This window comes from Lutra lutra, chromosome 6, assembly GCF_902655055.1.
Source record: "Lutra lutra chromosome 6, mLutLut1.2, whole genome shotgun sequence".
NCBI lineage: Eukaryota > Metazoa > Chordata > Mammalia > Carnivora > Mustelidae > Lutra > Lutra lutra.
This window is the reverse complement of record NC_062283.1, coordinates 83,776,783-83,920,961: the sequence shown is the minus strand read 5'-3', so window position 1 is coordinate 83,920,961 and position 144,179 is coordinate 83,776,783. Positions and strand designations below refer to the sequence as shown.

Below are 144,179 nucleotides of genomic sequence, written 5' to 3'. Positions count from 1 at the left end.
GATGGGTTTTTAGTTTTTGTTTCAGCCTCTGTTGATTCCTGAAAAGAGAAGGGGCTCCTTATTAGTGCTTGATGTGGGTGAGAATTCAGAACCCCCAATAAGCATCCTCTGATACCATCCTGCTGGTAGAGAAAGAAGTACATCCTATTGCTCTGCATGTGACTCCAGAGAATGGGAAGATGGTTTTGTTACTGCTGGAGCAGTAACATGCTGGAGGTGAAAATCCTGATGCTACACTAGAATTTCTCTGACCTTGCCCCAGTGTTGAGGGGCATTCCTCATAGCCGGATGGTGGTGGAAGTCTAGAATCTCCTGTTAGCGTTCACTGGCATGGATGAGGGTGGGGCCATGTTTTTCCTCCCTGTGGTATTTAGCTAAAGTAGAGCAGTTATTGTCTAAAATAACTGCTTTTCTTTCTTGCTATACCATCCTAATCCTGGTCCTTTAGCTAAGGAGAACAGGCTTTTGTTGGGGATTTTGGGTCCATATCCACTTGTGTTTCTGAGTTACCAGTTTCTTTAGTTCCAAATCTGGGATATATGAGGCAAAAATAAAATACAGGGAATTCATCACTGTCATTTCTTGGGTCCTGAGTTCCTAGTCCATCTTCCTTCTTCTCTCATCTTTCAGTCTTCCTATGTTTGTTTTGTATATCTTCCTATATTTAGTTTTGTTTGCTTGTTTTTTAAGGAAGATAACCTGGAAATAGAACAGCTGGAAGCTGGCACAGCTTGACTGCCCCTGTATGCCTCTATTTTTTTTTAAGATTTTATTTATTGATTTAAGAGAGAGAGAGTGCGTGAGCATGAGCAGGAGGTGAGGGCAATGGGAGGGAGAGGGAGAAGCAGGCTCCCTGCTGAGCAGGGAGTCCAACATGGGGCTCAATCCCAGGATTTTTAGTTGTCCATGATAGGACGAATAAGGAAAAGTATGTCTGTTCCATCTTCTCCTCTCACTGACAATTTTAATTGAACTCCTACCTCTCTCTATAAGCATTTGTATTTCAAAGATATAGCTTGAAATCAGCTCCATTGGCTGTATTACTTCAGTATAAAATGATCCCTCTCTATATATGCTTGGATATAAAAAATGTGAATCATCTTAATTGCAATCAAGTTTAGCCTGTCGTCTTTGGAAGGATTCTACTGGATCAGCGATTCATAATCATAGACAAGCCCCAAACCATGCATATATAGCATCTTCTGATCTAACGATAATATGGCAAATTCAGCCAGTATGTAAAAGATGCACAATATTAGCTGGACTTTCAGTAAATGATTTGCAGGAGGAAATAAATGAAAAACAAAAAGGATTTCACTCATGAAATTTACAATAGAACAAATAGTAGTTGGGGGAAATGCAACTTCTAAAACCAACCACAACAGCAGCTTTTGGGAAAGGTTTTCTGCCATGTCACAAGTTCTCCAGTTTGTTCACTGTGGGGAAGCAAAATTTCTAGTGTTTTGGGGGGTACTACTTTGACATATGTATCATTAATGTCATTATATAAATTTAGACCAATATTAATATAAGAAAATATTCCTTTATTCAATATCAAACACCAACTCTGAGTACAATAAGCAACAAACCAATAGTCCTAGGCCCATTGCCACAATTTTTTTTCTTTTAAGAATATTTTTTTCTAAGTCTATAATAATTTTATTACAGCACAACATAGACTTTTAAGAAATATATCTGAAGAAATACTTGAAACTAAAGAAATTCTATCCTCTTAAATTTTGAGAAAGCAATTACTATTTTAGAAAAGAATAGCTTAATTCTTCACAAATACCTAAATGACTTTGTAGCAAGCTACAAAACTGAAAAAGCCATGATAAATAAACTGTTGTTTGATCTGAATCTGAGTGTCAATTATCAACTTGAACTAGGCCTCTATCTTTAGTGTTGTGCTTTGGAATGACAATGTGGTTATGACAGAAGAAAGGTAGGAAGGAAGAAAAGGAAGAGTAAGGAAGGCATGGGGAAGTGTGGGATGACAAAAGGGCAAAAGGAAGGACAGATGGAAGGAAGAGGGAGGGAGGGGGGAAATCAGGAAGAAGGGAAAAAGAAAAAGAAGGTTCAAATATTTCAAATAACTAGGACTTGTGGGGGAAACTATTATTTTTCATGCCTATACCTCATTGGTTCTAACCTAAACAATGAAAATAAATAAAAAGCACTGGATTTTTTTTTCTTGCCTTCTCAAGCTTTATTCCCATCTGTCTGCTAATAGTACCCCAGTTTTACTATGGAAATCTATGCTCCCTAAGGGATGTAGTAAGCTCTTTACCCAGTCAGGTCAATCAGTATGTATAATACAAAATGTTAAGAACTTTAATAAGACCCAATAAAGCAGCAGTATTTGTCTCCACCTAAAATTTTGTTCCTTAGCCTCATTCAACTAAAATATAGAGTTTATCTATAATTATTTTGAATAAAACCCATTTGAACATCTAGCTTGAGTGATGACCATAGTTTTGTAGAACGCCTTCTAGTATTCACTTTAAAATGCCCAGGTTTCCGGGAGCCTGGGTGGCTCAGTGGGTTAAGCTGCTGCCTTCAGCTCAGGTCATGATCTCAGGGTCCTGGGATCGAGTCCCGCATTGGGCTCTCTGCTCAGCCGGGAGCCTGCTTCCCTCTCTCACTCTCTCTCTCTGCCTGCCTCTCTGTCTACTTGTGATCTCTCTCTGTCAAATAAATAAATAAATAAAAATCTTTTAAAAAAAAAATGCCCAGGTTTCCATATGGAGTTCATATCCATAAGAATGTTTACTGCTTGAAAAATGACTTTCTCATTGAAAAAATTCAACCAGACTGGTAAGGACAAATGTGCTCTTAAAATGGTTAAGGTGATTGGTCTGCCTTAAATGGCAAAGGCTACAATTTCAGAGACAAACCACTATCAGAACTCTCCACTGGTTAATTTAAATAAGTAAGCTGCTCATGAGACTTGCATATAATTTGCACTATGATGCAGGGGAATGTTTGTGGTCTCCAGTAAGCTATTTTATAACATTTTTCAAAAAACTACTAGGAAATCATATCTGCAGAAGGTATTACTTGAAGGTACTGGAAGGCATCAGCCTTTGATTACAAGGAAAAGTATTTCTGTTGAAATACAGTAAAGAATAGAAAAATATGTAACTTCTAATGGGTTGAAGGCACATTCTACAGTTCATATTGAAAACTAGATTATGTCAGGTGAAAATCAGAGCTAGGGTATACATTAGAGTTAAACATTCTGGAAATTTTCATGGTTTCCTTTTATTTTAGAGCTAAGTTGACTGAGTATGATGATATAAAAAGTTAGATTGAGAGAAAATATACTCAGTTATTTGGTAAATAATTTCACATGAGGTATTTATTATGATTAATACCTACTAGAGCCTGAGGATTTAAAGCAATATCTAAGAGTTAAAGAAACGGGCCTTTGCATGAGACAACCTAACACACAGAAACCCATAAAAGCGATGGTTCTTAACCCACATTTGCTTTTATTGTTCTGTCAGTACTACATATTGGTGTTTATTCTCTGTATTAAGCAGGAATGACCCTAAACCTTGCTAGATCCAGCCATTTGGGAGTCATCAAGGCAAACGTTCACATCCATAATGTCACTTCATAGTGAAAAATGTGATTTATGACATCTGTCAGTATGAATATATTTATAAACAGCTATCTGATCCCTTATATAATGTAAGTAGAATAGAAAATACATTTCTTTATGTATCACCAGAATAACGCATGAATGAAATACAGTCAGAGGATAACAGTATTTTTGGACCATAAATATTCCAGTATAAAGCCCTCATGACTAGATGGTAAAGAACAGAATCAAAACTCAGGCTCTTGGAAACATATTCTGCCTTAACACACTACCCTTTCCAAATCAATCAATCAATCAATCAATAATAGAGAAATAAAAATTAAAAATAATACCTACACACATTAAGTTTAGAAAAGTGACAGTTTTTTTAAAATTCCATACTCTCTAAACAAAAAGATAAAGACTATTAAGAGTTGATGGTGCATTTTTATCTGATTTATTTTTTTCTATCCTAACCTTAAAAGAAATCATAGTTGTATTAATGTAGCATCATATAATTTTAGAGCTTACTTTTCCATTAATTTTATAAACACAAACCATAGTTTCAAAACTCTTGTAAATATGCCTGGGTGGTGTTTCATTGAATTGGATGTTCCATAGTTTAGAAAATGATTTCTATTTTTGGTCTAATTTTGGAGTGAAGTCCTTCAGATTTAAATACTTTGCACTGATGCCTGAAAATAAAATAATTTTGCCTTGCATTTCTTGTGAATTTAGGAGCACAGTATTCATTCTAAACTCAATCTTTTTCAAGAAGAATCTTAAGAAGTAAATCTCAATGGCAAAGTGTGGACAAGCAAAAGATCTGCCAATAATGGGAAAAGAGTTATCCCTATGATGTTGTAATTCTCAGAGCCAAGGAATAAGTCTTGGATATTTTGGGATTGGTTTGTCCAAATATCCAATGTGAAGAAGTCTTCAGGTTCACATTTTTCCTGGATTAGCCAGTCTTTGACTCTTTATCCTTATATAGAAATGGCTGGACTGGTCACATTTTAAAAAGAAATGAAGAAAAAAATTTTCAGGCCAAATCAAATTTTATGTTTCTGTTTCTCCCAAATTATTTTCAGATGCAAGAAAAAGCAAACCACACAGAAGAACTGCACACTGCAATGAAGTTGGAATGCAAGTCTTCATCAGAAGGGAGGGAACAAACTTTGGATAATCCAACCACAAAATATGTGAACCACAAACAAGTGTAAACACACAGGTAGACACAACACACACACACACACACACACACACACACACACACACACACACACACACACTAACACAGGTCGGCCCTTTCCCCAGGAATTTTCATCAATGTAGTTTTTTTTTTTTAAAAACCTTATTAACATCCCAGTATTAAAAAAGTATAAAAATATATAAAAAGTATATAAAAATTTCATGTCTGTTTCCATGTTTAAATGCTTGGCTTTACAAACATTGCAAACATTAAAAAAAAAAACCTAAAAATAAAAAAATGCAATCCATGAAATTCAGTTTCTAATGATCAGGCCAAACACAGCTGATTAAAATAAAATATAAGTTACTATGCTTCAAATCTGCCTCTAGGACACAGGCCCCAAATCTTTCCCTAAAATATAGGCATTTTTACCATAAATTGTCTTTTTTTTTACCTCTATCATTTAGGTTCCTTCATGTAGAGGACAGAAAATTTCTTCAAAATACAGTTAAAGATACTCATCAGGCTGCCTTTTTCTTGGGTGCAAACAAGTTCAAACTAGGCAATTAAAGCACAGTGGTCTGATATCAATTGTAGTATATTTTTAAAAGTATCTATGCATAAATGATAGATTTTTAGCAATATTTTGATGTTTTAACTTTCTCAGATAATTAAGATTTTTCACTAGGCTATGAAATCTCTTTCAGGCATCTTTACAGTAAAATGAGAAAGTTTTTATGACGTCCAAATCTTTTGGGGAAATAGTAATGTCTTACATTTTTTGACTTTGTAGTTATTTTTCAAGGATCTTATACTGTAAGATTATATGATTGATTCCATTTGTTTCTTCTTTATTCCTTCATTGTCTCATATCTATCAGGTATGGGATTAAGTTTCAGGGATTTCTTTTCTTTTTTTTCTTTTTTAAAGATTTTATTTATTTGACAGAGAGAGAGATCACAAGTAGGCAGAGAAGCAGCAGAGAGAGAGAGGGAAGCAGGCTCCCCGCTGAGCAGAGAGCCCGATGTGGGGCTCGATCCCAGGACGCTGAGATCATGACCTGAGCCAAAGGCAGAGGCTTAACCTGCTGAGCCACCCAGGCGCCCAAGTTTCAGGGATTTCTGCATGCATCACATAACACATATCCATAAAAGGCTTTCATTTGTCTCCAGGTAAGCAGGTAATTTAAAGATGATTAGGCACTTTTATTTTTGAAAATATGGTAGGATAGTTGTTCAGAAAGATTCTCCCAGAAAATAATACCTACAAATATGAATAAGTTTTTGTAAAATGATATATTTCTGTATTACTTGTCTGAACTGATGAAAAAGACAAGGAAATCTTAATGGGCAGATAGCAAGAAGGTATGAATACAAAGAAGCAAGCAAGTTCCAAAATCATTGTTTGTCCTGAGAGCATGTGCCACAGCTGGTAGTCCACAGCTGCTTGGGCTACATAGAGACAAAGCCTGGAGTCTATGCAAGGGAAGATACAAAAACAACAGCAGCAACAACAAAAATCCAACACAAAAGCCTCCAAATGGTGACGTCTCAGTAAATGAACTGAGAAAGAACATTCTAAGAAGGAGATTGAAGCCAATCAAGCAATTGTGAATGGACATCATCAAAATAATTGGACTCAAAATATTGTAGGTTTTGAAAAGGTACATACAGACCCTGAAGTGAACATCAGTCACATGTTTTGAGAAGCAAGATATCAAGATTACCAAGAGAACAAGAAATTGTTCAAAAATCACCAGATACCTGTAAAAAAAGAACCAAATAATGAATCGGGAAAGGCTTTAAACAGAATATAGTACAGAGACAAAGAAATTAAAATATATGAAATTAGGGTTAAGCAGAACAGAAGATCAAGAAGGTAACTGAAGTTTCGGATGGAGAAAGAGAGTAGAGAGAGAGAGAGAAAGAATGTAAGGAAACCGTCAAAGTGTTAATGAGTTAGACTTTTCTAATATTACAAAGGAGATCAATTTTTAGCTTCAGGGGAGTCCAAGTGTAAAAAGCATATCCAGGTATATTGTCAAACATCACATCAAAGATGAAAAGATCTTAAAATAGAAACAAGACAAAGTAACTCCAAACAAATAAACATTAAACCAAAGCAGACCTCTCAGTAATAATACTGGAAGCTAAAATAATATCTTTAGAGCTCTGAAAGTAAATTCAGAAAGAAATGAAGAAGCATCAGCTTAGAATTTTATACTCAGTAAAACTATCTTTTGGGACTAAAGATAAAATGAAATGAAAACTTTTTTTTTTTTTGGTATTTCAAGGAAAACCTACTTGAATATAGAATACTGGAATTTGAGACATAATCCAAATTATAAAAATAATCTCTTACATTTTGTTCTGCTTTGTAATTTACAACATTCTTTCACATTTCTTTTCTTGCTTGAGCCATAGCAATGTGGTGATGCTCTTGCCCCAAATAAGAAGCTGTGTTTTTCCAAAATTTGAAAAACAAGTTTTATTAATTAACTTTAAAATGACAAAAAAATATGTAATCAATCTAGCTGACTTGGAAAACACTGAAAGGGGGAGAAATAAAAATCATCCAATATCTCATTCCTCAAAGATAACCACTGTCAGTTAATATTTTGCTCCAAAACCTTCCTATAATTTTTCACAAAGATGTCTTTTTATGTGTTCTTTTCCCTTGAAAATATATCATAAACATATTACTATGCCAATCGTTTTTATTCTATTATGTTATTTTTTTAATGATAGATAGCCTTTATCATATGAATCTTGATTAATCCTTAAAACACTATTTAGCTACTATGGTAGTCTGGATTATTAAACAGCAAATGTTTGCTTCCCTCCCCTCCTACAGCAGATGATTTTCTAACACTGTCGATTTCAAGCTTAGCCATGGAACTTATTTTGGCCAATGGAAGTTAATGAATTTTATGCAGAAATGATAATTGTCCTTGTCCAAATTGGTTTGGGTCTAATGTTTTGATGACTCACTATAGATAGCTGCTAGTCCTTTCTGTTTGGAACCTCCCAAAAATAAGCACATCTGGAACAAATCTGAACCCAAACTGGACCAAGTACTGTCACCACAGAGCAGTCCACTCAAGCCTGGTCTAAATCAGCCAATCACAGTTGATCGGCAGACACATAAGCATTAGAATAAAGGCTTGCTATTGCATATAACAGACTGTGGAGATGCTTTTTTGCATGCATTATTGTGTCAACATCTGATGAATACAACTGGAATTGAACACTGAGGTTGTTTTCCAGTTTTGCTTTTATAAATAGTGCTTCAATAAGCATGTCACTACAGCTTTCTAAAAAAGTGTAATTATTTCCCTTTCACTGAGGAAGAATCTAGGATTTGGTTTAAGTGTGTACCAATGGTACACAGCTATTAAGGGCCAAAATATATGAATCTGCATCTGTCTGATGCGAAAGCCCATGTTCTTTATAAGATACTACTTTTTCAGTATTTCAGTCACTGAAATATGTTCACCCTTTGGGATAAATGCATATTAAAACAAGTCTGGTGTTTTATAATAGCACAGAAATGTTTTGACTGACAATGTAAGTATTAACTGATTTTAGTCTCATTTTCATTTAAAATTAAATTTTGCACTGAATTCTTGTTACATGAAACACTAGAGTCTCTATATCTGTCATTTAAAGCAACTTTAATTTGGTACAATATGTCTTTTTTTTTCTGAAACCAGACACTGAATCAGACAATAATTTGTAATGGAAGTTGTAGGTTCAATATGAGAATAAGTGCCTTACTAAAACTTTTATTTCTTAATTCCCCTCTTTAAAATAGGCAATGTTTTCTTACTATTACTGAGGTTTTATTTATATTTTCATAAACACACACAGTGAAATAATACTTGAGAGAATGTGATGGTACTTTTTATTAGAAGTCGGTAATATTCACATTGTTCATGTGGCACAAGGATCATAAGGGACTAATATACATCTTATGAATAAGCAGACAGGCAAATCAGTAAATGTCAAAAGAAGCCCACATTCCACTTACGTTTGTTAAGTTAAACATGTTTGATCTTTACGTGGTCCATTTAGAATTAAGGGTATGTCTGTAAGTCAAGAGAATACCATTTTTTTTTTCAATAAACATCTAACTTGACATCATGAGCCCGAAAAGTAAAATGAATTTAGTTAGAATAATTCCAAAAGGCCAACACCATTTTCCTCGTAAGCCTTCTCTATGGGAGATATAGATTTTTTTAACTTGGAGGTCAAGGGATATTATTGTCAAAGGGAGAGATTATGGGGGATCAATTTGCAAATGCAACCATTTCTGTATATGGCCCTTTTGTTACATGACTACAGATATGTATGTAATATTTTGATTGGCTGGATTCAGTCACAAAAAGAGAAGTCAAGTTAACTCGGTGAAAAATGCAGATCAGCTCTGTCTTTCATAAGCAAAATTGCCTAAAATAAAAGCTAACAGGTCATTTCTAAAATGTAACATTTGTTGAAGTGCACACCCAATATCTTTGAGCATGTACCCAAAAGATGATGACACAAGAAGGAATGGAATGGAAAATGAGAGACATAAATACATAGTCCTGAAAGCTAGCAGAGGATGAGGTCATTGTCAAGTTAAATCTTTTAGAGAAACTTCATCATATCTTTCAGTCATCTTAAAGGAGAATTAAACAGAGAGTAGTGATACTGGGTAGAGGTAGCCGTGCAAAAGCAGAGTAAGAGTATGATGGAAGGATATAGGTCTGGTTTCGATGCATCATGTAGAATCTTAAGAGTAATAAGAGCTAATAAGAGAAAAGTAGATTGAATGTCCATGAAGGATTATTTTATGTATATCTATATCTGAGTATGAATATATATGTGTATGTATATCTCTCTATATCTATACCTACATCTAATGAGCTGGAAGTTATCTTTCCATATAATCCTTAAAATATTATCATCATGAAGGCTTATGCATGCAGATTTCAGAATTTTCTGAATTTCTTTCTTTCCAGAGCAACATTGCATCCATACCTTACACATATCAATACTATGATGGGGAATTAACTGGCACCAATGAAACAAGGCACTGATGTCTTAGCATTCAGACTCCTCAAGCAAACATTTTCCTTTAAAGAGTTCCATTCAACAGAAGCTCCTCCATATTAGCTTTATTCACTCTAATGTGTTAGAAACATGTGGGGCCAATATGGGGCTTGCAGATGTATCCAACTCCTCCCCAAGAAAACTCATGCTGAAGGGTGTAGTCCTGGGTGATGATCAACTATTTCTCAGGCCTTAGAAACTGCTTAAAAACCATTGTTTACTCACTGAACATCCAAGACCCTGCATGTCTGTGGCATTTCTCTTCACCCCAGGGATTCTCAGATCTTCTTGGTCCATGAATTGCCCATAAAATGATGTCATAATGAATGCATTGAGGAAGCACTGTCAGATGGTGCTCACAAAAATAGGATAAAATCACAGGACTGTCAAATGCTTCCCTGCATTCCCAGAATCAGACTTGGATAGTCTGTATCAGCCAGATGTGAACTTAATCCACTACAGTCAGCTAACTTTGGGATGAGTCTACTCCCACATTGCTGACCACAATTATTTCCTGCTGTAGGAACACTACGCTCACTGCATGTGAATCTTTTGTTAGTTTTCCTATATTGGCTACCATGTCAGGTTTTTTTTCAAAGTATGAAATCTATAAAATCTCTATAAATGTAAAATGTTACTTAGCATCCCCAAATTCTTGCTCTATGGTGTTTATCTAGAGAAAGACTTCTCTTTCAGTATTTGTAAAATATTACTTAAGGTCTCTGTTATAGGCCTAAGAAGCTGATTCCATGGACAATCTAATTTAGCTACAAACCACATGAATAACCACATCCTACTTCATTTAGCACATACATGGAGGGCAAGAAAAGGTCCACTCCAAACAACAATAAACACATGGTGCTCACCTCCAAAGTCTTCCATCCTTTTTGAATACTGCTCTCATTCCTCCTTTCTCAACAACAAAATGATATGGGGGTATATAATAAACACAGGTTTCCTCAAAAAGAAGAAATTTTTTGTCCTGTTAAGAAATTTACACTATGGGGGGCACCTGGGTGGCTCAGTCGTTGGGCGTCTGCCTTCGGCTCGGGTCATGATCCCGGGGTTCTGGGATCGAGCCCCGCATCGGGCTCCGGGCTTGGTGGGAAGCCTGCTTCTCCCTCTCTCACTCCCCCTGCTTGTGTTCCCTCTCTCGCTGTGTCTCTCTGTCAAATAAATAAATATTAAAAAAAAAAGAAAGAAATTTACACTATGGGAAAAATACTTTTTGACATTTGAGTTCTACCTAAAGATTCATTAAAGTTTCACGTCCCTGAAGGAACTTGGTGCATCCTGTTATACAGCTAGGTCAAAGTAAGACCTGATGTTGTCTGCGTGTCTGATGGCTAGTGGCTGAATCAGCCATTTCAGGCTGAAATGAATTCTTCTGTGCTGTCTCTTACTTGAGAACAGGGGCTCACACACTTCTCCTTTTGGTGACACAGCAAGCAATGGCATGTATGTGCTTCATATGTGGGCATGTGTGGATTTTCACATCTCCCACAAACTTTCAGAACCTAAATATAGTGAAAGACTTTCAATTTCATTGCTAATACAAGATGTGCTTTATATGTGGGAATTGTTCAATGTCCAGTTCAAGTCAGAATCCCCACAGTTGTTAAGGACCCACCAGCAGCAGTCTCTCTCACTTGGTTGTCAGAGGCACTGAGGTGAAAGGGCTGGTCTTATTGCCACACTCCATTCCATTTGTTTAATCTCTACTGAAAAATCTGTGTGTGGGATGGAGAAGTGAGAAGACACAGGAGATATATTAGAATCCTGCTTGGTCTGATAATGATATAATGCAGATACAAGTTTGTTAGAAACAACAAAGACTGAGGGAAATTGGAGCAGTGATCCAGCTTGAGTTGAAAAGTTACACATCTGGCTTCTCACCCAGTTTCTCTTAAGTCTGGGACATCACAAGTGCCAGTGAGAAGCTGAGAAGATCTGTTAGTTGTATGTATAAATGTGTCACCGATCAGAAAGGTAAGAAATGGTTGATATGGGCTTTGGGACTCTGGATATTATTTTGGCCTGAACATAATTTGTACTCTCTCCCTCTCTCTCTCCCCAAACCTGTTCTCCCTTGATCACTTCAGATCTAAAGATTCATTACATTTATGATTTTTGATGAATTAGTGCTACTCTGGGATTAAATGATGGGGACTGGATTTTCAAGCTACTTCTTTGTATGTAGCAGACCCCTGTAAAAAAGCTGATTGGAGAATATCAATGCATGGGACCCCTGTTTCAGTCACCTAATCCTGTGAAGTACAAAGCAGCTTTTCCACACCCCTTAATGACACCACAGAGTAGATTCTTAGAGACGTATGTACTCTGAGAGGCCACAACAAAACTTCTGGCTTCAACTGCACAATTATGCATGCTTCTTCCTGGTGGCCTTGCCCCAACATAGGAAACAGATGCTGGTGAACTTCATGTTAGTTTAAATTTTATAAATTCAAAACAGGGCCTGACTACCCAAATTTATTAAAGAGACTAGTCTATGGTAAAAGCCCAACTGATTATCATAGCCACACATATTTTGTGTGTGTGTGTGTGTGTGTGTGTGTGTGTGTGTGTGTGTGTGTATGTGTGTGTTTTCTGGAGTCTATTTGTGGAATCTGATGACAAATAACTTTTAAAGAATAATGTGCACAGTAACTCTTCATCCCACTTGAATGAGAACACACTGATATGGCAGTCTGAAAATGTCATAATCTAGTCTTAAAATCAATCTTTTCAAGACTCAGCTAAAACAAATAAGAAAAGCCTCTTCCTGTCTCCAAACAAAGTCTGATAAGCATCTGGGACAATTTCTCCATAAAGTCTTCATAAAACACATCCCACATCCCCAGATGCTTTCATGAAACCATTCGAGTAATTGCAACCATTTTCCTCCTTCTGTTGTTATGTTCCTTAATACACACACAGACACACACACACAGACACACACACAGGCGCACACATACATCTGCTCATAGTCCAGAGGTATTTGCTGTACAAACATCTCAATATCCTCATTTTTCTTTATCTTGGACTTGGGCATGCAACATTTTTCAGACTTTTCAATAATATGCTGATAGTGAATTAGGCTTTTATATGATCTATGGATTATGTTCTTCCAGGAACTCCCAATTTTACTCTAATATGATTCCAGTATGCTGAGAGAGTTATTCCAACTAGAATGTGCTGAAGAGATGAATGTGGCTTCCATGCAGGGCATACTTCAACTTTTCCCAAATAACATTCTTGTAGAGATTAGAGGATAATCTGGCAGCCAGACCTAGCCAATTAAAACAGTAATTGAAATGGTTGGAAATGTTTTCTTTGGCAAAATTTAATTATTTTGCTTCATTTTGGGTTTCCTTGAATAACAAAAAAACAAAACAAAACCCCTAAAAAGGGTCAATCATAAGACTGTTAATTTATTTTCTTGGTTATCTTTTCTCATCAAACAAAAAAGGATTGCTGTGTAGCTGAAAAGAAAAATTGAACACTGTGGTATGGGTTCTCACAGAACCCATAGAACGATTCTTAAGTTAACACCAGTAAATCTATTCTCAGCATAGACTATGTGGGAATTTCTGTTGTGGGTGGAAGGGGTAAGATGAGGGGAATTCAGTAGGAAATAAAAATACACAAGAGAGGGGCGCCTGGGTGGCTCAGTGAGTTAAAGCCTCTGCCTTCAACTCAGGTCATGATCCCAGTGTCCTGGGATCGAGCCCCGCATCGGGCTCTCCACTCGGCAGGGAGCCTGCTTCCCTTCCTCTCTCTCTGCCTGCCTCTCTGCCTACTCATGATTTCTGTCTGTCAAATAAATAAATAAAATCTTTAAAAAAAAAATACACAAGAGACATCCTTGGAAAATGTAAGTTTACTTTTCCCAGATCAATAGATACTTAAAAATTGAGACTTTCAACTTGAAGATATTGGAGAAAAAGAATTTAAAAATCAACTTATGTGCTATAATTCTCTTCTCCTGAAATCAGCTGTGTGCTACTAAGTGTTTAATAGTCCTCTCTGGGATCTGAGAGCATCTGCTTTTTTAGCATTCGCTAATGTCCATGATGCAAACACTTTTTTTTTACCATGGCTAATTTCAATCTACCAACCCAATGTTCCTGAACATAGACTTGGAACAAAACATGCACGGTCAGCTCTTGCAAGCCACCATACACTGCTCCAGCACATCACAGAGTGAAGTCATAGTTTTACAAAGAAGACAGATAAGAAAATGCAATCTAGACTAACATTTGGTAAAAATACTGATAAAAGAAATTAGCGGGTGAAGATCATCATCTCACAAATTAATGAATCTAAGTTTTGCCAATTGAAATGGTAAGACTTGAGAAAATACAAATGTTGGAATTGATTTTTTTTTAAAGATTTTATTGATTCATTTGACAGAGGGAGAGATAGAGAGATTGAGAGAGCACAAGCAGGGGAAGTGGCAGGCAGAGGGAGAGGGAGAAGCAGGCTCCCCACAGAGCAAGGAGCCTGATGTGGGACTTGATACCAGGGCACTGGAGTCATGACCTGAGTGGAATCCAGACACTTAACTGACTGAGACACCCAGGCATCCTTGGTGGAATTTGATTTTAAAAGGAAAACACCTTTTTATGTCAATCCATGCTTCTTCCTTTTCAAACCCTGCTTGTAACCTCAAATCCTCTAAAGAAGTCTGAAAATAGGTGGGGTATCTATTTTAGCATCCTCTTGGACTTAACATTAATTCAAAATGCCATGTACTAGCCAGGCTAACCCTGCACACTAGAATCATGTAGGGAGCTTCCATAAAGTACTAACTCCTTGATCCCACCCAGGACCAACTAAATGAGAAGGCTTTGCGGGGGGGTGGGGGAGGCGCCTGGGGGACTCAGTCTGTTAAATGTCTGTGTTTGCCCCAGGTCATGCTCTCAGGGTCCTGGGATGGAGCCCCACGTTCAGGCTCTCCACTCAGCAGGGAACCTGCTTGTCCTTCCACCCCTCCCCCTGCTCGTGAGCTCTCCCTTTCTCTCTCAAATGAATAAATAAGATCTTAAAAAAAAAAAAAAGGCTTTGAGTGAGGCAAGGTACTGATAGTTTTAAAAAACTCCCCAAGTGTTTATTTTGTAAGCAGCTTTGTAAACAACTACTCCATGTATTTATTTGTCTACATTCTCACTGATAATATTCTGAAGGGAGACTGTAGTCCATCCCATTAAATTATGAACCCTGGCTGGACCAGATATGTTATTTCCTTTTTTCTCTTTTTATTCCTTCTCCCATCTCCATAGAATCAATTAAAAAAAAAAAACAACTTTAATTTTTGGATGGACTAGGAATGTGACACTATTCTGTTGGGCTCACATTTATCCTTACTCTCTCTTTTTTAGATTTCAAATCAAGCTCAGAAATTTTTGAGATGGATCAAAGTCACCAGAAGCATGTACTAATTAATAATGATTTTCAATGATCTCAGGACACCCATGCAGAATAAATCACCTTTTTACTTAGAAAAGGACACTAATTATACATTTGACTTATTGAATGATTAACACACAGGATTTATCCACATATGTGCTGGTATGAATGTCAATATATAAAGCAAAAAAAAAAAAAAAAGAAAGAAGAAAGAAGAAGAAATATTCCCACCTTTAAAAAAAAAATGTAAAAAATACATTAAGATATGGGTGAGGCTTTAGTTTTTTTCCAGGAAAGGTGAACTATATGATAACATTATTTTATATGATTTAGTTACTTGCACAACTACTTTCAGGAAAAAAAAAAAATCAGACCATGCAAAAATGAACCTGGCCTATTTTCCAAATGCACAGTCCTCATCATTAGTGGCAGCCTTGATCAAATTTGAGAATCTTGAAAAGACATGCTATCTATGAATCTTGGAAAGACACACTTCACATGTAGAAATCTGTGCCACCTCCAGGCATGGCAACGGAGCCAAGAACAGCAAGAAACACGACAAAGAGCAGCTGTGGCTCTTCACATGTGTGGTACCATTCGGCTAATGCCCAGGATATTGTATCATTTGTCCAAAGGGTGCAGCTGCACCAGCTGGCAGACTGGGGAAGGTGGCACAAACACAGAAGGCAGAAACTGGCAGCAAGCCTCACCTCTCCCCACGCTCACTCACTTTCTGCAGCACTGCTCTGGGCCATGTTCACAGAGGCGTCAGCATTCGGGCAAAACCTCTACTATAATTCAGCCAGAGAGCAAGTGTCATCACTCGACTCTGTCCGTGGTTGGTCTTCTGTGGAGGTCTATCTGAAATGAAGTGTATTAGTTCACCTGTTACACCACAAACTAACCCAAATACAGAGGTTTCAAACAGCCATCATTTATTATTATTTACTCCTACGTGAGCAGAATGGGGTTCAGAGCATCAAGCTTGGGCTTGGCCGTATGGCTTTGTTATTCGCTGTGTTTCTGCGGATTGACGGAGGCAGCTCTGGCCAGTGTGTATGTTTTCCGGGACCGAGGCTGCGGGGGCAGGAGCAAGCTGGGAGGAAGCTCCTAACACAGCCACGGGAGAAGAGCAAGGGTGCCAGGGGAAGCACAGAGCTTTTAGAGCCTAGACTCAGAACTGGCAAACTGTCACTTCTGCTCCTATGCTATTCAAATTCCAGCAGTGAAGAACCACACTCTGCCCTTGAAGAGACCCTGGCAAAGGCATAGACCAGGATGGAATAAAGAATTAAGTGTCCAATGGACAAGCCATCACATAAACCTGTCAGTGTTTATGGACAAGAATAATGAGAATGAGAATGGTGATGGCGATGCTGATGATACTGCACATGGCGGTTCAGAGCTGTTTCTGGAGCTCTTCTGCCAATGGCCTGTCTCAGGGCTGCCAGCTGCAATAAGGTGACTGGTTAAGTTTCTAGGAACTTCCTGGGTTACCCCAAGGTCACAGAGGCTTGCTCTGACCCTCACTCCTCCAGTGAGTTTTTTCAGTGCTTAATTCCCTATGTGAAATCCTCTGGCTGAAGTAGCAAGTGGACTACTCTAGTTGATTAACCCTGACTGTTTGAGGCGATGAGTACTGAAAGCTTATAAATACAGAGAAGTGTAAACACTGATGGTAAATTTGTCCAAAACAGAATGATTATGTCCAAAATATTCCCAGAAGTTAAAAATCTATAAACAAAAAGATGATATGTTAATAACAGTAATTTAGATTGTGAAGTATTGTTAACAAATAGGAGGATATTGGCTAGGCAGATTTGTGAAGTTACAGAAGAAAAAGTATTCTTTACCTTGCAAAAATGAGAGAAGGTTATTCTTTTTTTTTTTTTTTTTTTTTTAGGATTCTATTTATTTATTTGTTAGAGAGAGAGAGCAAGTAGGGGGAGCAGCAGGCAGAGGCAGAGGGGGAAGCAGGCTCCCCACTGAACAAGGAGCCTGATGTGGGACTTGATCCCAGAACCCTGGGATCATGACCTAAGCTGAAAGCAGATGCTTAACCAACTGAGCCACCCAGACATCCTGGGAGAAGGTTATTCTTGAATCTATGTTCAAAATATACATTCAGGAATGTTTTTGGAAAACAGTCATCATTATTAGAATTAAAAACTACATGTGTCAGTCTCAAATCACTTAATGGTATTCAGTCAAGCATAACAAATTTGGAAAACAAAACTTATTCATTTTCTCTCTCATTTGTTTGGCAATTTTTTCATGACAACCTATGACTGCCAGACAGTATTTAGATTCTGCAGAAACAGGAGCAAACTAAGCAGACAAATCCTAGCCCTCAGAGAACTTATTTTCAGTACTGAGATACAGACAATAAAGATGTTGAATAAATACATTATGCAGGATTTTAAAAGAACTTAGTACAAAAAATAAAGTGGATGAAGAATTCTAAAGTGTAAGCTTACAATTTTATTGTTTAATTTAATTTTTTTCAAGTTTTTATTTAAATTTCAGTTAGTTAACATAGCGTGTAATATAAGTTTCAGGAGTACAATATAGTGATTCAACACTTCCATACAATAACACCCACTGCCCATCATGACAAATGCAATCCTTAATCCCCATCACCTATTTGAAGCTTGCAGTTTTAAACTGGGTAGTGAAGGTAGGCTCTACTGAAAAAATGATCTCTGACTCAAGACTTAAAGTAGCAAGGAACAAGGGTGCCTGGGTGGCTCAGTTGGTTAAGTATCTGCCTAGTGGTCAGGTCCTGATTAGGTTGCCTGCAAAGTGGGGAGTCTGCTTCTCCCTCTGCTTCTCCCCTCCACTCACGCACTCTCTCTCTCCCTCAAATAAATAAAATCTTTAAAAAAAAAAAAAAGTAGCAAGGAACAAGTCATGCAGATACTGGAGGTTGAGAATTTTCCAGGTACTGGAAACTCTTTTTGGAAAGAACCGGAGGCAAGAATGTGACTGATATGTTGAAGGAAGGAAGAAAGGGAGGGAGGGAGGGAGAGTGGGAGGGAGCATAGGAAGGAAAGAAGGAAGGAAGGAAGGAAGGAAGGAAGGAAGGAAGGAAGGAAGGAAGGAAAAGAAAGAAAGAAAGAGAGAGAGAAGGAAAGAAAGAAGGGAAATAACTGATGTAAGGGTTAAATTGAGGAGGTAGCTAAATACTAACAAAAGATCTAGGTATTTCTAGTTTTTTGGATTTTTTATATTTTATTAATTTACTTAGCTAATTAACCAGCTAGGTAGGTAGGTAATTTTAAGGAGATAATATATGCAGATAGTAAATTTTCAGTAGTACAAAGGAGTGCATTGGGAAGTAAGCCCTGCCCTTCCCCTACCCAGAGTTCCCAGCTCCCACCCCAGAGGAAACAATGTTATTAGGTCTTCTATGTATCTTTCCAGATATTTAATGACTTTTTCCGGTATACGCCCCCAAGTGAGGTAATTTGGAAAAGCAGAATGTATCTTTGAAGGAGATCTGGATAAAGTTTGCTCTAATAGATGCACCTTAGTCTTTGTGCTATAATTATAGGTCCCCAATGAGCATGGCAGCCCAGAGTCATGCTCATCCCAGATGGGTGGGGTGGGCCTACCTTGTGACGTCACCAAGTCACCTCAAGAAGAAGCTACCTGTGTATGGCCACGATTTATCTTGAGAACTCTTTCTGTTCCCACATCCAGAAGAAGATTCCATGACTGTCATTTCTTGTGTCATTTTCTCCCAAGGATAAGGAGTGATTTCACTTAGCACTTGAAAACAGGTGTAGTGAAGTGAAAAAACAAACTATAAGACAAAAAAGTAAAATAAAATATTAACAAAGTAAAAAACAGATGGGAAACTTCTGTGTTTCACCAATGGGTATGGCAAGGTGACAATAGGTTCTTTGTTTGATAAAAGTGCAAAGGTACAGGGTAATCCAATATTTTCCTGTAAATGCAACCAAATTATGTCAGGCAGGTATGATGACCACCACATTATGGAAACCAGCCAAATTATGTATAATGTATACTTCAGACTTTCAGACATTTTCTGTGCAGGTAAACAAGCAGAAATCCATAAACTCCTTATATGTCTCTGATATTACAGTTGGTCTGCTATTTTAACATGGCCCTCACAGTCTCATTCTGCTCAATGAGATCTCCTGTGTCATTTTCAGAAAGTGTTAGGAAAATGCTATATGATTATTATATCTACCGCTCTAATATTAGTAGGATAAAGAAAAAAATCCTTTATTCTTCAGAAAGATCCTTATGATCCAAGCATTTGTCAACAATGGCAACAAACTCCTTATGGGGCACCTGGGTGGCTCAGTGGTTAAGCATCTGACTTCAGCTCAGGTCATGATCCCCAGGTCCTGGGATGGAGCCCCTCATCAAGCTCCCTCAGGGTCCTGGGATTGAGTCCTGCATCGGGCTCCCTGCTCAGCAGAGAGCCTGCTTCTCTCTCTCATTCTGCCTGCTGCTCCCCCTGCTTGTTCTCTCTCTCTCTCTCTCTCTCTGTCAAATAAATAAATATATTTTTTTAAAAGCCTCTTTACCATTATTAGTGCATAAGGTTTCTTGATCCACATAATCCCAGGAAGATGCTAAATTAACCACCACCACCACCATCATCATCACCAAAAGATGAGGGTAAGAATGTTACCAATTGAATTTAACTTTGGGTATTTTTTTGTAAAGTCTATGGCAACATGTCTCAAACTTCTAAAGGCCACTAGAATGTAAGTTCCATGAGATGATGCCTATTTCCATGATGTTTAGAGGCTGTCTAGGCTGTACCTAGCCCTCATGTCAGGGTTAATTTTATGCATCAACTTGGCTAGGCCATAGTACCCAAATATTTGGTGAAATAATCTTGGAGATGTTTCTGCGAAACTTTTTTTAAAAGTAAAACTAACATTTAAAACAGAAGCCTTTGGGAAAGCAAATTATCTCCATAATGTATGTGGGTCTCATCCAATCAATTAAAAGGCTTAAGAGAAAAAAGGCTGACCTGTCCAAGCCAAGGAGCAATTCTGCCAGCAAGACTAACAGACTCAAACAGTAACCCTTCCCTGGGTCTCCAATCTGAAGGCCTATCCTGCAGACCTTGGACTTGCCAAGCTTCCACATCATCTAAGCCAATTCCTGAAAATAAATGTCTCTATATAAATGTAACCAGTAAGATATATACACATCTAGGTAGTTCTATTTCTCTGAAGAACCCTGACTAATACAATTGAGTAGGCACACAGTAGTTCCAAGTAGCATTTTTTGAATGAATAAATGAATGAATGAAATACTAATTCATGACCAATGTATGTGTGTTTCTTTGGTGGATGTGTTTGGCATGTGTTCAAATATTTTATTTCAAAATAATCCTTACAACTCTTATTGTACAAACTCCAGAATTTAGAAGTAAAATTTAACTGTTAGAACTTTTGCCACTATTTTCCTGATAACCTAAATTGATGATATCCAGCTTTCTCTATTGGTAAAGGAGAGGAATGATTGCTTTATTTTGAATTACACCACTCTGTTCTCGACACAGTAAAATTGTCAGAGTTTTAACCAATCTCTAAAATCCAATCCGAAATATCATCTTCTAGAAAATAGTCATTGCATAGCACTAGATTTTCTCTAATCTGCTGGACATAAACAGCTGTTTATAGCTACCAGGGAACATTGATCATCAAGTGAAAACTAGGTATATAATACATAGCTCATATCTGTGTCTACAGAATCAGCTTCAACACACGCACACACACACACACACACAAGTGGTCATGTACTAAAATGCATTTTGTTGCTTTATCTGAAAAGAACAGCAATGGGAGCAAGGCCACAATGGTCTTTTCACTAGGCTGAGCTGATACCTATTTTCTAACAGGTTATCTCTAGAATTAAAATGTATGGTTAGCTTGTACTAGTATTTCCAGTGTCCTCATTCCAACTTGTTTTTTCTTAACTTAAAAAATGACCTAAACTCCATTTTCTTTTACATTCTATGCCTTGCTTGCCTCCCCTGACATATGTAAACCATCATAAAACTTGATTACCAGCTTTCTTGTTTTGTTTTTCAAAATTGTTACCTAATCTAATGCACTTATACTATTCTAAAAGGACCTCTGGACCTAGCAAAATCTCACTTAATGATACACACTTCAGACTTAATCTGAAGACACAAATCGATTAACATCAGTGAAGACTTTTGAGAAAGAAGTCAATAGATGTATTAAAGATGCCTGAAATACAAGTAACAGCCTCCCAAGACAGGTAAAGAAAAAACTGCGTTTATTCATGGTCTATTTGGCACCTTCTCTTATTTGTACCATAATCTTCCACTGCTATTGTCCAACATGGACTTCCTTTCTCAACATAATCAATCTAGACCATGTGGGCTTACTATAAACATATAACCTTCTGTTCCATGCTGAGATTCAAGATATAAGGCTGATGTACTCATTGGTTCTAATGGGTTAATACTTTGACCCTGCCAGGTGCAAACTGATAGAGGGTTTTAAAAATTATGTCTTAATCTGAACAGTGTAGTCCATTAGTTGAAATTTTAGTTTCCCATTGATCAACAGAAAAAAAATCTAGGATAAAAATTGCCTTTTGGAACCCCCTAAATCAAACCAACTAGGAAGGTGCCTACTCAGACTTCATGGGGAGTTTACTAAAATTATGATTTTGCTAGACACCCAGCAAAGAATCTAGAGAGACCAAAACAGGAGAGAAGACAGATATAATAATATTAATATCAGCTTTAGGGGAGAATTTTATCATTTAATATAATTACTGGCTCCTTAAGTTCTTCATAACTAAATGAATCTGAGAGGAATGACTTCTGATCAATAGTCAAATTGAGGAGGCCCTTCAAATGTAGCTTTCATGTAGGAACAATTCAACTGGATTCCTCTGTAAAATGGATAGATTACCCTCCAAAAGGCAGGCAGGAGGGAAGGAACAGGAGAGGAGAGGAGAGGAGGGGAGAGGAGAGGAGAGAAGAGGAGAGGAGAGGAGAGGAGGAAGAAAGGAGGGAAAAGAATTTATATCTTAGAAATTAAAGCTGTTGGAGGTCTTCTAAAAGCAGTCAGCATTATCCATTTAAGGAATTGTAAAAGAAGAGAGAGGTAAAATTAGGTTAAATTTTGCAGTTGTAGAGATGAAATAGAACTTTCTCTAAGAGAAGTTAATAAACTCAAGATTAGTTATTAAAATAAATTCCTTCGTTGGAAAGATGAAATGTATGAAAGGGATTTGTTTGGGGAGTTGCTGTGTAAAGCCTCTGATGTTGGGCAAAGTAAAGGAAAATGTTGGATCTTGAGTTTAATTTTTTAATTTTTTTAGTGAGAAGAAATGAACTCATCTCAATAGCATTTCCTCTTTTGTATTTGCTTAAGCTATTCTTCTAAATTGTAATATTTAGCCCTGCCAATTCCCAAAGATTCTCATATTTCTGTCTCAGTGCTGCTCATGAAGTAAACAAAATTCCTACCAACTGGAGCTACATCTTAAATCGATTTATACTATTAGTAAAAACTATGGTGGAGTAAAAGCACATGGTACGGGGAGCCAAGAGGGTCCCCGTGGTAGACTCAGCTCTTCTGCTGGTTATCTGACAAGGACCCCTCTGTGCCTGGGTTTTCTTCTCAGCAAAACAAGAGAGATGTAATAACTAACTCCTCACTGATCTTCCAACCAGCAGAATTTGTGTGTGTTTTATAAAAGTAGCCTGGTCATGAATAACAATCTTAACAGCAGTGAGAAATGCATGGAGCCACTTTTCAACAACTTCGACACACTTGTGTCTTGAACAAATGTTTGGCAATCATATAAATTTGTGCCCCATCTTCAGTCAGAACTTCATCTTAACCATTCAAATATGCTCTTGCAGGCGAATCTTCGAGATTCTCCCCAGGAGGCAAAAGTCCCAAGTTCATCTGTAACCTTAAGGCCAGAAATGGCTTCCTTCCTTCTGGTCTGAGGTGCCTGGCTGGATTTTCAACTTAATGTCATGTCTTCTATCCTTAGCAGGGAGGGAATACAGTGGGGCTGACCATTTATGCACTATCTATTATTAATCTGAGCCATGGTAAATTTGTTTGTACTACAGTTTCTGTGGTCTTACATTGCATTCCAGTGAAATGATAGAACCTGATCTTCAAATGGAATGTTCTCTCGCAGGTTTAAAATGACCGGATGATAAAGCCAAACAGACTGGAAGAATACCATGCAGTTCTTGATAGGGGACACAGGGAAGGACATTGTTTCTCTCACTGACCAGTCTCCTAGCAGCCTAATTAATGCACAGTGGCTCTTGATATCACACTCTCTAGAAACCCAAACTTGGAAATATTATCAATTCTTCTACAATGAAATATGGACTCAGGAAATTGTGTTTTTAAATGGTAAAATTTCTAGTAGTCTGCAGTGCTTAAAAGAGACAGGATCTTTCTCCCCCCTGGAGAGAGCTCCTGTGAGCAGGAGCAGGGGGAGAGGGCCAGAGGGAGAGAGAGAATCCTAAGCAGGCTCCATGCTCAGTGCATTGCCCGACACGAGGCTCCATCTCAAGACCCTGAGATCATGACCTGAGCGAAAATCAAGAGTCAGATGTTCAACCGACTGAGCCACCCAGGTGCCCCCCAAAGAGACAGGAAAATGTGGTGAAAGGAAACATAACAATATTGTGTATCCCAACCTCCTACCTTCTAACAGGTGAGCTCTTATGATGCCCATTCTATAGACAAGGCCAATAAAATGGAACAGGTACCCTATCAAAAAGGAATGCACCATGTAAGAGGCAATGCTAACAATAGAAGCTATTTAAGAGGGAACAGCACAAGATGTTGAAAGGATGGTGAACACTGTTTTTCTTTGCTGATACCCAAAAAGTAACCAGAAAGAGCTTATCCCTTTTCCCCCTTCCTCTTGAGTTGTGCTGCGATCCTGTGAGAAGTGTGGGGGAGGGCAAAGTGGTATTCCCCGAGGATGGGCTTTCCCAGCTTCCTCCAGAGCAGTCCAGGTCTGTGAATCAAGGCCGGGGGTGGGCCCAGCAGTTTTCCTTTCCCCACGCAGGCCATGATTAAGAAGGCATCTGTCAACAGAGACTTTCAACTGTATTTCCAGCCCAGCTTCCTCCCAACTGACTCAGCCAGTGATGCCACAATCTAATGTTTATGACCTAACAGTTGATCACCATGGAAGGAGCACAAACCTTAGACTGTTGAAGAGTAAAACCAGTATTGAGATGCTGGACGGTTTCGGAAGAGGGCAAAGAAGACCCTTATTCATCAAGACCACATGTAAGGACCGAACACCGTATTCCTCATGTGGGCACTTCCACTGCTTGCTAAAACTGCCATGTGGATGTCTTCATGCCTATTGGAGGACCCAAATAAGGACTTTGGGTGACCGAGTAGAAACAAATGCCATGGCATTTAGAAATGAAGAACAAGAAGCCAAAGGGAAAATGTGTATGTAGCCATTTAATGAGGTTTGGATGACAAGTTCTGTTTCCTTACCTTTTCACCAGCATGTGGCAATGGTTTTAAAAGAGAAAGAAAATGTGTTGAATGCCAGGAAAAGACTAAGATCCCCCCAAACTCGACCTTGTAAACAGTGCTGCTGGTATATTCACAAGCCGGGAGTATCAGGATATTTCTGGTTGACTTTCTGGTTATTCCTGGTGCCCCCACCCATAAAAATAAAAGCCAAATGAAAAAACAAGCCAATGGCATAACATAACTGCTTTTTAGTACAGATCATTGTATCAAATGCTGTCAATGGCAGGAGGTCTTGGCACAGATGTGGTAACTGGATGAGGACGGTGGCGTGGTCAAGGTGAAGTGAGTCTGCTTTCCTGGTCTGCCCTTCCCAGACTAATAATCAAAAAGAGCTGTCCTTCTCCAGCCCCAAACAGCCGTGTACGAACAGTGTCTCCCAGTAGTGCTTGCGGCTTACAAGTAATGTGAGAGTCTTTTTATAACTGTTGAGGTTTAATTTAAAAGGAAGCTCAGAATCAGCGGTAAAGGGAGGGGAATGTTGTGAACTACAGACCATCTGAAATGGGGAAAATCATAAATACCAGAGTGTCTGATTATGTGAGCGTCTCTTGAAGTCGAATAATGAACCTTCTTCATGTTCTGCTTTTCTGGACTTGGCTCCCTCTGACAAATTTGCAGGCATCAGGGTCTGTCTGGAATTCATTCCAAGTTGGAGGGATATTTTTTCCCTTGACATTTTGCAGCTGAGACAGCCCTGAGCAGGAAGCTGAGGAGTGTAACATTACCAAATATGTCCTTTCTCCTGCTCTTATATTTTATTTCCACAGGAAAAGAAGGCAGATGAGGGCCAGTGGGAGCTGGCCAATGAGAATGCGGCCACAGGGGCGGCCTTTACGGGAGGTGGGGAAATTGATCAGATGCCAGTTTTCACCAAAAAAGAGAAACTATTCTAGGTACCACCAGTTGAAATGTGTGCTCTGCTGGAGGAGACGTCTGACCGTTTCCTACAAATCACCCAGCTATTCCAGCGGAATTACTTATCACCGCATCGGTCTCATTTTCTCATGTAAGCCTTTGCTAAGAAAGTAGGCGTGCGGTATATTGCTAACATGTCTGTGCCTTTGACCAGATCACTTCAGCTTCTGGGGCTTCAGATTCTTTATTGGTAAAAGGAACACTTGGATGTGATGATTTCCCAGATCTCTCCAGGTTCCCAAAACTAAAGTCTGTAAGCTAGTTTGATCACATGCCTTAATCACTAAAATATATTTGAATATCCATCAAGTTACATGTATATGTATATGTACTGCTTTATAAGTATATTATAAACTTACAAAATATATAAAACATATAAAATACAAATTAAAAAGGAGACCAAATATGTAACTTCTAGTATTTTCCCTCCAAACCTCTATAGTTTCTCTTAAGCACTACCTGGGGTCTCTTTGGAGATCATGGCTCCAGGCCCCTTTTCAGCTCTGGTTTTTTTTTTTTTTTATGGGTGTAAGACATTAAATCATCATTTCCACAGGGGCTAAGAGAGAACATAGGTCAGTAAAGTGACTGCGGATTACATACCCTTTGCTTGCATATTAAATACATAACAAAGTTTTTTATTATTTTTAAGACATTTTTAAATTTTTTTACATTTTTAAAAAGATTTTATTTATTTGACACAGAGATAGAAAGCACAAGCAGGGGGAGCAGCAGGCAGAGGGAGAGGGAGAGGGGGAAGCAGGCTCCCTGCTGAGCTGAGAGCCTGACTTGGGGCTCCATCTCAGGACTAGGACCTGAGCAGACGGCAGATTGCTTAACTGACTGAGACACCCAGGCACCCCCCAAGAGTTTTTTTAAAACATAATCATCTTTGGTTAATCTTGTTGTACTACTTGTAAAAGAGAATAGTTACAGAGAAAGTTCTTTACTGAGGAAAACAGCAATGTAAGTTTGTTGTAAATGGCAATTGACAATCTTGAGTCAGGGAAATATTTGAGAGCAGGAGAAACTGGGGTAATCTGGAGTGTGTCTGTTGTGTCCAAAGACAGAAGCTGCTCTTCAGCCCCAGCGAGCTTTCGTCATCCAGGAAGGGAGGCCTAGTCCTGCCAAATGTGATTTTTCAAAAGAATTGAGATACACAGATTTTAATGTGAAATTAAGTTAATTTCTCAATTAATGTTGCTCAAAAATTTTAGAGCCAAGCATAAGACGAACTCTCCTCAGCTAATGGGGAGGCCCTTGGTGATCTCTGACCTAATAATCAGCTGATTTAGCTCTGTAATTTTTGTGACAATATTGGTCCTGTATTCAGACATCCAAGTCTCTGGGCAGGGTGGTTATGTATGCGTAAGAGAGAGAAACATGAAATGGCATTTCGTTAAGATTATGTTTTTCTCTCACCAGCTTTTCAAAAAGGGTCACTTCTTGGATACTTCTAAGGTTGCCCCATCAGACCAATAATCTATGTTTTTTTAGTCATAAAAATAAGAAAATATTACATTGTTCCTGATACACCTGCTGCTTTTGTATATGGAAATGCCATAGAAAAAAGTATTATCTTAAATTTTGATGTTGTATTGATCAGAGATTGCCAAACTTTTTCACAGATATTTTTCAGTAAATACGGAAGCCCCGTGGGCCATCTGGTTGCTGTTGCAAAAACTCAGTTCTGCATAGCTGCGTGAAAACAGCCATAGACAATACTTTGCAAACAAATGAGCCCGGCTGAGTTCCAATAAAACTTTATTTACACTAACAAACTGTGGGCCAGATTTGGCCTGTGAGCTGCAGTTTGTCAATTTCCGTATTAAATCATAAGCTCTTCTAGGGTGTAACCTATGTCTGATTCAACTCTGTATCTTCAGTCCATGCAATCCTGGAGGTGTTCCACGAATATTTGCTAAAATAAATTGAAGGGTGTGGAACTTAGCAGTTTATGCCAATAATAATTAACTTCCCATTTGGGAGATAGAAAACCCACAGCAGGGTTTATGGGTTGTGTCCACCATGAGGCTTACATCAACATATGAATTCCCTTAGGGAATTTGTGGCTCATCCAAATGTTCTGACCAAGGAAAAGAGGTCCTCTATCAGGCTAATGAAGCAACCTGAGACTGCTGAGACCCACACACAGACTGAAGGATCAAATAGCAAGAGCCACAGAAGACCCTCAGAATTTCATGGATAGGCTTCTTCCAAATCTTTCCTCCGCTCTTCTTTTTTAACAACTAAATGACCAAATACCAGGTGTCTCTTGTGCTCTTCCACTGTAGTGCTGTGCTTCTCAAAATTCTGGTCATGACCCACTGGGGAAACACTAAAATGTTTCCCAAAACAATTCTTACTCTTCCCCCATTTCTAAATTCTGTTTTTAGGAACTGTGGTATAATTGACGTATAATTATACCTTCAGGTACACAACATCATTGTTCAGTATTTGTATTTATTGTGAAATGATCACCATGACAAGCCTAGTTAACAACCATCATCGTCAGTTGTCATAGTTACAAAATTTTCCTCCTGCAATGAGAAGTTTTAAGAGCTACTTTCTTTGCATCTTTCAAATATGCAATGCAGTATTATTAATTAGATTTTCCATGCTGTACATTACATTCTTTATGATTTATTTATTTTATAACTAGAAATTTGTGTCTTTTGACCCCCTTTACCCATTTCTTCCATTTCCCAACCCTGAGCTCTAGCAAGCACCAATCTGTGTTCTGTACTTATGAGTTCATATTTTTTTGTTTTTTTAGATACCTCATATAAGTGAGATCATAGATTAGCCTTTCTCTGTCTGACTTATTTCACATAGCATAATGCCTCAAGGTCCGTCCATATTGTCATAGGAATATTATTCCTATATATATATATATACACATATTTTTTCTTCATCCATTCATTTTATTTATCCATTCATTCACTGATGACACTTATATTGTTTCCATATCTTGGCTTACTCTTATGCTTATTATGAGTAATTCACTGTGATATCTTCTCTTTGTTGATATTTGATTTATTTTTATCATGGGTCAAACTTTCTAAATGGATTTTATCACCCACTAGATGTGGCATTTGGTTTGACAATCATAGAAACATTCAGCTCTTATTCTAAAGGGATTTACACGCTAACTGGAGAGATAAGGAACATCTAGCAAACAGAGTAACCGGAGATAAGCTAGGGCATCTGTAGCACTTAGAGCTCTTCACTGGTAGTAGCTGGAGTTTTAGAAACCATAGATGAGTGGTGGTATTGGTCTAGGCTGGAGGCTTGACACATGGAAAATTTATCTGAAAGGAGGAGTGGGGAGAAATAACTGAATTGGGATAAGGCCTCACTTTAAGAAAAAAAAATAAATAAATCTTCCAAATAAAAATGTAGCCGAGGGCCATTTCTTTTCTTCTGACTCCATTCCCAGGATGAAGGAAAGGGGTCTCAATTAAAATTCAGCAGGGATTTGTTTACTGGAACAGTATGTGAGAGGATTAAAGAAGAATGAGAGGTCTACATGATTCATTTCCAAAACCCAAATGGAACCATGGAAGGGCACGGTCTGAGAAGAGTCTGATTAGAAAAATCACTTTCACTTAGAAAACAGTGAAGATAACTCTTTGGAGAAAAGAGAAGACAAAATTTGAAGATTGGTGAGATCACTACAGACATGCAGTTAGAAAACAAAATCATATGTGAGGCAAATATAGAAGTACTTTGGTAGTTTTGTCAAATCTGGTGTGGTTTTGAGATGAAAGGGAAAAGAACCAAAAGGGTAACCAAATGGTCAAGCAGATTAATTAACTTCGATAGCTGTATTTAAGTCATGAGTAAAAACACACTGATAGTGGGAGTGAAGAGGCAAGGAGTGGAAGGGATGGAATTGGCAGAGGGCCCATTAATCAAACATATAAAGCAATTATGCAGATTTCCATAAACACAAGGAAACTAGAAAGCAAGGGACCCTTGCAGATGAATTCCGAATGTGAGAACCAAACCAAGCTGAAAAAAGTAAAATGAATAGAAATGCCTACAAAATAGCATGGGACAGATAAGCCCAAAAAAGACAAGCGTATTTGAGAATCAAAAAGTAAAAGACTGTACACTACAATTTAAAGAGAAAAGGACACAAGGCATAGAGAAAATAGAGGCATAGGTTGAAATTGGAAGAGGAGGAAATAATGTAAATGCATGTTGATTTTCATTTTTAGGTATGATTCTAATTTTATAATAAGAGGAAAAATCACAACAGTTAACAAATAACTTATTTAAAGATCATTTCCACTTTGACAATTCTACAATGGGATTTTCAATCCAAAGGGCTTTATGAAATAAACAAACAAAAGATATAAGAAAATAATAAAGAAGTATAACCGATGATGTTCTCTCTATGACACAGACGATGGCATCCTGGAAATCAGTAGTCTGGTTTATAAGACACTTAAAGAAGGGTGTTTATAATTATCTCCCAATGATGTGAACTGCCAAATTTTTCTCAAAATATAATCAATCTTAAACTTCTTTTAAAGCATCTTGGATGTTATGAATAAATCTAATGTCACTAAGTTAATCAGAAGCCAGACTTTACTTACTTTACTGACATAATATGCTTCACACATGTTTAGGAAAAACCAGACATTTAAAAAATTTTTTTTAATTTTTTAATAAACATATAATGTATTATTAGCCCCAGGGGTACAGGTCTGTGAATCACCAGGCTTACATACTTCACAGCACTCACCATAGCACATACCCTCCCCAATGTCCATAACCCCACCACCCTCTCTCTACCCCTTTCCCCCTGGCTCCCCTCAGTTTGCTTTGTGACATTAATAGTCTCTTATGGTTTGTCTCCCTCCCGATCCCATTTTGTTTCATTTATTCTTTTCCTACCCCCAAACCCCCCACGTTGCATCTCCACTTCCTCATATCAGGGAGATCACATGATAGTTGTCTTTCTCCAATTGACTTATTTCCCTAAGCATAATTCTATCCATGTCGTAGCAAATGGCGAGATTTCATTCCTTTTGATGGCTGCATAATATTCCATTGTAGATATCTATACCACATCATCTTTATCCATTCATCTGTTGATGGACATCTAGGTTCTTTCCATAGTTTGGCTGTTGTGGACATTGATGCTATAAACATTTGGGTGCACATGCCCCTTCGGATCACTACATTTGTATCTTTAGGGTAAATTCCCAGTAGTGCGATTGACACTACTAGGGTAGCTCTATTTTCAACATTTTGAGGAACCTCCATGCTGCTTTCCAGAGTGGTTGCACCAACTTGCATTCCCACCAACAATGTAGGAGGGTTCCCCTTTCTCAGCATCCTCGCCAGCGTCTGTCATTTCCTGACTTGTTAATTTTAGCCATTCTGACTGGTGTGAGGTGGTATCTCATTGTGGTTTTGATTTGTATTTCCCTGATGCCGAGTGATGTGGAGCACTTTTTCATGTGTCTGTTGTAAAGCCAAATATTATATTCTATCTTAAGATTTATCACTTTCCAAGTGGTTTATCCTACGTTTCCAAGCATGTCTGGAAGAAACAATCTTCAGAAATTATATTATGGTTTTAAGGGCAAGGGTTATTGAGCTTCGTTTCAAAGAGCTACTTGAGATTCCTTAAATTTCCTTCAGAAGAAAAGGCCCAGGTCTTTATCCTAAGACTAGTTAAGAAGTAACAAAGAACAAAATCAAGCAGAAGGGCAGGTCCAAATAGTTTTGGGCCTCTATGTAAAGTAGAAGGTAGGGGCTCCCATTGTGGAACCTGGAAGCTCAGGTCTAAGTGCGGGTGCATTTAAAATAAAAAAGAACGGGCGCCTGTGTGGCTCAGTGGTTTAAAGCCTCTGCCTTTGGCTCCGGTCATAATCCCACGGTCCGGGATGGAGCCCCACATTGGGGGGGGGGGGGGGGGGTCTCTGCTCAGCGGGGAGCCTGCTTCCTCCTCTCTCTCTGCCTCCCTCTCAGACTACTTGTGATCTCTGTCTGTCAAGTAAATAAATAAAGTCTTTAAAAAAATAATTAATAAAATAAAATAAAAAAGAATAGCAGGAGGCATAGACTATCCATCCTAGCTGTAGGACTTTGCTTCAGGAAGTCGTCCTATCTTTGTCATTTGTTCTCGAAGACAAACCACTATCTTCTCTCTGCTCTGGGCAATTTACCCTAATAGATGGCTTTTACTTATACTATTATAGAAAAATTTTCCTGGGCTCTGTATCAGCTCCCAAAGTAGTTTTAACATATTTTGTTACATCTCTTCTCTCTATTACAGTTTATTTACAGAAGTAAATTCATTACAAACATATATATCATATATGTTTGTGGATGCTATGTGTATACTGGCAAACAGACTAATGTGACATCCCATTTTTTTCATCCCCCCACATAACGCATAGGCAATACTACATGAGGGGTGAAGTTATTACACAGTGTCATGGACAGCCAGCAGTGACCTTTGAAAAGTGAGGTTTCCCTAAGTCTTTCTGTGTATAAGACCAGAATTTATTCTGCACGTGTTCTATATTACAACTCATGAAATGTAAATTTCAGTGACAAAACGTAAGAAGGCAGAACATAAAAATGACTGACTTTTTTCAGGAAGAGAAATTCCTCTTTAGAAAAGAAACTACAGGGACGCCTGGGTGGCTCAGTTGGTTAAGCAGCTGCCTTCGGCTCAGGTCATGATCCCAGCGTCCTGGGATCGAGTCCCGCATCGGGCTCCTTGCTCGTCAGGGAACCTGCTTCTCCCTCTGCCTCTGCCTGCCATTCTGTCTGCCTGTGCTCACTCTCTCTCCCTTGCTCTCTCGGACAAACAAATAAATAAAATCTTTAAAAAAAAAAAAAAAAAGAAAAGAAACTACATTACCAGAACCAAAGGCATGTAACAATATTTTCTGAGTGAATAGTAAGATATTTTCAGGCTAAGATGACATAACTTCTTTTCCTTGTTGAAAGGTCACTACTAATAAGCCAGGTCACCTAACTCTGGTCACTTGGATAGTACTGGGTCAAATGTGAGCAGACAGGCCCAGGAGTAAGGGCTGAAGGACTCAAGAGTATAATTGGAGGGACACCTGGGTGGCTCAGTTCCTTAAGCATCTGCCTTTGACTTAGGTCATGATCTCAGGGTCCTAGGATCAAGTCCTGTATTGGGTTCCTTGCTCGGTGGGAAACCGCTTCTCCCTCTGCCTCTGCTTGCCAGTCCCCCTGCTTGTGTTCTCTATCGCTCTCTCCTTCAGACAAATAAATAAATAAAATCTAAAAAAAAAAAAAAAGAGTAAAATTGCGGGGCTCTCTTCAACAGCACATATACCAAAATCAGAACAATACAAAGATTAGCACGTTCCCTGTGCAAGGATGAAACACAAATTTGTGAAGCCTTCCATGTTTCTTTCATGTTTTCTGCATATTAAAAAATCCTACTGTACTGATTCATAAACTATTCAACACCTATAAAATGAAAAAAAAAAGAGTAAAATCAGAGGCCAGCATACCGTATTGTCTCAATATTTAAGTTATAAATCAAGCTAACACACTGTAAAAAATGTTTTATTCTCTGACCTTGACATACATCACTGTCATAATGACAAAATTGGAAATATGTCCAAATCTATGGCTTTTATATGACTGGAAGTTAGCAAATTATCAAAGACAAGCACATTAATTTTTATTGTGCACATCTCTGTGTTCCGTTGGTGGTCCAATGATACTTGGATGACTAATGTAATGCATATAGAAATTTAATAGTAATATAGTAAATACTCTATACACTAAAAAATTCAAAGTACTATGCAAAATATTCCACAGCCACCATATACAAGTGCTATGAATAGCACACTCGTCTAGCCTGGGAGTAATCTCTCGAACCATGAATCAGGACCCAAAGAAGAGGCAGAACAATGGCTGCTCAGCACTACTGGGAAAGCACACTTCATTAGGAAAGAATGAATATGCGTTTCTATTATCTCCAAGGAGGGACTTGATAAATCACTCAGTATATTTTCTCATACTCGAGGGTTTCTGCTGTTCAAACCCTGCCTTCACTCCAAAGTGGTTTCTTTCTCCAACAGCAACAGAGACGGAGATACCACCTTTTTTTTTTTTTTTTTTTTCCCTAGGACATAGGGCACAAGATAGGCATGGATATTTCCCTGGAGCCTGAACAAGGTTAGTCCCAGCGGGAATGTCTAGGGTTCCAGGTTGTCCTGTGTCGGGGCTGAGTGCTGGGTCCAGAGTAAGGTCACCTGTGTTTCCTTACAAAATTCCTTTATCCTGGGTTTGTGATATGCAGGGCCTCAAGTGCAGGATACCTTTTACTCACATGTGAATGCAGTGCCGGATTTAGGTCATTTCCTGAGCTCTTTCACAGATGTGCAGAATCTAAAAAGGCTTAAGGCATGAACGAGCTTCTGCAGAAAGCTGTTATGACGGGGTTTCTTAATGACCACAATTTGGTGATTATATGTATAGATTGCTAAGATGGCCATTGCCACGTAGGAATACAGTTGTAGACTCACTTCTAGCAAAAGGACTTCAGCAATCCCTTTTTTTTTTTTTTCCTCATGAACACAGTCAAATCTACTCCAGGAGAAATCAGATTTTCTCTAGTATTTTGTTTGGTTTTGTTATGAGAATTCCTGATTCAACAGAACCTGACAACTCCTTGATCTTGAGTCCTGTTTTCTTGCTCTCTTGCCTCTATATCCTTTCACCCAAAAAACCCACTGTCACCACTGGTTTAATTCCAGTTTAATTACAAGCATTTCAATTTCTGATCCATCAAAAGTCTGGTCTTCCCTAAGTATGCATTTCCCACTGCAGTCTCACAACACTTTACAGGCTCTGAACAATGGCTATCTGTTCCCTCCTGCTGGGTTTCCAGAAACAGGCTTCAGAGAGCTGCCATGTGTTTATCTTTCTTTACACTCCAGGAAGCACTCCCCCCCCCCCCCCCCCCCCCCCCCCCCCCCCCCCCCGTGACTCACACACTCAGAAAGCCAAAAGCCCTGAATGGTTGTTTATTCTCACCAGCTGGATGACCCTGCACGTGGCTCTCAGCATGGGTGAGGATTAGAGATATTGGGGAGGTGTGGCATGTAGATTTCAGGACACACAAAACTGCCTCCACTTGTGCCTTGCTTAGGTCTTCTCCGGAAGCTCAGAATTAACCATGGAACTCAGCTCAGCTTGTCATCTTTGTTTTTTTTCCCATTTATGCACAGATGGGAGAGGAAGAATCAGATAGGATGGCCAAGAGGAATATAAATACGTGGGGACTTGCCATTTTCTAGTGCTTACAGCATAATATTCAGCCTTTAGAACTGATGCTTGGTGGACAGGTGGCACATGACTCTTGATGGTCTTATTAGATCAACTTGCTACACCAGCTTCAGAGATGGACCATCCTTCACCCCAATCACAAACTACATGTGAGCCCTAGGAATTAGTCAGTTTAGAACTTCTTGATCATCTGGTAATTTTCTGCCTAGTTCTATGGAGATTTGTCTTCTGCATGCCCAGTATTCAGCAACAGACACATGTTGTGGGATAAAGAGCGAAAAAAAGCCAACAAAATGCCTCACATGCCATAGTTAGAGATGAGGAGATCAAAAAGAAACTGGTCCCTCAAAAGTCATTCTGTTTATTGGAGATATCCATCAATTCTGGTCTTAGGGAGAGTGTACTGCTATCCTTACAGAGGATAACAATTGTATCCTGCCCCTTCCTCTCAGACATCTGACGAAGGCTGGGTAGGATCACAAATAAATCATGAGGACTAGCCTATGGGAAAAGGAGCACACACTGGATGAAAATGGAGAAACTTGTGAAAACAGAGATGGTTTTCAAAGATTTAACACAGCCAAGTCATGTTCACTCTTGTTAACTTTGGTTATGCAACACCGTTGTTTAGCTTTTTTTTTTTTTTTTAATTTTCAAAGCAATATATAAAGGAATCCAAAACAAAACCATAAAGATTATAGCTCTTTAAAATAAAAAGCTGTAAATAGAAATCCACACAGTTTACCAATAGTACTTGCCATTTTAAGTGTACTTCTCTGAGTTTGACAAGTTTATGGAATAAAGTAAAAGAGTAGCATTTTTTTTTCTCCTAGGAACTAATCCTCTGCATACTAAGGAAATGTAACCAGAAATTGCCATTATAAGAATGCTGACTTAGTGATTCCTTAGCGATTTTTCTTTATAGAATCACAAATGTCTTCAAAACAGCCAGACTCAAAATACTTGAACACCACAGTGCAAAGCTTTTAAAGAAATGAAGTTTGGGGTTGGGTTCAAATAAGGTTTAGGGGAGTACAGTCTTCCTAAACTAAACTAAAAGAAAAGTTATCTCTGTCAACCACAAACTAAAGTTTTAGGCTTTGTGGGGCGCCTGGGTGGCTCAGTCGATTAAGCAGCTACCTTCAGCTCACCTCATGATCCCAGGGTCCAGGGATCAAGCCCCGAGTTGGACTTCCTGCTCAGTGAGGAGCCTGCTTTTCCCTGTCCCACTCCCCCTGCTCATGCTCACTCGCTCTCATGCTGTCTCAAATAAATAAATAAAATCTTAAAAAAAAAAGAAAGTTTTAGGCTTTGACATGCAAGCTGGCAACTGCAGATAGAGGCAACCAAACAAATTAAAGCCTAAACAAATCCAGTATTAATTACCTTGACCTATACATGTAAGGACAATCAACATTAAAAATGAATATATTTGAATATGTAAGTTTGGGGGCTGTTTTTCTTCAGAACTGAAGATTATGTGTAGGACTGTAAGGATTTAATGAGAGAATGCACATAAAGTTCTTACCCCAGGACTTGGCATCTAGAAACACTCAAATGAGAACTATCATTATAATGATATCATCATACCAGCCAAGCCAATTCCATTATGTTATCCTTATTATAAATACTGTGAGATTTTATTTTTGTTTTCACTGGTGTGGTCTAATGATTTGTCTCTAAAAACGGGTAATATCAGTAAGTCCATTTGAGTTTAGGAAGTGGCAGATGGAAGTTAGCAAACACAAAGTCTCTCCTTCAATGGTCCTGGTACTGAGAAGGCGTCAAGCACTGTTGAGGCTAATGACTAAAGTAATCCCTACTAAGATGTTGCAGTTACTATGGTAAAGGGCTCCCAGTCTGCTCAGGTCTACCTCCCTAAACCACAGCGCCCATCCTACCCCCTTCTACAGGTGCGAGGGATCCCAGACTGTGCCAGAGGCAGCCAGCTCTCCTTAACTCATTAACCAGTCTTAACTAACTATCTCTTTCCAAAGAGTGTAAAATAACTTGCCAACTCTTCAGGCTCATTATTATTCCTTTTTTGGACCCTTTGTACTGTTAACTTTAATAGCCTTCTCTTTATCCTTACCCTGTTTAATCTCAATTCTAAACAAGATGTTCTTTTTCTGATAAAAGCCTAGAAATACTGAAATGGCTTCAGAATATGCAACGGTGTGGGTCACAAAAATCCTATAAATTCTGCTCTACCTCATTTTAATTTTTAGGGGTTTTTTTTTCCTCCTTGAGGGTCTTTTACAAGGTTTGATAAAGATTGAATGAATGCTTAGTGATTTACCAATAACATTTATTGAAAGAGAGTTGACCATGCTATCTCTGTGTCTTTGTGGACCTTATGTTTCTGAATGTCCATTAAATTTCATATACATCCATGCTCAGTTCTAGGCTCCCATGCAAATTATCTCTCTCAACAATGTCCTCCTTCTACATGTTTCAGTTATAATCTATATGCTGATGACTTCAATATATTTCTGGTCAAATCCAATATCTAGAGCACAAAGTATATGTTAACAATTATCTTACTGCTCTTGGATATCCCACAGATACCTTGACCCTGATCCCATGATCTTCCCCCAACAGCTTAATTCTCTGTAGTTCTATCTTCAGTGGAAGGAGAGTACAGAAAATGGGATTAATGCCTACTGAAAAGCAATACTGAAGAGTTTATTTGAATTTGCAGATTCATCAGGTCATTTGGGTGTTCAGGAGAAAAATTAGCTCAGATTCACTGAGGGCTTTTCTTAGAATTGCTTGTAATATTGACATAAATGATGATGATGATGAAAATGATGATTGTGAAGATAAAATAAAATGATGACTTGTAGGTCCCTAACTAATATGAAGAGACCAGTGGGGAAGTAAATAAATGGGGAATTAGTGGGATTAGGCTCACATAAACCAATCTATCTATTATAGCCATCCCCAGAATAGGTGGGGAGGCCAGAAGAAGTTTGTGTCCAAACAAGCTGCATTCAGGCAGATATTAATACTCAGAAATGCTGACCTCCTAGCAGAGATGTCACAGGCAGTACATAAGAACAGGTGAGGACAGTATTTTCAGCCTGGATGTCTGAGAGATCCAGAGGACTAATAGTAGTGGGTATTAGAAAGGTGGTAGAGGCCTCAAGGTCATAGCAAAGCAGGCTGAGATTTACAGTAGGGCTATACCTAGAGTGTAGATAGGACAAAGAGAATAGGATAGAACTACAACTTAAAAACTAATGCAAAACTAAGTTGTGAATACTGAGCAAACAGCTCTCTTCAGACATACTGGATACAGACTGAATGAAAGAGAGGCCTCGTCACCTGATCTAAATATAGTGGATTTCAGTACTGCAGCTGGATAGAATCAGATAGAAGAGAGACTAATGGAGTAACAAATCCACTCTTTAGTCCAATAAATGTTTCCTGAAAGCCACTGCATAGAAGACACTTTATTGTCATAATGGGTCAGGCCTTACCTGGGGTTAATACTTCAATTATATCTTCCCATGAAATTCTTACAGAACCTTACTTAACAGAACCTTAAACAGAACCTTACTTCCATGGCTTTTTGAAGGTTTTCATCAACCATGCAAATGGGCTGTACCAATCTCAAGTAACACAGCAACAGTAACCAACCTTGTCTTGGCATCTAGAAAAATGGCTGGCAGCAAGGATGAGAGAAACCTCCTTTGAAGAGCTGCTATGTTACTCAAAAGCAAGTGAAAGAGGAAGTCAAAGACACAGTTACACTAAAGGAAAAGAAAGTTTCTTCAATAAATGGTGCTGGGAAAATTGGACAGCTATACGTAGAAGAATGAAACTTGACTATTCTCTTACACCGTACACAAAGATAAACTCAAAATGGATAAAAGACCTCAACATGAGACAGGAATCCATCAGAATCCTAGAGGAGAACATAGGCAGTAACCTCTTCGATATCAGCCACAGCAACTTCTTTCAAGATATGTCTCCAAAGGCAAAGGAAACCAAAGCGAAAATGAACTTTTGGGACTTCATCAAGATCAAAAGCTTCTGCACAGCAAAGGAAACAGTCAACAAAACAAAGAGGCAACCCACGGAATGGGAGAAGATATTTGCAAATGACAGTACAGACAAAAGGCTGATATCCAGGATCTATAAAGAACTTCCCAAACTCAAAAAATGGGGAAAAGATATGAACAGACATTTCTCCAATGAAGACAAACAAATGGCTATCAGACACATGAAAAAATGTTCATCATCACTAGCCATCAGGGAGATTCAAATTAAAACCACATTGAGATACCACCTTACACCAGTTAGAATGGCCAAAATTAGCAAGACAGGAAACAACATGTGTTGGAGAGGATGTGGAGAAAGGGGAACCCTCTTACACTGTTGATGAGAATGCAAGTTGGTGCAGCCACTTTGGAGAACAGTGTGGAGATTCCTCAAGAAATTAAAAATAGAGCTTCCCTATGACCCTGCAATTGCACTACTCGGTATTTACCCCAAAGATACAGATGTAGTGAAAAGAAGGGCCATCTGTACCCCAATGTTCATGGCAGCAATGGCCACAGTCGCCAAACTGTGGAAGGAACCAAGATGCCCTTCAACGGACGAATGGATAAGGAAGATGTGGTCCATATACACTATGGAGTATTATGCCTCCATCAGAAAGGATGAATACCCAACTTTTGTAGCAACATGGACGGGACTGGAAGAGATTATGCTGAGTGAAATAAGTCAAGCAGAGAGTCAATTATTGTATGATTTCACTTATTTGTGGAGCATAACAAATAGCATGGAGGACATAGGGAGATGGAGAGGGGAAGGGAGTTGAGGGAAATTGGAAGGGGAGGTGAACCATGAGAGACTATGGACTCTGAAAAACAACCTGAGGGTTTTGAAGGGGTGGGGGGTGGGAGGTTGGGGGAGCCAGGTGGTGGGTATTATGGAGGGCACATATTGCATAGAGCACTGGGTGTGGTGCATAAAAATGAATTCTGTTACACTGAAAAGAAATTTAAAAAGGGGGGGGGGCACCTGGGTGCAGCAAGTGGTTAAGCTGCTGACTCTTGGTTTCAGCACAGGTCCTTATCTGGGGGGAGTGAGATCAAGCCCCAGGTCAGGCTCCATGCTCAATGGGGAGCCTGCTTGAAATTCTCTCTCCCTCTCCCTCCACCCTTGTGCACACTCTCTCTTTCTCTCTCAAATAAATAAAGAAATCTTAAAAAAAGAAAAAAGATACTTTTAGGCATCAGTCCTCAAAATGTGGTTTCGGGGGCACCTGGGTGGCTGAGTGGGTAAGCCTCTGCCTTCAGCTCAGGTCATGATCTCAGGGTCCTGGGATTGAGCCCCACATTGGGCTCTCTGCTCAGCAGGGAGCCTGCTTCCTCCTCTCTCTCTGCCTGCCTCTCTGCCTACCTGTGATCTCTCTGTCAGATGAATAAATACAATCTTTAAAAAAAAAAATGCGGTTTCCAGACCTCTAAGTTTCTGGACACCCTTTCAGGGGTCTGCAATCTAAAAATTATTCTCATTATAATATCCATATTATTTGCTGCTTACATTATGTGAACATACTCAAGAGTGTAAAAATGACCAGGTTAAAAGTTCTGGTGCTTGAGCAAGACTCAAAGGCAGTGGACTCAGACTATGCTAGTAGTGATTCTATCCTCACGGTTGTGCCCTTGCCATTTAAAAAAAAAAATCAAGGGGCGCCTGGATGGCTCAGTGGGTTAAAGCCTCTGCCTTCAGCTCAGGTCATGATCTCGGGGTCCTGGGATTGAGCCCCACATCGGGCTCTCTGCTCAGCGGGGAGCCTGCTTCCCTTCCTCCCTCTCTCTGCCTGCCTCTCTGCCTACTTGTGATCTCTGTCAAATAAATAAAACCTTAAAAAAATCAAATTTTGCTTAATGTTTCTGATGAAACAATAAAACGAATTAATATTATTAAATCTAAACCCTAAATACATATCTTTTTACTATTAAGTATGATGAAATGAGAAATATGCATAAAGCACTTCTTGCTAAAATATGCTGGCTGTCTTCAGGAAAAATGTGATCTTTTTTGAGTCAGAGTCAGGGAACATGATTTTCATTTAAGAAATGATTGACAGACAAGCTATATTATTCAGAACACTGGGACATTTATCAGACATTTTCTCAAAAATGAATTGAAGTGATCCTACTACTCCAGGAAAAACAACTGACAGTTTCTGATACCAATGATAAAATCAGAGTGAAAGTGAAGATTAGAATTTTGGTCATTTTGAGTTTGACACTTAACCCATTAAGACTTCTGATGAGATGGGTGGTGATAGTAACAAAGGCAAGATATAGATGTAATATATATTTTAACATACTATTTAGTATTTTAAAATATAACATTTAAATAACATTTATAGATAATTTTAATATATTTATATTTATAAATAAAATAATGAAATCTTACAATAGTCGTAAGATTTATATAACTCCATTAATTAATATGTTCCAAATGATACATGTGTGATTCTGCAAAAAAAGAAGACATAGTCAAAATATAGGACAGATTTTAAAGAAAGAGTAAATTAAGAAAGTTCATCCATGGGGTTTAAGATCTCATCCTGTTACTCTAAAGAAATTACCATTTCTTGATGTTTGATACAGTATCAGAGAAGAATATCCATGATTATCTAAAAGCACTATTAAACTACCCCTCCCTTGGGGTACCTAAGTGGTTCAGTTGGTTAAGCATCTGACTCTTGGTTTGGGCTCAGGTCATGATCTCTGGGTCCTGAGATTGAGCCTCACATGGGGATCTGGGCTCAGCATGTAGTCTGCTTGTCCTTCTCCCTCTGCTCCTCCCCCCATATGCACGCTCGCTCTCTCTTAAATAAATAAAGTATTTTAAAAATAAATAAATAAGATAAAATGCCCCTTCTTTTTTCCACATACATATTTGTGTGAGGGCAGATTTTCTGCATTTACTTTAATTCCAAGCAACATATCACAACAGATTGAATCAGACACAGATGAGTAGCCCTCTCTTTTTGATTGATCTAGACACCAAAGAGATTTGCAAAAATTTTTTGTTTGGAAAATATAGTTAATTTTCATAAAGTCAGGTTATATTCATGTAGTATTAGATTTATGATTTTTATTTTAAATGAGTCAATCAATAAACATTTTTTCTTTTCTTAGTTTTCCCATCTAATAGCAATAGATATAATAGCAATAGCTATAACCCACATTAGCAATAGATATAATAGCAATAGCTATAACGCACATAAACAAAATCACTTTGGGGTTCTCAATAACTTTTAAGATTATAAAGGGATATTGAGGCCCCGAATTTAAGAACCATTACCTTTAGGCAGTGAACTCATGAAGGCTAACCAGAATGGCTGGCAACAGGCAGAATGGCTCAATTTGAACAATATGAACCAATTTGAACAAAATGAAGGAAGGAGCTGCAGGAGTACTGTTGAAAACTCAAGGACCGTTCCCATAATTAGGCAAAATCAGTGGAAAATGCTCGATCCTCTCATCCTACTGGTATAACCCCTTTTCCCCCCTCATGTGACAAAGAGCATCAGTATGGCACTATCTCCACTGTGCAGTGGTGAGCACAGTGACCACAGATATATAAAAAACCTTCCATGGCTTTTAGGAAAGTCAAAGGGTGTGCCAGAGTTCTCAGCCATGTTTACATGGGGAGATAAAAGAGTGTAAGAGTTTTGACTTTGCCAGCACTTCCCAGAAAGTGGGGGTGTAGAAGATTTATCTGAAATAATGCAAGAACGTTTCTCTTTCAAAGCTGCAGGACCAAAGTGGAGTGGGAGAATGGAAAAAGGGCATATAGAGGGAGGCAACAACCCAAGGGGTACTATTTCAGAACACAGAGATGTAAAATATACTCTCTAAACTCAGTGATACTGTATGGTGTTCTTTGTCATCAGGTTATGACCTCCTGGAATACATTTTTAAGTTTGCCATTTACAACAGTTGTCAAAATGAGTGAAAGTAATCTCATTTTATTCTATTTAAATGGTGTACCTAAACAATATTGCCTGGAAAGAATTTCAGAGACTATAGCAATCTTTCAAGCCATATGGCTAGTATTATTACTACCATTCAATTCCATATATTTAAACACTAGGCACAAGGCTTGAGTACATCCACAATAAATATAAAAAAAATAATTCATGTTTATTGAAGATGAGGCCAACTTATATTCTATTTGATTGTCTTGTTTTTCAGCTCATGCCTATTAACAGTATGATGTGAGTGTGAATTTACTGGAGCACAAGTCAAAACCTGGGATCTGTGTTGTAACTGTGGGAACTGACAGACTTGCCAAAACTTGTATTGACTGAAACACAACTCTTCCTTTCTAAGCATATTCAGCAGTCCTGGATATTCTGATGTATCTACTTTCAAGCTTCTTGCAAAGATATTCCCCACGTCTGAATAATGGAGCTTCCCATGCAAGTAAGTGAAAAGTAAGATTGTTTTCTTTGGAATAATGGTAGGCAAGCCATTATAATACCTCAGAAAACCAAGATGTCAAAAATCTGATGAGATCATTTATTTGGTCAGCTCCCATTACGCACACACTGCACTGTACGGGTGATCTTAGCAGCTTATTTTCATTTGGCTCTTAGTTTTCCCATAGGGCATATTCTTTCAAAGTACTTGCATTTTGTTTTGTTTTCGACTATTTTTGCTTTTGGTTTTAACACTCCCCTCTGATGCTTATTTTCTATGGGTCCGAGGTTCCGATGCTATCTTGGGTATCTGACAGTAAGTAAAATACTACACTTTAGAACCCAAAGGAAAAATATTCTTACTGTTTTACAGAATGATTAAGAACAAAGAAACTAATTTCCAGATCATTTAAATATATATTCTTTCAGAGGTATTATGTTCTCCCAGATAAAGCATTCTCATTTTTATTCATATTAATTTCTAAAACAGAGAAATAAAATATCTCAGTTTTCCAAGAATGTTATCTTTTACACTCAACTCAAGCATTCTTTGCCAATTACAAAGTTCACAAAGCTTATTTTATGAAAATAAGCCCTAAATGAATGAGGCCTATGCATCAAAGCAATCAGGTAGCATTTAGCCAGTTAGCCCACATATGTTTTCCTCATCCCTGATTTAACTCACTTGTCTGCATCAAAAACAGTGAGATGTGAAAAGAAAACATAGTTAGCGGGTGGACCCTTATGATTCTGTCCAAATGATTCACTGATCAGTAGCTTTCATTTACCTTCTATTTCTGTTCTAATGCTCCCTCATGAATTTTTGAGATTAGCAAAATTTCCTTCTATGATTTATTATCCATGAAAACTTTCTTTACACTCATGTTTTAACACATCATGTCAGTTAGTATCCTGAAGTTCTAAGAAGCTGTATCTATTGGCAAAAATTCTTTGTAAATCACCAGCATTTTTCCCTTTCGCCAGCTGAAGAGCCTGAGGCAGGAGGAGGATATAAGTAGTGATACATGGCGACATATGCGTCTGTGGGCTTTTAGCTTCAGCATCTTAAAGAATGAGGACATGGGGAAATATTTCAAAGAAATTGTGTTGCCTTCTGGAAGAGGCCCAGTTCTAATTGTTCTCAAGGTATTAAAAATGTTTCCCATCAGTTTTCTAATAGAACAATTACTGAGCACCCTCCATATTCCATCCAGGCTTTTGGCTGGACTCCAGGAATACAGATATGAAGGATATGAATGAAACAGAGTCCCTGATCTCAAGATGCTCATGGTCTAGATAAACAGAGACACACTCAAGAGAATCAACATAGGTTGGGAGTATCATGCATTCACTAACACATATGAAGATCCTCCTACACCACTTATTGGTTGATTATGACAGCAGAAGGGAACTCAGGGGAAAGGCCATTAACCCACCTGGAGATTTCAGGGATGTCCTCCTGGAAGAAATCACATTTGAATTTTTGTTATACAGATGGTGACAGGGGCGAGGGCATTTCTGGGTAAGTAAAGGGCATAGTCAAAAGCAGAGTCATGTGAAATGTCATGGAAAAGGCAGGAATCTATGCTATTTGCTATTTGTAGAACATTAAGTGCTAGGATTAGAGAAATGACAGATGAAACTGGGGTTCTTTGAAGGAGAAAGAGCTGGGCTGAAAGAAAGAGCTCATCTTCTCAAAGTCCCCTCGACTAGATGGAACTTGGAAAGGGTGAAGATATTCTCTCAGCGAAGTATTATAAACTCATTAAGCTAACTTATTAAGACTATAAGGAATTTGGGTCGGAACTTCCTATCATCTGGTACAGAGAGAAAAAGCAGGTTAGATTTGTACTACGGAAATAAACAAGAAGGTTAGCTGGACTGAGGAATCGAATTATTCACAGACATACGGCCCACAAATTCACATACACACACCAATGTTGGTAAAGCAATTTATTTGTTTTATCTAAAAAATATTTACTTAGAATGTAGTATGTCTAAAGGCACTACCCAGAAAGTGAGTGAAAACAGTCCAAGCAGTTTAAACCAGAGTCCTGCTCATTTTAGTTCCATGTGCTCTCCCAGCATCTGCAACTTCTAAGACTGGAGATAACCTTACTATATGCTTCTGTGGGGAGGTAAAGGAGAAGACAAAGAAGTCTTATCTCTATATCACTCACTTTTTCATAATCTCTTTCTAGCTCTCCTTCAAGGAGCTGGAGAAAAATCTGTTCTATGATGAGAACTGCATACAAACTATTCACAGTTGACCACATCCGCTGGGCAAGACTCACCAATCCCAAGGAATGTACAAACTCAGGTTCCAAAACACAGGCCGACTGATCATTCTGGCCAACTAAATTGGGAACTAATTAAATGTTTTAACTGGAAGTCTCTCCTCACTGCAGCAGAACAGAGTCATTTTGAAGCAAACATTTCAATGAAACACTTCTTAGGGAGAATCCAATTTAACTACAAGAAACGACAGCTTCTGGTTGGCAGCGCAACATATTCCCACTTGACCCACCCCCCCCCAACCCACTACCATGTAGACACACAGGTCAAATGTTACTTATGCTCAGAAGGATAGCCACAGAGAAAGATATATTTCATCCATATCAAAGTCATCAGAAATGGTCTTTTCTTACCTATGTAGGATTTTAATACAGTCCACTGAGGCGGATGAAAGATTATATAAGTTATTCACATAAAGGAGATTTTAGAAGACTATTTAAACATGTTGGGTGTTGTTTGAAAGTAGTAAGAGTGGGAGGTTAAGTTATTCCTTTCATTTCCATTAGTAATTAGATGTTGGTTGAAGCATTTCTCCTGCCCGGCAATCCCTTAAAAAGAGGTATAATGTTTTGAGGCAGCAGAGCACTCATCCCCTCCAAGTGGGGAGTCTCCACAAGAATTTACATCCCCAGCATGTTTAGAGGGGCAGTTGGAATTAGATTATCCTATGTGGGTCTAAGAAGGGAATCCAATCAGAAACTCTGAAGGCCAGAAAGAGGAAGTTGCTAAGTTTCCTGAAATGGGAAGTCTCCTCTTGGACGTCTGGCCCAAGCTTCCTTAGAATATCAGGAACCTTCTGCATGACAGCCTCCCATGTTATTATTAGGCATCATCTACTCACTTGTTCTAGATGCAAAAATTACTGTCAAATACGAAACTGCTGCAACAAATACACAGACAAGACTTCAAGTTGTTTAGCAGCTGCTCTTGGGCAAGAACTGTCTAGATTGGAGATTGCCATCAATGGTGAGTGACTTAAATAATACGAGTCAGAAACTGCACAAGTGATGGTGCACAGACATGAAAAAGACGCATAAATGGGCAGATACATAAAAAAGATAACTTCAGATATTGTAAGGTAAATTCCAAGAGAGAGACAAGCATAGAGTGGCGTAGAAGCCATTCTAATGGTAGGGCCCCAGGGAAGAAATTCTGAAAGGAAATCAGCTCTAACCCAAATTTCACACAATGAACAGGAGTTGGCCAATTTCGGAAGGAAGAGGATGGGTACTGAATTAGAGCGAGCAGAAGAAGCAAAATAACGTGTGTATAGTTTTCCTATAAGCAGTTTAACATTATTAGACTTCAAACTGAGAAATGAAGGTTGGTCAGTAATCAGAAAAGAGAACTACATAAAGACAAGAATGCATCTCTAGCGAAGAAAAGAACTCTCGTAAACCAGAAAAGACAGACATTCAAATTTCAAATATGGTCAGAAGATGTGAACAGGCATAGTACAAAAGTGAAGATGTGAATATCCAAGAAACATAACTATTTGATTGTCTCATTAGTAATAATGGAAATGCAATACCATGACAACATTGTATTATGCTATGATAAGAGACATGGACTTTATCCTCTGGATAATGGTAAGTTATTGGATAATTCTGACAGAAAACCAAGGAAAAAAATCCAGACAACAGAAATAGTTCCACAGAGGATCCAGATATAGATATACTAGTGATATGGAAATGTAAAGGGCCAGGAATAGCCAGGATACTCTGGGAAAAGAAGAGAAAAGTTGGAGGGCTCATTTTACCAGATATTAAGATCATTATAAAGCAACAGTAGTAATAAAGACAAAGTGTAATGATAGACAAAGTAAACCAATGGAAGAGACCAGACCAAAGTAAACCAATGGAAGAGACCAAAGTAAACAAATGGGAGAGGCTTTATATAAGTATATAAGTATATATACTTATATAAACACTATATTTTGGTAAAGTCGACACTTCCAGGCAGAAGGTAACGTACCACATTTCAGTAAATGATGCTGGGTCCTCTGGATATGCACAGAGAAAAAGAAAGTAAAATTTAACTCCTACTTCATATCACATACTAAGGTCAATTTTAGGTATACTGTAGAGTTAAATGCAAAAGGCAAAATAATAAATCTTCTAGAAGAAAAGATAGGAAACTAATTCATGATTTGGGCAAGGTAAAGATTTCTTAAACAGAACTCATTTAAGGCACTAGTCTTAAAAGAAACAATTGATAAAATGCATTACATTAAAATTAGAAACATCTGTTCATTAAAAAACTATTAGAGAGTGCAAGGGCATATATATATGTGGAATAATCATGTTATATTCCTATAATGGAACACCAGAGATGAGAAGTAGCATTCCATAACTATATGCCAACATCTGGGGAATGTTCACAAACATAATACTAGAGAACAAAGCTAGACCCCAAAAAAGTATATTTCATATGTCACTTTCACAAAATATAAAAGTAGGAAAAACTATTTTATGTTTTTGAAATCAGGCTAGTAATCATCTTTGGGGGTAAGTAGTGATTAGGAGATGCAAGAAGAAGACTTTGATGGATGTTGATAATAGTCTGAGTTTATGTGAGTGGTCATTATATAGAGACAATGAATTAATGAAAATGATCTGTCTAAACACTTATGGTATGGGCATCATTCTAGATACTCTCTATATCTGATTCAACATAAAGGCTAAAAAGCACCGATAAAGATTGGGCAGATAAAGTACATGAGAAAATCAAGTTAGCTGTAAGGAAAGTGCTGCCTATACTTGCTACAGTTTGTTCTTAACAGCATCTTGACAGTCTTCTTTTGACAGAGATGTTTGCATATTACATACCTGAGAATATTCTTTATTAAAATTGAACAGGCTGTTTGGAATACCCAACAGCATTGCCAAATCCAATATAATGTTAAGTGGAGGAAGTCAGTCATTGCATGTATATAAAGTTCAAAAACAGGTAAAACTAATCTATGGTATTAAAAGGTAGTTTGGGTAGTGTTTGGGGACATAGTGGGGAAATTTAAGATGCTGATAATATTCTATTGATTGGGTGGTGATTACATGTGTTTACTCTGTGATAACCCAATAAAGCACACACTCTAGATTTGTGCATTTTTTGTATGTTATATAACAATAAAATTATATTAAAACACAAAAATATACACTATACCTTAAGAGAGTTGGTGAAGGATGTAACATCATTATTTAGAACTAAGAAAAAAAAGTAAGAAATTGGCAGAAAAGGCAGAAGATCTGACTCTACTAAAAATAATACTGTTGGGCTCATATTACATTGTCCCTCCCCAAGATCATTCACAATCTTTGACCAAGTAGACTTTCAATAAATGTGCTCCCCCCTTAGAGCTGTAGAAGATCAGCCTGGTGCATTTTTCTGAACAGAATTTCTGAGCTTCAGTGAGCCTTCTTTGGGAAATATGCACAGAATAAACTTTCACAGGTAGGACTTTTTCCCAATTATTTACAGTCTGTTTCAATACTCCGACTGTATGTCAGTTTCTACCCAAAGGCTTTTGTTTTCCAGCTTAACTTCCATCTTGAGACTTAGCTTTCTTTATACATAAGCAAAGGTACCAATTCATTCTAGGCATTTTGCAATACGACTGTAGCCTGCAGTTCCAAAGTAGTATATATTTCAGCTTGGTTTGGCCAATTCTTCTTCTTTCTTTAAATTAATGTTTTTGTTTTTGGGTGTTTGCTGTTATACTTTGAGGGGCTCAGGTAACTTGCCTCCAAATAAGCATCTTCTTTGTGGATTGTTCCCTTGAGGTTAGTCTTCATCCTGCTATTCATTTTCAGCAGTCCCCTGTATGGCCAAATCTTTTGCAACCATGCTTCATATAACCACAGATAACTCTTCACCTTGTCTGCTCTGCATGCCCTCCTTCAGAGCACGACAGCTGCTTAGAGTTACTTCTAGCCTACATTCTTCATATATATATTTACCCTAGAAGACAGAAGAACAAAGGTGGAGCAAAGACACAGCCAAAGACAATGCATTTTTTTTGCAGCCCAAAGGTTGAAGGTGGTGATGTCCTTACTTATTTTTTATGTATCACTCACAGTCATTTTGATAAAGCCCTTACATAAAGAATTTTTAAGGATAACAAATCAAACAATTGCCATGGTACCATGTTTTGGAGACCCTGCCCTGCTCAGTGCATGTGTCTGATTATTCTTTCCTGGCAGGAGGGTGTCCAAGTAAGGGCTAGGAGGGCTGAGAGAGTAAAACCAGAATAGTAGTAAGCATGAGTCATGTTCTGGAGTGGGGTCAGAGGCTGATACTGAGGTGGCCAATCTGAAAATTGTCATTGATGCAAGTGACAAGAGAGGGGAAGCTGAGATATGTATGGGAATCATAAAACAGGGAAATCAGAAATGAGGAGGGGAGTAGACAACCGGACACGTGGTCCTAATTGCTAGTTAACAAACCTCCTGTGAATTAGGATGACCTGAGCATTAAGAAATCATTGATACTGGGTCCCCAACCGTACACACACTGAATGAGAATCTGCAGAATGAGGCCTATGTATCTGCCTTTTTGTAGCTCACACATATTTCTGATTTCCTCTTTCAGTGGAGCTGTCTGTGAGGGAACCACCACTCTGGAGAAACCTGAAGGCCCAAGTGGGAGCTCTCACTAGCTTTTTACAAAACTCCAGCATAGAGCACTCAGGGAGTCTAGAGTTGTTTCAAGGGGCTGGCGTAAGGTGATTCACAAAAATCAGTTAGTGATTCACAAAAATGGCATCAGTAAAGAATATTTGGTTCACAAAATAAGGGAAGCCGGTTCAGTACTAACCTCTGTCATGGGAATGAATCTAGAATGTTGCCTGTCTTTTCAAAAATGATGGGAACATTCCTAGTAGAGCACTTCCCTCTTGGTGGAAAAGGTACTTCCTACTTCAGGTGAAACATTAGGGACGCAAAAGGGCATGACGATGTGCGATCTGACCATAAGCTGAATATTTGGTTCTCTCTGGTTACTGTCACAGCAGATGATGATACTTGTGTTTTCAAACGAAGGAGGGGGGTAAATAAACTAACGTCAGAGACAGCTGCCCTTGGGTTGGCCCATGCGGAGCTCCAAAGGGAGACTCACCGGGAGCTCTGAAGTCCAAAAAGGAGGAAGTTGTAAAGTGTCTCATTCAGGGACAGAAGAAAGCACCAAGACTTGGTTATCTAATATGATGAGTGTTCAGCAAATCCCAAACACGTCTTGGGATGACAACACGAACTGCCTGAAGCAAGACAAGAGTGTGCCTGCATGGCCCTGGCTTGGCTCTCCATCTCCAAGGCCAGCATTGTGTCTGTGCCATTGTCCATGTCCCTAAAACAGAATTAAGGGAGCTGAGGTAAGCCATTGACCAGAGTGTTTCCTCAGCTCCTGAGGAATGTTTACTGAGGTGTGGTGTTTTTCAAAGCCTTTAATAAGAAGTACGCCATGTCCTCCGTACCTTTATTTTTCTAAATGTGTGGGGAGGACACACTGTTTTTGCTCCTTTGCCAGCATTCCAAAACATTCTTGTTTCTGTGAATTCCGTGGCACCCTCTGAGGGGGGACAGCAGGAGGAGAGCTTTGTACTGCAATATGATATTCAGGTTTTCCAAAGAAAAGAAACTGGACTCTATAGAGACATCCTAAATTAAGGTCCCTCAAAGATGTTAAAGGGAAATCTTTTCATAAAAGGCAATGAGCATGAGAATAAAAATAGAATTCACCTTTGCCTTCAGGATTATAAAACAGAAACAGTTTTAAAAAAATGCTTTATTTAATATCTTCTTCCTGGCATTTTGATCCCTCCTGAAATCACTATCAATAACTTAGCCAGGCCACAAAACAATGTGTCAGAAAGCAAGCTGTGCATTTAATAATGTAAATATTTGTCTTCCTAAGGCAAGCAGTGAAACTTTACTGATTTTATTAGTCTCTACCAACCTCTGTGACACAGAAAATGTTCTCTCCTTGCAGAACAACTAGGCTAGTATGGGGCTTTTCCTCTCTGCTGAATAAAAACAATACGGAAGTACATGTCACCCAGATGACAACAAGTAAAATAGGAAACACGGCAGAGAAGAAAAAACACTTTTGTCTCTGTTAGCTGAGAGATGGAGGTTTACCAAGAATCCACTGGGGAGCTTGGTAACTCAGCTAAACTAAGGTTCTCAGCTAAACTAAGAACAGTTTGCAGACTTCACAAAAATGCTCCTGGACTTTAAAGGATATGAGAAACTTTGAACTTAGTGAACTTAGGGTGCCCATGTTTTGGGAATTACAAGTGTGTATGCTGATTTTGGATTTCTTTTCAGAGCATCCCACAGTTACACTCATGCATCATTTTCCAAAGTGGGGCAGCATGGTGCACTGTGGTTTAGTTGTTAACAAAAATTAATGTCTGGAGAAACACGAAGGGAAGTCTCTGTAGGAACTACCACAGTTGAGGGGCTGGAGGCTTCATCATCCAAAGAACTTTTTTTTTTTTTTTAGATTTTTATTTATTCAGTGCCTGGGTTGCTCAGTAGGTTAAGCCTCTGCCTTTGGCTCAGGTCATGATCTCAGGGTCCTGGGATCAAGTCCTGCACTGGGCTCTCTGTTCAGCAGGAGCATGCTTCCCCCACTCTGCCTGCCTCTCTGCCTACTTGTGATCTGTGTCAAAGAAATAAATAAAAATCTTTAAAAAAAAAAAAGATTTTATTTATTTATTTGACCGAGGTTGGGGGGAGAGAGAGAGAGAGAAAGAGTATAAGAAGGGGGAGCAGTGGAGGGAGAGGGAGAAGCGGGTTCCCCACTGAGCAGGGAGCCCAATGCGGGGCTTGATTCCAGGACCCTGGGATCATGACCTGAGCCGAAGGCAGTTGCCTAACCGACTGAGCCACCCAAGCGCCCAGAACTATCTTTTTAGAAGCCAAAGTTGGAGCCATAGTTTGTGAAAGGGGTGGTCCAATGGGTTCACTGGACATCAGTGTTTCAAAGAATTGGCAATAGATAGTAAATTACAGAAATTGCCTTAAGATTGGATTGTACATTAGATCTTATATATCAAAATATGAAAATAGAAAAGAAAATTGACTATAAAGAAGTAGAGCACTTTAATTTTTCAAAAATTAAGTAACTAAGATATAGAAAATTCAGGAAGATAATTTGCTGTAAAAACACATACATGTCAGAACGGTAAACCATTATAAATTTTTTTTTTAAAAAGAGTTTTAAAAGACACTCCTCTATTAAATCAGCATCATCAAGGCCATTTTATCCATTAGTCATTTGAGCCCAATGCCAATGGGCTGTTAGATTTTTAAAGGTCTAGAAAAATGATTGAAACTCAGAAAAAAAATATATATTGGCTCCAAACTGCGAAATGAAAGCTGCAAGATGAAAATTAATTAACTTAATTGAATGTCTACAAAAACATAACATTACATCAATGAGTCAACTGCAACTTTATGCTCATAACTGCAGTATAAGTTATATTTACTGCAGGATATGGGTGGATTTTAATTGGCCTGATATGTTATACACTCAGAGAAGCCAAGAGTAGGAAGAGAAGGTCTCAAAACAACCGTGAATAATATTAATGTGATCAAAATGGCAGCCTGCTTTCCTAAAGGCACTGGAAGTTAAACGAGAGAAAACAGAACTAGGAATGCCAATATTAAGGACCAAGACAGGGGGCTTTACGGAAAAGAGTACCACTCCTCCCAAGAATAAGCAATACTGGATGAAATCTTCACCTCCTCTTCTCTGAATTCAAGCACTGCTGTATCGTAGTGTCTTTTGTGGGGAGGTGGGGAGGGTTGTTTTTAAATGGCAAGTTTTCCTTAGAAGAGGTAAATATGCCATTTATATCTCTGTGCACCATACTCAGAAAAGTTAGAAAATGAGTTCAACAGCATTTCCTGAGGAGAGGTATCTAGTGAGCGAGCAGAGTCGGAGGTATGGAGGTGAATTTCAAAGATGAAAGATGATCTGGTTCTAAGCAAAGCAGGCCTGTCTGAAATGTAAGATTAGTAATGTTTGGGCTGAAATGTACTGGGTGAAGCAGTTTAGTTTGGGACTAATCCCAGATGTTGGTATCTTCACCCGATCTTTCCTAATGAAGGAAAATGATCTGCTTCTTATGATCCTCTTTTCACCCAATAAATATAGTAATGTATCCATTGATACCATAACAATATAATCCACACTCAGTGGACATGAGGGAGAAAGCTCAAAATCATTTCCTTAAAAACTACTCCTTTAAAGCCTTTGTGAAATCTCTCTCTGTCTTTCTCTGTCTCCTGGTCTCTCTCTCTTTCTCTACACACGTGGGTACACACACACAAAAATTGTCAATAATTATGTGATGTTAATTACTAAATCAGGAGCTATGAAACTAAGCTGGGGAACCTAGACAAACAGCTCAGAGCTGAAAACCTTGTGATTTGAGGAGTTATGGTATGTTATAGAATATTAAATCATACAGACTATCATGGAATGAATAATTTTTAGGTCTTTATTAATTATTCATGAAGTGACTTTGGACCTCTTAAATTGGGAAGGGCAAAAAGAAACCAGGCCATGAGGTATATGAGGAACCAAAGGAGTCAGGCCTACAAAGCAGAGTGGGGGTTACAGGGAAGGAAGTTACTCAATTAATTTAACAAAATTATTTTGGATTTCTCAATAACTCCTTGTGTTTGTTTTTTTACATAACAGTTCTTAGCTTGGAATGGTTCTGTTGATCTACAGAGAAATCAGGACTGAGGTTCAGAGGTAATTTAAATTTATTTTTCATTTCTACTTGTTTAAAAAAGCTGATTACTTGGACAAGTTCTTTCCTATCACCCTAAAGTTTTCAGAAGCAGCTCTTTAATTAAACTTTATTAAAACAAAAAAACAAGACCTGCAATTTACCTTGGATGAATGAAGCCTTATGCTTTTCACTGTGAGAATAGAGAGAAAATACTGTTTTCTTTGTATATAGTTTTTGAGAATTAATTTTAAATAAAATTAATGCCTACCTATTATAAATCAGTCCAATGATATAGAAAGGAAAAGTAGGGCCACCTGGGTGGCTCAGTTGGTTAAGCATCTGCCTTCAGTTCAGATCATGATCCCAGGGTCCTGGGATCGTGTCCTGCTTCGGGGTCTCTGCTCCGCGGGGAGCCTTTTTCTCCCTCTCCCTCTGCTCCCCCGCCTCGTGCTCTTTCAATTTCTCTCAAGTAAATAAAAAAAATTTTTTTTAAAAAGAAGGGAAGAGCACAAGTACTGCTGTGCCACTTTCCTCACCCTTTCTCATCCTATCCCCTCATGTACAATCATTACTTGCATTCCGTGCATTTGTTCTCCATTTTAATGGGACAACAAAGATTTTTGCTTCTCATAAAATAGCAATACAGGCGTATTCTGCATAATTAGAACAAACTATTTTCTTTTGTACCCTGCACTTTATCTTTGACTTGAATTTTTTCAGGATCCTGAAGTACATCCTACCACAGAAACACTCATATCTGCATAAATAAGTATGAAGCATTGTGTGAAACACTGCAAATTCAGAAGTGGCTTTAAACATTCTATCAATAGAAACAAGGTACATCTATATTAATGACTAACCATCATTAAAAGGATGAGATAAATTTATATGTACTGATATGGAAATACATTTTGTTTGATAACAAAAGCAAAGAAAAAAAATGTCTTTTTTTTTTAAAGGTTATTTATTTCAGAGAGAGAAAGAGAGCACGAACGGGGGAGGGGGAGAGGAAGAGGGACAGAGAGGATTTCAAGCAGACTCCGACATGGGGCTTGATCCCATCATCCTGAGAACATAATCTGAGCCAAAATCAAGACTCGGTCACTTAACCAACTGAGCCACTCACGTACCCCAAAACATGACCTGTTAAATGCCAAAAGCAAATTACTAAATATGTATTGCATGGTTACACACAACACCCCTGCGAAGTTAACCTAGCTTATTACTATGATTCCAAGCTTTGCTCTGCATTTACATGATCTCTGCATCTGGAACATGGTGAGCTCTCAACAGAAACATACAGAAGGAAGGAACAAATCTTCCTGCTCTCGTATTAGCAAAACTGCATATCATAAATGATGGATAGATTAGGCCCAAAGTACAGCGGGAAAAGAAACAGGACTCTATTTATAAAAAGAAATCTACCAAAAGATACAGGAGGGGTCAGAACGGTGAAGAGATTAAGGGGCCATCCTGAAGGTCCGCACCACCCTTTACCAAAGGGGAGTTTTAAAGAGTCACTTATGGTTTGTCTCCCTCCCAATCCCATCTTGTTTCATTGACTCTTCTCCTACCCCCTCAATCCCCCATGTTGCATCTCCTCTCCCTCATATCAGGGAGATCATATGATAGTTGTCTTTCTCCGATTGACTTATTTCGCTAAGCATGATACCCTCTAGTTCCATCCACGTCGTCGCAAATGGCAAGATTTCATTTCTTTTGATGGCTGCATAGTATTCCATTGTGTATATATACCACATCTTCTTTATCCATTCATCTGTTGATGGACATCGAGGTTCTTTCCATAGTTTGGCTATTGTAGACATTGCTGCTATAAACATTCGGGTGCACGTGCCCCTTCGGATCACTACGTTTGTATCTTTAGGGTAAATACCCAGCAGTGCAATTGCAGGGTCATAGGGTAGTTCTATTTTCAACATTTTGAGGAACCTCCATGCTGTTTTCCAGAGTGGTTGCACCAGCTTGCATTCCCACCAACAGTGTAGGAGGGTTCCCCTTTCTCCGCATCCTCGCCAGCATCTGTCATTTCCTGACTTGTTAATTTTAGCCATTCTGACTGGTGTGAGGTGATATCTCATGGTGGTTTTGATTTCTATTTCCCTGATGCCGAGTGATATGGAGCACTTTTTCATGTGTCTGTTGGCCATCTGGATGTCTTCTTTGCAGAAATGTCTGTTCATGTCCTCTGCCCATTTCTTGATTGGATTATTTGTTCTTTGGGTGTTGAGTTTGCTAAGTTCTTTATAGATTTTGGACACTAGTCCTTTATCTGATATGTCATTTGCAAATATCTTCTCCCATTCTGTCAGTTGTCTTTTGGTTTTTTTAACTGTTTCCTTTGCTGTGCAAAAGCTTTTGATCTTGATAAAATCCCAAAAGTTCATTTTTGCCCTTGCTTCCCTTGCCTTTGGTGATGTTCCTAGGAAGATGTTGCTGCGGCTGAGGTCGAAGAGGTTGCTGCCTGTGTTCTCCTCAAGGATTTTGATGGATTCCTTTCTCACATTGAGATCCTTCATCCATTTTGAGTCTATTTTCGTGTGTGGTGTAAGGAAATGATCCAATTTCGTTTTTCTGCATGTGGCTGTCCAATTTTCCCAACACCATTTATTGAAGAGGCTGTCTTTTTTCCATTGGACATTCTTTCCTGCTTTGTCGAAGATGAGTTGAACATAGAGTTGAGGGTCTATTTCTGGGCTCTCTATTCTGTTCCATTGATCTATGTGTCTGTTTTTGTGCCAGTACCATGCTGTCTTGATGATGACAGCTTTGTAATAGAGCTTGAAGTCCGGAATTGTGATGCCACCAACTTTGGCTTTCTTTTTCAATATTCCTTTGGCTATTCGAGGTCTTTTCTGGTTCCATACAAATTTTAGGATTATTTGTTCCATTTCTTTGAAAAAAAATGGATGGTACTTTGATAGGAATTGCATTAAACGTGTAGATTGCTTTAGGTAGCATAGACATTTTCACAATATTTATTCTTCCAATCCAGGAGCATGGAACATTTTTCCATTTCTTTGTGTCTTCCTCAATTTCTTTCATGAGTACTTTATAGTTTTCTGTGTATAGATTCTTAGTCTCTTTGGTTAGGTTTATTCCTAGGTATCTTATAGTTTTGGGTGCAATTGTAAATGGGATGGACTCCTTAATTTCTCTTTCTTCTGTCTTGTTGTTGGTGTAGAGAAATGCAACTGATTTCTGTGCATTGATTTTATATCCTGACACTTTACTGAATTCCTGTACAAGTTCTAGCAGTTTTGGAGTGGAGTCTTTTGGGTTTTCCACATATAGTATCATATCATCTGCAAAGAGTGATAGTTTGACTTCTTCTTTGCCGATTTGGATGCCTTTAATTTCCTTTTGTTGTCTGATTGCTGAGGCTAGGACTTCTAGTACTATGTTGAATAGCAGTGGTGATAACGGACATCCCTGCCGTGTTCCTGACCTTAGCGGAAAAGCTTTCAGTTTTTCTCCATTGAGAATGATATTTGCGGTGGGTTTTTCATAGATGGCTTTGATAATATTGAGGTATGTGCCCTCTATCCCTACAGTTTGAAGAGTTTTGATCAGGAAGGGATGCTGTACTTTGTCAAATGCTTTTTCAGCATCTATGGAGAGTATTATATGGTTCTTGTTCTTTCTTTTATTAATGTGTTGTATCACATTGATTGATTTGCGGATGTTGAACCAACCTTGCAGCCCTGGAATAAATCCCACTTGGTCGTGGTGAATAATCCTTTTAATGTACTGTTGAATCCTATTGGCTAGTATTTTGGCGAGAATTTTTGCATCTGTGTTCATCAAGGATATTGGTCTGTAGTTCTCTTTTTTGATGGGATCCTTGTCTGGTTTTGGGATCAAGATGATGCTGGCCTCATAAAATGAGTTTGGAAGTTTTCCTTCTATTTCTATTTTTTGGAACAGTTTCAGGAGAATAGGAATTAGTTCTTCTTTAAATGTTTGGTAGAATTCCCCCGGGAAGCCATCTGGCCCTGGGCTTTTGTTTGTTTGGAGATTTTTGATGACTGTTTCAATCTCCTTACTGGTTATGGGTCTGTTGAGGCTTTCTATTTCTTCCTGGTTCAGTTGTGGTAGTTTATATGTCTCTAGGAATGCATCCATTTCTTCCAGATTGTCAAATTTGTTGGCGTAGAGTTGCTCATAGTATGTTCTTATAATTGTCTATATTTCTTTGGTGTTCGTTGTGATCTCTCCTCTTTCATTCATGATTTTATTTATTTGGGTCCTTTCTCTTTTCTTTTTGATAAGTCTGGCCAGGGGTTTATCAATCTTATTAATTCTTTCAAAGAACCAGCTCCTAGTTTCGTTGATTTGTTCTATTGTTTTTTTGGTTTCTATTTCATTGATTTCTGCTCTGATCTTTATGATTTCTCTTCTCCTGCTGGGTTTAGGGTTTCTTTCTTGTTCTTTCTCCAGCTCCTTTAGGTGTAGGGTTAGGTTGTGTACCTGAGACCTTTCTTGTTTCTTGAGAAAGGCTTGTACCGCTATATATTTTCCTCTCAGGACTGCCTTTGTTGTGTCCCACAGATTCTGAACTGTTGTGTTTTCATTATCATTTGTTTCCATAAATTTTTTCAATTCCTCTTTAATTTCCTGGTTGACCCATTCATTCTTTAGAAGGATGCTGTTTAGTCTCCATGTATTTGGGTTCTTTCCAAATTTCCTCTTGTTATTGAGTTCTAGCTTCAGAGCATTGTGGTCTGAAAATATGCAGGGAATGATCCCAATCTTTTGATACCAGTTGAGACTTGATTTAGGACCAAGAATGTGATCTATTCTGGAGAATGTTCCATGTGCACTAGAGAAGAATGTGTATTCTGTTGCTTTGGGATGAAATGTTCTGAACATATCTGTGATGTCCATCTGGTCCAGTGTGTCATTTAAGGCCTTGATTTCCTTGTTGATCTTTTGCTTGGATGATCTGTCCATTTCAGTGAGGGGAGTGTTAAAATCCCCTACTATTATTGTATTCTTGTCGATGTGTTTCTTTGATTTTGTTATTAATTGGTTTATATAGTTGGCTGCTCCCACGTTAGGGACATAGATATTTAAAATTGTTAGATCTTCTTGTTGGACAGTTCCTTTGAGTATGATATAGTGTCCTTCCTCATCTCTTATTATAGTCTTTGGCTTAAAATCTAATTGATCTGATATAAGGATTGCCACTCCTGCTTTCTTCTGATGTCCATTAGCATGGTAAATTCTTTTCCACCCCCTCACTTTAAACCTGGAGGTGTCTTCGGGTTTAAGATGAGTTTCTTGTAGGCAACATATAGATGGGTTTTGGTTTTTTATCCATTCTGATACCCTGTGTCTTTTGATTGGGGCATTTAGCCCATTAACATCAGGGTAAGTATTGAGAGATATGAATTTAGTGCCATTGTATTGCCTGTAAGGTGACTGTTATTGTATATTGGCTCTGTTTCTTTCTGATCTACTACTTTCAGGGTCTCTCTTTGCTTAGAGGACCCCTTTCAATATTTCCTGTAGAGCTGGTTTGGTATTTGCAAATTCTTTCAGTTTTTGTTTGTCCTGGAAGCTTTTAATCTCTCCTTCTATTTTCAATGATAGCCTAGCTGGATATAGTATTCTTGGCTGCATGTTTTTCTCATTTAGTACTCTGAATATATCATGCCAGCTCTTTCTGGTCTGCCAGGTCTCTGTGGATAAGTCTGCTGCCAATCTAATATTTTTACCATTGTACGTTACAGACTTCTTTTCCCGGGCTGCTTTCAGGATCTTTTCTTTGTCACTAAGACTTGTAAATTTTACTATTAGGTGACGGGGTGTGGACCTATTCTTATTGATTTTGAGGGGGGTTCTCTGAACCTCCTGGATTTTGATGCTTGTTCCCTTTGCCATATTGGGGAAATTCTCTCCAATAATTCTCTCCAACATACCTTCTGCTCCCCTCTCTGTTTCCTCTTCTTCTGGAATCCCAATTATTCTAATGTTGTTTCGTCTTATGGTGTCACTTATCTCTCGAATTCTCCCCTCGTGGTCCAGTAGCTGTTTGTCCCTCTTTTGCTCAACTTCTTTATTCTCTGTCATTTGGTCTTCTATATCGCTAATTCTTTCTTCTGCCTCATTTATCCTAGCAGTGAGAGCCTCCATTTTTGATTGCACCTCATTAATAGCTTTTTTGATTTCAACTTGGTTAGATTTTAGTTCTTTTATTTCTCCAGAAAGGGCTTTTATATCTCCCGAGAGGGTTGCTTTAATATCTTCCATGCCTTTTTCAAGCCCGGCTAGAACCTTGAGAATCGTCATTCTGAACTCTAGATCTGACATATTACCAATGTCTGTATTGATTAGGTCCCTAGCCTTTGGTACTGCTTCTTGTTCTTTTTTTTGTTGTGAATTTTTCCGCCTTGTCATTTTGTCCAGATAAGAGTATATGAAGGAGCAAGTAAAATACTAAAAGGGTGGCAACAACCCCAGGAAAATATGCTTTAGCCAAATCAGAAGAGATCCCAAATCGTGAGGGGGGGAGAAAGGGGACAAAAAGGGGTTCAGAAAGAAAAAGAAAAAAAAAAAAGAAACTATTAAAAAAGGAAAGCCGATAAAAAATATGAAAAGGAAAAAAAAATATATATATATTAGATAAACTATTTAAAAAACGTTAAAAAAGAAAATGGCAAAAGTTAAAAAAATTTAGCAGAAGAAGAGAAAAAAAATTGAAAAAGAAAAAAAAAATTAAATTAACTGCAAGGCTAAAGAATCATGGGGAGAAAGCCATGAGTTCCATGCTTTGCTTTCTTCTCTTCTGGAATTCCGCCGCTCTCCTTGGTATTGAAACTGCATTCCTTGGTAGGTGAACTTGGTCCCCGCTGGGTTTCTCGTTGATCTTCTGGGGGAGGGGCCTGTTGTAGTGATTCTCAAGCGTCTTTGCCCCAGGCGGAGTTGCACCGCCCTTACCCGGGCCGGGCTGAGTAATCCGCTTGGGTTTGCTGGGTTTGCTTTCGGGAGCTTTTGTTCCCTGAGCGCTTTCCGTAGAGTTCCGGTTGGCGGGAATGAAGATGGCGGCCTCCCGGTCTCAGCCCGGAGGAGCCGAGAGCCCAGGGCCCCACTCCACAGTGCGCCCTCAGAGAACAGCACCCAATTACTCCCATCACCCTGGCCTCCGGCCGCGCTCCGAGCTGACCGAGCCTGCGACCGGTTCAAGGTAACCCCGAGTTTAGAGCTCACTCCTCGGCTCTGTCTCTGTAGCCGGCTTCCCTGTTCTAATAACGGTAAGCTCTGCGACACTCAGACACCCCCGATCCTTCTGCGACCCTGCGGGACCTGAGGCCGCGCTGACCCCGCCTGGGCTTCACCCCAGTTAAGCCTCTGGAGCGATGTCCCTCAGCGGAACAGACTTTTAAAAGTCCTGATTTTGTGCTCCGTTGCTCCGCCGCTCGCCGGGAGCCGGCCCCTCCCCCCGCGGTCTATCTTCCAGTCACTTTGGATTCACTTCTCCGCCAGTCCTACCTTTCAGATAGTGGTTGATTTTCTGTTTCTAGAATTGCTGTTCTTCTTCTCTTCAATCTCCCATTGGATTTGTAGGTGTTTGCAATCTTTAGATAAGCTATTTAGCTGGTCTCCCGCTACCTGAAGTAGTCTCAGCCTGCTACTTCTCCGCCATCTTGACTCTTCCCTCCATGTGTAACTTTTAACTCTCCCAAGGATTTAACTACTAATAGCCCGATGTTGACCAGAAGCCTTACCAACAACATAAACAGTCTAACATACAAGTATTTTTTATGTTATATATATTATGAACTGTTTTCTTATGTTCTTATATTTCTGTATTTTTATATTCTTATATTCTTATATTTCTTATATATTCTTATATTTCTCCAGTTTACTCTTATAATAGAGTGAGCTGGAGAAAGAAAACATTATTGAGAAAATTGTAAGCAAGAGAAAATACATGTAGACTTTAACTAGGTTGGAAGCATGTATATTTAAAGTACTGGACTATATCCAAAAATATCCTGCATAAATGGATCCACAAATTTCAAATCCATGTTGTTCAAGGGTCAACTATTCTTTCTTTTTTTCAAATATGGCTTTTATTCCTGATAAGATCTGAGGTACTGGGCCTGGGCAGCACCAAATATTCACAAAGATATGCAGTGTGGTAGAATAAGAGCTTACACTTTACGAAGCCTAGATACGTTTTTGTTACACTTAGCTATTAAGATATACCTGAACTAAAGAAATAATATATTAGACTTGGGCATATGATTCTCTGTGGGGTCAAATGATCATATGTTCTATCTGCCCAAGATAGTTCCTACTTATTACCACTGTCCTGGTAAAATTATTAAGAGGGTCCCCTTTCAAATCTATCCAGCTTTGAAAATAAGTTACAGGGTTATCTTCTGCTACTAAAAAATGGTTGGCCTTATTTCAAATTTCTGTCTTTACTCCCTTCTACTCCATATCATATTCATTTTCAGATGCCCAAATCGCAGGCCATTGGTTGGCTAACGATGGAAAGATAATGATATATGAACCTCCCCTAGGATGTGGAAGAATATGTTAAGTTGGGCTACCAAAGGGCTGCAGCTGTTGCCTGGCAGAAATTCAGAGCAACTCTTTCAGATCGTGCTTTTGCAAGAGGAGAGTTGCTCGCTATTGGGCCTTCTTATTGAAATGAGACAGTCTGTGCTTCTCCCTATCTCTGCCTCCCCAGATTCCTCTGATTAGGACAAACAGCATTATAACAAGGAAACTGCTAGTCTACTCCCTGCACATCTTAACAGATAAACTGAACATCCCAGGACAATGAAATAATTTGGGGTCTTTCTTGAGAGAGCTTTAAACCTGCACATCAAAATCAGTTCAATACTTTGATCAACTTGCAGCCTAAATAACTCAGGTCCTAATGTAGCTTTCTGAGCTTATCACTCCACCATTTCTGATTCTGTCATTAAATGAGTTCACTTATCTGATACTCTTAAGATGCCCTTAACATTCCCAGGATATTTCTTCTACTTCATAATCAGTTTCTAGTTCCAATTTTTTATTTGGATGCTAATTTGACTGACTGGCACTCTTTAATTAGGTTGGAGGCATGTATTACTCAAAGCCAGAAAAAAGTGAACTAAATTGGAATGCACCATAAAAGGTGGTCCTGTGTTTTTTTAAGAAATGGTGGTAGTGGGGCGCCTGGGTGGCTCAGTGGGTTAAGCCGCTGCCTTCGGCTCAGGTCATGATCTCAGGGTCCTGGGATCGAGCCCCGCATCGGGCTCTCTGCTCAGCGGGGAGCCTGCTTCCTCCTCTCTCTCTGCCTGCCTCTCTGCCTACTTGTGATCTCTCTGTCAAATAAATAAATAAAATCTTTAAAAAAAAAAAAAAAGAAATGGTGGTAGTAGTGATAGAGGTGGTTTTTATTTTGATTTTTTGTTTGTTTTTAGCTGTGGCTACTGCCACGACTCAGATCTGATAAGGTATGCTGGCAAGCAACCTCTTCCTCAACCCAAGCATTCAGTGAGCAGTTGACATTCTTGTACAAATATTTAAGCTAAACATTCTTTGAGTTAAAATAGCATTGTTGTATTAATACCCAGCAGAATGTTTACTTTGGCATTTTGGATCTGATCATCAGTAGTTGAAAAAGAAAAATCATTGACTCTTACTTTATTTCCCTTTCCAAATATGTTCTGCATTTTATTTGATTATAAGTATCTGCAAATGTACTTCTGACTTCAAAGAGACCAAATACCCCGCCCAAGTTCTCAATGGCTATTGAAAGCATCTTGCCTTGGTGGTTTTTGTAAGGCTCTATTTCCTACGTTTATCTGTACAGCAAGCTGGGCTGCTGGTCTTCTGTGTCTGAGCTTCTCCTCCTCTATGTGCCATTTTGGCCTCTGCTCTATTTTGTGCCAGTCTCACAGGTTAACCAGACCATTTGATATCCCTTAAAGCTGCAAGGACAAGGTGTCTGAATATGATCCAGCTGGACTAAAAATGCCTTGTTTTAATGGGAGGTCTTGTGAGACGAACTTCCCATACATTTTTGTGCTGTTAAACCACACCACAAAAGCTGGCCTAAAAGGGAGGGAAAGATGTTGGCAGCCTAGGAGCAACTGTCATAACCCAGCTGAAGTATTGTGTGGACCTGCCTCTCAATCCAGATCCACAGATGCAATTCCCAGGTTTCTGTCTTCATTCTGATTTGGATGGCCTCTTTTCTCATTCATCTGAAATTGGAAACTTAATCCATGGCTATATCCCCAAACTCCTCTGGGCTGACTTCAAGTCTAAATGTTATACCCAGCCACCTCCTCACACCCAAAACTCTACTGAGTTGTCCATTTTGGCTTGGTAGTATAGATCTTGATCTCCATTCAAATTCAAGACTCATATCGATGAAAAGAATTCTCGTTTCTAGAACCCTCCATCAGCAGAAATCTCTAAATCGACTCAAGCTATTCAAGACTGCTGAGACTCTGAAACTTGCTCTTTTGATACAGTCTTCTTCCATGGTAAATATGAATATGGGGAAAAAATAGAAAAATCAAGGTCTTTCAACTCTCATTAATCATTTCTCTGCTTAATAACTTCTGGTGGTTCCTCATAAATAATAAGCAAATGTCCTGCTTTGGTAGTTAAATGGCTTAAGATCTTATTTCAAACAACCTCTCATCTCTAAACATGAGCATTTTATAACTATCCCTATGTGCCCTACACCTTGGGTCCTAATTAAGCAGGACAACTAACACTATTCCCCCAATTTATGTATTTCAACATTTCATGCAATTATTCTTTTTTCTTTGATCAGTCTGGAAATCCTACTCATCTTTTCCCCAGTGATCTCTATTCATCCTCTCTAGACCCACTGAGGGTCGTCTTCTCCTAGAAAACCTTCCTCAGCCCATCCAGAGGATAAAAGCCACTTATCTATCACTTAGTACACTGTGTTATTCATGTTCTTATGATTTCTCGAGCCATTGTTATTTGAGGGAAAATATCATGACTATAAGATGTATCTGTATTTGCCAAACTAGAAAGAACAAGTCAGAATATTGGCTTATAGCATATAGCATACAGAGTTGCTGAATCACTATGTCATACACTGGAAACTAATGTAATGTATGTCAACTGTATTTCAATTTAAAAAATAATAAAATAATAATAAGAGTATGGGCTTTTCAGCCTGCAAAGATCATTTGTGCTTCAGCTATGATGTGAGGTTTTCACTAGCCCTACTCTGAAAAATCAAGGCATCAGACAGGAGCAAAGTCTTGCTGTATAGAAGAGGCATTATTGGAACCCTCTGGACTCCTCAAGGAAACAAGGCTTCTCTTAAAATCCTGAAACCTTACAGAATCCTACATCCAAAAGCCTTTTTCTACTTTCCAACAAGAAGACTGACTCTAGTAATAGCAGATCCCATCTTCTATGAGATCAACAACCATGCTTCCACTCTGCTATTTTTGAACAACCACCTGTCCATACTCTGAGGATATTTTCCCAGTGTTCTATACAGTAATTCACTCATTCAGTAAATAGATCATTGACCAATGGTCAGGCATTGTTCAAAAGAAAACCATAGGCTCAAAATGGAGTCACTTATGCTTGGCCATGCCACCAAACCAGGACTTCTAGTATCTAACATAATTGCACATTCAGCCTCTCCCAGAAGTGTAGTCTCAACCAGTTAGGAATTTTCTGGTCAGCACCAATGAGGTCATCTGTCAGATGGACCTTCTTTATCCCCACAAAGGAAGGTAAAATGACCTGAAATAACCCTTTCTTCTGTTCATAACTTCCTTGTCCTGCTTTTAAAAAACTTTCCCTTTGTGTAGCCTTTGGAGTTCCCGTCTACTTGCCAGTGAGATGCTGCTTGATTCATGAATCAATAAATAAAGCCAATTAAATCTTTAAAATCTATTTGGCTAAATTTTGTTATTTAATAGTTCTGGTGGTGGTGATGGGATGTCAGGTGAACCCCTGATGGCATTTGGGGATAATGAGAAACACAGTGTGGTGCCCCATAATTCACTGTCTTTCCCACCATTTCCAAGGGCAACTGGTGAGCTCATCTCAGTTGAGCTCTGCGAAGTTTCCATTTGCACTTCCGACCCAATTAGCTTTTTAGTCCAAGGTTAACATGTCAGTCTAGACTGACAGGAGGCTCTAACGGAGCACTAGTCCTTAGTCCTTGTTCAGTCCACAATTCCATGCTTCAGAGTCCCTTCCCCAGTTCCAGTCTGCAGTCTCCATAATAGGGTCTGTTGGTTTAGTCCCCACTGGGAATTGTTGGTGGAGAGCACAGTCTTCTCTTGGCCAGTCCACAGTGACATCTTTAGGTCACTGCTGGTGCACTGAGGTGAATTTTTTTTGTCCTGTTTTGTGTAAATAATGGCTATTGCCTGTGGGGATCTAGGAGGTGTAAAAAAGAAAACCTTAGGCAAAAATTGGTGGGCGCAGGTTAAGCATTATTAAGGAGGGCACAGATTGCATGGAGCACTGGGTGTTATATGCAAACAGTGAATCATTAAGCACTACATCAAAAACTAATGATGTACTTTATGATGACTAACATAATAAAAAATAATAAATAATAAATACAATTTAAAAAAAGGGGTAAATATCTAATTAAAAAAAAGAGCTGTTAAGAGTGCTTGCCAACTAACTCAAAGACTCCCATGTTCTGATAAGTTGGTCACTGAACAGGTTAGATTGACACTAGGCCACCTGTCAACTTCAAGGAAAATAGTGCCTTGGGTACATTGTAAATTATGACTAATCTCCAACCCAGTGGCGCATTCTTTTTAGGTATTAGTTTAGCTCTGAGTGACCAAAGGTTTACTTAATAGGATCTTTTCTCCACATCATTGCCAACATCTGTCTTTTGCTGGCTTGTTAATTTTAAACATTCTGACTTGTGTGAGGTGGTACGTCATTGTGATTTTTAGAGAAAGGGAAACCCTCCTACACTGTTGGTGGGAATGCAAGCTGGTGCAACCACTCTGGAAAATAGCATGGATGTTTCTCAAAAAGTTGAAAATAGAGCTACCCTCTGACCCAGCGATTGCACTACTGGTTATTTACCCCAAAGATATAAATGTAGTGATCCAAAGGGGCACCTGCACCCCAATGTTTATAGCAGCAGTGTTCACAATAGCCAAAGCATGGAAAGAGCCCACATGTCCATGGACAGATGGATGGATAAAGAAGATGTGGTATATATACATAATAGAATATTACATAGCCATTGAAAATGAAATCTTGCCATTTGCAACAATGTGGATAGAACTAGAGGGTATTATGCTGAGCAAAATAAGACAATTAAAGAAAGACAATTATCATATAATCTCACTGATATGAGGAATTTGAGAAACAAAACAGAGGATCATAGGGTAATGGAGGGAAAAATGAAACAAGATGAAACCAGATAGGGAGACAAACCATAAGAGACTCTTAATCTCAGGAAACAAATTGAGGGTTGCTGGAGTGGAGGGGGGGTGGGAGGGATGGGGTGGCTGGGCGATGGAATCTGGGGAAGGTATGTGCTATGGCGAGTGCTGTGAATTAAAGACTGATGAATTATAGACCTGTACCCTTGAAATAAATATACAATATATGTTAACAATAAAAAAAGATTACAACTTGCTGAAAGCTCAAACAATGGTTAGCATTTTTAGCATGAAGTACTTTTTAATTTAGAAAAATAGAATCCTTAAATTCCAAAGAGCTGAGTGTGTCACCTTCTAGTACACTTGCTTCTTTTATGCTAAGAACTGTAGTCCCCAAAGTCACAGATACCTAGTGAAATGGCAAAATCTTACTAAAAGCAACCTAGAATTACAATGCTATTATTCAAAATGTTACAATTAGATAGTATCATTTAAGAAGAGCACTTGAAAGCAAGGGTTCCTAAAGGAAACAGAATTAGATACTTGTTTTAATCAGCATGCAGAAGTCTTTAAAGTTTTCACAATTCCAAAACAGTTTGCATTGAAAGATTTGTTGCAAATGGCTAATGAAAAATTAAAGATGTAAGAGGCCTAAAACAAAAGACTAAGACTGACATGACTCCTATTTCTTCTAACCTCCTTTGAGTAATCCTGTCTCAATTGTTCTTTCACTGTGGGAAAAAAATGCTACATAACTGTAAACAAAAGTCCATTAAGTTTTTCAGACACGCCATATCTATCTTCAGAGAAGGGCCCTCAAATGGGCCCCTGCCAGAGTTGATGAAAGTGAGGAATTTTCTGGTAAAATGCTACATTATTCCCTTAAGTAGCCAATGGGAAACTAGATATCAGAGTATGCAGAGGGGATCCTGGAAAAACTGGCAGAAACCAGAGGAAGGTAAGAAGTCTTTCCAGAATCAGTTCTAACAAATCTGTCCATAGTGCCCAGTTGAGCGAGGAGAATAAAATTACACATTGTCCCTTCCTTTCCTAATACAGACCCAATGGTTATTGATCCTTTATCTCCTAGGGACAGCTATTGACTTCTCCCTTGTCTCATTCTGCATTCTAAGAACTGAGCTTGGTTTTCTGCCTGCCAGGACAGAGAGATTGTTAGTTCTTTCTTTGGGGGAGTGACTCTCAAACTTGGGAAGACAGTATCCCTTTACCCTCTTTGGGTTAATTAATACTGCCTAAAATATTTATTGTTTGTGCCCACTGAAGACTGACAATATATTTAAGCAAATATTTTGAAAAGGTAGTTCTATAGTCAAAATGTTGCCCAAACTGGAAACCAATATTCAGAGCCTGATAGAAATTAGATAAAATTAGAACTATGTACCAGATAGAAAGAAGCAAACTGAAGATAAGGTTATTGGATAGGTGGACCAACCTATGAGCTCATTTAGATTACAACCCATTCTTTGAAGAATTAGGAACAACTGTCCTTACCTTACAAATCTTCTGCAAAAGTAGAAGTGTAGCTCTAGAGGAAGGTCAAATTGTACCCATTCCTTTTCACCAATCCCAAAACCTCCCCTCTTTATTTCAAAAGGTTTGTAAACCTCTCTGGAAACTTATTTAGATCTTCCCCAATTCCTTAGACTGAAGGAAAAAAAAAACAAAAAACAACAGGAAAAAAAGAGGCCTTTAAAAAAAAAATACAAATGGCTATAGAAGAACCCTTGCTCAAAATCTAGCCCATGGCTTCTATAAGGTTACTAGTCAAGGACAAATACAAATCTTAAGTGTCTTCTCTATTGCTATTAGTAGAAAAAACTTTAGCCATCTGAGCAGGTAAGCTTAACTTACTCCATCTGCCAGAAAAACAGTCTACATCCCACTGTCCTTTTATGAACTCTAGTGAGTTTTGCTTTATTATACTTCTTATGGCTAAAAATTCTAAAACAATAAGGTGTTTGCATCTGTCTGCATATTCATGTTTGTTCCCATGTATGTGCTGTAGATGTGTGGTATTTTCTACCTCTGGATGTTATTGCCAAAATTCATTTGCAAAAGAGCTCATTTAATTGGCTTAAAAAAATTCATTGCTTATACAAATTAGACTTTCAGAAATATAATAGAAACTTAGCCCAAATGCTTTTCAAGTTCAGGTGATCTAGGATTAATCTTTAATAAATAAAAGTTAATTGACATTTGTTGGTTTAACTAAAACAGATATATTTTTAGTTTTCAGTCTTAAACATAATACTTTTGGTCTACCTACATTCACTATAAATCAAATAAACTCATGTTCTGTCACAGAATTTGTCAGCAAGAAAGGTAACTTAAAGATGGTGCTTAGCTGTTTAATGTCTTGTGATGTTTTAAGACTAATCTAAACATATTTAAACAAATGAATTAAACAGATGTAAGATAAAAAGTTTATAAATGAATTTTTCAACAACATTTATGTCTACTTAATTTTCCCAGATCATTTTGGTATCTTAAAACCTTAGGGTTTTGCTAAGGTAAATTAGATGATGGATAATCATTAAATATCTAGATCATTTCCACATAAGACCCAATACTGCGTCACCTGCAAAGCTCAGTTGGCTAAGCTTCTGCCTTCTGTTTGGGTCATCATCCCAGGGTCCTGGGATTGAGCCCCATGTCTTCTCTGCTTCTCCCTCTCTCTCTGCCTGCTTCTCCCCCTAGTTGTACTCTCTCTCTCTGTCAAATAAATAAATAAAATCTTTTTTAAAAAGACAAAATACTACACTTAATTACTGAACATCAGTTTCTGTACTTTGGCAGCTTATTACAGAGAAACTCAAAAACTGGAAAAAGCATAAGCTTCTAGAGATTATGAAAATGGATTCATAAATTCACAAATCTAAAGAATACTAGTATAACAGTTCATACATCTTGTACTTAACCTTCACTAGAAATTTCTAAGGGTTAAGAAAAATTTTAATATACATAATTAAAGCCATTAATGTTTGTCAAAAAGGGATCTTTGGAAAGAACTTTTAATATGTAATCAAGCTTGCTTTCATGCAAAGACATTGGCAATAGAATCTGAAAAAAAAATTGTGGCACACATGGATGAAGTGCATTCTACTGCTTCTTCTTCAAAAAAAATACTTCCTGGGGCCTGCTTTTTGCCAACCTAATGTCTTTACAACATGGCAGTAGGATGCTCCTGAATCAAAGAAACTAAGATGGGTAAACAATGGTTGAAAATTAACAGCTGGGGCTATGGGAAACCCAAGACAGCTACTTGATTCTTCCAGGATCCCTGGAAAATCCCATTTTTCAACATTTGCATTCCTTTACCCACCACAGTACATTTCAGATGACTCAAATTATGAATAGACATTGGCGGGGAGACTTTCATAAAATTGCGGAAACAGTCTACTGGTAACACTTGACCTGTCAGGTCCATAATCCTGAAACAAAAAATTTGTATCCCCACAGGCCTCAGACCTCCTCCCTCTGGACCCTTTAAAGCCTACAGCTGGACTTCATTCAACTGCTACTTAGTACAGGTTATCAATATGGCCTAGTTATTGTACACAAGGTTTCTAGATAGGTTGAAGCTTTCCCCTGCCCCAAGGCTGATGCCCTCAAAGTGGGAAAGAAAATGTGTTTCCCCTTTAGAAAGTACCCTCCATGATCTCCAGTGATCAAGGAACCGACGTCACTGGGCAAATAATATGATGCTCAGGCCCGTCATCAACAAGTTAAAGAAAACATTCTGATTCCAATTCAAAGGATCTTGTTGGTCACAGCTTAGAGCCTGGTAACTGAGTATTTTGGACATACCATCAGAGGAAGACAGCCCTCAAGTTCCATCTGAAGGGAACTTACCAAGTGCTCCTGACCACTGACACTGCTGCAAAACTAGAAAGTACTGAGCCTTGGATACCCATCCCACAGCTAAAGACTCCACCTGACACTTGGTCTTGTTTAGACACTGGAGACCTCTGAATAAAGTAACTGGGAAGAGTAATAGTTGACCTGGTGATAGACTGCTTCCAGTCCAGATGATGAGTCAAGACTTCCTGCTTAAACAGAACATGAAACCCTTTCTCTTCCCTTCCTTTACTCTGACATTGGCCTAAAAAGATAATGCTTTCACTGTATCTCCTAGGCCATTGGTAAGGAGCGTAACCTCTAGAATTTAGAACAACCTTTTATTACAGGCTAGGAAAAAATCCAACTGAGCCCCTCACTTTTCACAAGCAAAATAAAAATCTCATTGGCCGACTCCTCTGAATTTACCCTGAATTTACATCATCGAGTTAGAAAGGACCTATTAGGAGGCTCTCACAATTTGGATTCACTTCTTACACCTGGTTAGTGATAAATGTAAATGAGGCTATGATCAGGATTTTCTCCTTAATTCTTGAAATTATTGAAAAATCCACTGCTAAGCAGTAGCTATGCAGCAAAGACCCTTAGACTCCCTGGCCAAAGTTGTTCTTAATAATAGAATAGCCCTTGACTATCTTTTAGCTAAGCAAAGGAGGTGTCTATGCTGTGGCCAACACCGTCTAGCTATACCTGGGTTAATACTTCTGGGGAAGTTAAAACTCAGTTACATAAGATCATTGAGTAAGACACCTGGCTTAAAAAAGGTGAGTTCTTCAATAAGATCTTTCTTTGACTTATTTGATTTTGATTAGCTTGGGTCTTGAGGACCATCACTACAAAGTACATTACGAACATTGAGAATTGTTCTATTTATAGTGATCATAATAATCTCCCTGTGTGCTGTATTCTCTCAAAGGCTGTAAGTACATGTTTGCAGCCACCAACCAAGTAAATGATATCCCTAAGCCTGACACACTGGAAAAGCAAAAAGAGAGTGACCAGATTAAAAAAATGTAAACCTGAAGCCATGGCCTGTGAATATCACAGAGGTTAAGCAAAAACAACATGACTATGGGCACCACACGAAGGGAATAACATACACTGCCAGCACTTCAGAGTGGTAGTGAAGAGCCACACCAATGCCTCAGTTTGTTTTTGTTTTTGTTTTTTTTAAGATTTATTTATTTATTTATTTGACAGAGAGAGAGATCACAAGTAGATGGAGAGGCAGGCAGAGAGAGAGAGAGGGAAGCAGGCTTCCTGCTGAGCAGAGAGCCCGATGCGGGACTCGATCCCAGGACCCCGAGATCATGACCTGAGCCGAAGGCAGCGGCTTAACCCACTGAGCCACCCAGGCACCCCAATGCCTCAGTTTTTATCACATCTCTCCGTTAAGCTGAGAGTCTGATCAAACCAGTTGGGGGAAGGGCCATTTAAAAGAAAACCACATACCCAAAATGGAATTAGTCACATGGCTCCCAAGAAAGTATGACTTGAAAGCTCTTTGTATAAATACAGAGGCAACCCTGTGTCTTTTCCATGTAAAACTGGACTTCATTCTATTGGGAAGGAAAACCATGACCGCGATCATGATTCAGAGCTTCTACTTCAGTTACCGACATCCGCTGGCTGTTTTTTCAGAGCTCTGGCATTCTCAGATGGGCGCTGCTCCACCCACAACTCTATCTTAATTTCTTTCTCAGCTCTAAAAAAAACCCTACTTTATTTATATACCTAATATGTTCTAATTTTTTATCTCCATTGGGAACCTGAATGTTCTACATAAGTTCTGTAAATATGATTACTTGTACCCCAGGGAGTTATGACCTCATTCTGGGGATAACTAAACATAAGAAACAAAGGACTGAAAAGTTTGGTTTTTTGCATGCCATTATCACAACTAGGTATAAAAATCTGTATGCCATTTGGAACATATCCTTGAAGAGGGAAGGGTTAAAAATCAGACAGAGTATTAGTTAACTATTGCTGGATAAGATAATACTCCAAACCTCAGTAGATTAAAACAACAAGGATTTATTGTTTTTGATAACTCCGAGTGTTGGCTTGTCCATCACAGGTGTCCATCACCTGTGGATGCTTTCAGCTAAAGGGATGGCTGAGGCATGACTAGAGGCTAGACGATGATCCTCATAATATGGTGATCTCAGGGTTCTAACAGGGCCAGCCCTAATGCACAAGCATCTATTAAGCCTCTACTTAGTCACATTTGTGGATGTCCAATTATAAAGCAAGGCATATGTTTAAGGCCAGAGTCAATGTGGAAGGGACTATATAGACCATGGCTACTGAGAGGTATCACTCATTGGAGCCATTATTATGACAACCTACTATAAATGGTGGTGACATGAGAGCACACTTGATATTCACACGAGACAGAACCCTAAGGAGTAATGACTCATATTCTAGATTTAGCACAGTTGCATACCTGGAAAGAACCATAAACCAATCTGTGGGTTGTCAATATAAGAACCAGGATTACTGATTAAAGGGTTATTGATGTAATACTTACTAGGTAAAAAGACATGGGTTCTCAGATTGAAAGATTACATCAAGCAAAATGTAGGAACAATAAGGATAAATTCACATCTAGATACATTATAAGGAAACTATGTACATCAAGGCAATTACATCAAAGATAAATAAAAAGTCACTTAAAAAAGGGAAAAGAAAAAAAGAGATAAACTATGAATGAACAACATTCAGGAAGACCAAACAAATTTTATCAGTAACACTAGATTGTATAACACAGTGGAGGAGTATCTTCCAAGTACTGAGATTAAATGACTTATAATTACAATTCTATACTTAATTCAACATTCATGAATAAGGGCAAATTTTTAAAATTTTAGACCAGAATAAAGTTTAAGAGTATTTGCTACTTTCAAATGATAGACAAAACTCAATATAATAGTTAATAAGAATGATATGGGATTGGGTGTTGTGTGAATAGTTAAAGCATACTGAGATCCATGTCATGCATGAAGTACGTATAGACATTTTGAATAACTTTGTTAAAAAAAAAGTGTACTTAAATAACTAGTATAAACTTAATAGATGTCTACTACATGAAAAGAAATATAATCTATAGCTTCCAAATCAGCAAAGGAAATAAAGGCAAATTTTCTAAAAGTTTTTAATTAAACAAAATGCAGAAAATAGGAAAAATAAACAAAATGTATGGAAACTAAAAAAGGTAAGATGTTGTAATCATATAAACAGTTAACATAATAAATGCAAATGTGTCCAACTAATATAGTAAAAGAATAAATTATTAAATTTATTTTATAGAAATTGAGCTAGGTCTATTTTAAGAAACATACCTAAAACAAAGAAGACAGAACTTGACAATAAAGGGATGAAAATATGTTACAAGCAAATGAAGATGCAAAGCTAAATTAGCAATACTTAAAAAGCTACATTAGAATTTAGAGTAAAAGTAATAGAAAAATTCACATAGATGCAATAATCAATAATTAAATGTGAATAAAGATAAATATAAGGAAAAATCTTCAGGAAAAGTGGACAAATCCATAACCAATAAAAAACTGTAACATACCTCTATTAGAATATGCAGAAGTAAAGCAGAAAAAGCAGATAAAAATTAACAAATATATGGAAGAGTTAATATCATTATCATAATAAATAATTTTATGATAATATTAAGATAATATTATTATAATAAATAATGTCAATCGACAGAATTCCTGGATCCAATAAATAGGGAGTACACATTTATTTCAGGCATAAGAGGGAGAACTAAAAGATTTGACCACAAATTAAATGACAAGGCAATCTCAATAAACATTAAAAAATCTATAGCATATATTTCACATTCTCTGGGCAATAACATAAGAAATCAACCTTAAAAATGTATTCTTAAACCATATAGAAATTAAAAAACATACTTTCTGGTTAATGGTTAGAAGTGGAATTCACACATGAATATTATAAAATGTATAGAATTGAACAACATTGGATGTATAATATATCAAACTTGTGAGACTTACCTAAGTGATTTTTCAAGGAACATATACTTATAGGCACCAATAATTTTATTAACCAACTAGAAAGATTAAGCATAAGTGATTTAAAAATCTGACCCATACATAACAGAAAATATCAAAATTAAATAGGATACAGGAAATATTAAATAGAAAATGGTGAAATGGGGCTTCTCTGATAACGAAAAGTGGCCATGTAAGTTATGGCCACTGGAGTATCATGAAAGAAATGTATGTTCTTGTAAAATGTAGGCCTCTCTTCCTCCTCCCCATAGTCCTTCCAACTGGCTGTGAGGCATCTGAAAATACTAGAGTTAGAGAGGCTACCTCTGGGGGGCACCTGAGTGGCTCCGTCGGTTAAGCCTCAGACTCTTGGCTTCCATGGCTCAGGTCGTGATCTCAGGGTCGTGAGATGGAGCCCTGTCTCGGGTACTGCACTGAGCACGGAGACTGCTTGAGATTCTCTCTCCTTCTCCTTCTGTTCCTCCCACTTCTGCTCAAGCTGTCTCTCTCTCCTCTCTCTCAAAATAAATAAATACATCTTAAAAAAAAAAAGTGGCTACCTCTGACCAATCCCCCTACTTGGACTCACAAAAGAAACATCCTTCTTATATTTCTTATAGAAAGAAAGATCCACAGAGAAATCTAACCCTAAGAATAAAGTGATGATTTATCTCAAAATGTAATGCAATATAATGCACCCCTTAAAGAATAATTAACTTATGATATTCCCAATAAGTGATGAAAATTAATTTTATACTCATTCATGTAGAAAACAAAACATAGCAAATAGGAATGGAAGAGAAACAGGCTTAACCAGATAAAGGGTTCTTATCAAAACACTCCAGCAAATAGTGCAAGGAGACCTTGCACTATTTCTTTCATTCAATAAAACATTAGGTATGTCAGCCAATTTAATAACACAAGACAGTTAAATAAAATGGCTTACACCACAGAGATTAAAAACAAAACAAACTTGGGACGCCTGGGTGGCTCAGTTGGTTGGGCAGCTGCCTTCGGCTCAGGTCATGATCCCAGTGTCCTGGGTTCGAGTCCCACGTCGGGCTCCTTGCTCCGCAGGGAGCCTGCTTCTCCCTCTGACTCTGCCTGCCACTCTGTCTGCCTGTGCTCGCTCTCTCTCTCTCTCTCTCTGACAAATAAATAAATAAAATCTTAAAAAAAAACAAAAAACAAAAAACAAAAAAACAAAACAAACTTTATTTGTAAATGGTATGGTTGTGTACATAAAAAATCCAAGAAAATCTATAAATTATTAGACTTGACAAGGAGTTTTTAAGGCTGTGAGAGAGCCTAAGAGTTTTCTGGGACAAACTATGGCATCTTTTCCTACAGAAGGACCCACCTGGTATTTTGTACTGTTAACTATAAGTGAACTTTTAAATGGATAAGGAAACCTGGCCACTTTTCAAATCAAACTAACCAATCATACTTACATTGGTATTTGTTATATGATGAATGTCTTTGTCAGTCCATGCTGCACTGCAAAAATACCATAGACTAGGTGATTAAACAAGAGAAGTAAATTCTCTCATAGTTCTGGAGGCTGGAAAGTCCAATGTCAAGGTCTAACAGAGTTTGCTCTCCAGTGAGAGATCTCTTTATGGTTTATGGATGGATCCCTTCTCCCTGTGTCATCTCATGGCAAGGAGAGAAAGAGAGAGAGCACAAGCTCTCTGGTGTCTCTTCTTACAAGGGCACTAATCTCATTACGAAAGCCCCATTCTCATGACCTCATCTAAACCTAATTATCTCCCAAAAGCCCTGCCTCCAACTATCATTGCATCAAGGGGGTTAAGGTTGCAACACACAGATTGTGGGGTGGGGGACACCACACAACTCAGACCATAGCAACAAATCTTCCCATTGGCGTATTATGAAAGTTTTCTTAATAAGATACAGGAGATAAGAGAGAAAAAGGCTTATCTCACCTGTGATAAAGGTGTGCATGTTTGCTTTTTTCCCAGTTTCACTATTTTCTATACAAAATAATTCCTCCTTGAATAATTTCATCTACAATGGGCAAAATCAGACTAGGTGTGAAAAGAAATTCATATTTTTAAAAAGGCTTGAGGGAAATGTGGCAGGAATCTCCTAGAGGAAAAAAAAAAAAAAGATATCCTACAGAGATGTCTACAAAGGTATAAAGGCTAGGCATATGTTTTTGTAGTCTTGTGCCCTGTGGATATTTGTAAAAGAGGAAAGTTACTCTCACCTCCCCAGACAGGCTTTTATGGAACACAGCTGTCCCTGCATGGTCTGGATGTTGAGGACACTCATTGGCAGCTAAGCAGTCACCTAAACAGGATGGCCAGAAATCCAAGAAAATAATCAAGATAGAAAAATATACCATCATCAGCTTCTGAATAAGAAACTGGCCCACATGCACACGCCAAGCCATAGACTAAATAGAAATTTCCCATCCTAAAAATGAAATGTGTGCAGAATCCCTGGCGATTGATATCCAGGACAACATGCAGCTAATATTGTCATTATTTGTGAACACACTCTGAGCTTTCCTTGTAGGAACAAGCCTCCTTTGTGAAGATATTAACACTGGGTGAACGGGAACATTTAAGGAGCAATGGGACATGTGACAGCAAAATTGCATAGCACTGATACTAGAAAAACCACCTACTTAGCTCAGTCGCAGAATTCTCATTTTGCTAAAACAATCAGGAATTTCCCAACGCAATTGTTTTTTATGTCAGCTGGAGATATCCCAAAACATTCTTAGCAGGGGGAGGTCTAAAGATGTAGACAAGATCTTGTTTAAAGAAAATCTGTACAAGTGTTTCTGTGTGTTTCTTTACTTTGTGTTTCTGTGTGTACACAGAAGGATAAAATATGGCATTCTTTATTTATGAACTGACCCTACCAACTCCCCTATTTTCCAGCAGCGATGATCTATTTATAATCTCAAACTGTTTTATGAAAAGTGGAGGGAAAACAAGTCCAGGGAAACCCAACATCCACAGACAATAATGTCTGCAATCGTCCACGCAGTAACTGAACCCAGAAAGTCCGGGTAACTTTCAAATGCCATGTCTACACAAGTCAGTACTGCGTTAAATTAAACTATTTCAAAGTCGAGGTTGTCTTTTCATCACGTGCAATGTAGTAGCCATGCGTACATCTAGACTCTGGTTTCAGTTCTGCGAGTGGTTGGATGACCAGGTTAGAGTAACTCGTGCCCTTTCTGCTCAATTTCTAGATCTGTAAGATGCCAGGGAGAATGACAGAAAAGCGAAAAGACATTGCTGAGGTTTAAGTCTGAAAAACTGGTTTGAAGTTCAAAATGACTCAACTCTCTTGAGGCAGAACACCTTCAGGGTAAATATGTACTGAACAATTTCCAGGGCTTCAGCCCTGAGCTAAAGCTGAGATGAGGGTGGGGTGTGGAGGACCAGGTTCAAAGGCTCTGCCCCCGAAAAAAACATATCATATATCCTTCTTCTGTGAGGCAATTCTCTTCTTATACCAGACAACAGTTAGCAGAGTGCCCCATATTACACATTACTACCTTTTTCCTTTAGGCATTGTATAATCAATGTGTTGGCCCTAGTTTTTTGAGCAATCATGTTTCGAGGGAATCTGGTACTCTGAAAGTATGGATTTAATGATAGATTGATACCATTTTTTGTTCCTGTGATTTAAAGCTACATATTCCACCTGAAGGAGCATGCACACTCGAATGTTTATAGCAGCAATGTCCACAATAGCCAAACTATGGAAGAACCTATATGTCCATCAACAGATGAATGGATAAAGAAGATGTGGTATATATATACAATGGAATACTATGCAGCCATCAAAAGAAATGAAATCTTGCCATTTACGATGATGTGGATGGAACTAGAGGGTATGATGCTGAGCAAATTAAGTCAATCAGAGAAAGACAATTATCACATGATCTCCCTGATATGAGGAAGTTGAGAGGCAACGTGGGGGGTTTGAGGGAGTAGGAAAGGAATAAATGAAACAAGATGGGATCGGGGAGGGAGACAAACCATAAGAGACTCTTAATCTCACAAAACAAACTGAGGGTTGCGGGGGAAGGGGGATAGGGAGAGGGTGGTTGGGTTATGAACATTGGGGAAGGTGTGTGCTACGGTGAGTGCTGTGAAATGTGTAAACCTGGCGATTCACAGACCTGTACCCCTAGGGCTAATAATATAGTATTTGTTAATATAAAAAATAAAAAATTATAAAAAAAGTAAAAAAAAAATAAAGCTACATATTCCTTTTAAATAAATAATGCCAGATCTTCAAGTGGAAAGTTTTATAAGGGAATCATGGCACCCCAGAGCTTTTAAAAAGAAACTGTAGATAAGGTATCCCAGTGACATTGTTTACATACATCTCATGGCCAGGATATGGCAGATTCCTGTCCCTAGGCTCTTAGCCCAGCACTCATTGTATCACCAAAGACAATGGTCTTTCACATGAATCACTAATGCTTGCCAACTGCTGACAGCCTACTTTGTTCTGATCTCTCTTCATAAAGAACATAGGAGAGCTTAAGAAAATCTTAAATCTTAAGATTTAATAAAAATCTTCCAAGATTTTTCATCAAAACAAAAAGACCTAACCAACAAAACCAATGAAAACCTGACAGGCTTAGCACACAACCAGCAGAGGTTATAAACTTATTTACTTTGTGTTTTTATGATGTAATGAAAAGTATAACATATTTCAGATAACAGAACCTAGGGGTCAAAAACATATATTCTGGAATCATAAAGATGGGTGGCTCTGCCATGGATTAGTCGCATGATCTTTTTAAGCCTCCATTTTCATATTTAAGAATGGAAATGATCACACTAGTTATTCTTACATGGTTGAGAAGATCATGGGGGATAATCAACACACAGGAAAACTGAATGGGAAGAAATCAGAGAGGGAGACAAAACATGGGAGATTCTGGACTCCAAGAAACAAACTGAGGGTCTAAAGGGGGGGGGGAATGGGGTCGTTGGGTGATGGGTATTAAGGAGGGCACACGTTGTGATGAGCACTGGGTGTTTTATACAACTAATGAATCATTGAACACTACATCAGAAACTAATGATGTACTGTATGTTGGCTGACTGAACATAATAGAAAAATAATGGGTTACATTAGGGGCTCCCGGGTGGCTCAGATGGTTGGGCATCTGCCTTCAGCTCCGGTCATAATCCCGGGGTCCTAGGATGTAGCCCCGCGTTGGGCTCCCTGCTCAGTGGAAAGCCTGCTTCTCCCTCTCCCACTCTCCCTGCTTGTGTTCCCTCTCTCTCTGTCATTTAAAAAATAAAAAATAAAAAAAGAAAGTGTTACATTAAACAGACGAATCCTCACTGTGTTAAATTCTAAATAATTTAATGAGAATATCTCAATGCTTCATAAACAAAGTTTAAAAATGCATAGAAGAATATCTCCCCTGATCAGTCATCATTCTTAACTACCTAACCCTGCACCTTGGTCTGTTTTTCACAACACCAGCACCACCCTCCTTTTAATCTGAATGGCTAAACTTTCTGAAAAATATCCAGCAACTTCATTCTCCCTGGGGATAACCAAGCCAGATGAACCGAAGTACTTGTAATACCAACATGCTGTAGCTTCTTTATGGCTGCTTCACAGCTCTGGGGCCACAGACTTGAAAAGTCTAGAGACTGGCTATGGACAGCATTGCTCTAACAACTTATAGACATGCTTTCCATTTGTAATGTTTGCTATTAATGTGCATTTCCCAAAGAAGGGTACCCTTGGACAGGGAGACAGGAAGCCACAAGAAGTCATTCCAGTTCTGGTATGACTGGCTAAGTTAATAGGTTATTTGAATGAGTGTGTCTTGCTTTCTTCATCTGAAGAAGGGCTTGGACCAAGACCTTTTGGTGTCTTGTATGGATTGAACATTCTATGATCCTGTGTAGTTTATCATGAGTTATCATATATTTATAATGTCTTCTTGTGCTTGTTGAGGGGTTTTGTTGTTGTTTTGTTTGTTTCTTTGGTTTAGCTTCAGTGTTTTGATTCTCAGCAATTGTGAGGAATAGAGGGTTGGGTAGAAACTTCTCTTATGTCTTTAAACAAGCAGGACACTCTCCCAAAGGACTCAGACTCTTGTGCCCTGGAGTAATGTTTTCTCAACTCAGAGTGAAAGCTGAATGGTAACTGGTTGAGAGATACAGCTGGGAAAAATTCAGAGTCTTCTCACATCCTTTTCCATTATCCTCCAGGGCACCTTCGGTTCTATTTACTCTGCAGGCACTGGAATAACCCCAGCATATTTCAGCAACAGCTCAAGAAAGAACATCTTTTTGACTTCACCATGTATGGTTTCAATCCAACTGCTTCCCTTCTCGCATCACATGCTATTCCTGAGCTGGGTTCTCACAAGCCTAACAGCCACATCTCCCCCAAAAGGGCAAAGGATCTTGCTGACAAAAGGCACATAGAAATTCCAGCCAATCACTTATTCTTAAACCAGTACTGAATAGCTTAATAGCTCATCTTTCCTGTTATAAATAGGTTCTGGTGCCTATCACACCAGCTCACTGGGAAAGAATGCAAACAGTCCTAGGAATGTAATACTTAGGAAGACTGTCCTGCCTGATCAGAGCTATTTTATTTTAAATGACAAAATTTTCCTCCAGACACGGAGAAAGCCTTACATTTTTGCCCTGTGAGTTTCTCAACCTTAGGAATGATCAGACATTTTGTATGAGAGGGGAAAAAAAAAAAAAGAAAGAAAGAAAGAGGGAGGAGGGAGTTGCATCAGTGGTAAAAATGTGCTGAGCAAATCCTTTCTCTCTCAGCTGGCCCTTAAAGAAATGTTCATTATTTTGACCAAATCTGTGAGGTCATGCTGCATTCTCTAGGAACAAATATAGTTCACGTAGAGGTCTACTCAGAAGGGCATCTAGAAAGAAACAGCAAGCAGCAATAGAAAGACATACAGACAACACAAAGTTCAGTGCATAGAACTGATTAAAAAAAAAAAAAATCTCAGGAACAAAGAAAATAGACTTGTTCTTTTTTATCCCATGCAGAGAAGTGAGTGTGAGAAAAATTCCTATTAATAAATAAACAGGTATTTTTTTTTCTCTTTGAATAGAAACCAACCCATTTTGCATACAAGAAACAGATATATGAAGACAGGTACAACTGCAAATTTTTCTGGTTTAATTTTCAGTAAACTTAAATATTATCATATCTGTAAAGGGGATTTTGAGGTTTCAATTACTGAACCTAGAAATATTTCTCATTCCTGTTACATAATAAGGAGAAAGCGCACGATGAAAACCTATGTCTCTTTACCATGGTAACAAAATACGATTCTAAAGGATTCCCATGTTTTTTAAACCTAGATAACTTGCCTTTGCCAAGATCAATACACCACAAGCTCATCTGCACATGACTGTGATCTCCAGTTTTGTGTGGGCTACACTTCTTTTCTTGACCTGAATCCGTAAGTCCACAATTGGGAGGTTAGAAGCAATACATGGTTTTAATGATTCTAGATTGAAGAGTCCTAGATTGAAGAGTCTTAGAATAAATAAACCTGTTCAGAGCTAATGATATATGGAAATAACTGGGTACACAATAGTATTGCCCTATGATATTTACTTTTGAATAGTATGGTACAGAATTTTGAATTCTAGCTTGCCCATATTTATAGCATGAATCAGGAACAGTAGCTTATGTCTATAATGTTGTTAAAGTATTTAAACAAAGAGTCCAGCACACTGAGGTGTCTCTAATGCAGTGGTAACCAGCATAAGTGAATCAAAATCTGAGCCAGAGTCAATGCCCTCAAATCCAAACAATGAAACGTAAGACCAACCAATCACAAACAGTGAAGGAGGCTTTCCCAAATAAGGCAACCACTTAAGCAATAACCAATCAAATCATCTCTTTGCTTTGGTTCAGTGTCTGCTCTATAAAAACCCTGTCCCTTGCTCCTATGGGTAGAACTCTTCTAACCATCTTTGGTTTGGCACTGCCCAATTTGAACTTATGCACGCTCAAATAAACTTGAAAATTTTAATGTGCCTCAGTTTACCTTTTAACTATGAATAACCAATAAACTTTTTCCTGAAATCAGAAATAGGAAAGTGATTGGAACAATTGTCATAAGAGTTCCGTTTTGTTTTGTTTTTTGACTCTTGTTTTAAGAAATATAAACCTGTCCCAAAGCAGGGAAACATAAGCATAGCAGTCACAGGGTTGGAGTCCTGAGACATTCTAAAAAGAGCTTGTTACTTTTTTTTTTTTTTTCCTTTTTGGCTAGCTCAAACTCTGTGTCAGTCAAACCCTAATGACTTGCCTGCACAAAGGTTTTATTTCAGGCATTTAAATTTTTACACAAAGTTCACAGAGTGTCTAAGTAAAGCCGTTTTTACATTGAAATTTCTAAATTGCTTTTACTTCAAAAAAATTCTTTCCTTCAGCCCTTTCAAAATGAGAATATCTATATCAATTCTCATTCTTACCAGAGTTTAGCAGATATCCAAAGGGGCTATTAAAATGCTAATGTCAACTGCCCTTGTAAGAAGCATATACACAACTGACTATATATTTTTTCTAATTTAAATGTAGTCTTCAAATAATTTTTATTCAGGGAGTGGCTCATTTCAGCTTCTCAGCATTGGGGTGTTTCCCATGACCCTATCAATCCCGCCCATAGAGACCACCTCTCTCTTGGCCAATTAATCACTTGCCAAAGCTGCGTCCTCTGCTAGCAAAATCCCCAGATGAAATGGAAATTTGATTAATTGCACAGAGCGTAACTAGTCATGATATTTATGATGTTAACTCATGTACTTATAAAGTCTAAGTCTGAAGAATAGAACTTATAAAAAAAATCTTGACCCATTTGTTTTTCAAGAGGACCAAAGCAGTTCAAAGAGCAGAAGAGGTAGAAAATACAAAAGGTGAAGGAAGGGTTTTGAAGTGACCCAGAACTATACTTGAGGCTCAGTGTACCTTTACAATTTCCACAGACTCAGGAAAATAGAGCAAAATCTTTGCTTCGTTTCCCATTGTCAAAATAAGCAGAGTTCATTTAAGATCTGGACAATTAGTCTTCTATGTTTTAAATCAAGAAATGAAATCTTTCCATCATGACTACCAATAATGTCTCACTTTGCAGTGTGACAAGTATAATAAGACATATTAGAAGGTTCAGTATGGGGGTACCTGACTGGCTAAGTCCATTAAGCATCTACCTTTGGCTCAGGTCATGATCCTGGGGTCCTGAGAATTAGCCCTGCATTAGCATGCAAGCCCACATTGGGCTCCTGGCTCAGCAGGAAGTGTGCTTCTCCCTCTTATCCTCCCCTTCCTTTTCTCTCTTCCCCTCCCCGCTGCTCCTGCTCTCTCTGGCCTGCTCTCTCTCAAATGAATAAATAAAAAATCTTTAAAAAGCAGGTTCAGTGTATAAAGGTACATGGAAATCTGAAAAATATACTGTCCCTTCTAATTAGCATTACTGTAGTCCAGATGTTAAACAAAGGGACCTCACTGCTAATTAGCATGCTACCAAGTTAAAAGACAAGTGGCCAAATTTTCACAAATACAGACATTTCAAATCTATGTAACTGCAAACAGAGGCATCAGTCAGTAGAAAGTACACAAAAACTGGAAAATTATCTTATATTAAAATTAGAGCAATTCCCAAAGCCTCCATTTACTTTATACTTAGAAATGATGAGCTTTGATCTTAGCTCCAGTGAAAAACCACCATCCAGGTACTATTTCCCTTTTCTTTACAGTTTGAACTTTTTAAAACCAATGTCAGCAACTTCACATCCTCTCCTGCACCTGGAAAAGTGCTGTTTCAGACTTACAGGTTATCCTTCAATTCCCTATTCATTTCACTTCTTACTGTAAGTGAAAAGTGGGGGGAAATAGTCTCTCCTTTAAGACCACCTTTGGTATACTCTTTGTTTATCCTTATCATTATGGCCATAGAGTTTCCTGGATTTAAGTCAGCCCCAGATGTTAAAATTGTCAAGATTTTCAAACTACAGACTGTGCTCTTTGCATGATGAGAAGAGAAACCATACAAAAAGTGTTTCCAAAAGAAGCATTGACATCCGGTGGGCAGAATGTTTTGTAAATTTCCAAACTTCCTTTCAGACAAGTTTGAATATCATTTGATTAAGACAGCATTAAGATATGACAGGTTATAAGAATGATTTTGACAAGTGATTTTAATTTTTAAAGATCAAATAGGAAGTGGATATGAGAAGCATCATTAAAGGAGTCAGTGAAAAATTAAAAAAAAAAAAAAAACTCCACACCTTCTCTGACAACAAACAACACTGCCAAGTACATTTGTTTTAAATTTCAGCTTTATGGAAATAAAATTGACAAAATGGTAAGATATTTAAACTGTATCTCATGCTGATTTGATGTACATACATTGTGAAATGGTACCCCCATCTAGTTAACTAACACATCCATCACCTCACATTTCTTCCTTCCCTCCTTCCTTCTTTCCTCCCTTTCTTTCTCTCTCTCTTTTTTTTTCCTTCCCTTCCCTTCCCTTTTCTTCTCTCTTCTTTTCTTTCAGTGAGAACATTTGAGTGTCACCCTCTTAGCAAATTTCAATTATACAGTATACTATTATCAACTATAGTCACCATGTTATACATCAGAACCTCAAACCTTATTTATCTTCTAGCTGAAAGATTGCTTGTACCCTTTTACCAATCTTTCCATATTTCCCAGTCCCTGAAAACCACTTTTCTACTCTCTGTTCCTATGAGTTGGACTTTTATATACATATATATGTGATACCATACAGTATTTGTCTTTCTCTGTCTGGCTCATTTCACTTAGCATAACGCCTTCAAGTTCCATCCATGCTGTCACAAATGGCAGGATTTCCTTCCTTCTCATGGCTGAAAATTACATTGCATACAAATGCCGCATCTTCTTTATCCATTCATCCATCCAGTGACATTTATCTTGGCTACGTGAATAATGTTGCAATGAACAGGGAAGTGCACACATCTCTTCAATATCCTGTTTTCATTTTCTTCGGTATACAAGCAAAGGTGGGATTACTGGATTTTTAATTATTTGAGGAACTTCCATAACTATTTTCCATAGTGGTTGCACCAATTTACATGCCATCTAGAGTATGCAAGGGTTCCCTTTTCTCCACATCCTCACCACTTGCCTTTTCTCTTCTTGATGATAATCCATTCTAACTGGTATAAGTGATATATCATTGTGGTTTTGATTTGCATTTCCCTGATGATGAGTGATGTTGAGCACCTCTTTATGTATGTGTTGACCATCTGTATGTTTTCTTTGGAAAAATGTCTATTCAGATTCTCTGCCTGTTTTTAATGAGACTTTTCTAAATAATCTAAAAGTATTAATTTTAGGTATTAATACTTAATACCTAAGTCCTACCTTTTGTTCATAAACGGGATGAGTTTTGCCTAAGCTAGTATCTTATTCTAGTAACATAAATTATGCTGCCTAATGCCACTGGATACTTTGCAGTGTTATTAACTTCTGTTGGAGAATTATTCTACACATACCCCTAAGGAGGCTAAAGTTATATACAGACTCAACAAAAATGTATTTATTCACTCCTCATTCATTAATTCCCTCATTCCACATTTACATTACTCTGTGTCAAGTTTTCACTGAGGATGCAAAGAGAAAAGAAACAGTCCATGACTTTGATAAGTCGAGTGGAAAAGATAAACATATAAACAGAGAAAAACCATATGAAAGAAGAAAGTTCCATGGCAGTGCCTCCTTTAATAAGGAAGATGGTTTTCTTTTTAGCTGCTTCTTAACAGAGATCAAAGTAATACAAAAGACATAGGCATTTCAGGATGTCACAAGAGCAGAGTTTCTATGAAAATTTGATGCTGGTTACCAAAGGTCACAACATCAGAATAAACAGGAAGCTTGAGCTGTTTGATCTTGAAGCCTTTGTACAGGCAGTGATGGTGTGCAGAGTATTTGGGAAGGAATGGATGTGCCCTAGACACCTATTCCAGTCTTGGCAGAAAAGGAAAACAATGAGATATGTGCTCTTCTGTCCCCAGAAACTCCTGGAAAATGGGCGGTGCTTCAACTGATGGGTCACTGTTAGCCTTGGGTCCACCAAAGGCAGGTAGGTCTAAATAAGCAAAGAAAACTGCGTAGTGTTGCTCCTCAGGCCACCTTCACCTATTGGTCTCATTAAGTAGAATAACTTATGAAGACATAGAGTTAGATCAAGAGCCGACCTCTCTCAAGTTATCTTACCACATGGTTACTGAGGCTGGTATTTTAATGGACTCAAATCTTTCTATTAGAGATAAAACCAAAGGTTCAAATGAAGATGCTTACTTCAGATAAGGCACATTACTGAGATTCATTTATACCCATGTAAAGTGGAACCCATCAACTACACTATAAAGGCTAATATCAAATTCTCTTCTGTTTACACAAGATGGGAGGGCTAGAAAGCATTTGGAGAGAATGAGCCAAGAAAAGTTGAGAATGTGGAAGCTGAGGCCTGTGAAAATGGAACATGAATTTCACCAGCTTCATTTTTGGTTTGGGATTGATCATGCAGTTCTGAGTGTGTGTTAATTTGATGCTGTTCATGAAAGCTGAGCACTGTGTGCCTGGATCCCATCGGTTAAGTAAGGATCACATCACATTGCAAAAGTCAACCCTGCTATCCATAATTATAAAGATTTTATTTGGTTTTTAAACAAAGGAGTGTGTTAACTCAAGATTATTTACAGACAAAAAAATAATGTTTAAAGTTAGGTAGGGCTTCCAAAGAGGACCACTTGGGGTCAAATCCTGGATCCTTCCCTTCTGAGGCTGTATGATTTTGAGAATGTAACCTGACCACTCTGTGCCCAGGTTCTCACCTATAAAAATAAATGAGACAAACTGAGGGTTGCTGGAGGGGAGGGTTGGGGGGATGGGGTAAATGGGTAATGGACATTAAGGAGGGCATGTGATATTATGAGTACTGGGTATTATATAAGACTGATGAATCACTGACCTCTACCCCTGAAACCATTAATACATTATATTTTAATTGAATTTAAATAAAAATAAATTTTTAAAAAATGTATGAGACTAGTACTTAGAGTAGTGCTGTGATGGTTAAAAGAGAGAATACAGAAAGGCTCTTAATACAAAGCAAGCTCTCAATTCATATCTGTTATAATTATCTTCCGTAAAAAAGGCTGAAAATGTCATCCAAAGTCATGGAATTGACTTACGTGAGACAAAATTAGGCATGTCTAGTAAAAAGAAAGACTGGCCAACGTAGTAGGATTATTAGACATTTATGTTTTACTCTGCAAGCTTTTCTAGAATATTTTGCACTTTTATAAGAGCCATGAAATATGATATCATCAGTATCAAACCCTAGAACTATCTGAAAAACATCACAGAAACTTTCCTGAAGACTTTCAAAATGAGGAGCTCAAATATTTATATCAATGTGCCTAAATAGTAGAGGAGATAGAAGGTAGGTTAAGGTAAAGAAAGTTCAAAGGGACCTATGGCTAGTAGAAGTTTCTCTTGTGTCTTCTTTATGACCACTCTCTGTTATACACCAATATATAAATACAGAAACTTTTCACAAAAAATTCCAAGATAGGTGCTCCAGGAAATTTCACTTTGTTCATTCTGAGGTATCAACCACCAGCAACCTGCCACGGTTTCCCAGAGATTCAGTTATTCCAATTTGAGAAGCATGAGAACAGGAAATAGAAACAGAATTCCAATTAGCATACTGCCACTGAGATAGATTACACAAACTATTTAACAGCTGTGAAATAGGAGGCCCAATGGGGATAAATCTTGAATATTCTGGCTCTCTGATTATTCTCATGTGTATCAACAATTTGAAAAGATTTAGAAAGTGATTAAGTATACTTTTCACCTGCAGAATTTTATTTTTTGATGTATTCAGATGGTATATCTTTTTTAAAATATTTTATTTATTTATTTGAGAGAGAGACAGTGAAAGAGAGCATGAGCGAGGAGAAGGTCAGAGGGAGAAGCAGACTCCCCGTGGAGCTGGGAGCCCGATGCAGGGCTCAATCTCAGGACTCTGGGATCATGACCTGAGCTGAAAGGAAGTCACCCAACCAAGGAGCCACCTAGGCACCCCTCAGAAGGTATATCTGATTCTCAACATAACTGAAAGCTATCACATTGATCCTTAATTAATGCCTCAGGCTGCCCAAATTACTCTTTTTAAAGTTTTCAGGTTTTCGTAGAAAGAACATTTTACAGTATATGGTTTAAAAATGGACGATAATTTGTTTTTTCGGTTTTTTTTTAGTTGATCTTGTTAGATCATGGAAAGGACAGGGAGATATGGAACATACCTAAAAGAAATAAGCATACCCAGTTAAGGTTTGACTTTCCTTTATAGAGCAGGGGGTAAAAAAGGCAGTAACTGGATAATAGTAGCTTAAAACTCTGACCCTTTGCCCTCTAGCAGGAAACAAAGCTAATTAACAAAGCACTGATCCAAACAAAACAAAACTAAAACAAATTACTGATTAAAACAATTTACATATTATTTCTCCAGCTCTTTTGGAAGATCCTGTTCATATTTCTCAATGAGCAACATTAAATATCTGCTCTGATTCTTTGGACCTTTCCTAACTCCTTGTGGAAATATGCAGGGTGTGTGGTATCTTTCTGGGCACATAAAAGCCCCTGGATGATTTCCATCAATCCTTTCAAAATACGAAAATGGACTAGTTTAATTGCAGAGAAGTTAATTCTGGATACCATTTTGGCAAGGGCACAAGGGTAAAAAATAATCTCTCTCCACGGAAACCAAATACAACAAGGAAATTCTAATTGAATCATGTGTTACATGGATATGAGCCACGTTGTTTTGGTCATGGACATTTATTTTCCATCACCTTTTTAAAAAATAAGGTATCACATTACAGTTACATTCCAAAGGCGTTTCTTCCCCACAAAGCAAAATTAAATAAAATTAATTTATCAAAATAACGATTATGGATTTCTGGATAAACATGCTGAGTTAAAGACACAGGTTTATCATTGCTTCAACCCAAAGCCCCTCTAAACTATCATTTAAGGATATAAACAGGCATAAAGTCATGAGGATAAAAATAAGAGAAGATTAAAACAGATGTGAGATGGTACAGAACTGAACTGTCCTTCCAACTGTTCAGACCCAAAACAGCATTAATCCTGGGTCCACTTGTTTTCCTTCTACTAATATCCTATCCTCCTGGATCTACCATCAAAATATATTCCAAATTTTGCCATTTTTCACCTTTTTGACTGCCACCACACTAGTCAAGGCCATCATCATATCTTGCCTAGATTCCTGGAGTAATCTCTTCCCTGGCCTTCCCTGACCCACTACGGTGCATTCTCAGCATAGCAGCCAGATTGCTTCTTTCAACAATGTCATGTCTTTGAACAGCCTCACTGTGTTTGAACACTCCACTGTCCTTCACTACAAGCAGGAGCCTCATTCTCACAATGGCCCACAATGCCTTACCTGGTCTGGACCTCCACTCCTGTCCTCCTCCTGACTTTATCTTCCCAATCCTGCCCTTGCTAACCCTCTTGGGCCCCAAGGGCCTTCTGTCTCAAACATATTGTCTACACTCCTACCTTGGGCTTCACGGGCTGCGCCTCCTCCCTGGGGTGTACTTCTCCCCAAAATTACACATCTCAAATGTGTGCTGTAATTTCACTTTCTCATCGATACTTTTCCCCACACACCTACAGTGTAACCCCAATCTTTATATATCTGATATCCATTAGTCTGCTTCCTTTCTTTTCCATAGCATTTATCATTCTCTAGCATACTATATAATTTACTTATTATGCATAATATCTGTCTTACCTGTAGAATGTAAACACCTGAGGGCAGGAATTTTTGAACACTTTTCATCTCTACTGTATCACCCATATCTACCAACTTTTTAACCTTCAGGATCTAAGAAAGTTCAAAATAATTAAAGCAATACTAAGTAAATAAAGTCCCAGGATGCTTGGATAAAGCAAACAATATCCTATTAGAAGGAATACACAATCATTTTGGTGTCATATAATTATGCAGATAAGAGTTCTACGGAAGGACTGGTTCAACCCCTGGGCTTCTGTTTGCATGGGGCTGGTGTCCTCTTGAGCTATTTGTATGAATAAACCTGTGGCAGGATTTGAGGGGAAAAAAAGGAGGAAAGTAAAAAAAATAGAAAATTTGTCTAAAATTTGTAGGTAAATCCCACATATTGATAAATAAATCTTCAGTTGAGGTAAGTAGCAAACAGTTGTACACTATGTTCTTAAGTAATATGTGGAGAATTGATTTCTTTTTAGAGCTAAAAAATGTAAAGGATGAGTCAAATACATAGGAGACTGATACATCTCATGACTGAAAACCTCTAAGAGTATGTATTCTACTTATTAGGTATATTGAGCTTGGAAAACCTTGATACGTTAGAGTTGAAAAAACCAGTATCTGGCCAAATGAAAAGACAAGCTTATTAGGAAGGCGATCATCCAATAAAGGGTACAACCAAATATTCTTGGTTCTCATATACATCTTCATAGAACATACTCCTTATAAGGCCTCTTAAACCTAAGAACCCATTGTGAATGAATTTCTGTTATATCTAGGTAACACAGAAAGCCACTCTACATGGCTTTTATCCCCGCTTCCTATGCAAATAGGCTTGCAAACATCTGAGCTAACAGAAAGTGATCCCCACCCCCCCGCAAAAAGATAGTACCAAAGTTGCTTAGATGCTAGGAGTAAACATACATAAACTGTTCTCTGTTCAGCATGAATGACCATAAATACACACAGTGCACTACAGAAAGCTAAAAGTGTACGTTATAAAGATAGCAGGACTCTTGAAAAGTCCAAACAGCTGTGAAGTACACTTAGCCCCTGGGTCAAGGCTATTTTATACCATGAGGTCTTTCTTGGTTTTGCTCCATTGTTAATAATTTGAGATTGCCTGTCTTACACCATAATTTGCATTGTCTTAGGATCAAACTATGTTACTATTATTTAACCCTGCTAATAGTACCATTATTCTAAATAAAATAATGACTAATTTTTATTTTCCCATGTTTGAAAATATTTAGGTGCAAGGTTTTCAACTCAAGAATATCATAGATTTCTACCTAAACTCAAAATTATTTCTAAAAAACTTAATACCTTTTTGTTCTTGATTTTTAAGTCTTTTCAATGTTTTTAACTCTATACCAAAGGATTTTGTACTTAGCAAAAAAAAAAAAATGATATTTAAAGCAAAAGTAAAAAGTTAGCTAAATAAATTTCTCTTGCTACCTTAATTCTTAACAATTTAAGCTGAAAGTTCATTAGAAAATTAGTTTTGAGAATTGTCAAACCCAGATCAATTTTAAAGTAACATGAATAGTCTGAATTCAAATTTCCTCTGCTTTGATTTAGTACTGGATTAAGATTATTAGATCTAAAGATCAGGTGGTGTTTCTTACCTATTTCTTTTACAAGTAAATGTTAATTTCATAATTATAGGACTGGATAAGTAACGGATAAATCTGTTACTAGGAACTACTCCAGTGGGACCTGGGGGAGCACCCACACTTTCATATAGACAACTAAGAGAGAGGGGGAGAGAGCATGCACACACTACTCTGCAGGTGCATGGATCTAACATACAATGAATATTGTAAATACATATCTTCTATTTGCTTCTATTGTAAGTATGTATCTTCTATTTGCTCTCTAATTGGGCCAGCTCTCCTGGCTGGCATCACTGTTCAGCCCTGTAGCAGATCCCCAGTAGGTTTCATGGAACCTTGTCTTATACAAGCTTGGCTAACCCCCAGCCAAAGATCTGAGGGAAATCCTCATACAGACTGGTTTGCAAATTCCAGCTGCTTCAGGCAGCCCAAATTCCAATCTCTGCCTCCAAAACTTAGCAAGACCCTATATCTGCTTGGGCTCCCTATCATGTGACACAGCAAGAATTTGTCCCAGGCCCCAAACTGGGGAAACAGTAGGGCTCATCTTATGTCTTTCCTTTGTCTCAGCCTGTTCTTCAATGTTAGAAATACTTGTCTTGTGTATTTACTTCTGTGTGAGAGTTGTTTTTGGTAAGAGGGCAATCCACTACCAGCTGTTCTGTCATGGCTGGAAGTGACAGTCTCCTGTGTTTAACTACTGATTTTATTAATAGTTATAAGAATATTAATGTTTTTTGTATCTTCTTGAGTCAATTGTGGTTTTCCAGGAATTTGTCCATTACATCTAACTTTCCATATTTCCTGGCAAAAAAAGTTGCTCATAATACCTTTTTGTTTTCATTTCAGTGTGTGCAGCACCCATTCATTCCCAGTAGTATTTTTTGTGACTTCTCTCTTTTTCTTAAACCACTTCATCACACGTTTGTCAAATTTATTAGTTTTTTCATTGAACTGATCTTTTTTTGCTATGTCAGTCCTCCATATAGAATGTTTCTCTGCTCTATTATTATTTTCTGTTTTTATCTTTATTGTTTCTTTCCTAAACCTTTCTTTGGGCTAATTGTTTTGTTGTTGTTGTTGTTCTTCAAGACTATATATAATTCATTAGCAGTTCAGCATGTCATTTTTTTTGGTAGTATGTGATTGACTATTCATATGAAAAGTCATGTTGGGTATACTATCCATGAGGGCAGAGACAATATCTGTTTATCTTTCTATTTCCAGTGCCTAATAATCTCTAGTACATAATAAGCCCTCAAATCATGTTTGCTTTTTTTAAGATCTGGAAAACTACATCTTGATATAACTAATCCTTGGGAAAATACAAAACATTTGTACTATGTTACAAAATTCACTCATAATATAGTCTTCAAGAAATCACTGGGTTTGTTTCAAGCCATGTTATGAAGTAGAACATGATGTCAATTTTGGTCAGTCCTTATATCATGGTATTGTCTATGTCAATGGAGAGAAGTAACACAGTGAGCCTCGTTAACACAGTTTGAAATCCAGCATCTTCAGTCATAATAGAGTATTTGACCCAAAGTGTGTATATTGTTGGATATGTTGAATTTGTTTACAATTAATTTGAATTTGTTTACAATGTCTCCAATTTTCTCTGAAATATCTCTTGAATTCTTAAAAGGTAAATAGTTTATTTTTTATACTGTTTCTTCTAGCCTTTTTGATTTCACTTAGAACTGTGGCAATATCTGACAAATTGGCACCCAAGAGTAATTTTAAATTACATTAAGAAATCAAATAGTCTGGAACACCTGGGTTGCTCAGTTGTTAGGCATCTGTCTTTGGCTCAGGTCAGGATCCCAGTATCCTGGGATCAAGCCCCATAACTGGCTCCCTGCTCAGCAGGGAACCTGCCTCTCCCTCTCCAACTCCCCCGTGCTTCTGTTCCCTCTCTCGCTCTTTCCCTCTGTCATAAGTAAATAAAATCTTAAAAAAAATTAAACAGTCTGTCTTATAAATATGGCATTACATAAATCAATCTGTTTTCATGCTCTTTTATTAACTATTACTAACAATTAGATTTTAGTTTTTACAGCAAGACTCCTATAAACTCACCCTGAGTGTTAAATTCATATGGTTTGTGTCAACCTTACATCAGGCATAACATAAAAATGTAACATCCAGCACATAATTCATTTTTAAATACTGTAAGGGGAAAGACAGAAAACAGTCCACAGACCCCAGCACTCAAATATCTTCTCTTGCCAAACTCATTTCCAAGTCTTTCTATTCTTCAGCTGTTAATGAATTCTCAGATATCCATGTATAGACAGAAGGACTCATACAGAGCATTTAAAGTTCTGAATGCTCTGAAAACTATGAAGATCTCAGAAGCAAAGATACTGTTCTTTTTTTTTTCCTATTCAACATTAAACCTAAAATTCAGACCTCAATTTTACCTTCTATTTACATTTTGACTAGAATAATATTAAAATCCATCTGCATTAATTAAACAAAAATCTTTGATTTTGTGGCAGGTGTTGTATAGACACGCTTCTTTAGAAACACCCAGAATGATGCCTGGCGGCAGAGGCAAATCATTCTAGGGTCCATGTACATTTGCCCAGATTATCCACAAAGAATATAATAGAATATACACTTTGGATCAACTACTCTACATGACTGATGTTGCCTGATTCCAAACTGTGTTAACAAGGTTCACTTACGAAAGACTCGAGTGAGAATGAAGCATTATTGGCTTGGTTCTCTTCAGAAGCCTGTAATAAGATTTTATGGATACTGAAATAACTTTCTAAATCTTGATCTTTGCTAGATAGAGTTTTTCTGGAAAAGACCTTCCTAATCTTACATGCTTCTGCGGGTTTTCCTAGTAGATAACCAAGGCTATATACAAAAGAAAGGAGATTAAAAAAGAAAAAAACCCAAAATATATGAATCTGAATAGTCAGATCATTCTACATACATTCTAAATTATTTCATTAGAAACAGCCTAACAGTTGTTGAGCAGCTCCAGTAGTGAAAAAATCTCTCTCTGGGACCTCTGATACCTCATAGCTCAGGGGGTGCATTGCTGAAATCTAAAGGTGTAACTGGGTTGATATTTCCTGATTCCTTCCTACATTCAGTCAGATAAATATTTCTTCTCTGATTTAGTAATGTGATACTAAACAAAGAAAAGCTTAAAAATTCACAATCCTCATTCAAATATTATGTTCTTTTGACTTTATGATTTTGCTTTTAAAAAATGTGCAACTGATATTTTAATGAAATAGAAAAATATCCAATGAAATGATTCTAAAGTAAATGTGGAAACTAACACTTTACAAAGCAAAAAAGGCTTAAAGTCAAGGAACATTTTAAATAGGAATATTAAAGTATTATTTCATTAATGTTTTCATCATTCTTTTCTAGTTTTCCCATGTCCCATATCAGTAATATGGATAAATAACACTAAAAAGAACTTCTAATTAGCATGATGTTGAGTTCAGTTTCCCTTCGAGGTTCAGGAAGAAATATTCAAAGATGACATCACCTGCCACCCATCAGTCGCCTTCCTCTTCATAATTCTAACCACTCCACATCACATCACTTATGTAACCTGAACATTACACCAGTGCCTTTGCTCATTCTGTTCTCCATACCAAGATCTCTCCTTCAAGGTCAGTCTCCCACTTGACATCTCGGTGAGCTTTTACTTGATCTCTCTCCCCTACTTTCCAAACCCAACTCTAATTTTCCCAGCTCAAAACTTCCATGGTCCTTTGTTCTCTCATCTCATCTAGTTTGTTGTATTCCTGGGTTTTTTTGTTTGGTTGGTTTTTTGCTTGTTTTCTTTTCTTTTTCTTTTTCCTTTTTTAAAATTTAGAGCAGTTTTAGATTCACAGCTAAACTGATCAGAAAGTACAGAGATTTCTCTGATAAACCAACTTGAAATGAATGCCTATAAATGATAAATTCGGTGTTTTCTCCATTCACAATAACATATCATACTGTTTCCCATGATATCACCCAGAGGTGTGGCTCATTGTATATGGGCTTCAAATTACAATCATCAGAATATGGAATTTTATGTTTGAATGACAGTTTTACATCTGCAATATTTTAATCTATATTTTGTGTACTTTATTCCTTTCAAACAAAAAAGCCCAGAAGCCATTGCTGCTCCCTCTCCCTGCCCCCAAAGAGAAGGGGTATGTGGTATAAAGGGGAGACCTGATTAGGTTCTACCTTCTCTGTATGTGGACTGAAGACCAGGCCCAGGGAGAAGGGCGGCATGTTTTCCTAATATTTGAGGAAATTCACAAAACGATTATATAAGGGCAAAAAAATGTTAAACTCCAAGTCAATAGGTCCAAAAGCTTTAAAATGAGTTTGTAAAACATATGACTCATGGAAGAATCTGTTTTGGAAGACTTCTAGAACAATTCAGGAGGACAGTCGGGAAAAATGATTACCCATCGGAGAAACTTTTTAACAATAAATTTAGTCTGTTTTAGTGGAGGATGCCTTCAAGAACTACTATGAACTGTGCCTTTTATTTATTTGTAGATTTTACTTTTTTATTCATCACAGACAGAGAGAAAAGCAGGGGGAGTAGCAGGCAGAGGGAGAAGCAGGCTCCCCGCTGAGCAGGGAGCCAGATGCTGGGCTCAATCCCAGGACCCTGGGATCATGTCCTGAGCTAAAGGCAGACACTGACCTGAGTAAACCACATAGGGGTCCCTGAACGGTGACATTTAAAGGAACACATACATACACTATTTTGATTGCTTTTTCCACAAACCTCTATTTTCATTAAGTCCTCAATCTTGCCCTCCATAATTTTACAGGGCACAATCCTTTTCACTAGCACATACCATACAAAGTCTATGCAGGAATTCCCAGCAGTTCCTTATCTCAGCCCCACCTAACTGCTCCACTAAGCAAACACTGGGTTGTCTACACAAAGCTAAGCTCTTCTTCTAAGGGGAAGCTGAGGAAATGCAAACATTGCTTTCAGTTAGCATACTGTTACTAAAACCACCATCTCCCTTTTTGACTTCCGAAAAAATACCCCTTCCCCACCTGTGTACCACTCCCCACTCTTAAACTACTTTGGTTTTGGTTAGTAGGAGAAGAAATACAAACTTCTTAATAATTAATATGGGCATTTGTGCTTTTAACACTTTCAAAGGTAGATCTATCAACATTATACAATTTGACTTTCTAAACAATGATAAGAAGATAGATACTATTTCTATTTTATAAGTGAGCATCAAGTCACACAGCTAGAGTTGAGATTAGGAATGAGGTCTTTCAATCCCAAATTCAATGCTTTTACCATCCTAGTCTTTTGTTCATACCTTATTCAAAGTTATTCTTATTTGGTCATTCTCTACATGCTTCTCTGTATTAATATGGATTATAATACCTGGGTAGGAGGAGGACACTGTTTCTCTTTATATGGCACACAACATAGCTTTAACTATTTTTTAGGTAAGTGTGTATCTGACAAAATTAGTGATTTTTCACTTCTTTGTTATTATGTTAGTTATTATATTTTATAGATGAGAAACCTGAGCCCCAAAGAAGTTAAGTATTTTACCTAATTTACACAGTACATGGTGGAGACAGGATTTAAACTTTAGTCTTACCTGACTCCAAATCCCATGATCTCCAACTGAACCATCGAACATTCCCCCAGGGTGGTCTCTGGCAAATCCTTCCAAAGCAAATTTATTTTGTACAAAAACTTCAATCTCAGCCTATCCTGATTAAAAGGTCACGATCTGTCCATGCCCAGCAGTAAATCTGAGGCAAGATGCTTGTTCACTTAGCACTAACGTTTCCTTCTGGAGATTCGCCATGATAACAAGCATTCCTTTGGGAAGAGTCCAGTTTTTTAGCCTCCCTGGCCCAGTGTGGGATGACTCAGGTCAGAATACAGCAGGTCCAACCAACCCCTTCTAAACAAGACCTAAGAATGTTAACGACTCAGGTACTATTGTTCTTAGATGGCCTCAGGTGGGGGCCATGACAATTCACCAGCATAAAAAATTAAGCAATGGAAGATGGAGAAAGTTGATTTTCTGCTTTCAGGCTCAAAAAAAAATTTTTAATACACCAACTGACTACAGCATAACCTAATAAATGGTAGACTTCTCTCAAATTAAATCTTATCTTTTCCTCTTTTGATTGAAGGAAAATGCAAGATAAGACCTAAGAGTAGTTACCCTCTGAAGCCCTCCAGGAAATGTTTATTTTGTCTTATGTATAAAATCATAACTAGTATCCAAAAGAACCTGATGTCCCTGTTAAGAATGAAAAGGACCATGGTAAACAGCTGGAGGGGGCTGATAGCATGTCCCACCGCATGCATTCTTTACTGGCCCCTTAAATTGCTCATTTCAAAACGGAGGAAAACATTTCCTGCCTTAGTGCATAACACAGAAGGCAAATGGTCTGGAATGACCTCAGAAGATTTAGCAGTTTTCTAAAAAACTTAAAACTGAGTTTGCTCAAAACTTCAATTAACTGGACATCTGCCAAACCACTTGGAAAATTTCTGCACTCAGAAAGGAGGATTCTCAACATGAGATTCTCCCTAAGAAATCATCACAACCACTGTAAATATTTCTATCACTGGTTGCATAAGTGATTATACCAGAATATGTGCTTCTCTGATTCCCCTCATTCCCTTCCAAGTATAACTTTCCAAAAACAAAATCTGTGATTTACTACTTTGTATAATCCTTGTAGAATTTAGGGTTCTCATTCATTCATTCATTTGTTCATTCATTCATTCAACAACAATTATGTTTAACACTGTATCAAGCATTGGGGCTATAATGACATTTGATCCATAGATATTTCTTGAGCATTTACTGTGTTTCCCACACTGACCTAGAAAATGAGATATGGCAGTGAACTAGACAGTCAATGTCCTGTCTTCATGGAGCATTCATTCTAGTTCAGTGGGTTTTAGTCCTGGCTGTGAACCAGAATCACCAGGGAGCTTTTAAAGCAGACCACTGATAAGGCTCCACCTCGTATTGAATCAAACCAATGAAGTCAAAGACATTTGTTTGGTGGTAGACGTAGGCAATAAAACAGGATTACAATGTGATAAATGAAATGACTGACAAAAGTAAAGGATATTTTGAAATAACATAGAAAGTACACACAATTCAGATTCAGGGCTGAGTAACATGTTTTAAATGATGACAGATCGGTTAGCCTAGGAAATGAAGTAGGAGCATTCTGGATAAAAGAAGGAGGACATTCAAAGCAGAGAAACAGACTTCTGATACAGGGCAGTGATACTGCTATTATTTATGAGTAGAGCATGGGAAGCCCAAGGTTTGAAGACAGAAAGACAACCATAGGAACTGGATAAGTAGGTAGGAGCCAGAGCAAGAAAACTCCTCCATTCTCATCTCTGAGGATTTAGAAGTTGTTTCTTGAAACAATTAGAGCTTTGAAGGAAATTTGAACAAGAAGTTAATAATTCATTGCCCATTCTTTTCCTTTCTTTACTCCCAGGCCATAGATACTTAAATCTTGCAGGTCTTAAAGCAAGAATTACACAGTAATTCCAAATTGTATCATCTCAATCACTGGAAGAAATCAACACTTGACCGGCTAAATAATGAGAAACATTGTGTCATTAGTCCACTTTAGTATGTGTCCAGCTTCCTCTATGTCCCTTCCAGCTAACCCAGTCATTTGTCTTTCTCTCTGGTTTCCCAAGCCTTAGCCCTGGGAGATGCTGAGGACACTTAATACCTTCGTTCCCCAGGAAGAAGAGAAAGCACCAGAGTGTGGAAGAAAGGGTTTGGGCTTCGAGCACAGGCCTCCAGTGAGTTGGGGACCTAAGTCTTTGAGCATTTTGCCAGCTAGCTTATCTGATAAGGCAAGAATGAGAATCATTTTCTAGGAAACGATGGTAATTTAAACATTTTTTGTTTAAACTCTCCTATAATTATGTGCCTGTATGGGTTTCCTGGAGGCCAAAACACGTTTTTGTTATTTATAACCTTTTTGTTTCCCCACTATTCATAAAACAGTGAAAAACAGTTCTTACAAATAAGGGAAAATTCAAGTACAGTACCTGCTTGTTTGACTCCGTATTTTGATTTGATTTAAAAATCAATAATTTATTTTAACTAAATGACAGACATTTTATTCCTAGGTACAAAGAACTCAGAAATTCCATTCTGCCTCCCACATCCCGTTTGGTCACAAGAGATCATGGCTGCATTGACAAGAAGTATTTCCAGTTCCTGTCAAGGGTCATTTCAGAAAGAAAGCTGAAGCAAAAGCCTCACACTATTATTTTTACTTTAAAACATTTAAAAAATAAATATCTAGTTATTGGCCTCCAGGGTCTTCTTGTTTCTGCAAATGAAAACCGTGGGAGGAAGTAGTTTTATGCTAGTGGAGCATCGGGTTGGTTAGATTAAAAGGGACCAAAGACAAGAGCCCAAACCTGAATATAAGCCTTCTGTAGCTACAAGTCAGACACAGGCTTTTCTCCCATTTGACCCTGCTTAGTGGCCTTCTGGGATCAATAATGGGAGACTAATACTCACTTGAGACAAATCTGGTTACTGCTTTCCTTTTGAGAAGAGTCAGAGATCTACATTTTACAACATACGTATTAATAGCAACCACTGTTTGGTTTCTTAACTCTGTTCTAGGCACGATGCCAACGGTTTTCTATACAGTTGACCTTTAAACAATCTGTGGGTTAGGAGTGCTGACCTTCCCCGCAGCTAGAAATCCTCCTTAACTTATGACTCCTCCCAAAGTTAACTACAAATAGCCTACTACTGCCTGAAACCTTACTGATAATATAAACAGTAGATTAACACATATTTTGTATGTTTTATTATTAAACACTGTATACTTACAGTAAAGTGAGCTAGAGAAAAATGTTTAAGGAAGTCATAAGGAAGAGAACATATGTTTATAATATTGTACTATATATATATATAAAATCTGTGTATGTGCAGACCCATGCAGTTCAAACACATGTTGTTCCAAGGTCAACAGTACATGAACTGATTTAACTTATACAGTAACCCTGTCCTAAGAATCTTACATACATTACACTGACAGGAAATCATGAAACTAGTCAGTGGGGCAGAAGGAATAGAATTCTTTTTTGTGACACAGAATCAAGGGCTCAAGAATCACTACACATATCTGTTTCTCTGTCATTCAACAGATCTTCCCATGCAAACCCATGTTGTTCAGTATTCATATGGTGAATACGTAAAAAAGGTTCCAAGAAATGAACTTCTCCCTAACTCACTACATGCATGTTTGTGTTCTTCAGGTATATGTCATGAAACTGCAAAGACTAACAGGACTGACTTACATCTCCAACAAGATTCCAGCAATTAACCATGAGCCAGCTGTAGGTCACCAGGCCTTGTAGAACAATTCAGCCTTATGCTCATGTAGCTCTTTCCAGCATGATAGCCAGGAAAAGGAATTGAAGGATTATCAACGACCCTTTTGTTTTAGATCTATTAGCCTTGAGGTAGATCGTCTGCTGAAATATTTACTCTTTTCTTCCCTGGTGATGTCATTCTCACAGCTACTCTTCAGATAGCTAGCTAATTACCACTTAAAGCTACTTTTTGTCTTCTGAATTCTTTTCTGCTGCTATTCCAACCCAGTAATTCAAAACAACAGCAACAAAAACTATTGTGTTTCTCATTCTGTTGTCCATTCTCTGAACTTTCTAGGTCAAATCAATGTAGCAATCATTCTTAGCCTCAATGACAAACTTTATTCAAGATATTCAAGTCTGGGGGCACCTGGGTGGCTCAGTTGCTTATACGTCCAAATCTTGATTCAGCTCAGGTCATGATCTCAGGGTTGTGAGATTGAGTCTTGAGATTTTTCTCTCCCTCTTCCTCTACCCCGGCTCCCGCCCCGCCCCCCACATGTACTCACTCTCCCTCTCTCAAAAAAAAAAAAAAAAAAAGATATCCAAGTCTGTGTAGGAGAAGGCACTGTGTGGTATCTGAGGCACAGTGTGGGTGTTCAGTAAGACCTTACACCTAGTGCTAATGTTTATAAGTTACTTAATCCCTACAGCCTTGAGATTTTCATTTTTAAAAACTGAATATCAATACCTACCGTTCAGAGTAGTTAAAAGGATTAAATAGAAGATATATGTGAGCCAAGTATTTTTGCATTTTCAAAATAAGGGGTAGATACTTTATAAAGCACAATATTGTCTTATTCTTAAATGCTGTTTTAAATTTTTTTTTCTTTTAAGAAATATATTTTAAAAGTTAAACAATATCTGGGGCGCCTGGGTGGCTCAGTGGGTTAAGCCGCTGCCTTCGGCTCAGGTCATGATCTCAGGGTCCTGGGATCGAGCCCCGCGTCGGGCTCTCTGCTCAGCAGGGAGCCTGCTTCCCTCTCTCTCTCTGCCTGCCTCTCTGTCTACTTGTGATTTCTCTCTGTCAGATAAATAAATAAAATCTTTAAAAGTTAAACAATATCAAATACATATGAAGGCTAATACATCTCTTTCAAGGACCTTAAGTGATATCTTTATCTCTGGTATATTCAGTCTAGTCCTGATTAAACATCACAAGAAAGATGCAGGTGTAGAGATTTCAAAACATAATTAGGGGCCTCTTTTTATGAAAATATGTTGGCGACTATGAATTCCATAATTTTTATAACTTCATTTTTTTCTCCCACCATTCCTGACAGTTGTGTGTAAAATCTTCCCACATCATAATCAAGAAAGTGTCTATAAAAGTCTATGAACTTTATATTGGACAAAACTATTAACTCCTATTGGGTAAAGAGGCATCACAGAATAGTGGTCATGACACATGATTTGGAATCACACTAGCATGTGAATCCTAGCTCGGACATACACGTGGTTTGATCTCCCTGCATCGTTTCTTTACCCATATGCTACAAATATAGTACCTGTTGGTGTCAACATTAACTATAGTGAGGTGTGTATTTGGAGGTCCACACACTGTACTTCCTCCTTTTGTCTCCCTGTCTAACTTTATTTACCTAGCATTTGGACTCATTAGAGTAATTAAATTGAATTACTACTGTTTTAATATGTGAAGTAAAAACACTTCAAAGCCCTGCTAAGCACACTGACCTTTTCTGTAAGTAGGAAAACACACCTCTTCTCACCTCATTGTTCAATAGGCGTGACATTTAGTGCACATTTGCATATGAGCACACACACCACACATATGTGCTGACATGCAAGTCAGCCCAACCCATGCCAGTTAGTAAACAGCACGCAGAGTCAGGGAGCATCACTATAATGCAGTTTTGTTTAGAGCTCCTCAGTGCCCCAAACTGCTGTCTAAGTGAAGTATTTTGTGTCTTAATTGCTGGTGAGCAGCCAAGCCATTTTCGGGGTTACTGTGAAAATTATGCAATTTTCCAATAGGAATATGTTTTGTCATGTCAAGAGAAAAGAAGCCTTTATCTAATTTACAGTTCAGAAGACACTGTGATATCCTTCTGAGGCCAAATTCTGGTCCCATGATTCCCATAAGAAACACAATAATAACGATATCAAAAAACAGATAGATCTCAGTATGTAGTTAATGTACACGACAGTCAGAATTTCTTAGGTCAGTCCAGATCCATTCAGTTCTCCATGGGGAAAAAGTAGAAAACAATGTAAATTCTTTCATATCCCTCTCAGACGACATCTTGCTGACAAAGTTCAAAACACTCTTAAGAAGAAAGGAAAAGCAAAACAAACAAAAAGACCCAGGAAATTGCAATGAGGCAACTTATTTATTTATCCCTAAATAAATTTCCTTATTTTACTTGTAATCCTGGGAATCATTAGCAGGTGCCTTAAACTTTCAAGAGTTTTGAATATGCGGATTTTGGTAGGTTGCCAAATAATTACCTTGTTTATTCCTTTCCAGTTTCAGGAACTTTACTAATAAATTTTGCTGGTAACCAACAACCCCATAACACTGACACACACATGCATCTGGTGGAACTCTTACAGCATGAGGCTATAGTAGGCAGATGGGTACCATTTTATGAGGCTCTGCCACCAAAATGATGATGTCAACACAGTGCTCCTTCGTGTTTTGCTAGTAAATACTTGAAATGGAAATCTTGGAATCATAGATCAAACATTACAAGGTAAAAACATTACAAGGTGAAAACTTCATGTGCCTCAATTAGAAATTATTCTGCTTGGTTCATATTTTCCATTTGAAACTTCTTTTTTAGTCCCAGTTTCTCTGAGGTTTTACTCAGGAGGCTAAAATGTTATGCCTCCCAGGAAAATATTTTGACTTTTTTTCCCTTTCTGTTTCACAGCAGAAACAGAGAATTTACACTGTGAGGCATAGCAAGGTTTTTTGCTAATCATAAATAAAACTTTGATTCCTCCAGAAGTTGATTGTGTAATCTACACCACAGAGTGCAAACCAAAAGTAGGTTACTGCATGTTGAATCCACTTAAAAAAGAACTAAAATATTATTAAACAGCTTGAGAGGTTGTTAAAGAAATGTTATTTATTCACTAACAGAAATTTGGCCCATGCCCCAAGTCATTATTATTTCAAACAGCAGGGACCTGAAGATTAAGCCTTCCTCTTATTGGCAGGAATCATCTTCTGAGAGCAGATTTGAGAATTTTGGTAGGGAAGGCTAGGCAACTATGATTTTTTCTACTGCAAATAATTCAGTAGGAAGACATAGCTTGTCCCAAAAATATCACTACTACCTTAAAAAATAGCAGAAATTATTAATAAAATAACTGAATAAAAATGGAGTACTTCAGTGGAATAAATATGTTATACATCTCAAATTAATATAACATTGCATGTCAACTGTACTTCAGTGAAAAAAAAATTGAGAGCCTCAATGATCAGGATTGCTTAAAAATTAGATATAAGAATATTTCACATAATCATAAGTCAGTTAGCATTTGTTGGGCCTTTTCAAGGACTGTATCAGTTTTCTTTTGTCACACGACAAACCACCCAACCACTTGTGGGTTGGTGCTCAACCAACCTTTATTTAATTATTCATTTTTAGGTCAGCAATTTGGCCAGGGCTTAACGGGGCAGTTCTGGTCACAGCCAGACTCACGGAGGCATCTTCAATCAGCTCTGGGGGCTAGTTAGATGCCAGGTGCTCCAGGATGATGTGGTGGGCAGAATAATGACCCACCTACCCCAAGATGTCCTTATCCTAATCCATGTAACCTGTTGAATATGTTACTTTATACTGCAAAGGGGGGATTAAGGTTATAGATGGAATCAAGGTTAATTAGTTCATTTTAAAATAAGATCACCTGGATTATACCAGTATAAAAACAAGGGTCCTTAAAAGTGTAAGAGGGAGTCAAAAGAGGAGGTCAGAGTGAAGTGAATTGAGAAAGACTCCAATAGCAATTGCTGGCTTTGGAGATAAAAGCAGAGGCTATAAGCCAAGAAATTTGGGCAGGCTCTAGAAGCTAGAAAGGAAAGGAAAATGATTCTTCTCTAGAACTTCCAGAAAACAACACAGCCCTGGTGATACCCTAATTTTAGTCCAGTGAGACCTGCCTTGTTCTTGACATACAGAACTGAGAAATGACAAATTGGTATTATTTAAGCCACTATATGTTTGGTAATTTGTTAGAGGAGCCATGGAAAACCAATACAGATTGTCTCAGATGGGAGAATCTGTCTCTGCTCCACATGGTTTCTCATCCTCCAACAGGCTATCTTCGGGTTTTGCTCAGATTAAAAGTGGGGAGGATCCCAAGATAGTGAGTGGATAGAGTGTGAGGCCTATAGATACATCTGAAGCCCCAAACTGGCCCATCATCATTCTGCCATATTCTGTTGGCCAAACCAACTCACAAGACCAACCCTATGGTTGCAGATTTAAGGAGTAGGAAAATAGATCCCACCTCCTATTGAGAGGAGATACCAAGGAGCTCAAATCAAAGGAGGGAGTCTAGTTTTGCAAACAGCCTACCACAAAGACAAAAACCTTCATATCCCACTATTGCATTTCCTTTTTAAGGAACTGGGCTTAAAATTTGAACAACGGTATTGCCTTAAAGATGAAAACAGTATGTTGTGTGCTTTAAAAATCGTATTAGTTTTGGGGAACTTTCCAGAACGCTCGGTGAGACGCGGAGGAGCGGCGGCTACCCGAGCTGCGCCCAGCAACGCGCTCCTTCCCGCTCCCCCACATCGGCCTCGGCCCTCTCACCGGCTGTAGAAAATGGTGAAAGAAACCACTTACTATGATGTTTTGGGGGTCAAACCCAATGCCACCCAAGAAGAACTGAAAAAGGCCTACAGGAAACTGGCCTTAAAGTACCACGCTGATAAGAATCCAAATGAAGGAGAGAAGTTTAAACAGATTTCTCAAGCTTATGAAGTACTCTCTGATGCAAAGAAAAGGGAATTATATGACAAAGGAGGTGAACAGGCAATTAAAGAAGGTGGAGCTGGTGGTGGTTTTGGCTCCCCCATGGACATCTTTGATATGTTTTTTGGAGGAGGAGGAAGAATGCAGAGAGAAAGGAGAGGTAAAAATGTTGTGCATCAGCTCTCAGTAACCTTAGAAGATTTATATAATGGTGCAACAAGAAAACTAGCTCTGCAAAAGAATGTGATTTGCGATAAATGTGAAGGCCGAGGTGGTAAGAAAGGAGCAGTTGAGTGTTGTCCCAATTGCCGAGGTACTGGAATGCAAATAAGAATTCATCAAATAGGACCTGGAATGGTTCAGCAAATTCAGTCTGTGTGCATGGAGTGCCAGGGCCATGGGGAACGGATCAGTCCTAAAGATAGATGTAAAAGCTGCAATGGAAGGAAGATAGTTCGAGAGAAGAAGATTCTAGAAGTTCATATTGACAAAGGCATGAAAGATGGCCAGAAGATAACATTCCATGGTGAAGGAGACCAAGAACCAGGACTGGAACCAGGAGATATTATCATTGTTTTAGATCAGAAGGACCATGCTGTGTTTACTCGGCAAGGAGAAGACCTTTTCATGTGTATGGACATACAGCTGGTTGAAGCACTGTGCGGTTTCCAAAAGCCAATATCTACTCTGGACAACCGAACCATTGTCATCACCTCTCATCCAGGTCAAATTGTCAAGCATGGAGATATCAAGTGTGTGCTAAATGAAGGCATGCCAATTTATCGTAGGCCATATGAGAAGGGTCGCCTCATCATCGAATTTAAGGTAAACTTTCCTGAGAATGGCTTTCTGTCTCCTGATAAACTCTCTTTGCTGGAAAAACTCCTACCTGAGAGGAAGGAAGTAGAAGAGACTGATGAAATGGACAGGTAGAACTGGTGGACTTTGATCCAAATCAGGAAAGACAGCGCCATTACAATGGGGAAGCATATGAGGATGATGAACATCATCCCAGGGGTGGTGTTCAGTGTCAGACCTCTTAATGGGGCCAATGAATAACACTGCTGGCATTTTATGTGCAGTAGTGAATGAGTGAAGGACTATAATCATAGCTCACTACTTGCTATTGTTTTTGTTTTAATATTCAACTATAGTAGTGTTTTAAAAGTTAAATGAAGAATAAACTCAAATATAAAAGCTCTGACTTTGCCCTGTATGTATGATGACTTCAGTGTGGAAGATAAGTTTAATATTTGTAAAAACTGCTTTCAAAAAAAATCTCCCCTAGCATTTGTTAGGCCATACCTTGTAATTAATTTCAGTTCTATGTATATGAAATAGCTCAGACTGAAATGCTAGGTGTATGTATTGACTTCAGTGTATCACCCTTAATTGTTAAGCTATGAAGTTAAAACTTGTATTTAATTGGCAATCAGACAAAGAATTTGTAGAGAAGTGTTGGTCTGTAGTTATGTTAAGTGGGATTCATTGTGATGCCTCTGCATTTATTGCCTCAACTGTTACTTGAAGATGGCATGCTATGTAATTTGGCCTGTGGTATCAGTGATAGAAAGGATACCTCTTTAAAGAAGGGGTTTATCATATATACTGCTGCTTGAGGGCTTGCACTTGTAGAATTGCATTCCCTTCTGTGCCATCTTTTTTTTTCCCTTTAAAAAAAAAATATATATATATATACATATATATATATACACACATATATATATATATGTATGTATAATATCAGTCCTGGTTATACTTTTTTTCCTTCTCTTTGGACCATGATAAGCTTCAGAGTAGTGGCTTTGGGAGCAGGGTAACTTACAGTGAAGAGACATTTATGTGGAGAAGTTTGCATGTATGAGATAGGAAGGTTTTTTTTTTTTTTTTTTTTTTAAGGTATGTTACAGGCTTACTTTAAATAACTTAACGCTCCGAAGTAACTGTAATTTAATGTTGGTAGTATAGCAAATTATGATGAATAGCTTTAATTGTATGTTTAAAAAGTCATGTTCACAAGCTTAAATCTGGTTATCAGAATTAAGCATTTGGAATGTATGAATGTGTCCTTAATATACTGATTACAAAGCAAAAAAAAAAAAATCGTATTAGTTTTGAATAATGGTACTATTTATTTTTTTTAAAAAGTCAAGATCTATTTTTTTCATTTAAATTAGATTAACATTATTTAGGGTGTCCAGATGATCTGGACATCTAAGCGGTGTTGTCTGATAATAATAGAATGGGACTCACATAAATAATTTCACATTTTTAACAGAAGCCACATTTTTAAAAAAGCAAAAAGAAAATAGTAAAATGAATTTTGATATTTTATTAAAGCCAATGTAGCTAAATATTATCATCCACCATGAAATCAAAATAAAAATATTGAGATATTTTGCATTCTTTTCTTCATCTTAAATCTTCAAAATCCAGTATGCATTTTTTACTTCTAGCATATCTCAATCTGCATTAGCCTCATTGCAAGTGCTCGGTAGTCCCATGCATCTAATGGCTACCCTACTAGACAGAGCAGATCTAAAAAATTCAAGGAAAGCCCCAGATAAAATGAGAAGGAGCCAGAAGTTTGTCCTTAATGCTCCTCTTTTCTCTTTTCTCCATTGAGACATCTTCCTGCTTCTTCTTTCAGGGTCCCAGTGTTTTGTTGTCCACCCCCTTACTCTAGGAAAATAAGCAAGCATAGGGCATGGAAATACACTGTAATTTGAATATCCTGGGATTTGAAATCTGAAGTGCCATACACCAGACCCTGTAACATAACTTCATTTGAGCTTTGGATTCCACATCAACACCTAGCTCAGTACCCTGCAGAGAATTTTTATGAAATTCAAGTGCAATGTCTATGTAAAAGTATTTAGCACAATGCTTGGCATAGCAAAGGCATTGCAAAGAAGCTTTGCTAACTTTTCTTTTAAATCATGTCTGCTAGGAGAAGGTAATGTTTAACAAAAAAAGAAAAAGGACTGCTTTTAGAATTTCAGGCACCCCTCACAGGCTGGGAAGGATATCCCTTCAGAGGAGCGAATGAATCAAGGATATGAACTATTGGTGGAGGGGCAAGTATGTTTGAGAGCAAAGTATCCTTTGAAATTCCTCGTACTTCTAGACTCTTCTCTCTTTCTGATATTATAAAAGGGAAATTAGAAAATCATATTTTCAACATCTGAAAATCATATTTCAGATGTTCATTCAATATAAGATAATTTCCAGTTATTTTCACTGTAAAGATTTTTATCAGAGTACAAAATAAACTCTTGGTTTATATTTTAAGCCAAGAAGCATACTGCATTTCCCAAAGTGGACAAACTACAATACGACTGAATACGGCAGTGCAAATCGGGACAAAAGGACAAATTCATGCATTATCTATAGCTGTTTAAACCTCGGTTTTTCCTACAAGGTAGATACATCTAAATGCTGCAACATGATACCAGCATGGTTCATACTGTCTTAGTGAATCACCGCCCTTCCAAACAAATAAAAATATACAATTATTAGCTTCCCAGAAAGTGAATAAAATGTTGGCAAGTTCAATAAAATATTCTTTGTGAGTCAGAACATTCTTTGATATTTCCAAGACATGCAGTCTCAATTGCAAACATATTGTCTTTGGCCTTCAGCCCATGTGATTGGACACCAAGTAGTTATCCGCCAGCTACGAGGCAAAAAGTAGGTGAGATGTGCCCATGGGCTAACAGTTATCTGGTCAGACACTGAAACGTCTTTCTAAGTTACTTGGTGTCTTCGTCTTCTATGATTACTGCAGCAAAGTACCACAAAGTTAGTGGCTTAAAACAACAGAAATTTATCACCTCAGACTTCTGGAGGCTAGAGGTCTGAAATTACGGTTTTGGCAATACTCTGCTCCCTTTCAAACCTGTAGGGGACTCTTTCCTTGCTATTCCCAGCTTCTGATGATTTGCTGGCAATCTTTGGCATTTCTTGATTACATGTGCATACCCCCAATCTGTCTTCATCATCACAAGCTGTTCCCCTTGTGTGTCTCTGTCTTCACAGAGCTATCTTCTTGTAAGGACAAGAGTCATATTGAATTAGGAGTCCACAGTACTGGATCATGACCTCCTCTTAACTAATTACATCTATAGTGACCTTCTTCCCAAATCGAGTCACATTTTGAAGTACCGAGGGCTAAGACTTCCACATATCTTCTTGAGAGACACAATCCAATCCTTAATACTTGGTTCCGTTGGGATTTGAATAAAATGGTTGAGAGGCCATGGAGCCTAGTGGTTGAAGGCAGGGACTCTTGAAACCTTACCAGTCTGGATCAACTCAGGTAATTCAAATCCTGGCTTTCTGGTCTACTGTGTGATCTCAAACAAGTAACTTAACTCCAGTACCTCAGTTTGCTGTTGCTCTTGTCCTTGTTTTTTTGTTGTTTTGGGGTTTATTTGTTTATTTGCCTCTATCTATAGGAAGGCAATAATAGTAGTACCTAACTCACAAGGTTGTCTGAGGATTGAGCTAACATATAAAATGTATAAATAGTGCCCACCAAGTAGGAATACTATAAAAGGGGTTACTTATTACTTTGTTGTTATTGCGTTTTACTGCTTAAGTCCTCATAGTTATTTCCTACTCAAACTTGAAATTCCCTTCTTCACTGCTCTGTTTTGTTTTTGCGCCTTCAGGTATAGTTCTTCTTCTTCCAAAATTAAATGCCTCTCCTGTCACTTTTGCTTATGGTATGTAAACAGACAAACTTTCCAGAGAGGAATTTGGCCACACATATCAAAAGCCTTAAAAATGTTCATAATATTTGATCCAGCCAACTTATTTTCAGGAATTTTTTCTAAATAAATAATTTAAGGCGAGTGCAAAAATTGTGCTACAAGGGCTTTTTAAAAATCATAGTCATATTTATCACAACAAAGTTACATAAGAACTTTTTTGTAATGGCTGGTTTTTAAAAATCATATATCTATTCACATAATCAAATACTATCCAGTCATTGAAAATTGAACTTAAGATTATTTTCAACAACAACAAAAAACCATATTTGCTACACATTATTGAGTGAAATAAAGACAGGATACTCCCTATAGCAGAACTCTTCAAGAAATTTTCTTTGGTGATATAAATATTCTATATCTATACTGTTCAAGATGGTAGTCACTAGCTACACACAATAACACTCATTAGAAATGTGGTCAATGCAACTAAGAAACTTAATTTTTATTTAATTTAATTTTAATTAATTTCATTTAAATAGTCAAATATGGCTCATGGTTACTATAATGACAGTGAAGGTCTACAGTATCTTTTGTTGATTCTTCTGTCCCTCCTGTCCTCACCTTCCTTTAATGCTTCACTCATGTCTCTGTCCCTCCCTTCTGACTCAACTTAAAAAGTAATCTTCACTCTTTTCCCTCTATTTTTTAGCCAGTATCATCTGTTTTCAGGAGATAACCCAATAATGAATCTTTTTCAAGGCATAATGAGGCTTTATGGGCTACTAGTTTCATAAGTATTTGGAACCTAACCAAAATATGACTGACTGCCAAAGTAATCTCATGAGAATTCCACACATGAAGCTGAATATGAGGGTAGCAAATAAAATGTCTTTTCACCATTAAAATAAGAGATCTTCCACTGTCACTTTTTTTTCCATATTTACTTTTTAAAACATTAAGTGTTGCCCTGAGGACAAACCATTAGACCTATTAAGTGAGGATACTGAAGTGCTAAACTATGACCAAAAAGTGGAGCAACTGCAAATCTGTTGAATTTATTTATTACCTCTTGTAGTTTTCTTGTGGATTCTTTAGGATTTTCTATATATAACATCACATCATTTGTGAACAGAAATACTTTTACTTCTTCCTTCCCAATTTGAATCCTTTTATTTATTTTTTCTTGACTAATTGCTCTAGCTAGAACTTCCAGAACAATGTGGAGTAGCACTGTTGAATAGTAGAGATCCTTGTCCTGTTCGTGATTTGATGAGGGAAGTTTCAGTCTTTCACCATTGAGTGTGATGTTAGCTATGTGTTGTTTTTGTTTGTTTGCTTGTTTGTTTATAAATGTTGTATATCATCCTAATTTTCTGACGGTTCTCATAATAAAAAAGTGTTAGACTTTGTCAATGAGAATTACTGCCAAGTAATTAACATCCTTTAAATAGCACTGAGCTTTGTGCAGTTAACAATTTAATAAGTGTTTGCTGAGTTAAACCGATTTGAAAACAGCAAACACCAAAAACCTGGAATCACATGTCAAGAAACATTCTTCAAATAAATTATCCTTAGAGATTCACTTGGAAAGGTTGACTTCTCCACCTCCCCACCCCACACACACAAGCCATGTAACACACTAGGAGTAAAAAAAAAAATCACTTTTTACACTAAATAAATTTTAAAATATGGAAAGGGTGAACTCTGATACCTAATGCCATTAGTAAACATAGTTGTCTAAGAACACTTCTGAATTTAAGTAGGCTCAGACTAATGGAGGAATCGGAAAACAAAGCCACTACCTGAGGCTTTTGTAGAGAGTGCTTGCAGCCTCAGAAGCCTATGCCAAACATAAAGCATTCCTCGACAGTTTGGTGTCAAATTCGAATATCTGAGAGTTTCCTCTAATTAGATCATATGACATACATTTTTAAAGTGTATCAACATCAGAGCAGCCTATTGCAGAAAGGACTCTGTGGCTTCCACCAGAAGTCTATATTTTTCCTCCTGGGTACATCTGTGGCATTTCTTAGTAGGTATGATGGCCCCAGGTGTGTTATTTTCCTTTCAGGCATCCTAATTGGACCTTGCTGATGAAAAAAAAAAAAAATCCACAAGGAACAAGCAGTACAGAATAATATTTGTCACTGATGTGGTAGAAATAGAAAATTACACAAACAATTTGGGAATTATAGGTTCATCACCACTGGGGTGAAAAGTTATAGACCATTTCTCACCCTCAATTATCCATTGGTTCTCTGTTGTGCCTGAGCCAAATACCTGGTTTCTTTGCATGCCTCTCTAACTTCTACTCACCAAGATCTAACACTCAAAAAATGCCAGCCAAGAGTGACAGTGGCTAGGTTCTTGGTGAATACCTTTGAGAGCAATAATATATGTTTGCATGTAACTCATAATTAATCACTAAACTTCCTTTTGGGAAAAAAAAACACACTTTGGGGTATATTTTACTGTCTGGGGGGCAAGAAATGACAGGATGAGAAGAGAGGAGAAGCAAGTAAGGGGGGATGATTGAAAACATTTGACTTGGCTTGAAATGAAAGTACATATTTCACACATATTTTTAACCAACCCCAAAAGACAGCCTGACTTCGAACACGCTGAACAGGAAGCCATTTACTTTTGGAATGCCTGCTGAGCCCATCCAAAACACACACACTCCTAATACCCCTGGGCTATCTAAAAAGGGTTGGGGTGAAAATATTTAATTTATATGTGTAATCCCACTTCCTGTTTTATTTTTTTCCTCTTTGCCAACTCTGTTTTTCAAACTTTGTGGAAAATGATAGGAAACCTATTTCATTTTTGTCCACACCCTTTATTGACCCAGCTGTACATTCTACCTCAATTTATAGCTCATACCTGGCTTGAAGACCAAAGAGAGAAAGGTAAAGACGAATTGCTCAACTCTCATGGTTACTGTGGCTAAAAAGGAATCTGGGTGGAGGAAAGCTTGCTGTAGTATCGATATCAAGGACAGGAGGGTGTGGAACAGGAGCCTGCCTTGGCTTCCAGAATGTGTGCGTTCAGTCGCATGCATTCACAAAGAGTAAAAGGAAGGGTATAGAGAGGAGAAAGGAAGAGGAATTTTCTGAGTAGTAGATGAGTTGCTGGAGACACCTGAATCCTATTAAATTTCAAAGAAACAGCCTTGGTGATCAAGAGAATTTTAAAATATTTTGCAGAAGAAAATAGAAAGACCCAAATAATTCATAATTATAATTCAAGCAAAAGAATTTTCTAAAACTTGGTTTAACATTGAAGATATGCTCTTTTAGAGTGAAATGAATTCCAGATGACTGTACTTTACATAGTATACCTGTTACCCTTATTATTATATTTTGATTTCTTGAGAATGCTGAGTCAATGTGCAATAAAACTTTTGAAAGAAAATCTGAAACCAACTGGAAATCCAGCAAGCTTGAAGTTCAGATTTCAAAATTCTTGATCTCAATCTAATTTTCCCAGAAAGCTGACCACACATTATGGAAATCCTGTCATAGGAAGGGTTTTATAATTGAGCAGTTTGTTTTAAATACTTCAAAAGAGGTGGGGAAACCTGCAAATACCTGAACTCAAATAAGTATTTCAACATTACCTCCTGAAGGTATGCTTCAGTTTTAATTTCATATCAGACTAACGCCCCAAGTGGAACACTAGCCTGGGAAATTATACCTGTCACTATGGGCTTTATGATGCTTGAATGTCCAAGTCACTGGTTTGCCTTACACTTTTGTGCTTGAAGTAGATAAAGGCGAGGCAGCAAACCACTTTTAAACTGTTGTGGAGGTACTCAACTATAGAGTAAAATAGTTCCTTAGATCTTTTGTTAAACCAGCTTTCAAAGTTGATAACCAAAAAGCCTGGTAACATCAGTTTATAATTTTGAATTCGACAAGAAAGTCAGACTTCCTATTAACCTGAAAATACTATGTGGCTGCAGATGCACATGGCGGTTGATACTGTGTGGCTCCAGCCAAGACTATATCACTGATTCTTATCTCTGTGACATATTTTCACCATGGCTTATTTTAAGGAAGGGGATGTGAATGTAGATTTCTGTTATGTTTTCAAGGTAAACTAGAGTGGATTATCAGTCCTGCTGCATAGTCCTTGCTGTTTCAGCCATCTGCAATAATCACAAAACCCCTAAGAGAAACTTTTGCATTAAATGGCATCTCCTGGGATTAGGCATCGTATTCAGTCACCTGTGAATTGTGCCAAGCCATGTTGTGCAGTTCAACCAACTTGATGATGTCATGGAACACAGGTATAAGCCAGATCATGCCACCCTGTCCCCACTTCGGAACCAACAGAATGTGTCAGAAAAGGATCTCCTTCCCTCCTGAGGGTACCTGAGTTCTAGACACCTTCATGATCTATATCTAGTGACCAACAAGCCAAGGAATTATGAAGCCTGGGGCACTGGGATTACCTTTGGGTAAGTAAGCTCTTGGACCTACCTTGCAAAGTCCAGTCAATCTTCCTGACCTATTCTTTCGCTATTTCTCCCACAGTGGAGCTCCTTCTGTGCCCTGATTCTGCATCTAACTGGCATTCTAAGTGTCCTCCCGAGGTGGCTGACATGGGTCCTACTTTCTTTCTTCATGTCTACTATACCCGTGTCTCCTAGAACTAAAATGTAACTCCAATTCTCTTACCCTAAGTCAGACCACCTTCCCTAGTTAACAACTCAAACTATATTTGTCTTAGTGTTTGGCTACTGCAAAAAGCCCCCAAACCTTGTCCCCAGCTCTTCTCCTCAGATAAGGCTTTCTAACCCTAGAGATTTTTACCTGCCTGTATTAGGATGGCATTTTTGCCCTACTCCCTGAATCTGGGGTTTTGTAGGCTGCAGTCCCATTGTTGAGGTGGAAGGATCTACAGCTAGTCCTGCCTCCATTACTTCCTTCTGCTAAGCTTAGTCCCTTCGGCCTACTCCTGGTTTCTACATTGTGGTGTGACCCTCCTGGGAGCCATTCCTGATAGGCACTGAATATGACTGAATATTCTTTTCCACCTCACATATTCTCTCCTATTTTTAAATATAAGGACCACTTTACAGTGAAGAAATTACTCAACTCCCTCCATGCGTAACTATAATTTTAACATTATTTAATTGGGCAATAAAAAGTACTATTAGGAGTATTTTTAATCTAATTTATATTTTTTTGGATCACAAGAGCCCCTCATATCTTTGAAAAAATCATCCATAATTGACTAAACTAGATAATGCATGTTATGTCTAGCATGATGCCTACACACAGTAGCACAGAATAACATTAGCTATGATTTTTGTTGACACTGTTCTTACCCCAAACGTTTAACTCACATGACCAGCTAGCTTCAAATCCTGTCCCTCTACAGAGCACACAGCAGAAGGAGTGGTCACTGAATACGATCAGGCCATAAAACACAAATTTATTTAAGCTTTCCTACAAAGTCAAGAGTAAAATACCAACTTCTTGGCCAAGCCTACAATGTCACCGGACCCTCCAGCTTTCTTTCTGATCTTCAGAGCAATCTTCTAGCCTCCAGAGGACTGTCGCCCGGGCTAATCTTCCACCTGGCAGATGCTTCCCCTAGATCTGCATATGGCTGCCACCTCCTGAGTCATCACATCTCAGTTTAAAAGACACCACTTTAGAAAGTCCTTCCCTGGCCACCCAATTTAAATAGCCATGCAGTCACTCTCTATCACATGTCCTCCTATTATTCCTCTGTATAGCAATTTTATCTGTATCTACTATTTCTATTGTTTATTCATGTATTGCTTGTCTTTCCCCAACCCCCTGAAAAAAAATATAAGCAAGGCACCCACCTACCTTGTTAATCATGGTATTCTTGAAGCACCCATCTACAACTATATTCAGCCTACAGACAAGACAAACATGTATTGTTGCAGATTCCCTTACAATAAATCCTGGGGCTCGTCCTACCTATGGCCTACTCCATTAAATGATACTTTCTGTGAAACTGAGAAAAGCATAATCCTCACTCAACTCTTTGAAACTGAAGGCAATAGTATCCATGTTCCAAACCTTGACAGTCAGTTCCTATGGCAAGGCTGCCAATGACTCTCTCCCACAGTGAGCAACCATTTGAGCTGCCTTCTCTCAGGTTCCTATCTTGACATCACTAGGAATCATTGATTAAGTGCCGAACTATGTAACTGAGAAGGTATAGGCCATATGGTTCTCTAAAGCCTAGACTTTTAGCCTTTTAAGTATTCACATCACAGTAAGTAGACTGTTGTACCTCTAGTTATTAAAGTAGACGAGAGTGGGATACAAGGGAGACTGAAAACTACATTATGGGATCAGAACTTTCTGAGTATGAGTGAATAATCATCCAGGGAACCCTCAACTGGTCAAACTGAGACTGAGGTTATGGTGCAAACCATGCCCAGCATCTTACGGCGAGTAAAGTACTACTTTCACAGGTGGCAAATGCCTCTCCCCACCCCCACCCACATCTCGATATAATTAACAGAGAAAAAAAATTTTAAGAACAAAGAACATTCTTCATAAAATGTGGTTCACAATAAATACAAATTATCCAATTGAAGATTGGCTGCTGCAGACACACAGACTAAGAACTTGGCAAAAGGGACTGCCAGAGAATGACAACAGAGACTGACAATTTGGCAATAGTGACTAATCCAATATGGACTGGCAAGGAATAGAGAAACAAAATGCAAATCAGAGTAAAAGAGAAGACATCCAAAAACATGAGGACATGGATATTTGGGCAGTGTCTCTTCAAGTTTCACCCAAACATGAAACCACCTGTAGCTTTGCACATATGTTGTTTGTAGTCACTATAACATAACCTCTATGGTATGATAAATTGTTAGAGAACCAACAGCATAGTTATTTCATTCTGGCATACAAATTGTACTAAAGAGGGGTGCCTGACTGGTTTAATCAGTAGAACATGCAATTTTTTTAAAATTTAATTTTTTTCAGTGTTCCAAAATTCATTGTTTATGCAACACACCCAGTGCTCCATGCAATAGGTGCCCTCCACAATACCCACCACCAGGCTCACCACCCCCCATGAGGGTGGGGAGAACATGCCATTCTTAATCTTGGTGTTGTGAGTTCAAGCCCCATGATATAGAGATTACTTAAAAAAAAAAAAAAGTACTAGGGAATACATCTTTTGTAATTACTAAGAGAGATATAATTTGAATCAGGCGGACACATTCTATAGTTTTAGTCATTTATGCAGTGAAAGCAAAATAGTTTATAGTCTTTATTGCAGGCTTCCTGAAAATGTTGTTCCCCTTTAGGAAAAGTTTATCAAAAAGAGAAGAGGAAGTAGCTTTGTGTGCTCATACTGGTTTTGAAAATACTGATTTAAAACAATGTTAAAATGTTTACACTCAGATGCTTCAATAAGCTAAGGTACAAGAGGTATTTCCAAGGGTCCAGGATGCCATTGCCAGATGACCATGGACTCCTCTCTTCAGCAAGGATCTATTAACATCTAAAGAACGTTATGTGGGAAATATTGCCATAGGAAGCAAGGTTTCATACTTATTATAGTTCCATCAGGCAAAAAGAATGACAATAGGATTCTTGGTCTTCCACCTCCAGAAGACCGTAACAAAACAAAACTAGGATGTCCCAGAAAGCTTTCCTAGAAAATCCCTTACAGGCTTCTGCTTGTGGCTCTGTAGCTTGACCTTGGGCACATAGTCAGAGACAGGTGCAAGGGCAACTGGAAGAGTGAGAAGTAGCCTTCTCAGCATCCAAGGTAGAAGCAAATACAGAAAAAGGTTGGGAACGGTTTGGGGACCTCACAACCATAGTGTGTGACATGTTTGGGAAGTATCTGACTTGTACTGCCAAGTATTAAAATGTACTATATACAGTTTCAATGGTACAGAAGCAAAAAAACAAAACAAAACAAAACAAAACAAAAAAAAACCATCAGAAACAGACTGGCTCAGTAATTACATTTAGCATATTATGATATGATTAGCATATTGTAGAGATGACTTTCTAAGTCTATAAAGAAAGGAAGGTTTACTCAGTAAATAATTTTGTAAAATATAGTTAGATATGTAGGGAATACATACGATTAATTCCTACCTCAAATCATAATCAATATACATTCCAGATGGGTTTAAGAGTTAATTGTTTAAAAAAAAAAAAAAAGTCCTGGGGCACCTGGGTGGCTCAGTGGGTTAAAGCCTTTGCTTTCAGCTCAGGTCATGATCCCAGGGTCTTGGGATCGAGCCCCACGTCGGGCTCTCTGCTCAGCAGGGAGCCTGCTTCCTCCTCTCTCTCTGCCTGCCTCTCTGCCTACTTGTGATCTCTGTCTGTCAAATAAATAAATAAAATTAAAAAAAAAAAGTCCTAAAATAAACTAAAGATAGGTAGGGGGATATAAATTTACTAAACATAAAACACTAAGATAAAAAAAAAAGATAAAAGGTCAGATTTATCTTTAAAAAATAAAATAAATATAAATCACAAAAAACATCCCAAACAAAATAAAAAAACAGGAAAACAGTTGCCAAAACTATGACAGATCATACCTCAAAATATTAACATATCAAAAATTTTCACAAATTGGGAAAAGGAAATGAATAGACAACTTATGGGAGGAAAGTATATAAATAAAAAACATATTTTTTAAGAACTTCTATAAGAGTACTCAAAGAAATACAAATTTAAATTAATTTATTAAAATATTGGTATATTTCGGGGCACCTGGGTGGCTCAGTGGTTTAAGCCTCTGCCTTCAGCTCAGGTCATGGTCTCAGGGTCCCGGGATCAAGCCCCACATCAGGGTCTCTGCTGGGCGGGAAGCATGCTTCCCACCACCCCCATCTCTTGCCTGCCTCTCTGCCTGCTTGTGATCTCTGTCTGTCAAATAAATAAATAAAATCTTAAAAAAAAAAATCTAACCTTTAAAAAAAACAAATAAAAAATAAAAAAAAAATAAAATATTGGTATATTTCTTCTTTGAATGTTTGGTAGAATTCTCCAGGGAATCTGTCAGGTCCTGGGCTCTTGTTTTTTGGGAGGTTTTGGATCACTGCTTCAATCTTATTACTAGATATTGGTCTATTCAGGGTGTCAATTTCTTCCTAATTCAGTTTTGGAAGTTTATAGGTTTCCAGGAAGGCATCCATTTCGTCTAGGTCACTCAACTTATTGGCATATAACTGTTGATAATAATTTCTGAAGATTGTTTCTATTTCCTTGGTGTTAGTTGTGATCTCTCCCTTTTCATTCATAATTTTATTAATTTGGGTCCTCTCTCTTTTCTTTTGGATTAGTTTGGCCAATGGTTTATAGATCTTATTGATTCTTTCAAAAAGCCAGCTTCTAGTTTTGTTGATGTGTTCTGCTGTATCTCTAGTTTCTATCTCATTGATCTCTGCTCTAATCTTGATTCTTTCCCTGGGGTCAGCTTAATTTGTTGTTGGTTCTACAGTTCTTTAAGGTGTAAAGAGAGCTGGTGTATTCTGGATTTTTCAGTTTTTTTGAGGGAGGCTATATATTTCCCCCTTAGGACCGCCTTTGCCATATCCCATAGGTTTTGGAATGATGTGTCTTCATTCTCTTTGGTTTCCATGAATTGTTTAAGTTCTTCTTTGATTTCCTGGTTAATCCAAACATTCTTATGCAGGGTGGTCTTTAGCTTCCAAGTGTTTGAATTCCTTCTAAACTTTTTCTTGGAGTTCCAGTTTCAAAGCATTGTGGTCTGAGACTATGCAGGGAATAATCTCACTCTTTTGGTATTGGTTGAGTCCTGATTTGTGACCCAGTATGTGGTCTGCTTTGGAGAAAGTTCCATGTACACTCGAGAACAATGAGTATTCTGTTGTTTTAGGGTGGAATGTTCTGCATATATCTATGAGGTCCATCTGGTCCAATGTGTCATTCAATGCTCTTGTTTCTTTATTGATTTTCTGCTTGGATGATCTATTATTGAGAGTGGAATGTTTAGATCCCCTACTATTAATGTATTCATATCAGTATGACTCTTTATCTTGATTAACAGTTGTCTTATGTAGTTGGCTGCTCCTGCCTTAGGGGCATAAATATTTACAATTGTTAGATCTTCTTGGTGGATAGACCATTTAAGAATGATGTAGTATCCTTCTTTATCTCTGAGCACAGTCTTTAGTATAAAATCTAATTTATCTGATATGAGAATCACTACCTCAGCTTTCTCTTGAGGCCCATTGGCATGAAAGATGCTTCTCCATCCCTTCACTTTCAGTCTGGATGTATCTTTAGGTTCCAAATGGGTCTCTTGTAGACAGCATATGGATGGATCCTGTCGTTTTATCCATTCTGCAACCCTGTGTCATTTTATGGGAGCATTTAGGCCATTTACATCAAGAGTAATCATTGAAAGATACATTTTTATTGACATCATGTTGCCTGTGAAGTCCTTGTTTCTATAGATTGTCTCTGTAAATTTCTGTTTTATGTCACTCTTGGGTTCTTTCTTCCTTTATAGAATCCCCCTTAATATTTCTTGTAGTGCCGACTTGGTGGTCACATACTCTTTTAAACCTTGCTGGTCTTAGAAGCTCTTTATCTCTCCATCCATTTTGAATGCCAACCTTGCTGGATAAAGTATTCTTGGCTGCGTGTTCTTCTCCTTTAGGGTCCTGAATATGTCTTGCCAGCCCTTTCTGCTTGCCAGGTTTCTGTGGACAGGTCTGACGTTATTCTGATGGACCTTCCTCTGTATGTAAGGAATCTCTTCCCCCTAGCTCCTAAAACTTGCATGCAACCAGAAGAGACCCTGAATTGCTAAGGAAAACTTGCAAAAGAAAAACAAAACTGGGGGCATCACATTGCCGGATTTCAAGCTTTACTACAAATCTGCAATCACCAAGACAGCATGGTACTGGCACAAAAACAGACACATAGACCAATAGAACAGAGTAGAGAGCCCAAATATGGACCCTCAACTCTATGGTCAAATAATCTTCGACAAAGCAGGAAAAAATAAACAGTGGAAAAAAGACAGTCTCTTCAATAAACGGTGCTGGGCAAATTGGACAGTTATATATAGAAGAATGAAACTCGACCATTCTCTTACACCACACACAAAGATAAACTCAAAATAGATAAAAGACCTCAACATGAGGCAGGAGTCTATCAAAATCATAGAGGAGAACATAGGTAGTAACCTCTTCGACGTCGGCCACTGCAACTTCTTTCAAGACATGTCTCCAAAGGCAAAGGAAACAAAAGTGAGAATGAACTTTTGGAACTTCATCAAGATCAAAAGCTTCTGCACAGCAAAGGAAACAGTCAACAAAACAAAGAGGCAGGGGCGCCTGGGTTGCTCAGTGGGTTGGGCCTCTGCCTTCGGCTCGGGTCATGATCTCAGGGTCCTGGGATCGGACCCTGCATCGGGCTCTCTGATCAACAGGGAGCATGCTTCCCCCTCTCTCTCTGCCTGCCTCTCTGCCTACTTGTAATCTCTGTCTGTCAAATAAATAAATAAAATCTTTAAAAACAAACAAACAAAGAGGCAACCCATAGAATGGGAGAAGATAGTCTCAAATGACACTACAGACAAAGGGCTGATATCCAAGATCTATAAAGAACTTCTCAAACCCAACACACACAAACAGATAATCATGTCAAAAAGTGGGCAGAAGACATGAATAGACACTTCTCCAAAGAAGCCATACACCTGGCTAACAGACACACGAAAAAATGTTCATCATCATTAGCCATCAGGGAGATTCAAATCAAAACCACATTGAAATACCACCTTACACCAGTTAGAATGGCCAAAATCAATAAGACAGTAAGAATCATGTGTTGGAGAGGACGTGGAGAAAGGGGAACCTTCTTTCACTATTGGTAGGAATGCAAGTTAGCGCAGCCACTTTGGAAAACAGTGTGGAGATTCCTTAAGAAATTAAAAATAGAGTTACCCTTTGACCCTGCAATTGAACTACTGGGTATTTACCCCAAAGATACAGATGTAGTGAAAAGAAGGCCATCTGTACCCCAATGTTCATAGCAGCAATGGCCACTGCAATAGCCAGCAATTGCCAAACTGTGGAAAGAACCAAGATGCCCTTCAACAGATGGATGGATAAAGAAGATATGGTCCATATATACAATGGAATATTATGCCTCCATCAGAAAGGATGAATACCCAACTTTTGTATCAACATGGACGGGACTGGAAGAGATTATGCTGAGTGAAATAAGTCAAGCAGAAAAAGTCAATTATCATATGGTTTCACTTACTTGTGGAGCATAAGGAATAACACGGAAGACATTGGGAGATGGAGAAAAGAAATGAGTTGGGGGAAATTGGAGGGGGAGTTAAACCAGGAGAGACTGTGGACTCTGAGAAACAAACTGAGGGTTTTGGAGGGGGGCTGGAGGGTGAGGTAAGCCTGGTGGTGGGTATTATGGAGGGGACGTATTGCATGGAGCACTGGGTGTGGTGCATAAACAATGAATTTTGGAACACTGAAAAAAAATTAAATTTAATTTTAAAATATTAGTATAAAATGTTTTAAATAAAAATCTCGGTATTATCATCAATGTAGTGAAATACACACACTCATCAATTGAAAGTGGGAAGGTAAAGTCTTGCAATCCTTCTGGAATGCAATTTAGTCATATATTTAATGTTTTTGCCCCTGAAATTCCATGTCTAAGGAATCCTCTTAAGGAAACAATCAGATGGAAAAGGACAGTTACAAGAATGTTCATCATGGCTTAATTTTTAACGACAAAAATGAGAAACAGCCTATCTAAATACATTAATCATGCTTATGATGATAGTAATGGGTTTACTTTATTATTATGTAAGATATAATGGCTAAATATTAATTACTACTAATAATTAGTTGTTAATAATAATTTATGATGCCTTACTTTAATATTATAATGGTAATAAAACTTACTTTGTGCTAGGAATCATTCTAAATGCTTTGATAAATAGAGATTAATCCATTTAATCCTTATAACAAGCCCATGAACTTTGTACTATTATTTTTATCTCATTTTAGAAGTGAGGAAATGGAGATAATGAGAGGTTAAGTAACAGACCCAAAGGCACCCAGCTGGCAAGCAGCAGAGCTGGGATTCAAACCCAGGCAGTCTGATTCCAGGACACTTGGTCATAATTCCTACACATACTACACATACCACCATGTATCCATAGAGTGGAACATGAATTAGTCATTAAACTGTTTTCAAAAACTACTTAATGATGCAGAATATGCTTCTATTCTATCGGTGGGAAAATCATTACACAAAAAGTTATGTGTGGCATTATCCCAGTTTTGCTAACCAGTCCAATACATATGAATAGAAAAAGTTAGAAGGAAATATATAGAAAGGCCAAAGTAATTATTCTTGCCTGGTAAGAAAGTGGTAAGTAATTTTCATTTTTTTGCTTGATACTTTTGTGTGTTTATAACGTCCTAACAAAGACATGTATTATTTTTATAATCAGAGAAGAATACATATTGAGAATTAAAAAAAAATAGGGGTGCGTAACTAGAATAACGACATCTTCTTGCTTTATCTGCCCAACTGCATTTTCTAAACATACAGCAATTTGAGAACTGTAGCTCTGTCTTGAAAGCTGCCGAATTACAGAATTCCTCCCCATTTGTGTGAGTATCTGAAATGTTGCCTTTAGCACATTCTTCACTGTAATGCTAAAGACATCCCTCACAGGCACCATACTGCTATTGCTAAAACAAACAAACAAAAATTTAAAAACTTCCCAGTCCACCAACTGAAAATAAGAAAAAGATACATAAAAGGAAAATGATTCATTTCTTCCTTTTGCTTTTTGGTGTTGTTTTTGTTTTTGTTTTTGTTTGCAAGGACATCAAATCATTCCCATCTGTAGCCAATGCTATGCTTTTTGCAACCATAACCTATTACCATGTCAAAAAAATAAATAAATAAATAAAGAGCCTCTTGAGTTTGTTCCATGGAATTTAGATACAGCTTGGGTTTCTAAGTTAACTGAAAAAGCTTACTGCATAGAAGCTGCCTTTCTTTGAAGCTCCCAACTCCTAAAGACAAAAGAAACAAACACATATACACATAAACCACTTCTCTATCTATAAACAATCAAAATATTTTAACATGTATTATCTCATTTTATCCTCACAACATCACTTTGAGGCAATAAAGATGCAGATCCTTAAGCCTTTGGGAGGCTTTCAAAATAAAGTTAAAATATGACTTACTTATTAAAAAAAAAAAAAAAAACCTGAAGTATTAAAGCTATTCACATACCACAGTTCCAAAGGCTCAAAGCTGACCATGGTAATAAAAAGCGATGCACAAGTAAATGAATGCAGGAATTATGGTTAAGGCAGATTGTTTTCTGGGGTCTGGCTAAAAGATCTGCAGTAAAGCCCTGGCAATCCTAGAATGATTTTCTCATCCTGCTGGGGGGATTTTTAAAATATATCCTGAATGCAAATTATTTTTTCCAGGAGCTCTTTTTGTCCTTGACCTTGTCAAACCTCACTTCCCTTAAAACCATCCTCCAGTGCCTAAACCACCAGGCAAGAGTTTTTAATCCATCAACCAGTTTAGTACAGGAGTGGGGATCTGGGGCCCCAGAGGTGACTATACCATCAAGGGAGGGTATGAGTTTTAATAACTGAGACACCCAGTGGCAAAACAGAGATAACAGTGCTAATTTTAAATTCGTACTTGATTGGGAATACAGACAGCGGCTTAAAGTTTCTCTCTGCCCACACCGAAAAGAAAGAACTAGCCTAAATGAATTAGGGAAATAGCACACAAGTAGAATTTGATTCCAGGCTTGCTGTGAGCACAGATCTCTTTTGGCTACTTCTTCCTCCCAAATGTCAATGGTTTCCCTATTTCATGGGAATAAAATCCAAACCGCCTGATCTACCCTGAAAGAACAGCCACAATCTGACCGTTTGCTTCCTTCCCCAATCAACCTATCCAGGCTAGTATAACATACACAATTCCCAGAATGCATCCCACTGGTCTTGCCTCTGAGCCCTGCCCTTCCCCCAGGTACATCCTTCCCTTCAACTCCACTGGCTGAATTTAAAAGAACTGCGATCGTTATCTGTGATTGGGCCGGGCAGCCTTCTAAATGCTTACACCTTTCATCCCCTGTGAGCCCTGAAACAATCCTGTATTGTTCCTCTTATCTAAATGGCTTTTACCGAAAATGAGAAAAATGAGGCACACAAAAGTGGAAAATGTCGCCTTTAATCCAATCTGTACAAGCTTTGGGTGTTTTTGTTTCATTTTTGAGTTATACTCATTGAATTATTTTTCTCCTGCTATTTATCCTTTGTACCTGTTTTAGGCCATGATCATGACCTGCCTCATAAGACAGCTATTTGCTCAGTGGGCTCTTGAGTGTAAGGAGGGGTGTTTCTCTAAGTGTGGTCTGGGCACCTCTGGGGTCCCTGGGACCCTTTTAGGGGTTCCTTGAGATCAAAATAGTTTCATAATACTACTAAGACTTTATCTGCCCCTATGCTGCGCATTATCACACATATACACAAAAATTGCAGAAGCAGATACAAGAATACTGCTATCTTCTCTTAAACCAAGCATTTTATTTTATTTTATTTTTTTAAATTTTATTTATTTATTTGACACAGAGATCACAAGTAGGCAGAGAGACAGGCAGAGAGAGAGGAAGAAGCAGGCTCCCTGCTGAGCAGAGAGCCCGATGCGGGCCTCGATCCCAGGACCCCGGGACCATGACCCGAGCCGAAGGCAGAGGCTTTAACCCACTGAGCCACCCAGGCGCCCAAACCAAGCATTTTAAAAGATATTTTTAGAATGTAAAACAATGCCATCTTTCTCACTAATTTTATGTACTATCTATAAAATTCTGCAACAAAGCTGACATGACCCGGCTGAAATAGTAGCCAAGTGGTTCCTGCACACACCCACCTCCCAATAAAATTGGTGCCTCAGCAAAATTATAGATTAACTCACAACACAGAGCTTCAATCAAAGCAACTTATATGTCCTCGCTTCTCTTGCTGGTACAGAAAACACAGACATCATTCTAGTCCCAAACCTTACACATAACAAGTGCCAAATGAATGTTCACTGAATGTGTTTGATGAGGAAAACAAATTACCTTGAACTGCCATAAAGTATTTTAAAAATATACATTGCCTAAAAAATAATTAACATGTTAATGACAAGATTTTGATTGCTCCCCGTTCAAGAGGTTCTATCTGTCTGTTATGATTATGAGTTTAAAAGTAATACAATTCTACTTCATTTAAAAGATCTTATAATTCAGACTTCATAAATAAATACTGCACTTGTCCAAAATTATAATAATTAGTAAGTTATATTAAAATACACCTAAAAATAACTGAAAAAATATGACAGATACTATTATACCAAGACCCACAAGGTCCTTAAAAGGACAAAATTAATTTTTTGGAATAGAGGAGTAAACATCAGGCAATCCATGTTTGAGAAGCAACTAACATAAATCTTAAAAATTAGGATACTTATCTGAACCTCCTAAGCTTCTAAATCAATCTGGAAGTGCCCTAAAGTATTTCCTGACCTAGTCATAATCCCCATGACAATGACCCATCTAGTGTGAATTGGATCTTTTTAGTCTGACACAGAAGAATAAAACTAAATGGAAAGCTAGGGAAAAGGGAAGGAAGATTCTAATAATACAATAAGCACCCTGGACTTGACCTACTCTTTGCAGTTATTGTCACCCATAAACTTGCACAAATTTGGTTATGATCAATAAACATGGAACTAAGACTATTTTTTTCTACAGGAAATTTTATATGAACAATTAAAGGGATATATCAAGAATAATCAAACTCAGATCCTTGCAACCCCATTACTGTGATTATTATATCATTTCCTATAGGTTGAAAGTCAATTTTTTAGAAGATTTTATTTATTTGAGAGAGAGAGAGCATTAACAGGGGAAGGGGCAAAAGGAGAGGAAAAAGCAGGCTCCCCACTGAGCAGGGACCAAGGGCTCCAACCAGGATCCCAAGATCATGACCTGAGGTGAAGGCAGATGCTTAACTGACTAAGCCACCCAGGTACCCATAATTTTTAAAATTTTAAGTTTAATTCCCTGCTTCTCCTTGTGGTGTGAATTTGCCTGAAGTCTCAGTTTACATTCTGCTTCCTTCTTCGACTCTTGAGTGACTGTCTTCCCTTTAAACTCACATGATCTCTTCCGGTTCAAAGGCCAGGAGGACCCTTCAGGCTCATCCAATATCACTTGCTCATTTTACATTGGGATTAACAAGGTCAGTAATGACTTGACCAAGGTTTCACAGCTAAATATGAGCAGGGTCCAAACCAGACTCAAGGTCTTGGATCCGGGCAATTTACCTTCAGCACCCAAACACTGCAACTTAAGTCTCTTCTCTCCTGTTTTATTATTAACAATTTCATGACTTTGTACTTTGTTTCTCCTCAAAATTTTCCAGCTCTTCAAGAGCAAGGACCATAGCCTCAATGCAACATAGCGTTGAGCTTATGGTTGATACTAACCAATATCTATTGGTTTAAATTCAATCATAAGAATACTTTTTTAAAACAGTTTTAGGGGCACCTGGGTGGTTTAGTCGATTAACCATCTGACTCTTGATTTTGGCTCAGGTCATGACCTAATGGTTGTGAGATCAAGCCCCAGATCAGGGTCCATCAGGAGCCTGCCTGGGATTCTCTCTCTCTCTTCCTCTGCTCCTCCCCTCTGCACTTGCTCTCTGTCTCTCTTTCTATCATGGCTTTAGATACCTGTTACAACATGGATGAACCTTCAAGACATTATGCTAAGTGAAATAAGCCAGTACAAAAAGGACAATTACTGTATGATTCCATTTACATGAGGGATCTAGAATTGTCAAATACAGAGACAGAAGATAGAACGGTGGTTACCAGGGGGTAGGGGAGGAGGGAATGGGCAGTTACTGTTCAATGGGTAGAGAGTTTGAGTATAGGATGTTTAAAAAGCCTGGAGATGAACGTGGTGATGGTTGCATGGTAATATGAATGTGTATGATGCCATTGAACTATTACATACTTTTAAATGGCAAATTCTATAATTGTATATTTTTCCCACAATAAGAAAATGAAATGATTGAAAATGCGATGATAAAAACCATGGGGATAAAGCACATATTTTAACTTGGAAGGAATCTTTCTGTTTTCATTCCATGGTTCATCATCATGTAGACACAACCTCCGCAAGTATGTTATTGATGAGCCTAACAGACTCCCTAACAGGTTTTTCTAAGGGCTCTTCAATGATAAATTATCTTAATTGTCAAGAGACTAGACAGATGTTTTACATTTAACCGAAGATTACGTGGCTCCTTGGATGTTAGAACCTCTTTTACGGAACAAGAGGTAAGGCTTCAGGAACACAGATGCCCAACTCCTTTTTCTCCATTTTGGAAATCTTTACTTCTTTGGAACAGTCAGAGTTTGCTGTAGTCGTCCATAATTCATTTTGGGTGCAATAAGTCATTTTTTTTTTTTAAATCTGGAGTTCTTCATTGTGGGATGAAACACTAGCAAAGTTGTGGACTTTGGAAATATGTTCAACATTCAATGCTATGTGTTTTTTCTACATGCAAAATTATTGACCTCATAGTAGATATGACCTCAGCAACTGGAAAAATATTTTCAAATCAGATAATCTCTCAAATGGGATGAAAGGGACATAGGCTTGGATTTTCTTGAAAACTAAAGAAAACTACAGCTCAATATTTTTCAGGAGTTCCCAAAACAATTTTGCTAATCAACATAAAGTAACTGATTTTTTTTATTATGAAATGGTCAACTTCTACCTAAAGCAATACTTTTAAATAATGACAATAAGTGCTATCTTAATACTGGTAATTGAGTGTTGAAACAATTGGACACAAGTCTTTTAAAATTTTAGAGATGATGTGATGATGATGATGAAGAAGAAGAAGAAGAAGAAAAAGAAAACAGTCTCTTCACTTTTACAGAATGTCATAAGTAGAAGAGTGTAACATAAAAGCATCCTGCTTTCATACCTTTCAGGTCACATAGACCTCTAAAGGGGGACTTAAACCTATACAAATAAATAATCTCTTGGCCAAAATTTGGTGGCTTTTACACCTTAATTTTAGTGGAACAAAAAAGCTTTGAAATAGAAAGAATTATTGGCCACTGCCTATGTAATGAAAATAAGAAAAGAAAAGAAAACAAAAAAAGAATAAAAAAAGAAAAGAAGAGAAAAAAATAAGAAAAGAAGCTTGTGAGTGTCCAAGTTGAATGGGAAGTAGGTAGGCTTGCTAGCAAATAAAAAATACAAGCCACGGTTTGCCAGTCCACATGCAGAATGGGATAAAATTCAGCTTTGAAGTCAAGCATTCCTTATTTGCCTATGTGACTTTAAACTTTTACATACACTTGAGGGAATTCCTCTCAGATTTGCTCTAAAGCAACTCACACTCAAAAAGTGAATTTTTTTTTAAAGACTGCATTCTGTGCTGATCCTCATGATTTGCACAGTCAGAAACAGAAATGGAGAAAAGATATTTTGATTTTCATACCTCATCATTATGCCCTTGTGTTTGTTATTGCTTACAAAAATAAACTTCTAAGCAATTATCATTGGAACTAAGGGGAATCTTCCTGCACCCTTCATTCAGGTAAGGAAAATATTATTATCTAATCAGATTTCTGGATGACAAATAATTGGAATATTTTCCTTGATATTTATTTGGGCCAGAGAGAAAATTATAGATTAGACTACAAATTCATTTATTCCTTTAGATCACTGAGACATCCAAGTCCAGCCTCTTCATTTTTTTTAATAAACCTGTTGCATATGTATGAATCATGACTCAAGTGTCAGTTCTAAGCACAACACTAATATAAAAGAGCTACCTAAGTCCCGTCACTTCTCAGCATCAACATATTATTAACTGATTTTTATATCTCTTAAGTCTACCCACTATATGGGTAAGGATAGCCAGGACTTGTACTAATGATCCCTGGGATCAACATTTTAGAGTAATCTGCATATAGTCAATCACAGCAAGTCTACAAACTCCAACTCCTATAAGGAAACCAATTGCAAAAAGTAAGTTCTCTTTGTAGGACATGGAAACAAGCCCAAAGCTTTCATAGTCAGTGATGACCCTGCTGCCATTACAGGAGAGCATGATGTCCTTCCACGCTCCAGCAGCTGGAAGATCAAGGCTCCAGCACAAGATTCTGGACCTCCTCTTCCAGGATCCAGTCCCCACTGTGACCTAGACAGCTACAGCAGAGAGACCAAGAGCATCCACAATTATAAGGCGGCTAATGGTCCACTGAAGGTATTTAGGTATCATTGCCTTTAACCTCTACGTAGAAGGAAGCTTTAGTCTTGATAATGTAAGTGAGTTAATATTGAGTAATTCTTTTTACACTGAAAAGGTTCTTTCTGGTCAGTTTGTGCTCATTATGTGCGAACTTGTGAAATTAATATAGTGTGGTTCATGATAAAGCTGAGGCTCCTATAGTTTTGAAAGACCCAAGGCATTTCAACCTGACTTGCCCAATGTCACACACATAGCAGAGCACACACAAAACCCCAGATTATTTGCTTCCCACCTCAGCTGTCTCTTTGCTCCATCATACCACATCCTCTAAAAATATTTCGTCAGTGCTAAGACCAAATAGGTAACTTAAAAATGCATACTTTTTATTGGAATTCAGTGAATGAAAATATTTTCTAGAAGATAAGTATTGAGGGCTTTTCCATGATTCCTTTATTATGGGCATCCAGATTTTATTTACTATACCATATTAAAAGTTTTCACCAAAATATGAAAACTAAGTAAAGTTTAAAACTGCTTTTGACAAACCTAACCAGAGCTTTAATGGCAAAAGTTGGCCAAAATAATGAAAAATACTAGTATTGGGGCAGCTGGGTGGCTCAATTTGTTAAGCATTTGCCTTTGGCTCCAGTCATGATCCCAGGGTTCTGGGATGGAGCCCCAAGTTGGGAGTCCCTGCTCAGTGGGACATCTGCTTCTCCCTCTCCCTCTGCTGCTCCCTGCCCCCACTCCCATGTGCAAGTGCTCTCCCTCTCTCAAATAAATAAAAAATCTTTTAAAAAAAGAAGAAAAAGGAAAATACTAGAATTGCCTTTTACATAAAACCATAATTGTTTGATTCTAAGTTACATTTTAATGTCTTGCAATCAGAATGTGCCTTAAAATCAGTGCATTCACCATCACACACCAAAACATATTTACATCAATGATAGATCTTACAATCACTGTAAAGATGATAACCTGCTAAGTCAACCATAAAACAATTACAGCTTCATAGTTGAGATCCAGGGCAAGTCCATGAATTTAAGATTTTTTTAATCCTGTAGCTTCACATACAAAATTTACATTTTTCATTTTTCTTTCTATCAATCATTATTCTCAGACAACGTCCTCCCTAGTCAATGATGGAAGTTGATGTAGTAAATGTAGAATGTATCTCATACGTTTCTCTATCACTCTTTTTTTTTCTTTCCAGTCATTGATTTATAGAATTACAGAAAATGACCCTCAGGGTCACACTGAAGAGAGCCTACTGATTTTACCCTGTAGCATGCTCTGACCTCATCCTCTTTTGGAGTTCAAAGCTAGCCTGGCCCCAGACATACTGAGAAATCACTTAATACCAGCTATGTTAAAAGCCAAAGACAAAGGGCACAATCTGTCAACCCCTCTATGCTGACAAGAGAGGTCACTCATTTTTCCCACAAGACTTACCAGTCTAGGCAGGCATTTCCATGAGCAGAAAGTACAGCCCTGGAACCATCCATCTGCCTTCTGCCAGTCCTACTTGCTTTAGTGTTTCTACACATTCCCTGTTGTCTAGTCCTTGTTGATGGAGTCTGTACTGATCTGAAATTCTCCACCTCCTATGGGGATGCTCCATGTAAAATAATATTTATAAATTGCCAAAGGTCACTATATTTAGTGGGTTCTGCCAAAGCAGTTTCTTGGCAAGTTGCGTTTGGACTCTGATTTCCAATTGTCACCTCCCTGGAAGCTGCAGCAGACGATTACAAAAAAGGGAAAAACGACCCATGCAGTCACATCCAGTCAGACCCCTTCCCTCACTAAAACAGTCCTTATGTTTTTCTCCCCATCCCAAACCCTTTTTTCTACAAATCTTACATCTCTATCTTTTATCTTTTTTTTTTCCCCATCTCTCCCAAGTGGAGTATTTGTGACAAGTCTAATTGTATGAGATGAAGAAATGGAAAGGGTAAAGAAATGTGAGCTCAAATGAATTATTTCTTGCTTCCTCTCTGCTCACAACGATACCCTCTCTCCAGCACCCTGCCACCTGCTCTATTGGGCAGGGGGGCGGGCCAGTCCTTTCTAAGCCAGCTCTGCCCTGAAAAGTCTGGGACCCCCGAGTTCACTTTTCCATTCTAATTCTTTATGCACTCCAAACCTTGTCAATATACAACTGAGTTTCTCCTTTGGGATCTAAATAACAAACACACACACACACAAACAACCAAAACAGAGATGAGGAGGATACAGGAAAAGCTTTTTTTGTGTTCCACACGTTCTAAGTAAAAGAAAAACAAAAACTGAACTCTGGAACTAAGGAAATCTGAAAACATGGACACACACACTCTCTCTCTCTCAAACATAGTGATAGATTTTATAACTATTAGTGGAATGCTGTATTTCAGGAGCTTAATCTATTTGAAAGGCCTTTCTGGGTGTGAGGCTGAAGACCTAATGAACCTAGTCTTCACTAGCAAGTATCACCTAGTGGTTTGGTGTGTATGCTCTCAAGCCAGGATGGGTTTAATTCTCAACTCTTTTATCTGCTATCCATGAGAAAAAGTTATTTCATCTCCTTGTGCCTCAATTTTAATAATCCGTGAAAACGGTACCTACCTAATATCATTGTTAAAGAGAAATGACAACACTTAGAACTATATCTGGCATGGAGTAACCATGCAACAATGTTACCATTATTATTATTAATATATATTATTTCTACATGAGTTGCAAATTTCTAAATATCCTTAGAAAGTGGAATCTGTACACTATTTGGGAAGTCCTATGAATTGGCTTGACAGGAAATTTTAGGAATATGTTCAATTTGTATTGAGTAGAACGAGATTGTCCTCTTTATACACAGCTAATAAACAGTATGAAATAAGCTTGATTTTTAGGATTTTTTTGGACACAAAGCCTCATTCAGAGTCCATAGTCTCTCATGGTTCATCTCCCCTCTGGTTACGCCCCCTTCATTCTTCCCTTCCTTCTCCTAATGTCCTCCATGCTATTCCTTATGTTCCTCAAGTAAGTGAAACCATATGATAATTGGTTTGACTTATTAATCTGCTTGACTTATTTCACTCAGCATAATCCCCTCCAGTTCCATCCATGTTAATGCAAAAGTTGGGTATTCATTCTTTCTGATGGCTGAGTAATAGTCCATTGTATGTATGGACCACATTTTTATCCATTCATCTTCTGAAGAGCATATCAGCTCTTCCACAGTTTAGCTATTGTGGATGTTGCTGCTATGAACATTGAGGGTTTTAGAGGGGTGCGAGGTAGGTGGATGGGTGAGCCTAGTGGTGGGCATTAGGAGGGTATATTTTGCATGGAGCACTGGATGTTATATGCAAACAATCAAAGAACACTACATCAAAATCTAATGATGTACTGTATGGTGACTAACATAAAAAGAAAACAAACAAATAAAAAAATGTCTTTTGGAGCCAAAACATGGAATTCCCTTTCAGGGGATTACGTGTAGCATTTCCCTCTGAAAATTTTAAGAAAGGAACAACTGAGTCCCTTTTCTGGATGACTTAAATAGTCCCCTGCTTCAAACTATTAAACAAGAGAATTTCAGACTATTAAAAAAGAGAATTTTATGAGGTTCTTTGAGCCCATTTATCCAATTTTTATACAGGCTTTAGTGATCAGGCTCTTAAAAGGGTACCTCTCTAGTCTTGCCCATTTTTGACCTCATGAAGGCTTTATTTCAGCTGAACTTCCTGCTACTTAACATTATTTATCCATTCTATGTTTTCCTATAGGGAATGGACGGCATTGCAGGATTGGAAATGACTGATGGTTTCTAGGGCCTTTGTGGTTAATATGACTGTGTGGTGGTAGACCAGGCCAAGGCCCAGGCCCATACCCACTGTAGTTGGATGACCAAGGGAGAAGGAGCCCACTGTAGGAGATTAACTGGTATATGGCAAGGAGTCTCTTAGATGGTGGTAGATTCTGTGAGTGTTAATGGGTCCATCTCTCCCACCCTATTAATATCAATGCAGTCATCTGCAGTAACGTTATTCAAAGGGGTTAATGAAAAGGGGGCAGTTTCGTTGCCCTTGTGACCTTGTGGGTCCCTGTGAAGGCTGCATTGACCTCTCCATTGACCCTCTGCTATATCACATCAAGGAGGGCTAATGAGCCAAATCTATTCATTGTGTTCTTCTCTGTTAAATACCCAATACGCTGCTTGGTTTAATAGTAAACCAGAGAGAAAGAATTTGAATGAATAGAAGTTCTGCTAACCCAGATCGACTCTTTGTTAGCCTGGCCTAGGACACTTAACATTTGGGGTTTCCACTGGGTTTGACATCATGCCAATATAACCAGATGTGTTCATCACAGTCTATTTGGGTTTAGAAATTGACATACATGCCAATCCTTGTCCTTCCCTGCATGCCATTTCAATAATGCCTGAAAAATAGTAACAGGATGATAACTAGCAAAAACAAGCTATTGTGCTTCTATAACCTAGGCTCTAATGCTGATGTTTAGGAACACTTCTTTTCCTCCAGTAACACAAAAACGCAAACGGAGTTTTCAGAAACCATTCTCCTCTTTTAAAGGCAAGACCTCTCTAATTCTGAAGCTGTTTACCCCATCCATGAAAAAAGCCTCCCCCTCCCCAGCCCCTACCGGGTCACGTACTAAGCGGTAACAATATGCCAAATTCTATAAAGGACATAATATTCCAATATTTCCTACTGGGCTCACCATCTACACTGCAGCTGGTTGCAAGAGCTGCCAGGAGCTGTCACCTGAGATTTTTCTGCACTTGGAGGTGGGCCAAAGAAAAAAATCCCTCCCATCAAGATTGTGAAGTCCAAGGAGGCAATATCTTCTTGAGAACACTTGTTCGGGTGACTTTTTCCATTCCAGTGATAGCACGAAGGGGATACAGTAAAGAGAAAAAAATCAATCCTAAAAATGCCACAAATTCCAAGAGAATCAGAGTGCCTGCCTATTCACCACCTGACAATCACAGCCTGTGATAGCCCAGAGCCTGATCCTTCGGTCATGCCTGGGACCATGAGTTGCTTATGTCCCCGAAATTAACCTCTGAAAGGAGCATTATGTTCACAACGCACAGGACAGATCTGAATTAAATCTCTATTGAGACACAAAGTGGAAATTCTTCTCCCCTTCCCCCCAACTCTTTCCCCTTTTAAATTGCCAGAATAATAACAAAAAGTGCTTTTCTTGGTATTATTTCACATTGTCTCTCTCCTCTTCTAGCCCCCCACTCCCCACCAAGTCTAAAACACTAGGGACTCTGGCCTCAAGGGTGCTAGTCTGTTACCTTAGAGACTGTTTCTTTACAAGGCAATAGAGTGGCAGAGGGCATGCCTTTGCTGCTTACCTTGGCAACCATGAATTGCTGAATGCTTGCTGTTCTCATGAATGCAAGTCATTCACTACCATCTGGACATGCCCACAGGTATAAACATTTTTTTCAAGAAAGGACCAGGGAACACACATGGCATCAATAAGTCTCTTGAATGACAAACAAAGCCATCCCATAGGATGGAACATTATCACACTGAAATTGATACAACATGAACCTCTAATGGCACTGCTTCCAGTCAAGGTCAAACTAAATGTTCCGTTTGTACACCCTTCAGTCTTCTTAAGCAAATGGCATGAGTCAGGTTAGGAAATGAGGTATAAAGAAGGAGGCAGAAGGAAGACATCACTGCAAATGGAAGACCACTGAGTTTGACCCAAGAATAAATACACCTTAAGGAGGCTAGGAGAGGCTATTCATTTCTCACTAGCACTTCTCTAGGTGGAAACCCAAAAGAAGTAATTTTTTTTTCCCTTGGCTTGGTGAAATAAGACTGGCACAAACTCGATTCAGAGGCATTTTTATGTTCTTCATAGACAAACATTACAGATGAAATTCTTAACATATTTATAAGAACATAGACTTTGTGCTTGTTTGGGGTTGGTGGGGGGAGAGGAAGTAACAAGGGCTCTTCTATGTTTTCCTATAAACAAAGTTGCTATGAACCTCAGAATTCAGTCATATCCAGCTCTAAACTTAATTCTTCCATGTGCCTATTTTTTTTTTTTAACTTGGAGGTTGTTATACTTTGGTGTGAAGTTTTTAAATAATTTACTAACTTCTCAGGTATGATGTCTTTTATATATCTGCACCGTGCTCATTCACACACACACACCCCAGAATGGAAGTAAAATATATAATTCCAGCCACATTCGAGCTTATATAACCAAAATAGAATTTCTCCCATGAACCAAGTCTTCCCATAGAGAGAAATGAGGGGAGAGAAATCTTAGGCAAAAAGCAGTCAGCAATATTCCTAATATGACCAAAAAAAAAAAAATTAAAAGGAGGGTAGCAGGAAGAGAGAACACAGAAGTGTGGGCAGGGGGACAAGCAGGTGTCAGAGTTTTCCTAATTTTGCTCCTTGCGGAGCATAGAAATCTAAAGGTCTTTATGGACCGATGAAAGAACTAGGGAAGTGGCCAGGTACATTTCTACAAAAATTACATCACTTCTAATACCCCTACCACAAGTGTGGAATAATCTGGTTGAGTCTCAAACATGACTTGAGATGAACCTGGTTTAAGTTTAGAACAACATATCCTCTTGCCATAACAAGAAGTGTTATTTTTTCCTTCTTTGGTGATAAAGCTTTCCAGTTCAGTAAAAAAAATCTCTGTTTACCAGATATAAAAATGTTCATTTTCAAGTTGCGAAGTTGACCTTGGGGTTTTTCTTTCCCTTCCCCCTCCGCCTTTTGCCTTTAAAAGTTCAGGATGTCTCAAACAGCAACTGTTAAATTCTGTCTAGCAAGCCTGGACTGTGGACAGTGATCTAACCTCCTGGAAAAAACATGGAGTTCACCCAAAAACGGAGGGAGACATTCTCTCGCTCCAGCCGCCAGCTCCTAGGTTTCAAAGCTCTGGGACAGACCTTATGAACAGCTTGGGACTCTAGCATGTAAGCTGGCAAGGCCAACTCAAACACAGAAAACACTGCAGCAGGTATAAACAGCAGCCACACACCAGGCCCGGCCCCAAAAGGCAGGCGGTGAGTGGGGAGAAGCCAGACCATGAGCCCTTGCCTGCGTCACACTCCTTCAGACCTGTTCTGTATCTGGGGATATGTGGAAAAAGAGCAGACTTCCCAGCTGGACTGCAAGTTCAGGAAATCAAGTCTCATTAAGTGACTATAAGAATATCTGTCCGCTTGGAAAGAGAAAGGTCTTGCTGATGTACACACACACACACACACACACACACTTGCAACACCAAGTCACCTATAATTATCTTGATTTACTTGAAAGCAGAAAAATTGGCCTTAGATAGGACAGATAAAAAATAAAACCATTTCTTCTTTGTTTGAGGATTTTGTCCATGTGCCCCAGAGTATTCTCAGTGTGCACACTTCCAAACATACTTGGCTTTCAATATTTTAACATCAATGCTGGCCTCAGGCTTTTGACACAGACACAGCCATGAATCTCAGTGGTTCCAGATCAGCGTGTGTGAACATGCATTCAGAGAGCAAAAGAGAATGTCCCCATTCCTCAAAGAGAAGGCCATTGAGGTTTTTCAATGTAAAGATACTGAGCATCCTTGGGAGCATTCTCTAGGCTGATTTTTTTAAAGCTAAACTACCAACCATTATATATCTTACTCATTTATGTAACAATTTTCTGACAAGATGGAAGTGCATTCCATTCCCCTAAGAGAGTTTATGAGCTCAGAAGTCTTCTTATAATCGGAACTATTTTTAAGTTTATATTTCTTTGTATTCTTAGTCCATTTTGTATTTAATTGTGGTTCACTCAATAAACTTTATTTTGATAACTGTCAAATTATTACACACATACTCCACTAGCACTTGTCACTATTACAGATATGAGTATATTGCATTCTTATCATAAAGAAGCACAAAATCTCTTGGGAAAAATGGACTTCAAAACTATACATTATAAGGTTTGCCATTCATGGTCCCTCAACCACTCAAACTTCATTTTCATCAATGGTCATTAAAGTATTTATGGAAACACATATCATGTTTCAAATTCTAGGCTGAATTTTTATGTGGAGACAAGTCACAGAAAATATGGTTTGAACCACAAAGAGACTCACAACTGACCTGGGTGAAATAAAACATATTTCACTTGTTTCATGCTTTGTATTTGGAAGCCGAGGCTTCCGTGAAATGGGCATCTCCTCCCAAAACCACAGAAGCTGCAAAAACCACAGAATCACAGTGTCACAGAATGTTATAACTTACAACAGCTAATAAGGTATGTGTGTAGACATTTGCCATCTAAATTACAAATGACAGGAGGGGACCCATCCAAATTGGGAAAACTATGGTAAGTCCATTCAAATCATTTTGATTATTAGCTCAGACTGGAATAAAGTATAAGAAATAAACTTCTGTCCAAGCAGAAACTGTCTTCTGCTTTTCTAAGTTATGAAAATCTGAACATGTATAAATAACTTCTTTCAGAATTTTATAAAGTTGATTATCTCTGTATACCGATAAAAAAAACTCATTATACTAAACCTTTTTATTTAAAGTCTGAATGGCTTCATCCAGATTTGAGAAGTCATGTAGGAGTGTTCAAAACCAAGGTAAGGGCCACTTGGCTATGGAGAAGATTTATTAGTGTTGTTAGGGTCAAGTTATTGCTGAATTAATAAACAGAATTAAAATAGAAACCAGTGAAGTCATTTCAGTGAAATTAAATACACGAATACAAACCACACATTGTATACACGTTAATAGATCATAGGCTCTCAACCAAGAGTGAGAGGGTAAGAGAATACAATGAATGGCATCCTGCTATTTTTACTTGGCTTTTTCTGTTGTCCAAGTCCTCTGTGAACTGGGTGGGAATCTACATTTATTGAGTCCAGTCTACATCAAACATTCTGTGAGCCTGTTGACATATATTGTCTCTTTTATTGCTCATAACAATGCTATGCCTATGTGTATTTTTATCTTCCTATTTTAGATGTAGAAACAAATTCATAGAATAAAGTATCGTTCTCAATGTCTCACACTGCTAATAAGTGATGTAGTCAGGATTCCAACCTGGGTATTCTAGGAGCTAAGGTCTTTCTTTACTCAACACATTGTGCTCAAAACTATGCACTGTGCTCAATTCTTTACTCAAGACCTTGATATGCCCACATATATCATATCTGTATTACAACATGTATAATGTGTACATGTATGGAATATAAAAATTCTTTATCAACCACTAAGAGGAAACACCATATTAAAAATAAAACATTAAGGGCATCATCATTAAAGACAGAAAAAAGATTCAGATGGATACTACCAACAGGGCATTGAACATTATTCAAGAGACTCTGGTTAATGCAAAAGACAGAAATTAAAGGAGTATATGCATTGAAAAGAAAGAAACAGGGGCACCTGGTGGCTCAGTGGGTTATATCTCAAGGTCCTGGGATTTAGTCCCCCATCTGGCTCTCTGCTCAGTGGGGAGCCTGCTTCCCCCCTCTCTCTTTGCCTGCCTCTCTGCCTACTTGTGATCTCTCCTTCTCTCTCAAATAAATAAATAAAATCTTGAAAAAAAAAAAGAAAAGAAACAAGTCACCTCTGCCGACATCAGATTAGACATCAAGAAAATTAATAAGAATCAAATAAATTCATCTCAGTAAGCTATTCATGTAAAGATAAATATCTTTAACAGTTAACACTTTTCTCTTTATACCAAAAATAACTAGTTACTGGAATAACTGGAAAATTTCCATTCGCACTAGCAAAAATAATTTAAATGACTAGAAATAAGCTTACCATGAATGGGTAAAACTTATATTTAAAAAAAGAACTATAAAACATCAATGTATCACACACGAAAAGACCCAAGTGGAGATACATGTTTCTGAAAGGTCTCAGTATTATAAAGATGTAAATTGTCTCCAAATTACTCTATAAATGGAATGTATTCCCAGTAAGATTGTAGGTGACATGTAATAAGTTGATTCTAATACACCAGAAAAGTAGGGATTATTTTTTTTTTAATTTTTTTATTTTTTTCAGCATAACAGTATTCATTATTTTTGCACCACACCCAGTGCTCCATGCAATCCGTGCCCTCTACAATACCCACCACCTGGTGCCCCCAACCTCCCACCCCCCACCCCTTCAAAATTCTCAGATCGTTTTTCAGAGTCCATAGTCTCTCATGGTTCACCTCCCCTTCCAATTTCCCTCAACTCCCTTCTCCTCTTCATCTCCCCTTGTCCTCCATGCTATTTGTTGGATTATTTTTTAAAGAAAAAAGAATATTATTTTTAAAACCCCAGTAAATAAAATCATATGATATTAGCACAAAAGTAATCAAGTGGGTCAGAACAGAGTGTATGCAAATAGAGCCATGACTAAAAGATAATTTGGTATATGATAAAGAGGACATTCCAGTTCAAGGAGGAAAGGATGAACTAGCTATTCCAACATGGGACGGAAGGGAAGGAGTGGAATATAGCCTTCATTAACCCCCTTGAAAAATGAGTAAAAAAAAATATGATCAGATAACTTACAGACATGATAATACAAATGGGGAAGTAAGTTATTTGGTAGCCTTACCACATACAAGCACAAAAATAATATCAGATATCAAATAATTTTAGAAAAATTAAAAGGTATAAAATTAATAGGAGAAAATGAAGGAAAACATTTTGTAACCCTAGAGCAGGGAAGCCTTCCTATACAAGATATATGAGTGCTGTGAAATGTGTAAGTCTGATGATTTACAGACCTGTACCCCTGGGGCAAATAATACATTATATGTTAATTTTTAAAAAAATAAAAATAAATGCATAAATACATAAAAGCAATAAATGACCAGTCAATCTGACTATATCAGGCACAAAACTTCTCTGTAGCAAAGGCTATACAATGTTAAATGAGAAAGAACAGCATGGGGGAAATATTTTAAATATATATATTACAATACTTAAAATACACCCCAAATCAACTAGACCAAATCAATGAAAAAGCAATGACAAAAACAGAAAAATGGGCAAATATTATAAACTGGCTTTCTCCAGACATGTAAATACAAATGACCAAATGAATAAATAAAGCTATTCAACCATTAAGCTAGCCATTCAAGCAATGGCTATTGCAGCCATTAAAATAAAATAAAAATAAAAACAACTTTTCTTTTGCTCTGAATGGGCAGAAATTTTAATAATAATCCTCTTGAGTTTATAAGGAGGCATGGAGGGACACCTGGGTGGCTCATTCAGTTCCTGGGATCGAGTCCTGTGTCAGGTTCCCTGCTCAGTGGGGAGCCTACTTCTCCCTCTCCCTGCTGCTCCCCCTGCTTGTGGTCTCTCTCTCCATTTCTGAC

At 38.1% G+C, this 144,179-nt stretch overlaps 2 long non-coding RNA genes, 1 other non-coding gene and 1 pseudogene across 3 annotated transcripts; 2 read left to right on the top strand and 2 right to left on the bottom strand.

Moving 5' to 3' along the window:
* The first annotated feature begins 33,075 nt into the window (after positions 1-33,075).
* Positions 33,076-33,179, top strand: LOC125103409 (U6 spliceosomal RNA). Its single transcript, XR_007128405.1, has one exon. It is a non-coding gene; the product is annotated as a U6 spliceosomal RNA (small nuclear RNA).
* An 11,727-nt stretch (positions 33,180-44,906) lies between these two features.
* On the bottom strand, positions 44,907-99,120 carry LOC125102432 (uncharacterized). Its single transcript, XR_007128124.1, has 4 exons — positions 98,988-99,120; positions 78,092-78,174; positions 77,808-77,970; positions 44,907-44,984 (listed from the first exon to the last, which is right to left on the bottom strand). It is a non-coding gene; the product is annotated as an uncharacterized LOC125102432 (long non-coding RNA).
* Positions 99,121-105,867: 6,747 nt separating this feature from the next.
* On the bottom strand, positions 105,868-114,539 carry LOC125102434 (uncharacterized). The gene is made up of 2 exons (XR_007128125.1): positions 114,381-114,539; positions 105,868-106,093 (listed from the first exon to the last, which is right to left on the bottom strand). It is a non-coding gene; the product is annotated as an uncharacterized LOC125102434 (long non-coding RNA).
* Positions 107,474-108,940, top strand: LOC125102429 (dnaJ homolog subfamily A member 1-like; annotated as a pseudogene).
* Positions 114,540-144,179: the final 29,640 nt, after the last annotated feature.